Genomic DNA, 144179 nt, shown 5'->3' on the forward strand with positions numbered 1-144179 from the left:
TTTTTGTATATCTTTTTGATGTTCAGTTGATTCTGTTTGGAATACTTACTGGAATAAACAGTCATCTTTGTGCCAAGTCCAAATATAAATGAGTTGGCTTCATAAGTCACAAGGTTCCATCTCTTAGCAATTACTGGTTCAAGTTATTATGTCATTTAAACAAACTGTATCACAAAGGATTAGTGACTTACTAATTATAGTAGTTTGGTTGGAATATTGTCCAATTAAGAGTACATTGATTCATCTTTGGGTGTCTAGACTATAAACATGTAAAGCATACATGTTAGTAGTGGGATACTATAGTTGGTGATATTTTTGACAAGACAAAGCATATCAAATATATTATGTGTATAATCAGCTAGAAGCACTCACTTGTCTCAATGATCAGTTTAGTTCCAGATCCAAATAGGAATTTCTGGGTTCCAGACACAGTCACACAATACATCAAGCCTGACCAATAACCATCTTCCCCAATTTAGTAATCAGTTAAAAACACATGGCTTGTCACAGAATCATTTTTTTTTAGATGGACATGGATTTGGGAAGCATGGTTGTATTAGATTCCTATTTCAAGGAAAATGTCAAATTCCACTAAATATAGATGTACATGGACTTCGAGCCAGTGTTTCTTCTAAATGAACATTTCCATAAATGTGAAATACATGACATTTGTCTCCTTACTAGATTGTATTGACAGTGTTGTTCCAGTTCCATAGTTCAATCCTCGAGTTCCATCATTCACACAGGAACATATGGCATAACAGAAACACCATTTCACAATGTTTGGCGTTGGTACACTCATCAATGTTTTAATTGTAAGATAATGCAGTCATTTTTTTATGGATTTTTTAAACAAACTAATTTGATGACTTTGCTCACTCTTGATTAAAGTACATTTGGTGTCTCAGCAATTGTTGGCATCAGACATGTATTATGACAGTCAACAGGATGTTGACCTCCACTATCTACAGTTGCGCCACGGTCAATGCGATCAAGCTAGTAAATCAATTAATCCTAATACTTAAGCCTAGATTTGATGTCTTACTTGTCTCTACAAATAGTCATGTTCCAATCCCAAAGATGAGCTTTCCCACTCCAACATTCCCACTCTAAAAATAGTTCAACAAAAACAATCACAGAGACCAGAGTCCCCATGTGGCGACTACTCTTAATGGAGTTATTGATAATTGATAGCTTATTTTTTTGTGTGCAAATACTGACAGTCATTCATTAAATGCAATACATTTATGATGATCCACATCACTATCTTGTTTATGCACTTACTTGGATTGACCGTCAACTTTGTTCCCTGCCCAAAAACAACTCTGACCCCAACAGTCACACAGTGTTTGTTATCTAAGCAAATACATGATTAGGAATTTGGAGAATTAAGTCTATATTTCAAATGACACTCAACTTGTAATTGCCTATTTAATGCTTCAGTTGTCTTACGCAATCCTACGGTAAGTCTTTCAATTCAAAGCCACATCAACTAAATTGCATTTCAACATGGTTCCTTACTTCTTTCTACAAACAGAGATGTTCCACTGCCAAAGATGATCTTTTCTACTCCAACATACACACACTAAAAACAGGCTGAGCAAAATCTATCACTGTAAATGTTTTAGCTAGTTGAACTTGACTTAATGTTAAGTTGGATGAACTTGTATATTATAATGTCGCTAGTACTTTATGGCCTAGTTTTGTCAACTTAACTTGGTTCCCCGAATTGACAACTTAAACATTTAGACAGCCAGGTAACTTCTGTTTTTACGTTGAAGCAATGCAGTTTTTACAGTGCAGATTACCAGATGCTACATATGAGTAGTTAGTGGGGTTATGGATATATGAGATACAGTATTAGTATCTGTTTTTGGCACATATTATAAATTGGCAGCTAAAATATGTGACAGTGTGTAGTCTGTGCATTTGTATGTGAATCGTCAGTCAACTTTGTTCCATTTCTCCAACACTACATTAATATTAAAATAATTGAACTAACTTGAGGCAACAATTAATTTTGTGCCTGATCCAAAGACGATTTTAGGCCATCAGTAGCCACACAACTAGAACCCACATTACATAAGCCTTGTGACAAAAGACTAGTTAATCTTGTTTTGTATACTGTTGCTCCGTTCATTCCAATATTCATACGTTTTCATAATGTTATGTTGCAGAACCATGATTAATCCAATCTTTTAAATTGAATTTGCACTTACGTGTGTCAACAGTCAGCTTTATTCCTTGACCGAATATGAGTTTGTTCGCACTTGTCACACTGTGCTAGATCCCTTAGCAATTACTCATAGAGTACTACTCAAATAAATATATCAGATTGCATACATTGACTTGGTTTATGTTAGTGCACAACACTATGGGACTCATTCAAAAATGTAATTACCTGGATCATTCAATAGCCATGTATTTATCTTAATTTAACATCTTGTGATCTGTTGAATCTAGTACAATATTTAGAAGAAAAAAAATGTACTTACTGGATTTAATTATTAATCTTGTGCCTGTCCCAAAGACAATCTTGTAACCACCTCCAGTAGTCACACAGTATGAATTCACATTACATAAACTCTACAGGCTCTATGTTGACAAGTTAGAGTCAATTTGACCAATTCAGGAGATGTAAGTAAGTTACAAGCCAATCTTTTAGAAGGGACATTAGTTTTCAATTTATGATTTTTCAACTCTTGATATGGAATTTTATTTTAGTACCTCAATTGCCCGAAATGAAATGGGCCCCACATCTGATTCTGGCTACTCATAGTTTAAATAAAAGATGATAGCACAGTATCAATTGGCTCAAACAAATAACAGGTGTAACAGCTGAAGTACCTTGCAACAACATGTTACTACACTGTAATTGGTGTCTGCCTGTGTAAATACTATGTAAACAGGCCACCTTTAAAATATATATATATATATATTTTTTTTAAATTTATTTATGAACTTACTTGAGTAAACTATTAATTTTGTGCCTGTCCCAAAGATGATTTTGTTGAATCCATCAGCAGTCACACAACATGAACCTACATTACATAAACCTTTAGCAAAATACTAGTTCATGTTCTAAGGCTAAGAGCATTTCACTGAAAAAAAACACTGAAATTCTTTAGACAGTTTAGATATTTTTTTATGAACTTACTCAAATCAGCGGTAAAATTAGTGCCTGTTCCAAAAAGGATTTTGTTGAATCACTGCGAAACAGACTGTAAATTGTAACACTGTGTGGATCAGTTTGACATGATTTTATACACATTTGGGTCACTTTTAAATGGCTCTTTAAGATATGGATTTGACATCAATTGTACATTCATCCGTATTGCCTCATATTTGTCCTATTTGCCTCCTTTTCGCCTTGAACTATAACTATGAATAACTACCTTTTCTGACACAGATCTTTTCTGTCAGCTTCAACCACATGTAATTCTAAGTATAAAGCTAGAACTACAAGTAACTGTCATCTCATCTAAGTCATGTTAGCCAAATGATTGAAAGTTTATGTTGATGCGATACCATAGACTAGGCTATTTTAGAGTTCTTCACCTCAGTTCAGACTACCCTCCTAAATGGATTTGAATTGAAAAGGAACTTACTTGAGTTAACTATTAATGTTGTGCCTGTCCCAAAGATGATTTTGAATCCATTCGCATTCACACAACAAGAACCGACACAACATAAACCTCTTAGCAAAATAATGTCCTCATCTGCTATTGAATTGATTTCTTCGCTGAAACAATACCTTGTATATAGTCAGTTACAACTATGTGGAACACTCAACAGAAAGTTTGATTATGGTACCATTTTTAAAGACTGATTTTACACTTTTGGATCCCTTTTCAAATCTGAATCCTTTTGCATTTCAATTAATTACCTAATGATTTAATTTGTCCAAACGATCTTTAACAGATTATTGAAAATGAACTTACTTGAGTTAACTATTACTTTGGTGCCTGTTCCAAAGATGATTTTGTTGGCTCCAAGAGTCACACATCAAGAACCCACATAGCATAAACCTAGAATGTCTTCTAATAAGTGGACGATTCACTGAAAGAATACCTTGAAAATAGTCAAAAGTATGATTATTTTGTCTTTATCTGAATTGCAGATCTGTAATCTACTTGCAATGATGTAAGATATCTATTAAACCATATTCTGCAGCATTTCATCATAATGATGACACATTATTTACATATTTATTAATTCCATTATTTAATTTTTGTGAGTGTATTGTTAGATATTAAGTCACTGTTGGAGCTAGGACAAGCATTTCATTACACCCACAATAACATCTGCTAAATATGTGTATGCGACCAATAACATTTGATTTGATTTGGATTAATGTTCACAGAAAAATAATCAATGCCACTTCCAGAGGTCCTCTTTGGAGAACATTTAGGAAGCTGTAAGACATAGCATTTAGAACTCCTAGGGCTTAATTATACCAGTTTACAACACATATATGTACTGTAAGTAGTCAGACTGAGACAATTTTAAATTGAAGGATTGGTATAAGTATGAGCAACAGTATTAATATCTTCTTTTAAATCTTACTTGATTCCACAAAAACTGTTGTTCCACTTCCAAAGATCAGCTTTTGTCCGCCAATATTCACACACTAACTAAAGGCTTAACAAAAACAGCAGACCCCCAACAGCAGAGCTTCTAACGCATCATAATCAGTATTCACATACAGTGAATAAACTCTTGTATCATTTGTTGTTGTATTCTTCTTATTGTATTCTTAAATGATTCAACTATGATTGATCTTACCATTTAAAATGTGTTTTTACTTACTTGAGTTAATGATCAGCTTTATTCCTTGACTATATTAAACCAATTAGATATTGAATCAATCTTTAGTCTGCATCCAAAATTTGTTTAGAAGATTGACAATTAAAATAATGTTGATATTTTGAAATACCAAGTACTATAAAAGTATTACTAGTAAAATAAACTAACTTACTTGAATCAATTATCAATTTTGTGCCGCTCCCAAAGGTTATTTTGTCATTTACAGAATTCACACAATACTTTTCTCCAGTACATAAACCCTCTTGTACAATGTGAATGGAACAGCTTTTCCGAATAAAGCACTCCTGTGGTCTGCCATTCTCAAAAATGCATATATTCGGATGAGGTTCTTCACTAATTGATTCATTAATCGGTCAAGGGTTGAATATTTCAGTTTACACTCAAAGGCTTAAAGGCTTTGTTCTCGCCTACAATTAAAGTTTCAAAGTTATTAATCGTACATAATAGATATTAATTGTACATAATTGTACATCATATATTGTCATTATACTTGATAATAGTTTCATTTGGTCATTTTAACAAGTTTTGATCTTTATCTTATTTTCTTTTTTCACTATCCTTTTAACTTATCACAAATCAATTAAAAGTTAAAAATGCTCATGTGAAAACCCTTTTCGACAAAATGAAATTAGTGAAGGTACTAGCATCAATTCATTTTTCTTCAACTTACTTGCTTGTACAATTAGTTGGGTTCCAACTCCAAATATGATCTTATATCCAGCATTCACACAGACAATGGCCTCATTACAAAAACCTAATCTGTTAACATGACATGATTGAACATTTGATCATTAAGATGCATTTTCAATATCTGTTTTGTCAAGTTAACATGCTCATTGCTTTACAAACATTATGATAAAAGTAATACAACTGTATATTACAATCAGCCCATCCCAACGTAGATTTTGACCCATCTATCATTCACACATTGATAAAGTTGTAATACTTATGTTTTTTAATAACTAATAAACAAACAAAAGGTTTGTTGCTGCTGTCAAATGAATGTTTAATTAAAAAAAGACTCACTTTTTTCGATGATCAATTTAGTTCCTGCTCCAAATATGACTTTCCAGTTGTTATCATTCACACATTGAATTAGTACTCAACAAGAACCTACTCCAGGTTGTAATTGTGTGATGGTTCAAAGAGCATCCATAAATGCATCTGCAGCATCATTTCCATATAAATGCTTACTAAATGTATTATTATAAGTGTTTAGACAGGGGGTAAATATATCAGATCAGAGGCCTATTTAGTTTGAACATTTCTTGAAACGTTTAATGAAAGCACTGAATTGCTTTAGAAAGCAAGGAATTGAGCCTACGAGGACATTTACAACAATCATATCTAAATACTGTTGACGGATTGTGTATCAAACAAGCATTTTAAAGTATTGACTTTCTCTTGTTGGAAGAAGTGAAAGATAGTTTTTGCATTCCTTTTTTGTACATCTCATATTTGTGCCAAGTCAAAATATATGTGTTTGTCTCCACAAGTCACAGTGTTGCACCTCTTAGAAATGACTGGTAGAAGTTATTCTGCAATTTTAACAACAATGTATTACAAAGGAGATAATATAACTGATCTACAGTTTATAACACAAAATAATGGCAGTTTGCTTGGATTACACTGATTATTTGGGTGTCTGCACTGTAAATATACAGTATAAACACATATTATAGTAGTGGGGTATAATTTGTGTTATTTTTTACAATAGAAAGTATATACAGTATCTCCCGTGTATAATCAGCTAGAAGCATTCACTTGTCTCAATGAATAGTTTAGTTCCAGATCAAAATAGGAATTTCTGGGTTCCACACTATACAACAAGCCTGACCAATAACAATTTTCACCAATTTAGTAACTATTAATTCAGATTAAAATGAAGAGTTTTTCACAGAATCTAGAAACTATGGTTATATTTTATTCCTATTAGGCTACCTGGGGAAACCTGGGGCAGCAGGTAGCCTAGTGGTTAGAGCGTTGGGCTAGTAACCAAAAGGTTGCAAGATCGAATCCCTGAGCTGACAAGGTAAAAATCTATCGTTCTGCTCCTGACCAAGGCAGTTAACCCACTGTTCCCTAGGCTGCCATTGAAAATAAGAATGTTCTAAACTGACTTGCCTAGTTAAATAAAGGTTTTAAAAAATGTAAGTATCAGATTCAACAATTTGCTTCTTCTAAGTAAAGATTTCAGAAAATTGAAATAGTGAGTTAAATTAAGTTCCTTACTAGATTGTATTGACAGTGTGGTTCCCCTTCCAAAGATCAGTCTTCCCGTCCCATCATTCACACAGTAACATATGACATAACATTAACACTGTTCACTTAGGACCACTCATAAATATTTAACTTAAAAATGTTTGTGAAGTGGGATACTGCTTTTGGGTTATTGATATTTTCCCTTCCAACACATTGAGTTCAATTATCATTGCCATAAATCATCAGCCTAAAATACTATGTCATCTGTGATTGACAGAATCTACCAAGGTTCAGGAATTACTCACTGGTTTCAATGATCAATTCAATTCCTGCTCCAAAAATGACCTTCCCCAGTCCTGAGTCAGTCACACAATGATTGGGGCTTAACTAAAAATGTATTGTTTGCAGCCTGTATACTGTAATAACGTTATGTATATCAAAATGAAATCTCTGAATCAAACCAATTGCATATATAATCACTCTTCAGTCTATGTCCAATGTGTAAAATAGCCTACTCATTGGTATCGCATCAACATAGCCTATTGATTGAAAGTTCAACATGACTAAGATGAGATGAAAGTTACTTGTAGTTCTTGCTTTGTATATAAAATGGCATGTTGTTGAAGCTGACTAAGATCTGGGCTGTTGCTGTGTCAGAAAAGGTCCTTCATAATTATTTATCAAGGCAAAAAGGAGGCAAATAGGACAACAACAAAAAAATTAAACTGTTGATTGATTTCATATTTTTGTCTTACTTGTCTCTACAGATAGTGATGTTCCACTCCCAAAGATGAGCTTTCTCACTCCATCATTCACACACTAAAAACAGGCTCAACAAAAATGATCACAGAGAGACCAGAGTTACCAAGTAGCAACTACTCTTAATTGTGTTATTGCTATTTCATAGTGTATTTTTTGTGTGAATACTGAAAGCCATTCTTAAAACGCAATACATTTATGATGATCCACACCACTAACTTATGTATGCACTTGCATGAATTGACCGTCAACATTGTCCCATGCCCAAACACAACTCTGTTGACTCCAAAGTCACACAATGTTTGATATTTACCAGTAAGCAAATACATGATTAGGAATATGGATTGTCAGGATTGGTGAATTAAGAATATATTTAAAATGACACTGAACTTGTTGGAGTAGAAAAACTATTTTTCTCAGACATCATTTTAACGTCCACTCTTTGTAATTGCGTATTTAATGCTAAGAATAAATTGCTGCTTTAGTTGTCTTCTGCAACCCTACTGTAGGTATTTTCAATCAAAGCCTAAATAAAGACATTTCAACATGGATTCTTACTTGTTTTTACAAACAGTGATGTTCCACTGCCAAAGATGAACTTTCCTCCTCCAGCATACACACACTAAAAACAGGCTGAGCAAGAACTATCACTGTCATGTTTCATATATTTAAACTTGAAAGTATAAATTGCTTCGTTTTTATCAACTCAAATTGATTATCTGAGTTACCATAACTTAGAAATGTAAGTCAGCAGAGTAGCTTCTGTTTCTATATTAAACCTATGCAGTTTTTCTCATGTAGATTACTAGCTACTATATAGTCTGTGGTGTTATGGATAACTGATGCAGTAATGTTTGCAAATACTATCAATTGGTAGCTATCCTAAAAAGGCATTTCAACTTTGTTCCATTTCCCCAACATTACGTATATGTTTTATTAAATTAACTTACTTGAGTTGACTATCAATGTTGTGCCTGATCCAAAGATCATTTTTAGGCCATCAGCAATCACACGACTAGAACTCACATTACATTAACCTTCTGGCAATAGACTAGTTCATCCTCTAATAATGCTAAACTTTAACGGAAAAAACACACTGAAACTTGTACACAGTAATTGATTTCACCAATATTAGAGCAAGATAAAAAATGAACTTACTTGAGTCAACTATTAATTGTGTGCCTCTCCCAAAGATAAGTTTAACATTGCCACCAGTAGTCACACAACATGAACCCACAGTACATTAACTATAAAATACTTTGATTTATGGATCCTTCAACTCAACATTTGATTTGGAATCACATTATTTCCCAGTAAGTACATCTTGTTGTGAGCCTTTATGTTACCATATCAATAAGATGACAAAATGACTTGGTGTATTGGACCGAAGGGACAAATTAAAGACAAATTATTGATGTAATACTTACTGGTTTCAATAACTAGTTTGGTCCCTGTTCCAAAGATGACTTTCCTACTTGTTTGAGTCACACAATGCATCTGCCTTGAACAATATCTATGAAGGACCTTTTCTTACACAATAACAAGACAGATCTTAGTGAGCTGCAACAATATACAACTAAACAAAGCTGGAACTACAGTGCTTTTGTTACATTCAAATACTATTTGGGTGATTATTTTGTCTTGATTTTAAGTTGAGGAACTGGTTATACATAAATACTGTTGTTCCAATTCCAGTATGATCAACATTAGTAGTCCTGTTTAGGTTTTTATAATGTTATGTTGCACACTTACGTGAGTCAATAGTCACCTTTATTCCTTGACCGAATATACGTTTTTTCGCACTTGTCACACAGTGTTAGATCACTTATCAATTACTCATGAAGAACCAGCTTGTATTTGGTTGACAAATTCTATCAGTTTGCTTAAATTCACTTGTTTTACATTAGTGCAGAACACTATGGACTCATTAATAAAAAATGAACCTCGATCATTCAATACCCATGTATTTATCCTAACTTAAATCTGTTCAATCTAGTACATTTAAACGGTGAATATTGGCACAATGCACAGAAAATATTTAACTTACTGGATTTGAGTATTAATCTTGTGCCTGTCCCAAAGGTAATCTTGGAAACACCTCCAACAGTCACACAGTATGAATTCACATTACGTAAACTAAACTGTTTTCCCTGAATTGATTATCATGAAATCAGCCACAACTCTGATTTTGATTCATCCCTGTTGGAATAAAAACACATATCTCAGAGTTAATTGGCACAGAAAACAGGCATTACAGTAAAGTACTGTAACACCAAATATTGTATCACAGTGCCTCTCATCTTTCTAAAGATCTATTTGAACTGTACTGTGTATAAAAATATAATATGTGTAAATAGTGTTTTTGTTGTCTCTTGGTGTCTTTCCTATATATATAACTCTTATTTTATTTATTTTTTGAATTTAATATAATATCTTATCTTGTTCTTGTTTATTACTGTTCTGGTCTTTGTCATGTATATTTGGATGTGGTAGATATTGTACACATTTGGGTCACTTTGAAAATTGCTCTTTTAAGATATGAATCTAAAATAAATTGTATATCCATCCTTATTGCCTCATATTTGCCTCCTTTTTTACTTGAACAAAAACTATGAAGGACCTTTCCTGACACAGCAACAGCCCAGATCTTAGTCAGCTTCAACAATATGTCATTTTATATACAAAGCAAAAACTGCAAGTAACTTTCTTTCCATCTAAGTAATGTTGAATGTGGATTACATATATCGCTTAGCAAAAACAGTGTTCTCATCTGCTAGAGACTTGATTTCTTCACTGAAATAATACCTTGAATATACTCAATTAAAACTGTTTAGATCTTTCAACAGAAAAACTGTCGATTTATAAAGACTCATTTTGCACTTTTTCAAATCACTTTTTAAACATAAATGTCTGTTTAAAACATTTCATTTCAATTCAAACTACCTCATGGTCTGAGTTGTCCTAAATTTCTTTAACACAATATTGAAAATGAACTTACTTGAGTTAACTATTACTTTTGTGCCTGTCCCAAAGATGATTTTGTTGGCTCCACCAATCACACATCAAGAACCCACATAGCATAAACCTAGAATGTCTTCTAATAAGTGGACGAGTCACTGAAAGAATACCTTGAAAATAGTCCAATGCATGATTATTTTGTTTTTATCTGAATTGTGGATCTGTTATCTACTTCTAATGATGTAAGATATCTATTAATCCATAATCTACAGCCTTCTATCAAGATAATGATCAATGGATTAAGTTCCATAGAATAATAACCAATGCCACTTCTAGAGATACTCTTTGGAGAACATTTGGAAGGCTTGTTCATCTCATTCTTACAAGGGAAAATGTAAGATAATGCAATTAGAATACTTTAGAAGTAACAATACCAGTTTACAACACATACAGGTAAGTGGTCAGACTGGAACATCATTTTAAGGTGAAGGATTGGTATAAGTATGAGCTACAGTATTAATATCTGTTTTAAATCTTACTTGATTGCACAAAAACTGTTGTTCCACTTCCAAAGATCAGCTTTTGTCCGCCAGCATTCACACACTAACTAAAGGCTTAACAGAAACAGCAGACCCCCAACAGCAGAGCTTCTAACTCATCCTAATCAATATTCACATACAGTGAATACACTGTTATATAGTTTGTTATTGTATTCTTCTATGTTTGTGTATGTATTTTTAACTAAATGATCCAACTATGATTAATATTTTAATGTTTTTTCACTTACTTGAGTCAATGATCAGCTTTGTTCCTTGACCAAGTATGAATTTATTCCCATATGACACACAGTGTTAGATACCCCAGCAATTAATCATGGAGAAAACACATAGTTTTGATTGACTATCTGACTCTTATTAAAGCCCAACATATTGAAACACATCTTGACATAATACATGTTTTTATCTCGCGCACAATTTACTATCATAAAAATGTAATTGAATCTTTTTAATGTGTACAAGTTGGGAAGGAATATAGCTTACCTGTTGATACAGTTAACTTTATTCCTTTTCCAAACACTAACTTCTGTCCCACAGTCACACACTGTTATATATCCATACAGAAACAGCCTACCGTAGCTAACTATGGTGTTCATGGTGGAATTATTGATCGTTGCAATAGCTACCTCTGTCTTTCAGCATATACAAAAGTGCATTTCTCCCTCTTTTGCATAATATATTAATTGCAATAACCTAATATTTCACTAAAATGTTAAATCCACCGAATATTAAATGCATTTTGACACTGATAATTGAGAGACGGGGGAAAATGTATGAACTTACTGGATTCAATAAGTAATCTGGTGCCTGTCCCAAAGATAAGCTTGCTAGAACCAACTCCAGTTGTCACACAACATGAATCCACACAACATAAGCTGTACACTGTCTATGTTGAAAAGCTGCTCATAGTTTGTATTCAACAAATTGAGGTTGAATGAAGAATATAATAACTAATATAGATGTAATGATATTCACTAATAGCTATGTTCTGAGTCTATTACAGCCTGTTTTAGGCAAATTCATAAAAATATAATCACTACATAATCAGGAACGCAATATTGAAATGTTTTCTCATGACAAAAAATATACCTTTCTATTTGATTGTATTATATGAAGTAACAAAGCTTCAATTATATATTTTACTGGCTGAAGTACACATACTGTAGAATTAGCTCAACTGCACCCCCAAAATTGAAATGCATCTGAAAATGCTTTGGTTTACAGCACCCACTTCGAACAAAATGAACAATTTGAAGCTCTGTATATCAATTTGTTGAATGTAATAAAGTATTTTTTTGTAAATTTTCATCAACTTACTTGCTTGTACAATTAGTTGGGTTCCAACTCCAAATGTTATCTTATATCCAGTATTCACACAGCCAATGGCCTCATTACAAGAACCCTACCCGTTAACATGATTTGACTGACCATTTGATTATAGGCCTACAATAAGATTTATTTTCCATATGCATTTTGTCAAGATTGTTAATACTTTCAATGCTTGACTAATTTATGATAAAGATAATACAATTTAACCTGGCTGAACAATAACTTTTGAGCCCAACCCAAAGTAGATTTTGTTCCGTCCATCAGTCACATAATGTGTTTGAATACCCACTACATCATACCAAATAAACCAAATAAAGGTTTGTGGCTGCTGTCAAATTCATTTACATATACATACCTTTTTTATTAAATACTCACTTGTTTCAATTATCAATTTACTTCCTTCTCCAAATATGACTTTCTGGTTGTTAGCATTCACACATTGAATTATTACTCAACAATAACCTACTCCACAAGCTACTCCAGGTTGTAATTGTGTGATAGCTTATAGAACATCCGTAAATGCATCTACAGAATAATGTCCATATAAATGGTCACTAAATGTATTACTATAAATATGTTTGGACCGTGGGTAAATGTATCACTATACTATTTAGTTGGTCAATTTGTTTATAAACATTCAACGCAAGAAAAGATTTCTTAACAGACATCGTATTACATTAGAAAACAAGGAATTGAGTGCTGATTGTTTTAATGAACGTATCTCAATTAACAGTTTAGTTCTAGATCCAAGTGGGATTTTCTGGATTCCCGATGCAGTCACACTATGATATTGTATGACCAATAACAATTTCCACCAATTTAGTGTAATCAGTTTAAAATGAAGGTCTTTTCACATAATCTAAATCTTAGATTTGATCATTGATTTGGAAACCATGGTTGTATTTGATTGCTGTTATAAGAAAAATAGTCCTTCTGTTAAGTAAAGATAATTCAGAAATTGTAAATGTTGAGTGAAATTAGGTTCCTTACTAGGTTGTATTGACAGTGTGGTTCCACTTCCAAAGATCAGTCTTTGAGTCCCATCATTCACACAGTAACATATGACATAACAGAAACCCTTTTTCACTATAGTGGGTTGGGGCCACTCATCAATGTTTAACTTGAACATCTTTGTGAAGTAGGATACTGTTTTTAAGTCAAAATAATTTGGGTTGTTGATATTTTTCTTTCAGACACATTGAGTTCACTTAACATTGCCATAAATCTTTTGTGAATCAACCAAGGTCAGGAATTACTCACTGGTTTCAATGATCAATTCAATTCCTGTTCCAAAAATGACCTTCCTTATTCCAGAGTCAGTCACACAATGCTTGGGCCTTAACCAAAAATGACTTGTTTGCAGCATACATACTGTAGTAATGCTTCAGTTGTTTCAAGAATCTTAGGTATATAAAAATGTAACTCGATTAAACCAATTAGATATTGAATCACTCTTCAGTCTCCGTCCAAAATTTGTTAAGGTTATTGTAATTGTCATAGTAATAATGTTGACTGATTGATCTACAGTATATGTATTTTTCAAGAGTTGAGGAAATAAATACATTTCAACCCCACATAAGGTAAGATATAATATGTTTTGTTTCTTACTTGTCTCTACAGATAGTGATGTTCCACTGCCAAAGATGAGCTTTCCCACTCCATCATTCACACACTAAAAACAGGCTCAACAAAAACGAGCACAGAGAGACCATGTTCGCCACTCTTAATTGTGTTATGTTTTTGCAATTACTGTCAGACATTCATAACATGCACTACATTTATGACGATTAACATCACTACCTTATTTCTGCACTAGCTTAAATTGACATTAAACTTTGTTCCATTTTCCCAACATTACTTAAATACTTGAATTAAATGGACTTACTTGAGTCAACAATTAATTTTGTACCTGATCCAAACATTATTTTTAGGCCATCAGTCACACAACTAGAACTCACATTACATGAACCTTTTGGCAAAAGACTAGTTCATCCTCTAATAATGGTGAAATTTAGCTGGAAAAACACACTGAAACTATATAAAACAATATTAAAACAATATTAAAAATGAACTTACTTGAGTCAACTATTAATTGTGTGCCTGTCCCAAAGATAATTTTACTTTGGCCACCACCAGCAGTCACACAACATGAACCAACAGCACATAAACTATAAAGCAAAAGTACTTTGATTTATGGATCCTTCAACTCAACATTTGATTTGTACATTATTTCCCAGTAATATTTACAAATATTATAAATTGGCAGCGATCCTAACATAATTCACAATGTATGTGCAGTAATGTGAATTTACTTGAGTTCACACTCAACTTTGTTCCATTCCCCTTACATTACATAAATATTGAATTCAATTAACTTACTTGAGTCAACTATAAATGGTGTGCCTGATCCAAATATGATTTTTCAGCCATCAGTCACACAACTAGAACCCACTTTGCATAAACCTTTTTTTTACAAAAGACTACTGTAGTTCCTATTTTAATAATGGTGAAAATACTACACTGAAAAACATACTGAACTTGTACACAGTTTAGATTTTTTTCCTCAAAGTTAAATTGATATAAAAAGTTAACTTACTTGAGTCAACTATTAATTTTGTGCCTGTCCCAAAGATGATTTTATCATTGCCACCAGTAGTCACACAACATGAACCCACAGTACATTAACTATAAAGCAAAGTAACTTTAATATATGGATCCTTCAACTCAACATTTGATTTGGAATCACATTATTTCCCAGTAAGTACATCTTGTTGTGAGCCTTTATGTTACCATATCAATAAGATGAAAAAATGACTTGGTGTGTTGGACCGAAGGGACATGGCAATGTCACTAACTACTAATTTTCAGCATGTTTTGGGCGCTAAAGACAAATTATTGATGTAATACTTACTGGTTTCAATAACTAGTTTGGTCCCTGTTCCAAAGATTACTTTCCCACTTGCTTGAGTCACACAATGCATCTGCCTTGAACAATATCTATGAAGGACCTTTTCTTACACAATAACAAGACAGATCTTAGTGAGCTGCAACAATATACAACAAAACAAAGCTGGAACTACAGTGCTTTTGTTACATTCAAATACTATTTGGGTGTATATATGAAGTGTGTAAATAGTGTCATTCCTATGTATAACTCCTATTTTATTTGTATTTTGAATTTAATATAATATCTTATGTTGTTCTTGTTTATTACTCTTCTGGTCTTTGTCATGTATATTTGGATTTGGTAGATATTGTACACATTTGGGTTAATTAGAAAATTGCTCTTTTAAGATATGGATCTAAAATAAATGGTATATCCATCCTTATTGCCTCATATTTGCCTCCTTTTTGACTTGAACAAAAACTATGAAGGACCTTTCCTGACACAGCAACAGCCCAGATCTTAGTCAGCTTCAACAACATGTCATTTTATATACACAGCTGGAACTACAAGTAACTTTCTTTCCATCTAAGTAATGTTGAATGTGCATTACATAAATCACTTAGCAAAAACAATGTCCTCATCTGCTTGGGACTTGATTTCTTCACTGAAATAATACCTTGAATATACTCAATTAAAACTGTGTGGATCATTCAACATAAATACAGTTGATTTATAAAGACTCATTTTGCACTTTTTCAAATCACTTTTTAAACATAAATGTCTGTTTAAAACGTTTAATTTCAATTCAAACTACCTCATGGTGTGAGATGTCCTAAAGTTCTTTAACCCAATATTGAAAATGAACTTACTTGAGTTAACTATTACTTTTGTGCCTGTCCCAAAGATGATTTTGTTGGCTGCACCAGTCACACATCAAGAACCCACATAGCATAAACCTAGAATGTCTTCTAATAAGTGGACGATTCACTGAAATAATACCTTGAAAATAGTCCAATGCATGATTATTTAGTCTTTATCTGAATTGTGGATCTGTTATCTACTTCTAATGATGTAAGATATCTATTAAACCATATTCTACAGCATTTTATCAAGATAATGATCAATGGATTAATGGATTAATGTCCACAGAATAATAACCAATGCCACTTCTAGAGGTCCTTTTTGGATACTATTTGGAAAGCTTATTCAGATCGTTCTTACAACGGAAAAGGTAATATTTTGCAATTAGAATTATTTGGGGGTAATAATACCAGTTCACAACACATACAGGTAAGAGGTCAGACTGAGATACCATTTTAAATTGAAGGATTAGTAAAATATGAGCAACAGTATTAATGTATGTTTTAAATCTTACTTGATTGCACAAAAACTGTTGTTCCACTTCCAAAGATCAGCGTTCGTGTTCCAGTATTCACACACTAACTAAAGGCTTAACAAAAACAGCAGACCCCCAACAGCAGAGCTTCTAACGCATCATAATCAATATTCACATAGAGTGAATACACTGTTATATGGTTTGTTATTGTATTATTCTATGTTATTGTATTCTTAATTAAATGATTCAAGTACAGAATTATTCATCTTTTAACATGTATTTCACGTACTTGAGTCAATGAAGTATGAATTTATTCCCGTATTACACACAGTGTTAGATACCATAGCAATTGCTCATGGAGAACTTTAAAACACACACTTTTGACTGACTATCTGACTCTTATTAAAGCAACATATTGAAACACATTTTGACAAAATATATGTTTTTGTGGTCGTTTATTGGTTTTTTTAAATATCCCAGGCACAATTTACTATCATAAAAATGTAATTGAATCTATTTAATGTGTACCAGTTGGGAAGGGATTTTGCTTACCTGTTGATACAGTTTTACTTTATTCCTTTTCCAAACACCAACTTCTGTCCCACAGTCAAACACTGTTATATATCCATATCCTACCGTAGCTAACTATGGTGAAGATGGTGGACTTATTGATCGTTGCAATAGCTACCTCTGTCTTGCATTATATACTAAAATGTATTTCTCACTCTTTAGCATAATATATTAATTACAATAACCTAATATTTCACTAAAATGTTAAATCCACCGAATATTAAATGCATTTTGACACTGATAATTGAGAGACGGGGGAAAATGTATGAACTTACTGGATTCAATAAGTAATCTGGTGCCTGTCCCAAAGATAAGTTTGCCATAACTACCTCCAGTTGTCACACAACATGAATCCACACAACAGAAACTGTACACTGTCTATGTTGAAAAGCTGCTCATAGTTTGTATTCAACAAATTGAGGTTGAATGAAGAATATAATAACTAATATAGATGTAACGATATTCACTACCAGCTATGTTCTGAGCCTATTACAGCCTGTTTTATGTAAATTCATAACAAAAAAAAGATTACTTAATCAAGAATGCCATATTGACATGTTTTCATGGTAAAAATATAGACGTTTCTCTTTGATTGTATTATATGAAGTAACAAAGCTTGTTTGACTTATTTTACTGGCTGAAGTACACATAGTGTAGATTTTAGCTCAACTGCACCCCCAGAATGGTAACATCTGAAAATGCTGGGGTTGACACCAGAGCTCAGTAGTTACAGCACCACTTTCGAACAAAATTAACAATTTAATGCTCTGTAAATCAATTTGTTGAATGTAATAACAATTAATTGATTGTTTGATACATTTTCATGAACTTACTTGCTTGTATAATTAGTTGGGTTCCAACTCCAAATATGATCTTATTTCCAGTATTCACACAGACAATGGCCTCATGACAAAAACCTTACCTGTTAACATGATTTGACTAACCATTTGACTATAGGCCTACAATAAGATTTATTTTCCATATACATTTTGTCAAGATTGTTAATACTCTCAATGCTTGACTAATTTCTGATAAAGATAATATCATTTCAACCTGGCTGAACAATAACTTTAGTAACCTGCCCAAAGTAGATTTAGTTCTATCAATCATTCACATCATTTGCAATGTTCAATACCACTGCATCATTACAAATGAACCCAATGAAGGTTTGTTTCTGCTGTCAAATGAATGTGTGTATATATATATATAAATACTCACTTGTTTCAATTACCAATTTAGTTCCTGCTCCAAATATGACTTTCTGGTTGTTAGTAATCACACATTGAATTAGACCTCAACAATAACCTGCTTCACAATCTACTTCAGATTAGAATTGTGTGGTAGTTTCTAAAACCACCATAAAGGCATCTACTTAATACTTTCCATCCTTTCCATTAATTTGTTACTAAAGGTTTTATTATGAATATGTTTGGACAGTGGGTAAATACATCACTAAACTATTTTGTTTGTAAATTTGTTTAGAAACATTTCATGCATGAAAAAAATGTCTTAACAGACATCGTACATCATATTACATTAGAAAGCAAGGAATGTTGAGAGTTGATTGTGTTGAATTTGAGGATTGCATGCTTTCTAGTGTATATGAGGACATTTACATTAACCATATCTAAATAATATTGATTGTTTGTGTAACAAACAAGACTTTAAACAAATGTATATTCATTTGATGGAAATGGTAAAGGATTGTCTTAACTAGATTCTATGTATAGTGTTCCACTTCCAAAGATCAGATTCCATATTCCATCATTCACACATAGCCGATCAAAAAACACTGGCAACTTTGAGTTTTTTTTGCAATCCTTTTTGAAAATGTTATGTACTTGGGATATATTTGGAATACTTACTGGGAAAAAAAACATCATCTTTGTGCCAAGTCCAAATATAACTTTGTTGTCTCCATAAGTCACACATTGTTGCATATCTTAGCAATTGCTGGTACTATCTAATTTAAACAAAATGGTATTACAAAGGAGACAACATATTCATGGTGGCTTGGTTGGATTACATTGATTATTTAGGTGTCTGCACTGTAAATATACAGTATAAACATATTATAGTAGTGGGGTATAATTTGTGTTCTTTTTTATAATAGAAAGTATATACAGTGTCTCCCGTGTATAATCAGCTAGAAACACTCACTTGTCTCAATGATCAGTTTAGTTCCAGATCCAAATAGGATTTTCTGGATTCCAGATGCAGTCACACAATACAACAAGCCTGATCAATAACCATTTTCACCAATTTAGTGTAATAAGTTTAAAATCCAGAGCTTGTCACAGACAAGGATTTAGAAAGTATGATAGTATTTGATTCTTATTGTAAGAAACAGATCAGATTCAACTATTTATTTCTGTAAAGTAAAAGTATTTTCAGAAATTTGGTGAGTGAAATTTAGTTCCTTACTAGATTGCATTGACTGTGTTGTTCCACTGCCAAAGATCAGTCTTCGTGTCCCAACATTCATACAGTAACATATTACATAACAGAAACACTGGGATTGGGACCACTCATAAATATCTTACTTTAAAATGTGTGTGAAGTAGGCTACTGTTTTTCAATCAAACTATTTTAGGTTGTTGATCATTTCCCTTTAAACACATTGAGTTCACTTAACATTGCCATAAATCACTGGCCTGAAGTATTATGTCATCTGTGATTGACAGAATCGACCAAGGTCAGGAGTTACTCACTGGTTTCAATGATCAATTCAATTCCTGTTCCAAAAATGACCTTCTTCAGTCCAGAGTCAGTCACACAATGCTTGGGCCTTAACCAAAAAGTATGTGTATGCAGCATGCATACTGTAATAAAGATTCAATTGTTTAAATAATGTTAGGTATATAAAAATTAAGTCTCCGGATTAAACCAATTAGATATTGAATCACTCTTCCATCTACATCCAATATTAGTTTAGAAGATTGACAATTCAAATATTGTTTATTGATTGATCTACAGAAAATGTATTTTTCAAGAGTTGACGAGATCAACCTAGTTAACTAATTCTCAACCTTACCTAAAGCAATATGTAATATTATTTGTTTCATAAAACACACTACATTTATGATGATTAACACCACTACCCTGTTTATGCACTTGCTTAAATTGACTCCGTTACATTCTACCAACATTACATAAATATTTAATTAAATGGACTTACTTGAGTCAACTATTAATTGTGTGCCTGTCCCAAAGATAATTTTATTGTTGCCACCACCAGTAGTCACACAACATGAACCAACAGCACATAAACTATAAAGCAAAAGTACCTTGATTTATGGATCCTTCAACTCAACTTTCGATTTGTACATTATTTCCCAGTAATATTTACAAATATTATAAATTGACAGCGATCCTAAAATAATTGACAATGTATGTGCATTAAAGTTCATATATTTGAGTTGACACTCAACTTTGACCCATTCCCCTTACATTACATGAATATTGAATTTAATGAACTTACTTGAGTCAACTATTAATTTTGTGCCTGATCCAAAGATGATTTTTCGGCCATCAGTAGTCACACAACTAGAACCCACATTACATAAACCTTTTGACAAAAGACTACTCTAGTTCAAATTTTAATAATGGTGAAAATACTACACTGACAAATATACTGAACTTGTACACAGTTTAGATTTTTTTTTACCTCAACATTAAATTGATATAAAAAACGAACTTACTTGAGTCAACTATTAATTTTGTGCCTGTCCCAAAGATGATTTTATCGAGGCCACCAGTAGTCACACAACACGAACCTACATTACATAAACTACTTTGCAGCAAAATTACTTTCATCTCTGGATTCTTTAAGTCTGATTTTTTGTAATATGTTTTATTCCAGTAAGTACTTCTTGTTGTGAGCCTCTGTTACTATATCAGTAAGATGAGACAATGACTTTCTTTGTTGTACCAAAGAGACATGGCAATGTCACTAAATACAATTTTTCTGTATGTTTGGGGAGCTATTGATGTAATACTTACTGGTTTCAATAACTAGTTTGGTCCCTGTTCCAAAGATTACCTTTCTGCTTGTTTAACTCAGACAATGCATCTGCCTTGAACAATATCTATGAAGGACCTTTTCTTACACAATAACAAGACAGATCTGAGTGAGCTGCAACAATAGATACGTTGAGAATCTGTAAACACTGTTGTTCTACTTCCAAATATCACTAATACCTGTTCATATAATATAATTTTCATAATGTGAAGGGTTACACACTTGTTAAATTGCACAACCATGATTAATCCAATCTTTTGCATTGCATTTGCACTTACGTGTGTCAATGGTCAGCTTTGTTCCTTGACCGAATATGACTTTGCTCCCACTTGTCACACAGTGCTTGACACCTTAACAATTACTCATGTACATAAATGGTCTTTACATTTTGGTTGACTAAATCTATCAGTTTGTATGCATTATTTTTTTAACTTTAGTTTTCAAGACTACAAACTCACAAAAAAAAATCTAAGTAATCATTCAATAGCCACAATAAGTTAAAATATTCTGTTAAATCTATTGAATCTAGTCTAACATTCAGACCGTGATTATTGGCACAATGCACAAAAAAACGTATTAACTTACTGGATTGAATTATTAATCTTGTGCCTTTCCCAAAGATAATCTTGTCACCAACTCCAGTAGTCACACAGCATGATTCCACATGACATAAACTGTACAGGGTCTATGCTTACAAGAATTAGGTCAATTCAGTCAATTCAGGAAATGAAAGTAAATGACCATTTAATCATTTAAAAGGGACGTTTATTTTCAAGTATGATTTTTTAACTCTTGATCTGAAATGTAGTTTTACTACCTGAATTGACTATAATGAAATCGGCCCCCAACTCTGACTTTAACTACTCGTAGTTGGAATAAAAACATCATAGCACACGATCAATTAGCACAAAAAACAAACAGGTATAACACCTGTAGTACAATGTAAATAGACCACTTTTTAAGCCTTTTACGGTTTCATGTGATTAATTTAATGAACTTACTTGAGTCAATTATTAATTTTGTGCCTTTCCCAAAGATGATTTTGTTGACTCCACTAGTAGTCACACAACATGAACCCACATTACATAAACCTTTAACAAGAGACTAGTTCATCTTCTAAGGCTAAGAGCATTTAACAGGAAAATACACTGAAACTCTTATACAGTTTAGATTTTTTGCCCCCCCCCCCCCTCCCAAAAAAATAATTTTGAAATAAAAAACTTACTCGAATCAACTATTAGTTTTGTGCCTGTTCCAAAGATGATTTGGTTGAATCCACCACTAGTCACACAACATGAACTCACAATCCATACAGCTTTTAGCATAAGACTAATTCATCTTCTAAATAGTGGGAAATTAGTTAACTGTGAATCAGACTGAAAACATTAGGACAAATACTGTGTGGATCAGTTTAACATAGGTACGATGGACTTGGATTTATTTTTTGATTTCATACACATTTGGATTACTTTGAAAATGTATCTTTTAAGATATGGATATGATATCAATTATTCATCTTTATTGCCAACATTGTTTGTCTGTTTCTGTGTAATCACATTATTTACCATAAACTGCCTCATTATATGAGAAACTATGCAACAATATCAATACGATTAAACAATGATCTGGCTTGTTGGACCAAAGGGATAAGACACTAACTATTTTCTTTCTACATGTTTTGTGGTCAAAAGCTATTCTCAATGTAACTGTTTTAATAATCAGTTTGGTCACTGATCCAAATTTTCGGACACAGCAACAGCCCAGATCTTAGTCAGCTTCACCAATATGTCATTTCAAAAACAAAGCTAGAACTACAAGTAACTTTTGTTCCAATTACAGTATATGAGCAATATTGGACATTCAATCAATATGCTATGTGGATGCGATACCATAGAGTAGACTATTTTATGGTATATCAACTCAGACTCATCTTTTTCATGAATTTGAATTGTTTTCCCCAATATTAAAACAATATTAAAAATGAACTTACTTGAGTCAACTATTAATTGTGTGCCTGTCCCAAAGATCATTTTACCAGTGCCACCTCCAGTAGTCACACAACATGAACCAACAGCACATAAACTATAAGGCAAAAGTACTTTGATTTATAGATCCTTCAACTCAACATTTGACTTGTAATCACAGTATTTCCCAGTAACTACTTCATAATATGAGCCTTACTGTTACTAATCACTCATATGATGTTGTTTTCAGATTAAACAATGACTTGGTTAATTGGACTACTTATTTTCTGCATGTTTGGGGCACTAGACAAATGATGTAATACTTACTGGTTTCAATAATTAGTTTGGTCCCTGTTCCAAAGATGACTTTACTGCTTGACAGAGTCACACAATGCATCTGCCTTGAACAATATCTATGAAGGACCTTTTCTTACACAATAACAAGACAGATCTGAGTGAGCTGCAACAATATACAACTAAACAAAGCTGGAACTACAGTGCTTTTGTTACATTCAAATACTATTTGGGTGATTATTTTGTCTTTATCTGAAGTTGAGAACCTGGTTATCCGTAACAGTGTTGTTCTACTTCCAAATATCACTAATAAATATTCATATAAAATAGTTTTAATGATGTGAAAGGTTGCACAACCATGATTAATCCAATATTTTACTAAATTGCATTTGCACTTACGTGAGTCAATAGTCAACTTTATTCCTTGACCGAATATGAGTTTGTTCGCACTTGTCACACTGTGCTAGACATCTTAGCAATTACTCATGGACACAACTTTGGACACAAATGGTCTTTAGATTTTGGTTGATTAAATCTCTCAGTTTGCATACATGGACTTGTTTTACATTAGTTTACAACATTATGGATTTTTTAAATTTGTATTAACCTCGATCATGCAATAGCCAGGTATTTATCCTAACTTGTGTTAAATCTGTTGAATCTTGTACAACTTTTAGACAGTGATTATTGGCACAATGACACCAAAAATAATTTACTTACTGGATTCAATTATTAATCTTGTGCCTGTCCCAAAGACAATCTTGTTACCACCTCCAGTAGTCACACAGTATTAATCCATATGACATAAACTGTACAGGGGCTTTGCTTACAAGAATGAGGTAAATTCAGTCAATTAAGGAAATTAATGTAAATTACAATTCAATAAATTAAAAGGGATATTTAATTTCAAATATGATTTTTAAATTATTGATCTGACATTTTATTTTACCACCTGAATTGACTGGAATGAAGTGAAATCAGCCCCCAACTCTGATTGACTACTAATAGTTGGAATAAAAACAAATAGCACATTATTAATTAAGCACAAAAAACGAACAGGTATAAAATCTGTAGTACTATGTAACATGTTACTGTACTGTAATTGGTGTCTGCATGTGTAAATCTATGTAAATAGGCCACTTTAAGGATTTAGTCACTAATGTGATTAATTTAATGAACTTACTTGAATCAACTTTTAATTTTGTGCCTTTCCCAAAGATGATTTTGTTGACTCCACCAGTAGTCACACAACATGAACCCACATTACATAAACCTTTTAGCAAACTACAAGTTCTTCTTATAAGGCTAAGAGCATTTCACTGGAAAATACTGAAACTCTTACACAGTTTAGATTTTTTTCCCCCCCCATAATGATTTTGCCTGATTATTTTGTCTTTCTGAAGTTGAGAATCTGGTTATCCGTAACACTGTTGTTCTACTTCCAAATACCACTAATAAATACTAACATTATATTGTTTTTATAATGTGAAAGGTTGCACACTTGTTAAATTGCAAAACCATGATTAATCCAGTCCTTTAAATTTATTTGCACTTACGTGAGTTAATAGTCAGCTTTATTCCTTGACCGAATATGACCTTGTTGGTGCTTGTCACACAGTGTTATATTCCTTAGCAATTACTCATGGTCACAACTTCGGACACAAATGGTCTTTACATTTTGGTTGAATAATTCTATCAGTTTGCATACACTAACTTGTTATGCATTAGTTCACAAAACTATGGACTGATAAAAAAATATAGCACTTACTTGAGTTCACTATTAATTTTGTGCCTGTCCCAAAGATGATTTTGAATCCACCCGTATTCACACAACAAGAACCCACATTACATAAACCTCTTAGCAAAATATTGTTCTCATCTGCTATTGAATTGATTTCTTCACTGAAACAATACCTTGTATATAGTCAATTGAAACTGTGTGAATCACTCAACAGAAAGACAACTTAAAGACTAATTTGGCACTTTTTGGATAACTTTTAAGGTCTAAATGTCTGTTTTGCATTTCAATTAATTACCTCATGGTGTGAATTGTCCAAATAATCTTTAGCACAATATTGAAAATGAACTTACTTGAGTTAACTATTACTTTTGTGCCTGTCCCAAAGATGATTTTGTTGGCTCCAAGAGTCACACATCAAGAACCCACATAGCATAAACCTAGAATGTCTTCTAATAAGTGGATGATTCACTGAAATAATACCTTGAAAATAGTAATAAAAAAAAGTATGATTATTTTGTCTTTATCTGAATTGTGGATCTGTGATCTTATTTCAATGACGTAACATATCTATTAAACCATATTCTGCAATATTTCATCAGGATAATGATCAATGCCACTTGTAGAGGTCCTGTTTGGAGAACATTTGGGAAGCTTATTTCTATAACTATCTCAAGGGAAAATGTAAGATATTGCATTTAGAATTCTTTGGGAGTAGTACTATCATTTTACAACACATATACGTGGTCAGACTGGAACATCATTTTAAGGTGAAGGATTGGTATAAGTATGAGCTACAGTATTAATATCTGTTTTAAATCTTACTTGATTGCACAAAAACTGTTGTTCCACTTCCAAAGATCAGCTTTTCTGTTCCAGTATTCACACACTAACTAAAGGCTTAACAAAAACAGCAGAACCCAACAGCAGAGCTTCTAACGCATCATAATCAATATTCACATACAGTGAATACACTGTTATATGGTTAGTTTTTGTATTTTGCTTATGTTATTGTATTCTTAAATGACACAACTATGATTAATGTCATATTATTAATGAATTTTCACTTACTTGAGTGAATGATCAGCTTTGTTCCTTGACCAAGTATGAATTTATTCCCGTATGACACACAGTGGTATATACCATAGCAATTAGTCATGGAGTGATTTTGAAACACACCGTTTTGATTGACTGACTATCTGATTCTAACTGAAGCACAACATATTGAAGCATATTTTGACATAATCTATGTTTTTGGGGTAGTTATTTTGTTTTGAAAAATATCCCGGGCACAATTTGCTTTCATAAAAATTCAATTGAATCTATTTAATGTGTGCCAGTTGGGAAGGGATTTTGCTTATTGATCGTTGCTTATTGATCGTTGCAATAGCTACCTCTGTCTTTCAGTATATTCAAATCTATTTCAGCCTCTTTTACATAGGCCTAGTATAAACTAATATTTCACTACAATTTTCAAATATTAAATGCATTTTATTACTGATGACTGAGTGAAGGGGGTAAAATGTATGAACTTACTGGATTCAATAAGTAATCTGGTGCCTGTCCCAAAGATAAATTTGCCAAAACCACCTCCACTTGTCACACAACATGAATCCACACAACATAAACTGTACACTGTCTACGCTGAAAAGCTGCTCATAGTTTGTATTCAAGAAATTGAGATTGAATGAAGAATATAACAACTAATATAGATTTCACGATATTCACTAATAGCGATGTTTTAGGTTTATTTTAGCCTGTTGTAGGTAAATTCCTTACAATTGATTACATACTCATTACATAATCAAGAATGCCATTTTGACATGTTTTCTCATGAAAAATGTAAATCTCTCTTTCTTAGATATTATATAAGGTAAAAATGTTTGTTTGACTAATTTTACTGGTTCAAGCACATATACAAATAGCTCAACTGCACCCCTAAAATCTGAATGGCTGGGGTTGACACCAGAGCTCAGTAGTTACAGCACCCACTTTGAACAAAATAAACAATTCAATTGATGCTCTGTATATCAATTCATCAAATGATTGGAATGAATACAGGCATAACCCCTTACCAAGAAGACTTGTTGATTCAGTTATAAACTCATTATAGAGATATTTGTTTCTAGTTTAAAATCCAATGGACATTTAAAGATATCAAAAAAATCAATTAATGAATATAGGTTCTTACTTGTCTCAATTATTAGCTTTGTTCCTGTTCCAAATGTAAGCTTCCCTCCAGAGTTAGACACACAGTGGTAGATTACAATACATTTACAACATGCTTTACTAGATGGTCTTCTTTTCATTTTCTTAAATGTCCTTATTTCTCATGAACAACTTATTAGGAAGTTATAAAAATGCACAGTATTTTGTTTTACTTACCAGATTCAACTAACAGTTGGGTTCCGTTTCCAAAGATAAGCCTGTTACTATTCCCTCTTGTCACACAGTATTTTGTTACCAGCTAAAAACCAGATGCCAAATTCGAACAAGACAAAATAATGGAATAGTGCTTTTTTATATTAACTCCCTCTACTTCATGTACAGTATATTTACAGTGAATTACAGATTTTACTTACGTGTCTCTACAATCACTTTAGTTCCACTTCCAAAAATAAGCTTGTATGCCCCCTGGGCAGTCACACTGAGCTACACACCGTACCAAATACTCTAACATTTAAGTGTGGTAGAGGGTAGACCAATTGCCAATATGTAATCATTCTAACAAGGTAAATTACAGTAAATGGCAAATAATCCATTATCCTTTTATAGATGTGAAGATTTTAAACTCGTACCACCAATATTGTAATGCATTTTGTCACATTACTCTGTATCAATTAGCATACTTGATCATGTAAGCCTACAGTCATCATGAAGCTACACCACACACACTTATTTCATAATGCCATAATTAAACCTTCATTTCTGTCCTTATTCCTACGTAGAACTTCACACAAACCTCTGAGCAACACCCTATCAAAGCTTTTTTTTTCTCACATGCTTATAGACATGCAAAACCATGAAAATCCTGAACATTTTACTCAAAAAAGCACTTTGACTTTCTTTCTAAAGCAAACTGTACTTACTGCTTAGTACTAGTAGCCTTGTGCCTCTCCCAAAAATGATCTTTGTACTGCCATCATTCACACAGCCTAACATACCAGTATATAAACTCCCAATGCATAGGTCACCTCATCTCAGCAGAAAACAGTTGAAAATTACAATCTGAACCTGTCCAAACTGATTCAGTATAAAATCAGTACAAAAATATATAAAAATAAGTTGAAATTATGATGATGGATACATCACCTACCAGTATTTATGAAAAGTTTGGTTCCACTACCAAACACAAGTTTTCCTGCTGTCAGAGTAGCCACACAGCATTAAACTGCAGTACAATTACAGCAGTTTGTTGTGCACTTATATAATACTGTAAGTCTTCAGACGAGACAATGCATTTTTATCTCATTCTCAGATATATCTTGAAATCACTCAAGCAAACTTTAGGTTGTTATTAGAATAGATGTTCTGCCCTTTATCCACACAAAGCCAACACTGTAGTTAGTTTAGGCTACTGTTACCTGATTTGTGTATCTCACTATGTATTTAATTACGGTAGTTGTTAAGGAAAAGTCCCAGTGACGTTATACTTTAAATAATCTCACCTTTTTCGACAAACAGTTGAGTCCCACGTGCAAAAGTCATTTTGTCACTTGTTCTTGTCACACAGTGTATTCTTGCTCACTAAAAACCTGATTTCCACAGACTTCCTGACTAGACATTTTAAGTCACTATTTTAGAAACTTCTCACTATTAAGTTCTGGTTACCCAATGGAAACAACATCCAAAAAAGTAAAACGTAGGAACACAGAGTTTTGTTAACTTTTTAAGAGAACATTAACTAACTGAGTTTTTGGGGTTAAATCCAAATAATACCATATATTTTACTGTTGGGAATACATTTAATTCAGTATTTTAGCGAAAATATATTAAACTTACGTGTCTCCACAATCATTTTTGTTCCACTCCCAAAAATAAGCTTTACTCCCCCCTGGGAATTCACACTGAGATACAGACCATGACAATTACTCTGCACTAAAAATGGACCATTTCCAAATCAGCTTTTCAGTAATATTATAATGCATTTTGCTACATTCTACTCTATGAATTGGCATTCTTTATCAGCTAAGCCCAATGAAGTTACCACACACAAACGTATTTCATAATGTCATGAGGAAACCGTAATATCTGCCCTTATATCTATGTAGAACTCCACACAAACCTCTGAGCAACACCATATGAAAGCCTCTTTTCCTTTCTTACATGCCAATAGACATGCAAAACCATGAAAATACTGAACAAGGACTGCATGATATTATTCAAAAAGGCAGTTTGACCTTCTTTCTAAAGCAAACTGCACTTACCACTTAATACTAGTAGCCTTGTGCCTCTCCCAAAAATGATCTTTGTACCGGCATCATTCACACAGCCTGACACACCAGTATAAAAACTCCTAATGCATAGGTCACCTCATCTCAGCATAAAACAGTTGAAAGTTACAATCTGAACCTGTCCAAACTGATTCTGTATTAAATCAATGCTAAAAATATAAAAATAAGTTTAAATTATGATGATGGATTCATCACCTACCAGTATTTATGAAAAGTTTGGCTCCACTACCAAACACAAGTTTTCCTGCTGCCCCAGTAACCACACAGCATTAAACTGCAGTACAATTACAGCAGTTTGTTGTGCACTTATTTAATACTGTAAGTCTTCAGACGAGACAATGCATTTTTAACTCATTCTCAGATATATCTTGAAATCACTCAAGCAAACTTTAGGTTGTTATTTGAATAGATGTTCTGCACTTTATCCACACAATGGCAACACTGTAGTTAGTGAGATACACAAATCAGGTAACAGTAGCTAAACTATGTATTTAATTACGGTAGTTGTTAAAGACAAATCCCAGGGATGTTATACTTGAAATAATCTCACCTTTCCCGACAAAAAGTTGAGTCCCACGTGCAAAAGTAATTTTGTCTCAACAGTGTATTCTTGCTCACTAAAAATCGGATTTGCCCTGACTTCCTGAGTAGACATTTTTAAGTCACTATTTTAAGTAAATAAAATATTTTAAAAAACATTGTATGAACACAGAATGTTTTGTAAACTTTTTAAGAATATATTAACTCTGAGTTTTTGGGGTTAAATCCAAATAATACCATATTTCTGCTGTTGAAAATGCATTTCATTCAGTATTTAAGCAATAAGTAAATTAAACTTACGTGTCCCCACAATCATTTTTGTTCCACTCCCAAAAATAAGCTTTCCTCCCACCTGGGCATTCACACAGAGATACAGACCATGGCAATTACTCTGCACTAAAAAATGACCATTTCCAAATCAGCTTTTCATAGATAAATGCTAAATATTAATTGAAAAATTAAGATCTTTAAATATGAACTCATATTATTATGGATTTTGCTACATTCCTCTGTATCAATTGACATACTTTTATCATCTAAGCCTACGATCATCATGAAGCTACAACACACAAACTTATTTCATAATGCCATGATGAAACCGTAATATCTGTCCTTATATCTATGTAGAACTCCACACAAACCTCTGAGCAACACCATATGAAAGCCTCTTTTCCATTCTTACATGCCTATAGACATGCAAAACCATGAAAATACTGAACAAGGACTGCATGATATTATTCAAAAAGGCAGTTTGACTTTCTTTCTAAAGCAAACTGGGTTTACCTTTTAGTGCCAGTAGCCTTGTGCTTCTCTCAAAAACAATAGTATCATTCACACAGCCTGACACAATGAATAGTTCAGCTCATCTCAGCAGAAAACAGTTGAAAATTACAATCTGAATCTGTCCAAACTGATTCGGTATTAAATCAATGCTAAAAGGATACAAATACGTTTAAATTATGATGATGGATATATCACCTACCAGTATTTATGAACAGTTTGGTTCCACTTCCAAATATTAATTTTCCTGTTGTTCCAGTAGTCACACAGTGTTAAACTGCAGTACAATTACAGCAGTTTGTTGTGCACCTATTCAATATTGTAATACTTCATGAGACAATGCATTTTTTTACTCATTCTCAGATATATCTTGAAATAACTCAACAAACCAACTTTATAGATATTCTGCCCTTTATCCACAAAATCCAACACTGTAGTTAACTTAGGCTACTGGTTACCTGATATGTGTATCTCACTATTTATGTATCTACGGTATTTGTTTAAAACAAGTGTCCCAGTGATGTTAAACAATCTCAGCTTTCCCTACAAACAGTTGAGTCCAACGTGCAAAATACATTTTTTCCACTTGTGACACAGCATATTTTTGCTCACTAATAACCTGATTTGCCTTGACTACATATTTTTAGTCACTATTTGAATTCACTTTTCACTATTAAGTTCATCTTAACCAAAGGGAAAATATATTTAAAACAAATATATATGAAAAATGTATGAACACACACAGTTTTGTTGACTTTTTAGGATTAAGCAAAAAAATATTAAACTTACGTGTTCCCACAATCATTTTGATTCCATTCCCAAAATGTATCTTTCCTGCCCCCTGAGCATTCACACTGAGATACAGACCATGACAATTACTCTGTACTGACAATGGGCCATTTCCAAATCCAAAGAAAAGTCTCATGGAAAAGGAAAATCTAAATGTGTTATGAAATTAAAACTGAAAATGTTTAAGTAGTAAGTATTAAGCATTGAGCAGAAGAGCAGATTTTAACAAACAGTTTATTCCCAATAACGTAAAATGAATTTCAGAGAGAGCTATATTCTCCACTGTTGCAACACATAGCTGAGAAATTACACAATATTGAAAACAATAAGTAATACTTACGGGATTGCACAATGACATTCACTCCAGATCCAAAAATCAGCTTATTGTTAGAGCCAGCCGACCACAGTGCTACACTCCTGTACACAAATCCTCTTCTTCACTACAGGGTCAAGAAAACAGTTTTAGGGTCAAGTCAAAGACATTATTCAAGATATACCCAGCAATCTCAGTCAGTATTTTAGTCACATACAAGAATTGAAAAACAAAAACTTTAAAACTTCAGATAATCAGAGCAATATCAATGTGGTTCATAACATACTGTACAATACTTCACAATGCATCATTTTTTTCAATGCATCATTTATAGTATTAAATCTTGCAATGTGCACATGTAAGTATAAGATAGTGTAAATATCCACTTAGTGACTTTCATATATTCCACCTACAAGAACTCTACATAACTACATAAATCTCTTGTTGCACTTACATGACTGCAGCTCTTCTGTTCCTTTGAGAAATGAAGTCCTTGGCTGAGGAAAAGCTCTCACACTGCAAAACTTTCCAAAAAAAATACAGTTAGTGTCACCAATCCACCATTATTTGATTGTTTTACATTGCCTTACATACATACACTTGCACCTCTAAACTGTGTTTCAAATTAATGTGTAATATTTGCTATATGATCTTTGGATAACTGTAATTAAATAAAGTACCTTTAAGTCTTGGTGTGCTCTTTGCTGAATTACCGGCATGTTCTTCCATTCAGGACTCATTTATACTTCTCTTTATCATACTTCTTTGTCTTGCAGGAAATGATCAGGATATCAGATATATAATGTACATACTTTTGACCTACTGGCCTACATTGCTCCACAGAAGAGACCACAAATTCCAAGCCTCACCTGTGGCCTACATGAGGTAGACCTTAGTCTTGTGTGCCAGTCTCAGTGTTGAAAGAGATCAGGTAGACCTAGGAAAGGTTTAGACATTCAACACCATAGTTTTTAGGACCAGGTGTTGGCTACTCGACCATGTGGGTGGAGAAAAGATCAGGCTGAGTCCCAAATGGAACCCTATTCCCTATATAGTGAAGTACTTTTGACCAGGGCTCATAGGGCATCTAGATGTGTACTACATGTGCATCTCCACCAAAATGTACCAATAATATGAAAAATATTATGTATTTATTAATTTAATAAAACACTTGAACACCAAAAAGCTAAAATTCACAAGCAAAATGTATTGCGGTGGTTCAATTGATCATATATAGAAGATACACAACTGAAGACACAATACTGCATGACATTTTTCCTCACATCATCTCTCTATGCCTCCTTCTCAAAATGCATTAGAGGAGAAGGAACCAGAAGGAGACAAGGAGGGAGGACATGAAGAATCAAGAAAATACAATTATGATACACGCAGTGAAGCAATACTCAGGGCCCAGTTTTTCAAAAGTTTTCTGGATTTGGCCTATCGGATAGGATTAAGTGCATAGAAATAGGATGAATAGAACGGACAAATCGTTGACTTGAATGGGGATTCCCGTTCCTGTCAATCTATTTCTATGCATTTAATCCTATCCAATAGGCGAAATCCAGACAGATAACTTTTGAAAAACTGAGCCCAAGTGATTTAGTGGTCACAATGTCAATGGCGAAAAACACATTTACAACCAGCAGAGGGCAACATCATCTCATATTCTAAGATGTGCACTTCCCTACTAAATCTGAAGGCCTAATGATTAGTCCAAAGCAAATGTTTCTGGTAAACCTGACTACTACTTTCCGACCATTTTAGTAATTTGATAGACATCCACCTTTTCAAGTTCATATGGTTTAGATTAGAATAAAAAAGCCGTGTCTGTTTATTTCAATACATTTACAGCTCCCATATACGATTATAAAATGTTTGACTGATATCAGACACACATGTAATTGCAAATGATTTTCATAATACAATTCATCAACCATTATAAGGTGTGTGTTTCTCACTATCATGTGTGTTTCTCGCTATTGTTACTTCTTGAGCACGCATGCAAATAAGGTAACTGATGGAGCCATTTCTTGGAAGTCAAGGTGTCTTATAGATCTTTATCTGTTCATTTGGTTTGGCTGTTCATATGGTTTCAATGTACTGGTGAAAATGTGGTTTAAATTCTCTATTGACAGGTTTTGTGCATTTAGAAACAACTGCAAAGTATCCACGTACACAACTTGATCAATGTACAATTACATTATTGTTTGAAATCATTTTTGGAGTCTTTATACACTTTTGATGACAACTTGCAGTTAAAGATATAATACAAGTAAATATAAATAACATAACACAATATAAAATTATATAGAATATAAAATGTAACCTAATGTTTAATACCGAACAATCACATGCATAACATGTGTATTTAGTATCTAGTATTTCCAAAGTGTAAGCAGAGGAATTGCAGCATTCAACCCTGAAAAAGTCAGATACTAATACTGTTGAAGGTCTCGATAAAACCACAAGGCAGGTTTTACAAACTGGATGCAAAGCAGAACTGAAAAGTAGGAGTCCAAGTGAAAATAGGTCTGTAAATAGAATTGCAAATTATTCTGTAATGCAATTAAGCAAATTATTATATATTATATTTGTTCTTTACAGCTGTCATTTAATCAATTTATGTCAACAATCTGAACTAAAACAGAGTTAATTTCACTTACCTAGAATACCAGGGCCTTGACAGTAAATAGCACATTAAATGCCACGGCTTTGGCAAACAGCACTCTCAAACCATACACAACCAAGGATGTGAAGTTCATCTTGGTATAATCTGTAAAAAACAAATGTTGTGTCATTTCAGTGTTTTGCACACTTAGACATGCTGAAATTTAAACACGTGTGCATCATGCAGTACAATTGACTTTACACCATGTTTGTATTTAGTGTAGCAAAATATCACCAACCGGTATAGTTGGTGGCAGTAGCATTGTTGAGGCGTTCATGTTCACAATTGTCAGAAGCAGTTGTAGCCGTGGTCTTATCTGAAAGCCAGTAAGTGATTATTAAAAGTGATTTCTCGTTGTGTCATTTACAGCCATCTTTACCATTCTCGATGAATGATTGAGATGTTCATTGATGAATGTACTTATTTAATTCATTGTTCAAAGCCACAGTAATAATGTGAGATATTATTGTATATAAATTATTACAGTTAGACACATCTGGAAAACCACCATCATCAACACGCTTCTTGACGACGCCATCCATCTCACAACGCTTGATATTCTCTTTGGAGAATCCGGCAAAGAAGTAGGTACGTGTGGAAGATAAAGCTGCCTTGGTTGTTTTGTGTGGGACAGTAACATTATTCCCCAGGGTGAGATTCATGTTTTCAATCCTAGGAAAGAAGCCTGTAGCCAGGCACACCTCGGGCTGGTCATCATTCCCTATCTTGTGTAGTGGGGTGAGGATGGACAGTGTTGGGCGGGCAGGAGTTCCATCTGGAAAATACAATAGGTTTAGGTTGATTTAAACATCTTGCTAAATATGCAGAAACACAAAAAAAATGTTACGTCACACAATATATTAAAAAAACAGGTACAAATATATGATATAAATCAGGGATGGGCAACTTTGATGGGGGCCACACAAAATCTGGACTCATCATAATGGCACCGCGGTTGCTCGTGGGTCTGCGTACCCACATTGCAAGCAAAACAATCTTTGTGACAGCAAAGATACATTTTCCAAGTTTTAGAGTACAGTTTGTGCAATTCTACACATTTTGCCATGTGGTGTAGAGAAAATGTTGCAGTTTTAAAGCAAGTTGCTGCAATTTAACACATTTTTCCATGTGGTGGAGAAATGATTTAGCAATTTTATAACAAATGTCATGTTATTCTACTCATTTTGCCATGGGGTGAAAGAGGAAAATAAAATGTTTTACAGCCGATTTTCCGCAAATCTACACATTTAATATGATTGATATCTATGTGAGACTGAGTAACAAAATCAATGAGGGTCCCACGGCCAGTGATTTGACCATGATAAAAAGTATAGATAGGTGGCCACGAAACTAATTTAGCAATCTAAAAAATGTTAGCGGACATGGGCTAATTGACTGACTACCAGTGACTGACATAACGAGAGAAAAACTGCTGATTCACAGCCACATTTAGAAATTGCACTTTGTGTATTCTACGAATGTAATTTTTTTTTTTTTGGGGGGGGGGGGGGGGGGGGGGGGTAGAATTGTTGTCCTTCCCTGATCTAAATAGTCCAGTAATAGTCTAACTGATATTTATTTTAATATCCAGATTTTTTTTTCATTCTGTATAATCTGATGGACAGTTTGCTTGAAGTATTTCAGTAACTTAAATGATCAGACAAAGAAAATTAGAACTGTCCCCACATCACAAATCAACTTGTAACTTCCAGTATTATGTATTTTCTGTAAGATAAAACCATTTGGTGTGGTAGATGTAGGTGGTTAATATACTGAAATACTGAATGATTATCATTACCATTATCTATCCAGCTCAGGCTCATTGAGATAAATCCATTTTACATGAGACATGGTACGATACAGCAATAGCACAGCAATGTTATAAATCATTTGAAATATTCAAAAACATATAGTGTGATAACTGAGAGCTTGGTCCAAAACTAAAACTTTTGTTGCACATTCACAGTCTGTTTGCAAATCTCATCTCAAATATAAGGCTTTCTCCCAAAACATTTGTAACATAGGCTACTTGTATCAAATTAACACACTTTCACCCCCTAGATATTTTAGATTTTCACAAATTTCCTAATTAACATGTTCATTATTGCAAATTGAGAATTTACTTACTGGGTTCAACAATGAGATTGATGGCTTTTCCAAATGTCAGTTTATCTGCACTGTGGAACATGTCCGTACAAAAACCTCTTACATCTGGTTTGTATAATTACAGCGTTATGTCACTTCCAAGTACAGTTTGGGACTAATTGCAGAGTCAAGATGGCAACCTAGAACATGTTTAAGCTTTAAAAATACATTTTCACACGTTCATAATCAAAGTTGTAAAACTAAGGCTAAGACCAAATTGAACAAATAACTAGATATATTGCCATGTTTGCAAAGATAATGAACTAACTACTTACCAAAACTGTAGTGCAATTTGTTTGCCCAGTAGTGTCAGGTGCCTTGTTGACTTTTAAGGTTCTGAACATAGAAATTATGTTGAGGGTTTTTGTACAACGTGACATGAATATTCAGTCACTGTGGTATCCCAACCCACACTGTGATAAAACGTAGCACAAAAACCCATACACATTGATATCATCAACCTTTGGATAGGAGTCATAGAATGACAATGTTTATTGATAGACAGGTAGCATTTCCTTAGCATTCTGAAAAGTTTAGAAAGTCAATGATAAAAAATATGTTAAAACGTTTTTCTACGTTTCTTTTCTGTTTGTGAATCAGGCCCATTGTCTGAATCCCCTTTAAAGCGTCAATCAGCAGTTGAAACAATAACAAAGCCACTCCCAGTCACTGTTTCGGTAGAAAGCTGAGAGATGGTGCTAGAGAAATGTAACCACTCTCAAATTCATAGACAGAGCTATGGATGCAAGGACTGACCATCCATGACATTTAAATTTTAACCATGTTTTGAGGCTATATAGTGTTTGTTTATATTATATCTGTTTACAAACATTGGAGTAAAACCAGCTTATAATTTGGGTTCTGTTGGTGTATGACAATTGCTCATGAGCTCATGAGGCATTTTTAAGTTATATTCTTCAAGAATCAATGGGCAACCAGCCTACTTATCATTAATAGTCCCAAAATGTATGCAGCAAATGCAAGTGTCATCTAACAAAGTTTAACTATACTTCCTTATGTACATTTACTGTAGGTGTAAATGGTCAAAGGATGCAGCCCTAACCTTTTGGGTAAAACATTTTAGTGGTCGTTGTCGAAGGAATAAATTGTCTTTCAACATTTATAAAATTGTACCGACAGTTCGTGTTTCCATCACACTTGACGGTTGAGACCACATGTTCTGTTTTAAAGCAAGTTTGCTGCAATTATACATATTTTTCCATGGGGCGGAGAGAAGATTGTGCATTTATAACAAATATCATGCAGTTCTACAGCAAATTTCCTGCAATTATACACATTGAAGCGACCCGTACAGACAGCTGTGTGTTATGTGTTAGGCTAGTAGGTGGTTGTGTTGTACTTACCCAGTGTTCGCGGGGTCCGACATGCCAATCAACCTGCTATCTGCCAATCACTGGAATGCCTGGAATGTTCTGATGCCGGGCATCCTGGCGGTTGGCTGAGTGGCGTGGAGGGGGGGTTGGGCAGGGGGATGGAGCATTGGAAGTTAAGACCAGGTTTAGCCTTTGTTCTCTCTCTTACGTCTGGAGAAGGTCAAGAGAAGAGAAGGTCACGATTAGCTTGTGGGTTATCTTTCATTTATTTGGCGTGGGCTACGGCCAAACAGTAGCCTGTGTACAGTTGGTTTAATAAACCGTCAATTCATAAACTCAATCCTCTGTCTGGACAATTCTTCCTTTATGATCTAGTCAGGTCATGCATTACAACATGTTAATAGGATGTGCGGTCGGTAATTCGAAGTTTAGATGGTTGGCTAAACTAACCTACCAACCAATTTTGTTTTACATACTGTAGGCTAATTGAGTGACTGTTTCTACCTAGGTTTCCATCCAATTCGCTACAGATTTTCATAAGAATATTATAAAACCTGCATAAAAATATGAGCATTTCCCCACTAGAGGTGTGTTTCCATCTGGCTGACTTTGTTGTGAATAAAATGTTGTGCATGAGTTTAATGTGCTTACATTGCATTTTCCACTCTACCGATCATTTTGTCACACAAACTGTTGCAATAAAAGGCAAACTTGCTGGTTTGCGCATGCGCTCTATACAACAGTTCGCTTATCAAGTGGACACTGGACAGCAGTGTTGAGTTTGAGACCACCTAAAGCGAGACAGTCAAAACCATGATTGTAATTAAGTCAGATAGCCACCACAATAAAATAAAATGTAGATATGGATTCTTTAGGCATTCAAATTGGTTTTAAAAAATGTATGCTGAGAAATAGAGTGCCACTCAAAAAAATGTTTTGTTCAGTCTCCCATACTAGTGGAGTAAGACAATTTACACCATACTAGTGGAGTAACATAATTTCCACAAAGGTGGCAAGGTTTGAGGATATCTTTCAACAAATCAAGTACAGGAATGTTATGAGTAAAGTATGAACCATACTTTATAAATGTGTCATGAAAGAAGCGTGTATTTGGCCTGGCAAAGCAGTTTTATGTGTTGACTGAACAGGGGTTAATAAGTATGAGTTTTCTCCTCCGCTGGTCTCAGGAAAAATTACTAGTCCTCATGGTCCAATCCTCATTGTTCGAGACAAAGTCAAGACCCAATCAAAATGTATTCGAAACACAGACAAGACCAAGACACTCAATACGTGGTCTCGAGACCGGACTCGAGAGTACTACAACACTGCTGGACAGGTTAGGTTAAATGATGAAATTGAGCAGAGAAAGATCAATTTTATTTGTAAATTGGCATCTAAGCACCGATCATCATGTCACTAGCATACAAACAAAGTCCCTCTGTATTTATTGGAAAGGAGCATCAAGCTAATAACCGTGCACTTTGTGCATCTTTTCATAGCATCGCTTGTTTTGAGCGCAATTCATCACATAATACATTGTACCGACACTAAGAGATCCCACCATGTCGAACGAACAAATTGTCGGTCACCATTATACAATTGTACTGACACTTCGTGTTTCCATCACACTTGCCACATTTTTTTTATGCGGCATGACTTTATTCGCATAAAAACTGTGGATGGAAACGTGGTTAGCGACTGACATGAGAAAAACTGATGATGCACAACCAAATGTCGAAATTGCACCTTGTGTATTCTTCTATTCTAACGCTCAACAGTGTGCTTGTTTTTGGTCAAAGGCCCCTTAGAGGCGCGGGGCCGTAAGCGGTAGTGGCTAAGGCCAGCCCGGGTGATCAGTTGTATTTGTTTTAGTTTTTGTTCAGGTTCATACCTAGTTTGAATCAATGTGGTATCCCAAATCCACACACTGAAATACCCCTCAGCAAAAACTCTTCAATCATTTGAGATATTAACAGGTGACTTGCGCATGTGGAAAGCTAGGGTTTCCTGTGTGTGTGGTGGGGAGGGAGGGTGACAAGTCTGTGTGAAAATGTAAAGCTCTTGCTCAGTTCTTCTTGATAGCAATAAGCCTACATAAGTCAAAATTATCCATTGTATGGATAGTTACTTTTAGTTACTTTCTATACAAATTCTAAACCAGTACAGCATGAATGGAGACCATACACAAATGTATTGTACATGCTTTTGTCCCGAATAGCGAGAGGTGGGGAAAGTAAACTTGGTGCACAAAATACTTTGAGAAACCATACATACAGTATGTGATAGTCAGGTCATTCCATATGATTTTTGGACCTGAATGCCAAAACATTCAGAAGCTAGAGGTGCTCAACTTGACCCATTTGAAAGTTTACAAAACAGGGTTGTTAAACTGTTTAATGATTTATTGAAAAAAAATGTTTAATAAAAATGTGTTTGTTGTTTGTTTTTTTGTTTTAATATCAATTTTCTAAAAACACTTCAACTCAGATTTTTCAAAAATGTTGTAGCTTAGACCCTATTTTACATCATCTGAAATATTTGTTGTGCCCACCATCGGTTGAGACATTGGCGTCATTTCAATCATAGATATAGAATTCATAGAACGTATTCAAATAATTGACCCCTGCAATTTAGCTGGTACACCAGACATTCAAATTACATTTAACCTCCAATTACTACCAGAAAGCTGGACGAAAGCTGTCGAAGGTCAACTTGAATGGGAATGTATATTCTATTATCAATATTTCTATGATTTCAATATGTTTTCTATGGAGGGTTGACAGAATAATTTATAACAATGGATATTCCCAATCAAATTTTAAAGTTTTAATTTCAACTTGATTCACATGTTAGTACATTTACAATGCATTCAGAAAGCAATCAGACCCCTTGACTTTTTCCACATTGTCACGTTACAGCCTTATTCTACACACAATACCCCATAATGAAAAAGCGAAAACAGGTTTAGAAATTTTAGCGAATTTATTAAAAATTAAAAACAGAAATGCCTTATTCACATAAGTATTCAGATACTTTGCTATGAGACTCGAAATTGAGCTCAGGTACATCCTCTTTCCACCGACCATCCTTGAGATGTCTCTACAACTTGATTGGAGTCCAACTGTGGTAAATTCAATTGACTGGACATGATTTGGAAAGGCACACACCTGTCTATACAAGGTCCCACAGTTGACACTGCATGTCAGAGCAAAAAACCAAGCCATGAGGTTGAAGGAATTGTTAGAGACAGGATTGTGTTGAGGCACACATCTGGGGAAGGGTAACAAAAAAATGTCTGCAGCATTGAAAGTCCAAGAACAGAGTGGCTTCCATCATTCGTAAATGGAAGAAGTTTGGAAACCCCAAGACTCATCCTAGAGTTGGCCGCCCAGCCAAACTGAGCAACCGGGGGTGAAGGGCCCTGGTCAGGGAGGTGACCAAGAACCTGATGATCACTCTGACAGTGTGTGTGGAATGGTACTGCTCGACCTACAGAAGGCCTTTGATACAGTTAACCACTGTCTTCTAATCTCCAAACTGGAGGCACTGGGGTTAAGCAGTATCCCTCTAGGCTGGGTAAAGTCCTATTTAATCAGGAAGGGAGCAAGTAGTAGAGGTTAATGGTTCACTGTCTGAAGCAAAACCAATGAGTTGTGGCGTTACGCAGGGGAGCGTGCTTGGGACTCTGCTGTTTTTCTGTATATTAACGATATGAAAGATGCTTGTTCTTGCAGTCTTTTTCTTTATGTGGATGACTCTACACTTCTGGTGTCTCACAAAAGTAAAACTGTTGGAGAGCATACTTAGCACAGAGCTTACTAACATTAGCAAATGGCTTGGAGATAAGCTATCTCTGCACTTAGGGAAAACTGAAGCAATTATTTTTGGATCTAAATTGTGTAGGACGTCTGAAATCAGAGGAGTTAGGGGGTGAGGTGCTGACTACTAAAACCTCTGTTAGCTACTTGGGATGTATCCTTGATGGAAGCTTGGGAGGTGTGAGCATGGCCAATAACGTACTAGGGAAGGTTAATGCCAAGAGTAACTTTTTGGCTAGAAAATCCAAGCTGCTTGATAAGGACTCCATGAAAGTGCTAGCTACAGCCCTCATTCAATGCCATTTTGACTATGCTAGTACTTCCTGGTTTGGGGGACTTATCTAAACGTATGAAGAGGAAGCTCCAGATGTCCCAGAATAAGCTGATCAGGGTAGTATTGAAGGTGAGTCCATGTACTCACATAGGCAGGAGCTGCTTTCAGTAACTAAACTGGCTGCCTGTGGAGGCTAGTGTGTCCCAGATTAGACTAGGTTTGGTTTACAGGAGTATGGTCTTGCGCACAGATATCTAAGTGATTACTTTCCTCGTGTTAGGTATGCACACAATCACAGCACCAGATCAGGTGTTGCTAATGTGTGCTTATACAGGTTCAGGAGTAATGCTGGGAAAGGTACTTCCTTGAATACTGGAGCCTCAGAAAGGAATGAGTTGCCTCTGCCTATAAAAACAATGTCCTCTCTGGACAGCTTTAAACATATGTTTGATGTCTTCTGTGCCCACATGAATAACCCCTATGATGAGACAGATGTTCTATGTTTTTGTTTTATTATTTCACTGCCATGCTGTGTTTGATCTTGTCAAGCCATCTTGTCTCAAGAGGACCACAATGGAAATAAGTCTGACTGTGTTATCCTCAATGATTGTATACATGTATGGCTAAGTTTTATGTGTGCTTGTTTTTAAAAAATGGTTGAATTAATAAACTAAAAGAGCCCCAGAGTTCCTCTGTGGAGATGGGAAAAACTTGCAGAAGGACAAACATCTCTGCAGCACCCCACCAATCAGGCCTCTATGTCAGAGTGGCCAGATGGAAGCCACTCACTCCTCAGTAAAAGACATATGACAGCCTGCTTGTTCACCAAAAGTCACCTAAAGAACTCAGACCATGAAACAAGATTCTCTGGTCTGATGAAATCAAGATTTCAACATTTAACTCTTTGGCATGAATGCCAATTATCACGTCTGAAGGAAACTTGGCACCCTCCCTACGGTGAAGCATGGTGGAAGTAGCATCATGCAGCAGGGATGTTTTTCTGTGGCAGGGACTGGGAGACTAGTCAGGATTGAGGGAAAGATGAACGGAGCAGAGAGAGTTGAGAGATCCTTGATGAAAACCTGCTCCAGAGCGTTCAGGACCTCAGACTGGGGCGAAGGTTCACCTTCCAACAGGACAATGACCCTAAGCACACAGACAAGACAAAGCAGGAATGGCTTCGGGACAAGTTTAAGAATGTCCTTGAGTGGCCAAGCCAGAGCCCGGATTTGACCTCAATCAAACTTCTCTGGAGACCTGAAAATAGCTATGCAGCGATGCTACCCATCCAACCAGACAGAGCTTGAGAGGATCTGAAGAGAAGAATGGGAGAAACTCCCCAAATACATGTGTGCCAAGCTTGTAGCATCATAACCAAGAAGACTTGGAGGCTGTAATTGCTGCCAAAGGTGCTTCAACAAAGTACAACTTTTTAACAACATTTCTCAAAACCAGTTTTTGCTTTGTCATTATGGGGAATTGAGTGTAGGGGAAATTGAGGGGCAAAACTATTTAAAATCGATTTTTAGAACAAGGCTCTAACATAAAATGTAGAAAAAGTGAAGGGTTCTAAATACTTCCTGAATGCACTGTAGATAATGTGGTCTCAATCAAATGGTCCATAGCCTAAATAGCCTATAGGCACACTTGATATTGCGCTCCCAGATGAAGGTCAACTAATTCTAAAACTGAGAAATATAATAATTTCCTCAATTACAAAGGACATGACCCTCCCATGGACTACATTTCAAAAAAATACTAAAGCCTCCCCTTGACTGAAATTGAAAAGAAAAGCATGACCCTACCCCATTTTACTCCAGATACCCATGATGTCAATGTCGACCCATCCCTAATGTTGGAAGATTAGTGTTTATAGAACTATAGGGAGAATAGTGTACAATAGTAGGCTATACACCTTCATACAATTGAAGTCGGAAGTTTACATAAATTAGTTTTAATGACTCCAACCTAAGTGTTTCAACCACTCCACACATTTCTTGTTAATTAACAAACTATAGTTTTGGCAAGTCAGTTAGGACATTACTTGCAATGGTAACAGACAGATTATTTCACTTAATCACAATCGGTCAGAAGATTACATACACTAAGTTGACTGTGCCTTTAAACAGCTTGGAAAATTCCAGAAAATGTCATGGCTTTAGAAGCTTCTGATAGGCTAATTGACATCATTTGAGTGAATTGGAGGTGTACCTGTGGATGTATTTCAAGGCCTATCTTCAAACTCAATGCCTCTTTGCTTGACATCATGTCAAAATCAAAAGAAATCAGCCAAGACCTCAGAAAAGAAATTGTAGACCTCCACAAGCCTGGTTCATCCTTAGGAGCAATTTCCAAACGCCCGAAGGTACCACGTTCATCTGTACAAACAATGGTACGCAAGTATGAACACCATGGGACCACGCAGCAGTCATACCGCTCACAAAGACGACTTTGGTGCAAAAAGTGCAAATCAATCCCAGAACGACAGCAAAGGACCTTGTGAAGATGCTGGAGGAAACAGGTACTACAGTATCTATATCCACAGTAAAACAAGTCCTATATCAACATAACCTGAAAGGCCACTCAGCAAGGAAGAAGCCACTGCTCCAAAACTGCCATAAAAAAGCCAGACTACAGTTTGCAACTACACATGAACAAAGATCATACTTTTTGGATAAATGGTCTGATGAAACAAAAATAGAACTGTTTGGCCATAATGACCATTGTTATGTTTGGTGGGAAAAGGTGGAAGCTTGCAAGCCGAAGAACACCATCCCAACCGTGAAGCACAGGGGTGGCAGCATCACATTGTGGGGGTGCTTTCCTACAGGATGGACTGGTGCACTTCACAAAATAGATGGCATCATGAGGGAGGAAAATGTAGATATATTGAAGAAACATCAGTCGGGAAGTTAAAGCTTGGTCACAAATGGGTCTTCCAAATGGACGATGACCCCAAGCATACTTCCAAAGTTGTGGCAAAATGGCTTAAGGACAACAAAGTCAAGGTATTGGAGTGGCCATCCCAAAGCCCTGACCTCAATCCCATAGAAAATTTGTGGGCAGAATTGAAAAAGCGCGTGCGAGCAAGGAGGCCTACAAACCTGACTCAGTTATATTTTTGCTCTGTCAGGAGAATTGGTCCAAAATTCACCCAACTTAGTGGGAAGCTTGTGGAAGGCTACCCAAAATGTTTGACCCAAGATAAAGAATTTAAAGGCAATGCTACCAAATACTAATTGAGTGTATGTTAACTTATGACCCACTGGGAATGTGATGAAAGAAATAAAATCTGAAATAAATTCTCTACTATTATGACATTTCACATTCTTAAAATAAAAGTGGTGATCCTAACTGACCTAAGACAAGGAATTTTTACTAGGATTAAATGTCAGGAATTGTGAAAAACGAAGTTTAAATGTATTTGGCTAAGGTGTATGTAAACTTCCGACTTCAACTGTATATCGCTTGCACTAACTATGGAACTGTGCAAAGACATGGCCAAGTACTGCATCATGCATTGGGTTCAAACTAACGGCTTGTTCTGCACTCCACTCCATAATGATTTAATTAGCCTAAGTGTATTTTTTTAGAATATTATCAACTGTTACCAATGAGCCTCAGCAGCAACCACATGGCTGTGAGTTTTTACAGAGGAACAAAAGGTAAGCGAAACAATGCCATTTAATTGAATTACAATGTAAGCTATACCAACTGGAGGAAACTAACAGTAAATTGTCCGTTAAATGTGTGGTTATTAGGCCTACTGACTGTTGATACTGATAGTGGCTAATATTTAACATGATAGAAATAGGAAAGAGAAAGTCGGGGTAGCCTATAATTAAGACATTTGAGTGCCCATCTCTGCAAGTTAAAAAGGCAGTACAATTTAAATTATGCATAATGGCACAGCATTTCATTACATTTACAGTGGGAACATTGTCCATTTGCTTCGGTTTGCTGCCATACTGTATGACTGGTTTCACGTCTCCAATGATAAGGTAAAATAAGTGTAATTTATATTTACTATTTCCTTATCCAAAATCATTACTCATTTACCTCTTATCAAGTTGTAATTTACAGCACAGAAAAAAAACAAGTAGATATCGGTTCCAAGTGGAAATTGCATGTTCGCTTCATCTTATTCAGTTTCCACCAAGTAAAGGGGTGCGGGGGGGATTACCTCAGGTGAATAGCACGCTATTCATGCTTGAATACATGTGCATGTGGCTGGCCCTGCTGACCAGTTGTATTTGTTTTTGTTCAGGAACATAACTAGTTTGAATCAATGTGGTAGTCCACACACTGAAATACCCCTCAGCAAAAACTCTTCAATCATTTGTTGTATTGATGAGAGAGACTAACAGGTGACTTGTGCATGTGGCAAGCTAACCTGAAACCACTGGGGTTTCCTGAGAGTGGTGGGGAGGGAGACAGAACCTTTTCACACAGGCTCTCTCAGATCCTCTTGATATCATTGACAAAAATTATACAAAACACCAGTCATATTTGCTATTTAAATCTCTCAATGCTAAACTATTTGTGCGGAATTGCGAGCTGTAGGAAAAATGGTACACAAAATATCATAATACTTTGAGAAACCATACTTTGAGTAGGCCTATGATAGTTAACAAAAAAATACAGTTCAGTGAATAGATAGGGAGAACATGGTTTACTTTATTTCAAGACAAAGCTGCTTCTACTGTTTCTGAATGTCTACAGAAAGACAAAAGACAAAAAAACCTAGAACACAAGCCTATTTCTGAATGAACCCCCCTTCCCTCCCCATAACAAGTGACGCATTCTGAATTCCAAATCCTCATGCAGTATCAGTGATTCTCTCCTAGGCAATGAACTTAAACTGGGACAGAGTGCTTAATGTTGTTGGTTGGTCATTTTTCAGTGCCTGTAATGTCCCACAGGACTGTTGTAGTATGGAATGTTACACCTGCCCAAAGTGCAGGGTTCTCTTCCACACATCTTGCTGCGGTGAAAACAATGTATTAAGGATGGGGCAGAGATGCGAGTCCACATTAACAATGTAGTAAATGGCAGAATGCCCAGAGCTGGGCGTTTCCAACATTCTACCCGTTACTCCCTCTACCGCCCATCTAGACAGCAAGAACTGGTTAAACTCAACACCACTGACAAACACCATTCATGATGATCCAACCACACATTTCAAATCAGAACCCCTTAGAATGAGCAGATAGAGGAGAGAAAACAGGGCCACAGTTCCACTCTTGTTTTGATGTGCTAAATAAGGTTGTTTTTTTTGTAAGCATTTCAGGACAAATTTGTCCCAAGATTCAGTCTATTTTTTTTTTTAAATACAATTTTAATGCAACAGGAAAAGCACAGAAAATAGACACATTTAAAGTTGGCTTTAATAAAATGTTCTCTACATGAAAATAAAAACACATCCCCCCCCCATAAAAGATTCAGTCTTCGTATACCTTTTAAATACAAAATGCTTTATGCTGCCTAAACCATAAAGAGGGAACCACTGCATATAGTCATCAAATTTCTAATCTTATCCAACAGTGACCCCTAGACTCAACTGACAATTTAGAGCTATGCCTCAAAGACTGGCCCCTGGAGAACCTCTTGAGTCTGCTGATTGTCGCTCAGTGCTTCAGGGATTCCATTATTTGGGAGGAAACAGTCATTATCTGGCTACGGCGTTTGTCATGACATCAGAGGAACTTAGCCAATAACAGATTCACACTGGCGTACCCCCAAGTGACAGGAACGTAATACCCAAACAACTAGTTCAGTTAGTTACACAATAGCTATGTAAAAAGCTGAGCTACGACTTTAGAAAAGAAAACCATGCGAGCCACTCTCCGGGGTATAATATGATGATTACCACTATCCTAGAGGATGAAGCAATTACTTTTGTGATAATAGTAGTGGTTGCAAAGAGGTTACCATAAATCAATCTTTCTCCCCTATTCTGAGCCATGTAGGGGAGTCAGGGACTACTTCAACTGTCCTGCCCTCTGTCACCCAGCCTTAGCCCAGCCCACTGTCTGTCCACCTGGCTCGGCTTGTGCCCCATATTGCTGAACCAGCAGCTTTGCTGGACCCGTTTGCTTGTTTCAATTACAAGACAGTGCCAACCATGATAGAAATAAGAGTAAAAAAAAAACTTACCAGGCACAATGAGAGCCAAAAAGATGCTTAAAACTATTAAAAAGGCAGAACATGAACAAACGAAAACTACGTAGGTAAGCTAGAGTTACATTTCACCTCAAAGGTGAGTGAAGGGAAAGAAGCAAGGGGAACGAGGAACATATAAATATAGACTTCCCCATAAGCAGTAAACTATTGGACAGTTACCCAATATTTCATAAAGCTAAAACTGTTACGAACAAATCACAAAATACAGTATTTCTAATAATTGCAATCTATTAGAGCTAATAATACTATCCCTACATCTATTTTCTCTTCCCTTTCTCCGTTTGTTGTTGAGCTAACATTGTGGTGAGCTTTTAAAGCATTCCCATCATCCTCAATTGACCTGGAGATGTACCTCCCTCCTTAGAAAACATTTACAGAAAGCAACAATCTGCAGTCCAATTAGCAAACTGGAAAATTCGCATCTATAGCATAACCTGCTTCAGTATTTTCAAACGATTCTGTGCACAGAAAGACAGGCACGCTTTTACCCCCACATCTAGCAATATAGCTAGAACTCCATTCATTCCCCAGCTACATAGTCCATCTTAATCCTGTTTCTTAGTCCAAGAAATACAATTTAGTCAAGAATTCAGTAAGATTTCAGTCGTTTTTTCCCCACCACGTCTACCGTTTTAGGCCCACCTTGCCTTCCCAAAATTACCCTGCACCACCTTTATTCTCCTCTCTTGTACAGTAGGTAAGTCGAGACAGAGTAGTAGTAAATCCACACCAAAAGCAGCGCAAGGAGCTTTCAGAGGAGACCAGATGCATGGAATCCAAGAGAAATGGACTGAAGGATGGTCATTTATTCCCACACTCTCCAGAGGAATTCAGGTGTTGAGCATGGTGACTGGCTGTCAGAGGTTCAGTTTCCTCAACGTATCCTACAAATTGGACCCCGCAGTAGCTTCGTGCTCAGCAGCGAGGTGGAGTAGGTGGTGCTTGCACGCCCTCGTTGCCATGCGAGGCACAGAGAGAGCGCGAGAGAAGACTTGTACCGTTCCTCCTCGTCAGCCGAGGGGTGTTTTGAGCCTGTTGGGAAATCGTTTCACCTTCCCCATCCTCCATTTGCCGGTAATTCCGATTTGGAGCGTGTTTTTATTTTTTTACTTCATCACACAAGTGCTTCTGACTGCAGGCCCTTCAGTGTGGAGGGTTCATGGTGCCGTGGCCCCTCTGCTGCTTCTGCTTCTGCTGCATGAGGAGCTGCTCCAAAGCCGATGGCCCCGGCTGCATCATTGAGCTGGACCAGATGGACTGGGGAGAACAGAGATAGAAGAATATCGTATGACACATCTATTCAACTAGTCTAGAGTAACTAACAGTAGCTAAACCTTACACATCTAAACTAGTATCAACTAGCTACAATAGTATTGTAATATTAGTGGCAATCCAAAGGGACATTGCATGCCATTCTGTTTGCGTGTATCGTATGGTACCTTCAGACTGTCAAGGAGCACAGTGGAGGAGTCTTCCATGGGCGACTCCTGGGCCGCCCAGGAGCTGCTGGGGGCGTTTCCCTGGTGCCAGCTGTTTTCGGGGGCTCGGTGATCTGTAGAGGATGACACAGCAGGCAGGTAGTCCAAACCAAACCCACTCACAGCCCCTGGACAAAAACAGAGGTTTTCATTATATAAAATACCATGACTTAACAATTACTTCAAAAAGTGTAGAAAGGTCCGTCATTATACAAAAGTGAAAATAAATCAATGCTAACATTAAAAATGACATTTAAATACTTCAGTGGGTGTAAGTGATTGAGGGGAGGGCTAGAAATATATATATATATACATAAATAAATAAAAGTTGACTAACCAGTCTTTTCCAACTTCCAGCGGTCGACCATCCTCCTGTCTCGGCTGTCGGGCGTTCCTATGGGGCCGAAGTTAGAGAAGGGGATGGAGCCGTGGTTGTGTGTGGGTGGGGAAGATGGTAAACTGCTTGGGTTGGAAGAGTGAGGGGACTGGCTTGCTGGTGTAGAGTGATCTGTTATGGAAATGGAGAAATATCATTATAGATCAATTATTAAATGCTTTTCAATAGGATTATATTGAAATAGCGACCCTTTCAGATGCTAAGCGTGTGATTGAACATTAACAGGGGGGCTGTTGTGATGTTTATGGAGGCAAGTACCTGAGCTGGCGGGAAGGGACGGGGACCATGGAGTTCCTTCAAACAGGGAGTACAGAGAAGGTTCCTGGTGCAGCATGGGAGCATCAGGCTTGGGGTTGGGAGACATGTTTTTCCCATACGCCTGGCTGAAAATGCTGTTTTGATAGGAACTCTCCTAAACAAAAAAACATAGCTTTCAGTCATACCAAATGTCAGTCACTCGCCTTCGGTTTACAACATTAAAAACGTGGTATTTCAAACGCAACTGGGATTTAAGAGCAAACATCATTACAGAAGCTCTGTGAGACCTTAATCAAACCACTGCCTGTGAGATGCAGTCTACATTCTTTCCCGCACAAAGCAGTCAAAATACATCTGGCGGCAGGCCTTTGAAGAGCAGAGATTCTCCCATGCATGCATACTGACCTGAATTGGAAACCCAGATAAGGGCATGAGAGAAGACGACTGGCCCATCACCTCAGCACCACTCTCCATTCTGGACTGATTTGACAAATACAGGAGAAGATTGGGAAAACGTTATCAGATAGAATGTTGTGTTTAGTAATCGCCTTCTGATAAATGTAATTTATTCCATCAGCATATTTTCCTAGTCGACTCCTCAGGTGTTCGTATGTTTGCTATGAATACTGATAGGGATGGAATGTACGCAATATGTTGGATAATGTCTCATTTAATCCCAGTTACAGTATATGTTCAACCTGATCATGTACAACAACGTATCTTAGTGTACATTGTAGGCTTAGCCTACACCATTTTGCAGGAGTCATGCAACAAACATTTAGCCTCATCTTCCAAAAGCACAATGACTGTTCTGACAAGTCAAACAAATATTGGGTTGACTTCTGTTAACATAGAAGAGCGAACAAAACCAACCAATTATATCAACACTAGCCCTGAAACCATATTTACATATAGTGCCCTCTTATACAAAGTATGAGCCTTATCTCCCTGCAACTCAATTATTCTACTCACATCACATACTTTGTGAAGGTGAATCAGGGCCTGCATTCATAAAGTGTCTCAGAGTAGGACAGCTGATCTAGGATCAGGTCCACCCCTGTCCATGTAATCTTACTCATAACTGATCAGCACACTTTCTGAATACGGTCCCTGATGTTTAACATGCTGGTTAAACCAGGAGGATTACGTTAAGCGAAGTAGACTACATACAAATAGGTTTCTTCCTGGAGCAGTGCTAAGAGGACTCGCCAAGGCCTGGTAGAAACCATGAGGCTTAGTAAAGACCAGCTCTTCCTCCTCAAAATTTGATAGACTTTTTAAAAGGTCTGGAGGCAGAAGAGGGGAGCTCTTGTTGTCCTAGTGAGAGAATGAAGCAAAAAGGAGGGGGGGGAAAAAGAAACATAGGTAAGCCAGTAAGAAATAGGTTGGCAAAGGGATACTTTTTTCAAAGATAAAGCTCAAAGGTGGCAAAGAGGAGGCAGTGAAGGTAGTAAAAAGATAGGCCTAGCTTTCCAAAGATATAGACAACATTAAACCAAGCCCTGTCCTCAAGCTAGGTTACCAAAGGAATGATTGTGCCATATAAACCCACACATTCCAGTTTGAGTTGTTACAATCATAACAATATTTGAAACTAATATAGCAGTCTGGTGACTGATCATACAACCATATATTATTTCAACATTCAAATTCCTTCCTATACAAGTCAATCACCATGAAAATGCACAAATGAGGCCAAAACAGAAGGTGGGAGGAGCCTGCTCTAGTAACAAAATCAATGTGATGGCAGAGCATTATGTATTGCATAACATGGCTCCCAATTGGCTACTCTATCAAACAACAAGTCTGCTCAGTCCAATAACAGATCATATTTTCCTACATAGTGAACCTCCTCTATCATGGGGTCCAGACGGGAATGGTTGAGTCTTACACTTACAGCTGGACTTTCCATTGCCAGTTAGACTGACAGTATCTGCCACAAACTCCAGGACTTCAAACCACATTTTTATCAGTTTCTCTGAGGGAGGAAGCCACAGACCCAAAGGACTCCCATCCAATAGGTTTGCTTACATTTAGAGTCAAGTTACCTACACAAACATTCCAATAACATGATACAATTAAACACCATCCATATCCAAACACGCTAAAGAAGTGTTAGGAAGAACAAGATAGAGAAATAGTCCCAACTCCCCAATTCACATTGCTAGTTCTAGGTGGTTAATGACAGATAATATCAGCCTAGTATATAATCTATCTTGTGTTCTAAATCTATGGTTGAGGAGTTCAACCACTCACCTCAAAGGGAGGTCCTCTGGGTGCGTTGTCCTGGTCTGGGTGGAAGACCCCTGGGGGCGGCCGCTTGCCCATCCTCTCCCCCACCGTCTGTCTGTTATCCCCCATGCGGTAGGGAAGCTCCCAGTAAAAATCCTGCATTTTCACATCCGGGTACTTCATCTTCTTGTCCATGCTGCTCTGCTGCTGTGGCTGCATGGGCATTTGCCCAGCAGTTTGCACAGGGTGTTGCTCGAAGAGCTTCAGGGAGTCCTGGGGGGGCATGCCATAGTAGGGCTGCTTGACAGGCACCTGCATCTTCTGCATGGTGGGCTGCCCCTGGTGCTGGCTCCACATCTGGCCAGCCTGGTCAACCTGCATGTACTGCTGGTTAGGAGGAAAACAGGACACCTCTATAATAGACAAGCTCGTGCATTTCTTTGAAGTGCATTTATAAATCACAACACACTTTACAGTAGAACAATAGCACTGAATGACGCTGTATCTTTCCAGTCCAGAACTACTGTGATTTATAATTTACCTGATGCATCCCTGGATGGTGAGGTGGGCTTTTGCCCAGCTGTACTGACTGCACAGGCTTAGTGGGCGACTGCTGCTGCTGTTGTTGGGCCAAAGCCTGAAGCTGCACCGACTGCTGCATGGACTGCTGGGCCTGGGAGGGCTGCTGCTGGGGAGGACCCTGTTGGCCCTGGGGGGGCCCCTGGTTCATGGCCCCCGGCCCTGCTGGCCTCTGCTGGCTGTATGGAATGTGCGACGGCTTCCCAGCCTGGACCTGGTAGGTCCCATAAAAATAAAAATAAAAGTTGTCATTCATTTTTTTGTGTGATTGTTTTTTGGTTCCAAGCACTTTCATTTGCTTACATAAGAGGTTATAGGACTGGTTTCCCAGACAAATTCAGCCTACAGATTCTCCAATGAAAATGCTTTTGAGTCCAGGATTAGGATTAATCTGTGTCTGGGAATCTTGCCCTTAGAGTTGAGCAGAATGTCTCCCTTTACCTGCTGGGCGCCAGGCTGCTGAGGGTGGGAGACCGGCTGTAGGAATGGCCCGGAGACAGACATGCCTGTAGAGAAGGTGAAGCCAGGGTTCATGGAGAACGCCACAGGAGGAGGGATCACATAAGACGGAGAAGGGAAACCTGAAAAGTTCAACATCAAGTTAGTTTAATGAATTTAAATGGCAGAATACAATTGAACTGCAAACAGTTTACACATAAAATAGAGAGGGTTATTCGCTACTCTTAGATCTAAAAATCTTTTAAGTGTAAAACTGTTCAATCTAGGTATGTGATCACTGTGAAAGGTGGTGCTGGTACCTGGTCGGCTGGGCAGGGGAGGGAAGGCTCCCGGGTGGTGGATGGGGATGAACTGGGAGGAGCAGGTAGTCTGGGTCTGAGTGACTGGAGTCTTCCGGGCCTCAGACACGGGTGTCCTCATCTCCGGCTGGGCTTTCACCTGCACCGAGACACACAAACTATGGGTCAGTAGGTAGTAAAAACTCCAGTAAACATGTCTGCGTCCTAAATAGATCCCATAGGGCTCTGGTCAAAAGTAAAGCACGATATAGGGAATAGGGTGTCATTTGGGACGCATACATACAATCACAGAATAAATCCCACCTTTAGAAAGAAAAACAATGCATTCGTTCTACCTGTTTCCCTGCATCTGCGGCCTTCTCATGGCTGTTCTTCTTCACCTCACTCTTCCTCTTTCCATCCCTCTTCTGCTCTCCTTTTCCCAGCACTCCGTTACCTTTGCCGAAGTCCCTCCGTTCCTTCCCTGCATCCTTATGGTGCTGGTTGCGGCTGGGCTCCCTGCTCTGCTCCTGGGGCTTGATGTTCTCCTTGAAAGTCACCACGGGTCTCTCGCCGATCTCCAACACACTGTTCTGGGTCTTGCCCATGGATAGGACTGACTTCAGACCCATGTTGCCCTCGTTGGGAGTCTGCTCTCCATTGGAGGACTCCTGGAGCACAGGGGCATCCTTCTCCTGGGGCTCCTCAATTGTCAGCTCCTCAATGTCAGTGATGAACAACAGCAGACTGTCACTGAACTTGTACTGAATCAGCCTGGAATACACAGCCACAGGCATTGTCACATACTGTTGCATCTTGTAGGCTATTCAAGTAAGATGGAAACTACTGACATATTGGTGCATGTGGTAGTTTAGTTCATAATAGGTCTTTTCACACTGCATTGTTCTTAGCCCAAAACTATCTTAGACCCAGGCTAAGACTGTCCCTGGGCTAGCTTAACCTGTGTTTACACAAGCATTTGTTAACTAGAGGTGGGGAGTCGACTCCAAAATAATCAATTCCTTGCCCGTCGACTCCCATTTCTGGTTGTCAAGCGTCAATCCACTAGGAATCGACTCTTAAGATTCTGTATTTTCTTCAATGGAGGAAACTAGTTGTCATAGTCTACTTCGAGAACAAACTCTTGCATCTTTCACAGAAAAGAAAGCGAGCGAGGGAGAGAGAGAAATGGGAGGGGCACAGCCAGGCCACCACGCAGACAGAACTGTGCATCGATAATCAAAAGATGTAGGCAATGTCTCGTGAAAGTTAACTAAAGTAGGCTGAGCTATTCTACACGCAACAGACCGAACACACACTAGCGTTTTGCATAGCAAGGAGAAAGAGCAGGTGAGCCAGCGAGGGAGAGAGGATCGGGGCAGGTAGACAGACGAAACCGTGCGTATATCTTGGTTATCTGCATCTCGCAATGTCTTGCCTAGCAAAGCATTGTAAATTAACCAAAAGTATATTAAAGTATACCAATTCCTACACATCACCTATATTCAAACAAAGTTGGCCTTTTATAGGCTAAGTTGATTAGCAATAGGGCAAGATCATACTCATGTCAGTCCTCTAGAATGCAAATGTTGTCTTTCTAGTAGGACTCCGCAATTTTATTTACTTTCTTATTTAACTAGGCAAGTCAGTTAAGAACACATTCTTATTTTCAATGACGGCCTAGGACCAGTGGGTTAACTGCCTTGTTCAGCGGCATAATGACAGATTTAGTCCTTGTCAGCTCAGGGATTCGATCTTGCAACCTTCCGGTTACTAGTCCAACGCTCTAACCACTAGGCTACATCCCGGCTACCTTCCGGGAAGAATGAGGTGGTGAGTGCGCATCCGTTTTGGGAGTCGAGCAAGAGTTCACTCGGTCGACTCTAACCACAGGAGTCAGAATCGACTCCAAAAATCATGGAGTCGTGCACCACTATTGTTAACCCTGGGCTAAGCTTCAGCCATGGGCTGAGGAGTCACACTTGTATTCCAAAGCCATGGGCTTACGGACAAACACGTGACCAATGTTAATATGGTATTTATTAAACACATTACTTCCTCATTATTTTGCTTCTAGCCAATCATTTCATGATAATCTGCCTGTCCGACCTCGGGAAATAACCTGTCACTTTTGACATGCGATATCGCCCATGTACAGCGAATGCTGTGCATGGATGAGACATAAACTTTTCTCATCCAAATCAAATCATGCAACAATATTATCATCATGGATAACTATATCAAATTAAATGTCAATAGAAAAGTTATGATAAGAGACGAAAATAGAGTGTTTGCTTTGCTGCCCTTCCAGCTGTAGAGTTTGACTGCCTTCAGTTGGCTAGCTAAGTGTAGTGGTGGGAAGAAGAATAAAAAAATTGACACTCAACCCATCAACTCCCGGTGTCGATTCCCATTTCTGGGTGTCAAGCATCGATTCTGCTAGGAATCGACTGCTCGTCTCGTAAGATTTAGTATTTTTGCAACGGAGGAAATGATTTGCCTTAGTCGGATTTAGATCACCGTCCTAGGCAATAGATCGCAAAGCAGGGAATCCCAGGTAAACTTTTTGGAAATGGACAGTTTATTTTCTCATTCATAAACAGTCAAGTGCAAATATGATTCAGCAGGAAGGACGTCTACCATGGATCCCTAAAATAATTATTAGGATCACACTTCATCAATTTAAATATTATGGGGATACCTTTGGCAGCCAAGCACAAGTTACCAGTGTAGCATATTATATAGTCTAGACATGACGTTGAAATATATTCACGGCTACAATAAAAAAGTCAATTAAAGGTGAATAAATTAAGAATTACAAGGAGCAGTTTGGAAAAACTGATCCTGTGCGATTACTCCTCTGGAACAACACACGTTTGGATAATAATGACAAAATATCACTTAAATATTCTAGTTCCTACACATCACCTATATTCAAACAAAATAGGCTTTTTATAGGCTAAGTTGCTGAGCAATAGGGCAAGATCATACTCATGTCAGTCCTCCTGAATGTAAATGTCTTCCTAGTAGGTCTCAAATAACGAGGTGGTGTGTACGCAGCCGTTTCAGCGTGTTTTGGGAGTCGAACTACAGGAGGCGAAGTAGACTCCAAAAATCCTGCAGTTAGCCAGCCTGCATAGCAACCATTTTTGTTAGCCATAGTAACCAATGTTCTTTTACTAATTATTATTATTTTATTTTTTTAATTGACAGGTTTTTATCCACGAGGATGAAATAGTATACATGCACTTATTAAAATACTGTGCAGAACACATCACAGGCATATGCAAATTATATGAAAGTGCAACTTTTGTGATTGGACAGTGAAAATGCTATGCGTTGTTCTTGACCCTGTTTCACACTGGCTATTTTGGCACCATGTTGCTGGGCCTAGCCCCAAAAAGTCAGTGCTCACCCTGCTCCAGAGCAGGGCCAGCTAGCCCTGGGCTAAGGTTGGTGCTAGCTCATTTTAGAATGAGCAAGTGTGGACACTCACTTGGCCTTGGGGCTAAAATCTTCCTTAGCCCAGGGCTAAGGGGCAGTGTGAAAATGCCTAATAAGTCAGTAGTGCGAAGGTAAAGAGAGACTGTTGCATCTTTGAAAAGCAGGCCATTATTCAAAGATTAAAACATTTTTTATATTGGCGGTATGATGTGGTAGTTCATAATAAGTCTTTAAAACAGTAGTGGGTAGAGAGTTGAAGACTCACCCTGGTTGGTTGTCTGCCACCCATTTCCCTAGACTGATGAGCCTCTGGTGACGGGCACGGACTGGCAGACCCTCCTTGTCCACAGCAACGCCCTGGTGGCCTTTAGTGAAGTCAAGGATCCTGGGAAAGGGGTATACCAAAACAGACCAGGGTTAATACAAGAGAACATGGAACATGCTATGCACACAACCACACAGTCTATATGGAGGACAGGCTGAGACAAAAGGGTAAGTAATGCAAGTACCGTAGAGCTGGCCGGAGAGCCAGAAACCCCTGCAGTTCAAACTCCTCTGGAAGTGGAGTCACTGGAAAACAGATAAGGGACATTAGAGACAATCAACTAAATTTGAGCTCTAACCAAGAATGAGTATCAAAGCAGAGATTTCAAATGGGCATTACCTGATGCACAGGAAACATCATCTTCCTTCGGTTGGAAACTGTTCAGAATGGACACCAGCCAAGGCCAAACACTGAGGTGAAATAAGAGCAAAATCTTTTAACTAAAATGCAGATAATAGAAAAATACAAGTATTCCTGCTATTGCTAAGATCTAAAAGAAAGGGTCCAAAAATGAGTAAACAATAGAATACGCTACAACACCAGAGAAGCAGAATGTATCAAACTAAAATATGACACCTGGAGGGCAAATGTTGACATAGAAAGTGAAAAACATACTACTGTCGTTTGTTCACAGCACTGTCCTGAAAAACAGTGGATCGCAGTTTGAGCCAGTCCAGAGACACCTTGATGGCCGGCAGTGGACATTCTCCCATGATCTCCTCTCCTCGGTTCTTATTCAGTAATGCTTGGCTACACATGATACCCAGAAATGACACTGAAAGGAAGAGGGCAATAAAATACCACCACAAGTAAATCCAATTCTGTCATTCTAATTCGACAAAGAGTGGTGACATCTGATAGACTATGCGGTTGAGAAAAGCGTTTGAGACAATCTGCTAGCTGGGCCTTGCAGTTAATACAATTACATCTAAGATGCAGGTTATCAAATCCATTGTCAGTACTCCCAGATTTTTAAACATAGAAAGTAACAAACTAAAAACTGCATAACCACGAACAGGCATGTCAACCACAAGGTCTCGTGCATATTGAGAAACAATTGGAGTTGGGGACATACTGAAGAGGCCGAGAAGTTGGAACCAGCCGATTTGCTCATCGGAGCTGAAGCTCTGGTCATCTGCTTCGTTGCCAAAGTCCCTCAGATGGTGCAGCTCAAACAGGTTGATAATCGTGATGTGGACCAGCTGCTGGGAGCTGAAGGCTTTCTGTCGAATCAGCCTCTGCAAAAAAATAAAATAAACCATGTTTAAGCGATTTTAAATATATGGAATTAGGGTAGCTTCAGACACAGATTAAGCCTAGTCCTGGACTAAAAAGCTATTTCAGTGGAGAATCTCCATTGAGATAGCTTTTCAGTCCAGTACAGGCTTAATCAGTGTCTGGGAAACCAGCCCATAGCTTGTTAAGTGCAGTAATGCAAAGACTTTCATAGAGAAGTACATATCCAAGATCGCTCTATCCTTAGTTCACCGTCAAAGGATTTAAACTTTACTTTCAAATTGAAATCTTTACCTGAAACTGCTCTTCCAGCTTCTCCCTCAGGTTGTTGAGCTTCTCCAAACTCTTGCTCAGGTAAACGTGACCGTGGAACTTGATGAAGGCCTTGATGAAATCTGACATACTCCACTTTGTTTTGACCTCATCGTGGCTGAAGATAAGACTGGGATTAAGCATGTATACAACAAGTTCAACTGCTCTCTCAAGTCCACACATTGTAAACTAGGGATGGACTTGAGTAATCGAGTATTTGAACGGACGTCAAAACTCAGTCTTTAACCAGATATATATATATATTTTTTAAATACTGCAAAACTATTTGGTGGAATGTGCTGTGGCTGCCCAAATGTCTTGAAGACCACGTTAATTTGCTTTGACTTTAGTGTTACATTTGTGCATGTGCATTTGCGCGGCACAACAAAAACAAAGCACCACTCTCGCTAAATGCCCTTTCCCCTCCATGTCGCTCACTCAATAGCGTTCCGACCGCTCCCGCTACACACGCGTGCAAAGTCCACGCACAAGCTCCAGTTAGTCCTACAGTAATAAATGCCTAAGAAAACGTCACGCACAAGCTAGATCTCTTGCCAAATGACAGTTTCAGAAATGTTAAATGGACTTGTTGATTAAAGTAGGGAAATATGTTCCAACAACAAGATACAGTTTTGGAATAATTGTTCTGTCTTTTTTCTGCTTAGGCTACTTTGCTAACTGGCAGTGCCATTTAGAATTGGTTAGCCGAGGCTTTGTATATCAACTGTATATCAATGGAGTATATCAACTCCATTTCAAATGATGACTCTTAAGAAGTGTTCCAGACACGAGATGCGCCTCACTACGCACTGGCAACTTTTTTCACTTGGAAAAATATTTTGTTATATTACATCATGGTGTGTCTTGACTGTGATAAGGGCTCGGGAAATAAGAGCGTCTTGTCTGCTAAATTAACACAACAAGGTTATGCCATTCCACAGCCATCAGCTTCTACAAGCAAGCACCACTGCGGAGGTTAATGCCTTTTTGAAGATTGCGTTCCATGATATAATATAACCAGTTGGTTTCAATGAACTAATCTTAAAAGGATATGTTTTGCATGTCCCCAATCACATCTTCAAGATATGTTACTTCCTGCATTTGGAAAGTTACATATATTGAAAACGTGACTGACATCCAAAGAATTTTGGGACTATATCAACAATGGACTAATAAAACAAAAAACAAATATTGTTTGTGGGTGGAGTTTCTTTAAAATGGCAATAGTTTTTTATTAAATATATATGGAAATGTAGCTATTAGGATTTATTTTCTGTAATGTTACGATCAATTAGGCATTGTTGCACACTGTTGGAATATAGATAACTGCACCAAATATTTTCCAGTGCAGGCCTTGTATTCTAAAAATAGACTTATTTTCATTCGAGTGCTCAGAAAAACATTCTATGAATACTCAAAACACTCAAAAATGTCCCAATGCCCATCCCTACTGTAAACCAGCTGGCTGATAAACACCTGTTAAGGACATCACACTCATTAGTCCCTTCCCAAATGATGGTTGATAAAGGTGGGAAAATAAACACAGCTAAGCATAACACCTTGTGAAAAGAGTGGTTGAAATGAGGCTACAATAAAAACACTCAATGATACCTTTCAATAGCTTTAGTGAGAGCTTTCTGCAGGTTGGTGGAGGCTGCAGGGAAAGGGAACTTGACAGCGATGCTCCTGCAGTAGTAGAATATCGTTGTGAGGTGGTCCCCTTTAGAGGAGGCCAGGATGGCCAGCTGATTGTAAGGCTGACCTGTTGAAGGAGAAAGACATTGGGACATCAGTGAAATTATCAGGTTAACAAAAGATTTCATATGCTGAAATGATTTTCTTATCAGGTGAAATTTTGGAAGTTGCAAAGAAGTACATTGATGCTCTGTGTACCAGTAAACAAATACTGTACATTAAAACCTTTGTAAGTACTTACCATTTGAGGGGACAAGTTGAGCTGCATGTCTGTAATAGGACTCTGCCTGGCTGGTTTGGTTGCGATATCGTGCTTGAAGGGGGGAGAAAGGAGATAAGAAAAACTGCTCAAAGCACTGATTGTGAGCCTGATAAAATATTGACCTCAAAATGATCTGCCCAGTGAAATTATTTTGTAGTGTGAAAACTCACCAATGTCGCCAAGGTGGACAAGACAATGCTGGCAGATATAAGAGCAAGAGCTAGGTTGGGGTTTTACAATGGTGCTGGGGTTGGTCTGTTTATTGCTGATAATTCCAAGCTGAGATGATTTCACACGACACGGCAAATCCACGTTGAACACGGTACACAGCTCCTGTAGTAACTGTTAGAGGAAAGGGTCAAGTTACTAAGAGTTGACGGGTTTTGCTTCTGTCATTTCGACATTGAGATTAAAAAATATCCAGCATCATTTGTATTCTGATTAACATACTTATGTCAATATGATGAACTGCTTACTTAATAAATTCTAGACATACAGTTGAAGTTGGAAGTTTACATACACCTAAGCCAAATACATTTAAACTCCGTTTTACAATTCATAACATTTAATCCTAGTAAAAATGCCCTGTTTTAGGTCAGTTAGGATCACCACTTTATTTTAAGAATGTGAAATGTCATAATAGTAGAGAATTTATTTCAGATTTTATTTATTTCATCACATTCCCAGTGGGTCAGAAGTTTACATACACTCAATTAGTATTTGGTAGCATTGCCTTTAAATTGTTTCACTTGGGTCAAACGTTTTGGGTAGCCTTCCACAAGCTTCCCACAATAAGTTGCGTGAATTTTGGCCCATTCCTCCCGACAGAGCTGGTGTAACTGAGTCAGGTTTGTAGGCCTCCTTGCTCGCACGTGCTTTTTCAGTTCTGCCCACAAATTTTCTATGGGATTGAGGTCAGGGTTTGTGATGGCCACTCCAATACCATGACTTTGTTGTCCTTAAGCCATTTTGCCACAACTTTGGAAGTGTGCCTGGGGTCATTGTCCATTTGGAAGACCCATTTGCGACCAAGCTTTAACTTCCTGACTGATGTCTTGAGATGTTGCTCCAATATATCCACAATTTTCCTACCTCATGATGCTATCTATTTTGTGAAGCGCACCAGTCACTCCTGCAGCAAAGCACCCCCACAACATGACGCTAACATCCCCGTGTTTCACGGTTGGGATGGTGTTCTTCGGCTTGCAAGCCTCCCCCTTTTTCCTCCAAACATAACAATGGTCATTATGGCCAAACAGTTCTATTTTTGTTTCATCAGACTAGAGGACATTTCTCCATGTGCAGCTGCAAACCATAAGTCTGGCTTTTTATGGAGGTTTTGGAGCAGTGGCTTCTTCCTTGCTGAGCGGCCTTTCAGGTTGTGTCGATATAGGACTCGTACTGTGGATATAGATACTTTTGTACCCTTTTCCACCAACATCTTCACAAGGTCCTTTGTTGTTGTTTTGGGATTGATTTGCACTTTTAGCACCAAAGTACGTTCATCTCTAAGAGACAAATGCGTCTACTTCCTGAGCAGTATGATGGCTGCGTGGTCACATGGTGTTCATACTTGCATACTATTGTTTGTACAGATGAACGTGGTACCTTCAGGCATTTAGAAATTGCTCCCAAGGATGAACCAGACTTGTAGAGGTCTACAAGTTCTTGGCTGATTTCCTTTGATTTTCTCATGATGTCAAGCAAAGAGGCACAGAGTTTCAGCCTTGATATACATCCACAGGTACACATCCACAGGTACACTTCCTATTGACTTCAAATGAAGTTTGTGGTGTGGTTAAAAAAAAAAAAAAAAGAGTTTTAAATGACTCCAACCTAAGTATGTAAACTTCCGACTTCAACTGTATATCTGCAGAGCTGGCAAATAAGGTTCGGCCAAAAACGAAGATTCTTCAAAAACGTTAACCTACCTTCTAGTTGCAACTTACTTGTGTGTAAAATCCACTAGCTGCCTCGAGAAACAAGGACAGATTGGCCTGCACCTCACTTCTATTGGGGTTGGCTCTGTTCTTGGCTTGACTCTGTAGTGTTGTTATTTGATTCTTAAAAGCATGATTCCAGCTGAAAAATGAGGTGAGAAAATCTAAGTATACTTTCTTGTTTCAGAGTCAAACAGCTGATGATAATACATCTACTTCCAACAGTACAATAGTTGTATTGTGCTTGAGAGCAAATTGACTCACCTCACAGTTATTACCAGAGGTGGGACCAAGTCACTACTTTGAGTCACAAGCTAGTCTTAAGTCACAAGGTCCAAGTCTTAAGTAGACCGGGTCAAGTCTCGATTCAAGTCCATGTCGAGCATTCTAAGAGCAAGTCAAGTCACACAAGTCCTGTCAATAAAACAATATTTGTCTACTGAGGCTACCAGACAGCCCTTTTCATTGTCTACAAAATATTTTGATCACGTAATAATACATTTTAACAACAAATTCCAAATGGTTAAGTAAATAAGCAATTTCAAAACAAAAGACCAGTACGCCTATGCTAGTAGTAATTGTTGCTCGATGACCCATTGCTGGAGAGCCTGCAAAGTAAACAGTTCACATTCTTGATTAGCAAAACATTTTTGGAGCTGCATATTTGTGGCAATCCTCTCTCCCTACAATATCATAATGCAGCTGCATCCAATTCTATAGCTGTACAGGAATCCAGTCGCTAGCTCCGTGATCCTCAAACTTTTTGACACCTCCCCCAGGTAGCTCCTATCATCATCAACAAGATCTTAATTTCTCCAGAATGCAACATTCATCACATAATATTGAAGGCAGTGCACTGTTACAACTATCTTCAGACATAGCCAGTAGCCACTGTTAACTGTTAACAGTGTTAACTGTCATGCTCCTCTGCGGGGGCTGATATTTCTTCTGCACAACAGCCCCGGTTGAGCAGCGCGCAGTTTAGAGGGAACATTGGTCTCAAGTAAATGTTGTGTACCAAGTTATTTTATTTTCTATCAAATAGTCTCATGTCATTAAATTTGTGACTCGAGTCCAAGTCAAGTGACTTGAGTCCACACTTCTGGTTATTACTAATCTACTTTCTTTACAGTTGTCTTGCAATCTTACAAATGTAAAATCCAGTTAAGGTCATTCAACAACTTTCTTTTCTTTAATTAGGCAAGTCAGGAACAAATTCTTATTTACATTGATGGCCTACGCCAGCCAAACCCGGACAATGCCCTTTGGGACGCCCAATCACAGCCGGATGAGCTACAGCCTGGAATGTGATAACATAACTAGAGTGATAACTATTGGACTAAAGAGTATGTTGATGTAAGGTCAAATGACTCAATGAAACAGGAATACATACCATAATTATGTGATCTTCAGAAAGACAGCAAAACATTGTTTCCCATTATAAAATTAGGACCATCTTATTGTTACGAAGTGAGGCTAAAATCCCTAGACCTAGCAAGAGTAGCGATAGTAGTAGGCTGCCTAATAGGTTTAATTACACAACCAATTTAATGTAGACTGGGACTTACAGATCTTGCTCCACTTTCTTGTCCAAAGCATACTCCAGGTCAGTCACCAGCATCTTCTGGTACAAGTCCTGAAGAGCCTGCCTTGAAGTCCAGACCTCTGCTGCGCCAAGCTTAGAATCTAGGGGAAAGGAGGACATTATGGGCACTCCTCTCACTTATATTTTATACACTTCTGATGGATTAAATCACATTTTATTCATCACGTTCTTCTTAAAACAGGTGTGGACTAATAGTGAAATGCTTATTTACACGTCCTTCCCAACAATGCAGAGAAATAAAATAGAAAAGTAAAAAACATAACAATAGATCCACAATGAATAAAGCTAACTTGGCTATTTATTTAACCTTTAATTAACCAGGTAGGCAAGTTAAGAACAAGTTCTCATTTACAATTGCGACCTGGCCAAGATAAAACAAAGCAGTTTGACACATACGACACAGTTACACATGGAGTAAAACAAACATACAGTCAATAATACAGTAGAAACAAGTCTATATACGATGTGAGCAAATGAGGTGAGATAAGGGAGGTAAAGGCAAAAAAAAGGCCATGGTGGCAAAGTAAATACAATATAGCAAGTAAAACACTGGAATGGTAGATTTGCAGTGGAAGAATGTGCAAAGTAGAAATAAAAATAATGGGGTGCAAAGGAGCAAAATAAATAAATAAATAAAATAAATACAGTAGGGAAAGAGGTAGTTGTTTGGGCTAAATTATAGGTGGGCTATGTACAGGTGCAGTAATCTGTGAGCTGCTCTGACAGCTAGTGCTTAAAGCTAGTGAGGGAGATAAGTGTTTCCAGTTTCAGAGATTTTTGTAGTCCGTTCCAGTCATTGGCAGCAGAGAACTGGAAGGAGAGGCGGCCAAAGGAAAAATTGGTTTTGGGGTGACCAGAGAGATACACCTGCTGGAGCGCGTGCTACAGGTGAATGCTGCTATGGTGACCAGCGAGCGGAGATAAGGGGGGACTTTACCTAGCAGGGTCTTGTAGATGACCTGGAGCCAGTGGGTTTGGTGACGAGTATGAAGCGAGGGCCAGCCAACGAGAGCATACAGGTCGCAACGGTGGGTAGTGCATGGGGCTTTGGTGACAAAATGGATGGCACTGTGATAGACTGCATCCAATTTATTGAGTAGGGTATTGGAGGATATTTTGTAAATGACATCGCCGTAGGATGGTCAGTTTTACAAGGGTATGTTTGGCAGCATGAGTGAAGGATGCTTTGTTGCGAAATTGGAAGCCAATTCTAGATTTAACTTTGGATTGAAGATGTTTGATATGAGTCTGGAAGGAGAGTTTACAGTCTAACCAGACACCTAGGTATTTGTAGTTGTCCACATATTCTAAGTCAGAACCGCCCAGAGTAGTGATGTTGGACGGGCGGGCAGGTGCAGGCAGCGATCGGTTGAAGAGCATGCATTTAGTTTTACTTGTATTTAAGAGCAATTGGAGGCCACGGAAAGAGAGTTGTATGGCATTGAAGCTCGTCTGGGGGGGTTGTTAACACAGTGTCCAAAGAAGGGCCAGAAGAATACAATGGTGGCTATGGCTATATAAAAGGGATACCAGTAACAAGAATATGTGCAGGGGTACGAAGTAATTGAGGTAGACAGTATGTACACATAAATAGGAATAAAGTGACAGACAGTAAACAGTAGCAGCGCATGTGATGATTGAAAAATAAGTTAGCGCAAAAAGGGTCAATGCAGATAGTTAACTAAAAAGCTACCCCAACAAACTAAACTCAGCAAAAAAAAGAAACGTCCTCACAGTCAACTGCGTTTATTTTCAGCAAACTTAACATGTGTAAATATTTCTATGAACATAAGATTCAACAACTGAGACAAACTGAACAAGTTCCACAGACATGTGACTAACAGAAATTGAATAATGTGTCCCTGAACAAAAGGGGGGTCAAAATCAAAAGTCAGTCAGTATCTGGTTTGGCCACCAGCTGCATTAAGTACTGCAGTGCATCTCCTCCTCACGGACTGCACCAGATTTGCCCGTTCTGGCTGTGAGATGTTACCCCATTCTTCCACCAAGGCACCTGCAAGTTCCTGGACATTTCTGGGGGAGGGATGGCCCTAGCCCTCACCCTCTGATCCAACAGCTCCCAGACATGCTCAATGGGATTGAGATCCGGGCTCTTCGCTGGCCATGGCAGATCACTGACATTCCTGTCTTGCAGGAAATCACGCACAGAAAGAGCAGTATGGCTGGTGGCATTGTCATGCTGGAGGGTATTGTCAGGATGAGCCTGCAGGAAGAGTACCACATGAGGGAGGAGGATGTCTTCCCTGTAGCGCACAGCATTGAGATTGCCTGCAATGACAACAAGGTCAGTCCAATGATGCTGTGACACACCGCCCCAGACCATGACGGACCCACCACATCGATCCCGCTCCAGAGTACAGGCCTCGGTGTAACACTCATTCCATCGACAATATATGCAAATCCGACCATCACCCCTGGTGAGACAAAACCGCGACTCGTCAGTGAAGAGCACCTTTTGCCAGTCCTGTCTGGTCCAGCAACGGTGGATTTGTGCCCATAGGCAATGTTGCTGCCGGTGATGTCTGGTGAGGACCTGCCTTACAACAAGCCCTCAGTCCAGCCTATTGTGGACAGTGAGCACTGATGGAGGGATTGCGCGTTCCTGGTGTAACTCGGGCAGTTGTTGTTGTCATCCTGTACCTGTCCCACAGGTGTGATGTTCGGACGTACCGATCCTGTGCAGGTGTTGTTACACGTGGTCTGCCACAGCGAGGATGATCAGCTGTCCATCCTGTCTTCCTGTAGCGCTGTCTTAGGCGTCTCACAGTTCAGACATTGCAAATGTATTGCCCTGGCCACATCTGTAGTCCTCATGCCTCCTTGCAGCATGCCTAAGGCACGTTCACGCAGAGGAGCAGGGACCCTGGGCATCTTTCTTTTGGTGTTTTTCAGAGTCAGTAGAAAGGCCTCTTTAGTGTCCTAAGCTTTCATAACTGTGATGTTAATTGCCTACCGACTGTAAGCTGTTAGTGTCTTAATGACCGTTCCACAGGTGCATGTTCATTAATTGTTTATGGTTCACTGAACAAGCATGGGAAACAGTGTTTAAACCCTTTACAATGAATATCTGTGAAGTTATTTGGATTTTTACAAATTATCTTTGAAAGACAGGGTCCTGAAAAGGGGCAATTTCTTTTGCAGAGTTTATTTAGCAGTCTTATGAATGTTATCACCCAACTTTGTGATAAAGGAAAAATCTGAGGCCTGCACTAGAGCCTAACCTGCTAATGTAGAAAATACGCTGTAGGCTACAGTCAGAAACAGCAAAACGATTTTGACCATGGGTGCAGTTTTACTTTTTCCTAATTTAGATATAGTATATTTCTGCTTATAATTTCTGACATTTTGGTAAGCTGTTAGTCAACTTGTCTATAATTAGGTACATGCAGCTTCTCTTCGGTCATATGTTTCTCGAGATTTCAAAAACTAAATAAACCCTTGCTAACTAGAAACTCAAATCAATAGAATTAATGCAGTTAACATCTGTAAAGTTCTCTCCATCATCTCTGCTTCTTCGCGGAGCAAAGACATTTAGGTACCGGGGACAAAATACCGTCAAATACCTCTGCATCTGTGCAAAAAGTGTTCCTTGTGAACGTGTCTTCAGTAGGCCTACAGCAGGCAATATTGTTACCCCACTCCGCAGTCTATTAAAGCCAGAAAAGGTGAACATGCTTGTGTTCCTTGCCAGAAACCTTTAGGTAGGTTAATATATAATGAAAATATTCTGAATGGTTCAGAAGGTGAGTGCTACGGGACAATAGTCAATTAGACAGGTTGCCTGAACATTCTTGGGCACAGGCAGTATGGTGATCAGCTTGAAACAGGTATTACAGACTGGGTCAGGAAGAGGTTTAAAATGTCCATGAAGACACTTGCCAGCTGGTCAGCGCATTCTCCAAGTATGTGTCCTGGTAATCCTTCTGGCCCTGCAGCCTTGTGAATGTTAACCTGTTTAAAAAGGTCTTACTCACGTCAGCTACGAAGAGCGTGATCCCACTCGTCCATAACAGCTGGTGCGCTCAGGCATGGTGTAGTGTTGCTTGCCTCGAAGCCTGCATTAGCTCGTCTGGCAGAGCCGCGTCACTGGGCAGCTAGCGGCTCCCATGATTTTTCCCCATGATAGTTTGCAAGCCCTGCCACATTTGACGAGTGCCAGAGTTGGTGTAGAAGGATTCGATCTTAGTCCTGTATTGACGCTTTGCCTGTTTGAGGGGACATAGCGGGATTTCTTATACGTGTCCGGGTTAGCGGCACGATCCTTGAAAGCGGCAGCTGTAGCCTTTAGCTCAGTGCGGATGTTGGCTTATGTATGTACGGTCAGTCTGACTTATTGCACTTATTAATGAAACCGGTGACGGCTGGGGTAAACGCCGATGCCATCAGAAGAGTTCCAATTGATTTGATTGTGCCTGTATTACTGCACCGTCTAAAAAAAATAATTACAACGAGTGACTGTGTCTAGCACCCGTTCTCACTCTCTCCTCCCTGCTGCAGTGACATCACAGAACATCAAAAGTTATTGCACTGTCCGTGTTGCTAATGATGGAACATAATTAAAGCCATCTGTTACCGAAATCCCTAATTTGTTAAGGAATGACATTCCCTATTCCCTCAACCCTTGCACTCTTTACATGACACATCGCATGCACGTCACCAATAGAGCCTGACCTATAGCATATCATAATCACATCAATAAATGGGTTATAACAAACTCTGAACACACATGAAAGCAAAATGTATGCAGAGGACGTAACAAATAAACTCAAAACAGGGGAATGTTTACTGGTTGCTTAGGAGGTAAAGGCGAAGTCTGATGTGTGGCATAAATTTGACAAATTGTGGAAAATACTGGAGATCAAGAAAGGTAAGGAGCAAACGTTGCATGCATATTGTGTGTGCCAAACCGGTGCTGTTAGACTACAATATCATTTTTGTCCGTTTGGAACAACGTAAACAAAATAAATTAGAATCCTACCAGAGACATTTTTTAAGCCTTTATTACAACAAAGACTAAAAGCAGTCACATGCATTTGTGAATGCAATTTCCGAAACGGAACGGTTTATTTATTGTTTACGCTAATTATTCAAGTGTTGCTTTGTCATTTTATTTTAAAACTAAAATGCTTAGTTGCATTTCAAATCATGAATGACTCATATGCTGTGTGATGACATGAACAAATTATTGATACAGTAACCTACATAACTATGAAGATATAGGCCTAAGTAAGTTACGGTATTAAGACTAAACAGGCCGCGCTCTTAGGCCTATAGCCTATAACCTTGATGGTGGTTATACAAGGCTGCTATACTAAGCCTATTAATGATAATGACATTACTTGTTTATTATTATAAACAATGAGGGTATCAAGAAAAAGGAGGGTTTAGTGTAAACACTAAATAATACAGCATAGCAAAGACTAAAAACAGGCAAATTTACGAAATTGTTTATCCCACCTGTAGTTGCGTGAGGCTTGGTGCTCACGGAATAAGTAGGCTACTAAAAAAAAAACTCTTAAAAGACAACAGAAGCATGATCTGTCTTATTTCTGTAGATATATATGGATGACTTATGAAAGCCAGGCACATTTAACAGTTAGGCTATTGATTATAGACCTAAATAAGTTGGTGTTTCCCAGCTCCTCACTTTTCTTAGACAAATAAGGCAAGGGCTTTTTTCTCATATCCTAAGTCCACTGCTGCCTCTACAGCATTGATCTCAACACCAATATACTGGTTAACTTATCTATTATGCACAAAGCAACATGGTCTAGGAAAAGATGAGGCTGGAAGTGGTGTTGGAGGAGGCACTCTCCTCTGATTTGAAATAAAATATACCATTGCCCTGTGTATGGTGCAGTCTTTCGGATGGGACATTAAACAGGTGTCCTGACTATGTGGTCATTAAAGATCACATGGCACTTATCGTAAGAGTAGGGGTGTTAACCCGTGTCCTGGCTAAATTCCCAATCTGGCCCTCATACCAGCATGGCCACCTAATCATCCCCAGGTCCAATTGGCTCATTCATCCCCTTTAACTATTCCCTGGGTCATTGCTGTAAATGAGAAAGTTCTCAGTCAACTTACCTGGTCAAATATATATTACAGACACATCTTTTTTTATATGATAAAGGAATATGCAGTGTCTGTCCCAGGTCTGGGGATTATCAACTTCCAAAACATTAAAGAAAAGGAAAAGCTTTCAAGATCAAAATTAATAAGAGACCATAATATCAGCAAAAACACTATCGTCCACAATGCATAGTGTCTAGTAATAAGGGGTCGTGGGTTAAAACAAAGAAGGAACCACAAAGGTGAGGTGTGAAACATACCTGTCATGTCAGCCTTCAGGGCCTCTGCCTGCCTGCTTGGGTATAAACAAACAGAAGAAGCTAAGTCAATCAATACAGACCACACCCTACCTTTATGCATAGCATACACCATATGAAATTAAGACGAGTAGTATAAACAAAGCACCATATTGCACATTTTAAAATAACAAATCAAAACTAAAGGGGATTAAAGTGTGTCCGCTGCCACTGACTGCTCAATGTAATCAAAACATGCAACAGGAGATTGTATTATTTTGACATGCTGGAAAGAGTTTTGCTGTAGTTTTTAGCCACTGAGTGCAAATGGTAACAGCACTATTTGCTCGGAAACATAAAAGGACAATTTATGCAATAGCCTACCTCTCACTATAGCGAATTCCATTGTGCCAATAGACTCAAACACAGCTTTATTGATTGCTACGCTTTCAAATTATAAATTGGTATTTCGTAAAATAATCCAAATTGGCCATATATTGACGTTACTGTCGTTGTTAGCCTGATATCTTCCACCATGATTGGACTACGAAAAAAAGAATAGACAGGGCTCGCGCTACCAGTGTGGCAGGTGCAATGTTTCTGTTGGTTTGCTTGCCAAAGCACGATTTGTTATGACATCCCAATATGAGCAACCAAATATTCTCTATTTCCCTCGGAAATAAAGTAGCTGCATATGTTCATTAAAACGGTAAATTATTAGTTTCATTTCGTTAGACATGCAGTGAAGTGTCAATCTAGCAAGCTCGCGCTCAAACAGGCCTAACTGGAATGTATGTTTACCAAATGTCATCTTGCGACAGCCAACGATTGTGGCTACGTTAGCTATACCATGGACTAGAGAAGGAGCATCTTTGGTTATATTTGGCTTGCTGCCTTTACTTGTTTGATTTAAATCATCCCTGTATGGTTAATCCAATAACACTCAGATGGGAAGGTAGCTAACGTCACCTAGCGTTTTACAAATGATAAGGCCCATTTAGCTAGCCATATTTTGAATATTGTTAACAAGTAACGTTAATGTGGACAGAAAGGTTCACTGCAGTGACTTGCTGGAAACAGTAGCTTGCTTCCAAAAATCACGAATGGTCGAAACCTCAGAATGTGTTTGTTATCCAATTTAGCTAATGGTAGATATCCGGACTCAGTCAGACCTACATTATAAACCAAACTAGAAAAGACATGGCCAGCACGGCAGGCTAACTAGCTAATGCTATCTACCAAAAAGGGCAGGGGCGCTGTGTAATGTAATGTTATGGTTAAACCAGTTTGACATTATTAGGCGAGTTAGTTAACGCGCTCAATAACTAGCTAGTTACGTAGTTAACCAGTAAATTAATTATCTACGTATTAATTTTGTTCACGACACATGACAAACGTTAGCTTTTTATTTCGCTAGGAAAATGCCCACGGTGGTTATTATGGTTCGCAAACCTGTTAACGTATCAAACTAGTTTAGCTAGTAATTTAAAGTTAGCTAGCCATCCAAGCTAACTAACGTTAATGGTATACAGTAGCCAGCGGTAACAAACAGCCATAGCTATCTAAAGTTAGATACCTAGCTAAATAACTGTCCCTACTCAGTCACTTTTCGAACATGCTTGGCTTCTTGTTGTGCGTTGCTAACTAAGCTAGCATGCCAAATTACGGCGATAGCACAAATACGATTTGACGCGGTAGGTAAGAAACAACACCATTTAATTAATTAATAAATACCCAATTTCACATTCACCTTAAATATTGGCCGCATAGGTTCATCCTGCCCGATAAGGGACTTTAGACAACGATTGGTCCAGAAGCAAGAGCTACTCCCGGCGCCATATTGTTCGTCACTAGCAGAGCCACCGGCCCTGTGTACACACGAAGATAGAGGGTGCCATAGCAAAGATAGGGGATAAATTAAGATGTCCCACTCACGCGTTTTACCATAGAAAAAGTTATCACAGTTTGGGTCTGCTTACGTGGTGGCAGCTGTGTCTGATATGCTTAGTTCATTGTCTCTATTTGAACCAGAGAACACAAGCGAGTGGGATGTCTCACTTTCTCATCCACACACTCTGATCTTCAATTAAGCAACGAGGTCCGAAGGGGCGTGGTAGATGGCGAATATACCACGGCTAAGGGCTGTTCTTACACATCAAGCAATGCGGAGTTCCTGGATACAGCCGTTCGCCATATATCACAAACCCCCGAGGTGCCTTATAGCTATTATAAACTGGTTACCAACGTCTTTAGAGCAGTAAAAATACATGTTTTGTCATACCCCTGGTATACATTCTGATATACCACTGTTGTCAGCCAATCAGCATTCAGGGCTCAAACCACCCAGTTTATAATAATATATACAGTCTGACCTCATTGCTTTGGTCAGGTTAAGAACAATTATTCAAATTAATTTGCTACTAGAATGGAATCACCCAGACAATGTACAGTTCCATTCCACAAGCTGAGCCCATTTTTTATGTATCACTGCATTAAAGATCCAGACCTCTTAGCAAACATAGCTATGCTCGTTTACAACAGGGAGTTTGCAATACTGCACAATCCAACGCCAATACAAACAGGGCTACTTCCAACAAAGGCAGCGGGATTATCCCCCACCTTCGCCACTAGTGTAGCACTTAAGGGGCAAATAGAATTCGGAATAGCCAGAATTGGGTTTGAACCAGCTACACTGCTGTTATGAGCCAAGCACACCACCAGGGCGCCCAAGACCAGACCTCTTTACAGAGAAAATGTTAGCCTACGCTCACACACAGGGAGGCTAAACTGCGACTATGAGATCCAAAGTATGATTTCAGTATATAACCAATTAACATAACTCAATTAGTAATACAAATATTCTGACAAAAGCGAAGAGTATTTTAGTTCAGCACATTCAGTAGGTGGTGACACATCTCCTTCATCTAGACGTGTAGAAATAGGACACGGACAACAGAAACAGTGATACAATTGGAAGAGCTCAGGCCAGAAAGTGCTGGTAATCTTGTCTGGTTTTTCTTGTAAATACTTTAAAAGTTTTATTACCAATATTTGTATATATTTTTCATTCTGATTTATTTGCCGCACGAAGTGTATAATTAAAGCCAACGTATGTGGCCTATCTATTGTTTAAATTGTATTTCCTGTACTGTGAGTGCCTTTGATCCTGTGCCTTTAATATAGAGGGCAGTGACGCTCTGTATCCTTCGAGGAGACTGGGATACTGCCGCATCCAAATGAACCTTGCCTCTCTCTCTGCGGTCGCTAATAGCAAAACAAAGGAGAACAAATCGTTAGTTGCAGAAAAAAACTAATATCCAGTCATATCATGACGGAGAACACTAAAACGCACGTTATATTGCTGTCATGTGGAAGTTTTAACCCCATCACTAAAGGACACATTCATATGTTTGGTAAGTATTACCTACGCGCTCTTCTGTATATTTTAAAGATATGTTTTGTTCTCCAGATGTTGTGGGTAGGAGATATGTTTAAAAATGACAAGGCGTTTAGCAGTCTACAGCAGGTTAGCATGGAAATTAACCTATATATCAGCATTATAATGTCAGAATTGCGTGGTGTTGTTGGGTTGGTGTTTTGCCATATACTTTTATTGGTATTCGCTGTCCATGAGGGAGGTGCTGAAATGGGCTACGGCCTCAGTGACGGGAATGTGATTATGTCAGAATTAAGTTAATGGTGTAATCATTGTAATTTCAGTTGGGGGGTATTTATTTCACTATCTGTTTCTGAACACCACGTATGAATGACATGAATTAACAACAGAACCATTAAATCTACAGGTTTATATTATCCTATACAGCTATATTGAGCGCACAGTATGTATCATTTCAGTGTAGCCCTACGTAGGTATATGCTGCATAGGCCGACCAGCCCTGAAACCGACAGCAAATGGACTTGAAAGAGCAGGCTAGGCTAGTTTGAGATTTAAATGTAGCATGTATACGGATGTTGAGCCACTGGACACAAGGGGCCTGCCTATTCAGCATGGTTGAGCGTTGGTTGCCTGCTAGCAGATACTGCGTCACTCATAATGAATGAGAAATTGTATCTCAAATCACAATAGCATACAAAAAATGTACAATAATGAGCTAAAACACAACAGGTATTCACAAATTAATGGAAATGCAGTAAAATGGCAAGAAAACACAGGCAAATCTATATATCATGACTAAATATTTTCTCCTTTTTGACTTTATTGTTGTCCTGTACATCCCTTCTTTTTAATGTTATTTTACTGCTGACATACAATTTGAATAGTTAATGAAGGCAAGCCATTGTTGTCTTTGCCTTAACTGTTGTCAGTTTTCAACTGACATTTAATCAATTAAATAACTGTGGACTATTTCATCATGGCTTATCACTTAGGAAAATATTACGGTTTTCTTGTTACCTGAAACATTACTGATTCTACACACAATTCAGTAATGGCACAATGCTACAATTAGGGAGATCACATTACAACAGTCAGCCAAATGCATCAGTATATTGATGAAAACAATCACAGTAGAACTAGTAAAGTATTGTATTTTATAATACACATAAGCTATCTTGCCCATCAATATATAGTAATGTCCATATGCTATAAAAAATGAATGCACCTCTAACGGAGGCAAACAATTTATATAAAAGTGAGTTAAAATTACTGCCATCCAAAATCAGGAATACGAGGGTGCACCATAGGCTAGTACCCTGAAAATGACTAAATCCTAAGAGATAGTCATTATAATATAGTGAGTGAAATGATTATGCTGCAGCAGTAGTGAGTGAACCTGGAATATCATGAGGCAGAGGGAAAAAGCATCAATTTTTCCATGACCTATTTTCCAAACCACCTCTCTGCATGCCTTGCAGTGGCTGTTATAGAAAAAAATAAAGTACTCTAGCTGCACATGAGTGGAATGAAAACTCCCCCAGTGAGCCCTTCTGACTCATAAAGGGATTACATGAAACAACAGAAAGTGAAGAAGCAGACAAATGCATGTATCATGGACTAAGACTACAGAATATAAAAACGTGTGGATGGTGTCAGATCATCATACATTTTCGATATTGATTCAGTTTCATCTATGTTGTAAGTCATTGGATTGCGATTCTTCTCTTGAGACGGTAATGGTGGGGGCATGTAGCTCATTAATACCTCATTCAAAGTTGCATATCTTCACTAGTAGAACCCTTGGCTATGTTCCAAATGGCACCCTATTCCATATATAGTGCACTACACTCTTAGCACCTAAAAGGGTTCTTCGGCTGTCCCCAAAGGAGAACCCTTCGAATAACCCTTGTTGTTTCCAGGTAGAACACTTTTGGGTTCCATGTAGAAACCTTTCCACAGAGTGTTCTACATGGACCCCAAAATGATTCTACCTGCAACCAAAAAGGGTTCTACCTGGAACCCTTTTTTCTAAGAATGTACTTTCAAAAGTAATGCACTATATAGGGTGCCATTTGGAACTCATTCCTTTAGTTCATTATTTTCCCCAAACCATCTGCTTTGATGGACAACCCCAAACTATTCTATTTTTTTTCCTTCTCATTAACACTCTCCTCAAATCATACACTAGTGTTCCCATGATCTTAACTTTCTATCTCATACACAAAAAAAGGGTTCCTAAAGGGTTCTTTGGCTGTCCCCATAGCAGAACCCTTTTGGCTTTCATGTAGAACCCTCTGTGTAAAGGGAACCACAGTGGTTCTTCCTGGATCCAAAAAGGGTTCTTCAAAGGGTTCTCCTATGGGGACAGCCAAATTACCCTTTTCTAAATAGCACCTTCTTTTCTAAGAGTTTACCCTCTCTTCCTTAATAAATAATGCATTTTCTAATCATATTGATGTTTATGACTCTACATCTATAATGGCTCTGGTCAATTTACACAGGCACTGTACATCACACACTTTGAACTGAGCTGATGACTTGCAACACGTAGGCTCCAGTAGGTTTCCACATTCACATACAGGCTTGAAGAGGGCTGAAACAATGAGTTTCTCTATTGGTGGCATGCAGGCAGTAACTCCACAACAACAACAGAATGAATAGATGAATGCTTGCCCTGTGGTCGAAACAAAAAGTCCTCATCAATCAACTTCAAAAAGGCTGAAAAAGGCGTCTGGAATTCCTTGATCTGTTTCCCTGGAGATGAACTGTAAAAATTGTAATTTGCACGGATCCACTGGCGAGTCAGGGTTAATTTATTTTTGTACTGTAACTAAGCAAAATATTCAGCAACACATCAGGTTAATTCACAATAGTGCCCTATGGAAAACAATTTATGAATGAATGAATGACAACACTGTTATAGACTGTTTATTATAAGCAGAAATTCAGTGACCAAACTTCTCATGACATAAATGGAAACATTTAGCTGATGGCAGACAATAAGACACAGGTTAGCTGATTAAAACTGTAATGTTGTGCACACTATGAACTATAATAAGTATGTTGACAAGTATGTACTGCATCTGCTTCACAGAGAAAGCCAAAGAATACCTGCACAAAACAGGGAAGTTCATTGTGATTGGGGGCATCATCTCTCCTGTACATGACTCCTATGGCAAACCGGTACGAACTTCTTACAGTATATTCACAGACTGCTTTGTTTGGTATCTACGAAGTGGATTTGTTTGATTAACTAACAAACAACCACCTCAACCAATTATCTGATATGAGTGACAGGAGTGCAATTTAGAGAAAATTAACTGGGGTTATTTTTATGAATGAGTGATTGCTTTGGGTGGTCCTCCTGTGTAGGTGTTGTTGCTGCATTCAGATTATATAAACCACCTCTAATTCTATCGTCATCTATTCTCCCTAGCCATTTCTGGAATAAATTAAAAGCTTGTCCCAGTTTCTCTCTCTATAAGAAACAGAAAACATGAATAATAAATGTAAGAGAAATGCTGTTTCAGTCAGATCATGAATCTTCTGCACATTTTTTTCATCATTGTGTCTCTAGCACGAATGAGGATTGGATTAGTATGTTATCATTGTTGTGGTTGCACAAATGATTGACATCAGCTACAGAATGTCATCTTTAGCCATTTTACACAAATATATGTTCCTCATAGATAAAACATGTAAAACCAGTTGATTACCATGCAGAGGCACACAATAGAGAGAATGAACACAATGCCTGCATCACAAATGGCACCCTATTCCCAAAATATTGCACTATATAGGGAATAGGGTGCGATTTGGGATACACCCAACGAACACAATGTCAGCAGCTTATCGATCCCCTGTGTGTTCACAGGGTCTGGTCCCCAGCAGACATCGTCTCACCATGTGTCAACTGGCAGTCCAGTCCTCTGACTGGATCAGGTGAGTCAGTGGATATATCCGATCAGAACAACAAGACTGCGTCCAAATGGCACCCTATTCCCTACATTGTGCACTACTTTTGACCAGAACCCTATGGGCCCTAGACAAAAGTTGTGTACTAGGGAATAGGGTGCCATTTGGGATGCAGTCCAAGTGAATCTTGATTGGCAGTAAATATCTTGAATGGCCTCTATTAGCCCCTTGAGACAGGATGTGTTTCTGGCAATGTCATTAACAAAACACAGTGTGTGAGGTATTTAGCAGATGTGCAATATCATCAGTCCTATTATCCTGCTAATGAGAAGGATAGAGATCAGTGCCCGTATTCATAAAGCGTGAGTAGGAGTGCTGATCTAGGATCAGTTTGCCTTTTAGATTATGATGCATGGACAGGGGGGACCTGATCCTAGATCAGGACTTCTTCTCTGAGACGCTTTATGAATACAGGCCCAGGAGTACACAGCTGTTCATCTATTATGTGTCATTTTCCTGCAGAGTGGATCCCTGGGAGTGCTACCAGGACACATGGCAGACTACGTGCAGCGTGCTGGAGCATCATCGTGACCTCATGAAGGTAAGCCAGGCCATGGAATAATGACTGGCTACGGTTACTCAGACCACACTGTATTGCATGAGCTGTACATTTGGCACTGAAGGACAATATCAAGAGCAATTTGATAAAATATGTGGTAGTTCAGAGAGAAGAGAGTTCAAGGTAGCCTACACTAAATGCATCAGACTTAGCTACTGTGTATGAAATTTATTCATAGATGTTGAATTAATGCGCGGCCCACTGGCTAGTTGACATGCGTAGTGAAAGTATGTATAAGGACTAAGAGCAATTTGAACTGCTTTTATAAATGACCTGTACCTTTACTGTATGCTGGGATTGTTTAAACGGCAACTAAATATTACGTTATTTTTGAACATCTACTGTAGTATAAGCCTGGTATCAGCAGAAAAGCGTAAATCTGGTTTATGTGAATACATTGCATTCACTGGGGGAATTAGTGTCACAATATTGATGCCTAGAGTTAAACATTAGATAAATGATGCCTAAGTGAATACATTGCATTTAATGGGGGGAAATTAGTGTCATGGTATTGATGCCTCGGGATAAGCATCATATACACGATGCCTAAGTGAATACATTGCATTCAATGGGGGGGAAGATTAGTGTCACAATATTGAAGCCTCGAGATAAGCTTCAGGGTCTTGATGCCTAAGGGAATACATTGCTTTCAATAAGATTGAAAGCAAGTAGTTGACACATAAGTCAATTGCGTTCATGTCTGTTGGTTTCCCTCCCTCCCTTTCTTTGCTTCCCTCTGCCTCATCTTTATCCCCTTTCCTTTTCTTCTCACCCCTCCCCCTTATTTCCCCCCTCCATCCACTCCCCTTCCCTCCCTCTCTCTCTTTTTGTCTTCTATCTCTCTCATTCTCCCTCTTCTCTCCCTCATTCTCTCTCTCGCTTTCCTTTCAACTCTATCTATCTCTATTCTATAATCCCCCCTCTATATAGCAAGAAAGTTGGTGCTAAATTTGAAATGTGTAATTTGGTGAAAGACAGACAGACACACTCACAGACAGACAGACAGACACTCACAGACAGACAGACAGACAGAGCTCCTTTAGTATTGCAAGAACATTGTGTCCAATGGAGGTCAAAAATAATTTTGTGCCGATTTACTTCAGATTTCAAATGCCGGGTCATAACAGTCGCCCGGTCACAAATGTGTACAATTCCTAGAGTTAAAGTGCTTTTGATTGACATTGTTAGAATGAATGAGGCTAGAAACACAATTCACATATGGGATAGTTCAGCAGACACTCCTGATGAACGCAAGCCTACACCTGACCATGTGAAACTCTTCACAGTGAAAACTTCGCCCCACAGAGAACACAGCTTTTTTCCATAGAAAAACATTACGTTCAGCCATTACATAACCATGATGCCCCCGTGGACTGTGATTGAGCTAGCTAACCATCCTTGCAGACAACCGATCGCGACCTTACAGGGATGCCTCGTGATGAGGTTCAGCTTCCTATGGCAACGGAAGTGGCTTAATTCATCCTCAAGATGGTCCGTTATACTCACCCTGTAGTTACACAAAAATACTGCATTCCGTCCTCTGTAAAACAGTCAGTTCTTAATATCAAAGCTTGAAACTGGGGCATTTAAACTGGCGCAAGTGACCCCAGGAGGCCGTATATTGAATTTCAGCGTCCTGCTATTATAGGAAGTTACTAAATTGGGGAAAGGGGATACCTAGTCAGTCCAACTGAATGTATTCAACTGAAATGTGTCTTCCGCATTTAACCCAACCCCTCTGAATCAGAGAGGTGCTGGGGGCTGCCTTAACCGACATCCACATCTTCGGCACCCGGGGAACAGTGGGTTAACTGCCTTGCTCAGGGGCAGAACAACTTTTTTGACCTTCATTGGACACAATGGTCTTGCAGTACCAGAGGGTCTATCTGCCTGTGAGTGTATAAGTCTGTCTGTCAGTCTGCCTGTCTTTCACCAAATTACACATTTCTAATTTATCACCAACTTCTTTGCCTTGAATGCAATGTATTGACTTATGTGTCAATATATATGTGTCAATATCTAGTCTGTGGAGGTGGGAGAGAGGAGCGAGAGGTGGAGGTGGGAGAGAGAAGAGAGAAAGAGAGAAAGAGAGGTGGATGAAAGTAGGGGGATGGAGAGATAAGTTAAGGAGGTGGGATAAAGAAGAGGTAGAGAGAGATAAGGAGGCAAATAGAGAGAAAGAGTAGGAGGGAGGAAGAGAGAGAAGGGGGAGGTGGAGAGGGGATTAGAGAATAGAGAGAGAGGGGTGAGAGAAAGAGAGAGAGAGGAGAGAGCGAGTCGGGGGAGAGAGAGAGAGTGAGAGAGAGAGAGAGAGAGAGAGAGAAGGGAGAAAGAGAGAAGGGAGAAAGAGAGAGAGAGTTGAGGGATAGGGAAAGAGGCGAGAGATAGAGAGGGGGGAGAGAGAGGGGGGGAGAGTTGGGGGATAGGGAAAGAGACGAGAGAGAGAGAGAGAGAAAGAGAGAAGGGAGAGAGAGAGAGAGAGGGGATAAACAGAGCGAGAGACAGAGGAAGGCAAATAGAGGGAGGGATGGAGCGATGGAGAGAAGAGAGATGAAGAGGAGGGAAAGAAAAGGTGGGGGAGAGAGAGGGGGGGGGTGGAGGGGTGAAAGAAGAGAGGGAGAGAGAGAAGAGGAGAGGGAACAAAGAGGAGGTAGAGAGAGAGAGAGCGAGAGTGAGCGAGAGAGAGAGCTTTGTTCGTTGGCATCAGTATTGTGACACTAATCTTCCCCCAATTGAACATAATGTATACACATACGCGCCATGTTTCTTTGATGTGTATCTTTTTGCTACAAACCTACCAGATTGACACTTTTCAATTATATCATGTTGGTAGTATGTGACAAATCCAATTCTTCCGTCAGAATGTAGTCAATCTGTTTGTGCTGCTGACCTAAGCTGGCTCAAATGCAATTCTCTGGGACTGAACATGTAAATTCTGGTGTTTTCCTGTCCACAGAGAGTCACAGGGTGTATTCTATCCAATGTGAACACACCGTCCACAACTCCAGTGATCGGCCAACCACAGAATAAGACTCAGACTGCCATCTATCAGAACCACAACACAGTGAACAACAAGCCCACTGCCAGTGAGTGATGGTGTACATACACAAACGTATTTGAGATAACATTTATGCCATTTTGATTAGGATGAGAATCTAGGTCTAATATCTTGAAAATGTATGATTGATGGAAAAGAGGAAACATTGTTATAATGTACCAATAAATGAATTTTCTGGTCTGTAAATATTTTTCAATGGATGTAATTTGCTGCTAGAAAATGTTGGATGTTTTCTTCCATATACCTAAACAGTTAAGCTGTGGGGGAAGATGAGTGAGAGCTTGGGTAAAATTTGCTGTGTTCGCCCACACATGGACCGTTTCACCTTTGTAGGTAAGTAGGCTACACAAGCAACTTCCTGAAAAACATACATTTCTTAGCTTAGCTCCCTCTGTAGATGCCTACTGGACAACTTTTGTTTGTATTGCTTTTAATCTTTTTAATGAATTTATCTTAACACTTTGTTCTAGCTAGCTATTTGTTTAGGTAGCTATCAAGTAAACACAATGTCAGTTCACAATGATTGATTAATTAAATTATAACCTTTTCTTGTATCTTTTTAATTTTATCTCAAAAGATGAAAATGCCAACCTTGGTACTGCAATGCGATATGAGGAAATTGGTGAGTTAACATTCTTTTGTATGTCTCCATAAGATTTATGTATTACCAATATTGCATACTGTTGCATTAGGTAATATTGCATAGGTAATATTGTATAGGTAATATTGCATACAGTCTGTATATCGTCAGAATACAAAAGCTTTTGCTTATGTCATTCGATTTTCACTCAACAACCCATAAGAACTTTCTTCATTATCAAATCATTGAACAGGAAGTTGTCTTATCCAACTCTTTGTTTATTGGGTGTCTAATTTCTGTCTTCCTCTCTATTGTCCAGAGTTGCGCATCTTGCTCCTATGTGGCAGTGATCTTCTGGAGTCATTCTGCATCCCTGGCCTATGGAAAGACAGTGATGTAAGCCCCTCGTCCTTTCTCTTCCCCATCTTCTTATGTCTGTTGTGAGACTGTCATTCACGGAAGAATTATGTTCATACTTTGCATAGAATACATTCTTGTCCATTAGCATGCGCTAAAGTCTTATTAAAGCAGACATAGGCAGACCTGTAGAGGTCAAAGGAGACACTGCAAGACGAATAGTTTTAAATAAGGACGACATTTGAATCTAGCCAGTGTCCATTTAGAGGCATGAATGCAAATGATGTAATACCCTAATGAGCATAATGCTGCATCCAAGATACTTTACCAAAACTATTACAGTCACCCGCTTCATTAGCATTGCAAGGAAATACTGCAATGTGTCATACAAATGGTTTGCAGATGGAGGTGATTGTGGGAGACTTTGGGATTGTTGTTGTGCCTCGGGACGGAGTTGATACAGAAAGGATAATGAACCATTCCTCTGTGCTGCGCAAGTACAAGGTAATAACTACATTGTGAGCGTATGAGTCATGAGCTTGGTGAAAAGTAGGAAACCAATAAGCTTGATAATGTAATCTGTAAGAAGCTTATTATGTTAATGTCTTAACATATAATCAACTCTGTACCATAGATAATTAGAAATGTCAATGTATTAATTGTATAATGTGTAAAAGATGCTCTCTTTGTAATTTCCAGGATAACATCACTGTCGTAAAAGATGATGCCAACCACCCTATGTCCATTGTCAGTTCAACCAAGAGCAGGTTAGTGTGAATTATAAGCTGGGTGGTTCGAGCTCTGAATGCTGACTGGCTGACCAAGGGCATGAGAAAACATGTATTTTACTGCTCTAATTATGTTGGTAACCAGTTTAGAATAGCAATAAGGTACCTTGGGGGTTTGTGGTATATGGCCAATATACCACAGCTAAGGGCTACTGTACATCCAGGCCCTCCGTGTTGCGTTGTGTTTAAGAACAGCCCTCAGCTGTGGTTTATTGGCGATATACCACACCTCCTCGGGCCTTATCGCTTAATTATAATTTATCTACCATCCTTTGGGCCTCCATTAGGAATATTTAAGAAATAATTATGGACTGTTCTATTATTGTCTATTTTTCACTGTGGACTCTCGAAAAGTTTGGTTATTTTTCACAAATATGGATGTCTCTTAATGTACCACTTTGGTTGCTGTTCAGTGTCTCTTGGGTGTAACCACAACATTTGCTAAACATTAGAGGGCAGTTTCCCAAACACAGATTCAGCCTAGTCATAGATTAAAAAGCTATTTCAATGGAGATTCTCCATTAAGCTTGCTTTTTAGTCCAGGACTAGGCTTAGTCTGTGTCCAAGAAACCACCCCTAGAAGATGAACTAAGCTATTCCCGTAGAACATTAGAATCATTGTAATTCTATGGCTGTTCCCTTCCCTCAGACTGGCCCTGCAGCATGGTGACGGCCATGTAGTGGACTACCTGAACCAGCCAGTCATCGACTACATCCTGCAGAGTCAGCTCTACATCAATGCTTCTGGATAGGAACTACTGCTTTGGCCTGCTGGCATATTGTCCCTGTCTGTCTTTCATGTGAAACGTATACTCCTCTTGAGCTACTGCTTTTCCATTTAAAGATATCCATATCCCTTCTTACTGTATCATGGTGACTCATCTGACCTGTGGATGTACAGCGAGGTGCCTGAGAGCTGTGTGTATGTGTGGACCACCTTCACAACTGACCTTGTGTAGGCTGCGCCGGCCGGGCGGGATAGAGAGGGGGGATGGGGTTTTGGGACATGTCCCAAATAGCATAACTTTCCCTATTGTGCACTACATTTGACCCGGTCAACAATAGTGCACTTTAATAGGGAATAGGGTGCAATTTGGGATGCTACCTTGGTGTCATTAAGAGAGGGTGCAGAGATGGTAACCTATTGAATTTGGGCCTTTGCTGTTGATTTAAAATCTGTATGTTTTTAGACTGCATGCTTAGAATGTTTCTGTTTTGGCATGAGTACTTACTCACTTTGTAGATAGATGTTGTGAAAGTGTTTGCAAAAAAACTAACATATAGTGGGTATCCACCTCTCACTTCATTTTCTGTTCACTCCAAGTCTCCTTTATGTACAGTATCTGTATTAATGTACCTGCGACTGCACATCAATGCCTAAATGTTTGGTTTTCAGTGGGCATTGATGCAAGATGTACATCTGTTTGCACATAAGAGAATGATTTGAACGTTCATTTATTTTTGTGTGCAAAGGATTTTTACACGTTTCTTCTGCTTGCCACCGAGAAAATGACCACGCCTCCCAAAACAAATGCAATGAACCTGTTTCTTACTATGTGCTATGTAGCTAGATTCTTTTAAATATAGAGGAAAAAAACAACAGCACAAACTATAGAAGTGCATTTCATGTGCCCTGGGGATGAGTTCACACATGCAAGTCTCTCACTCTCCTTGCACATAACACTCTGTCATAATAACATCAATCTGAAATAAATGTGTTCTAATGTTGTACTGCAAAGGACGTGGCCTTTGATCAGTAGTTTCTTACTGAAACTCCTCATGGTCAGGGCCAAGACGCTTTTGACAGGGTATTTTAATGAGCATTGTATGTAACCATTGCTTTAGACAGTCTTACTGCAAGGAAGGGTAAATAGGTGTGCACATTTTGGTTTAATAAGTGTCTTTAATTGTGACCAAAGCATCTTGCATACGTATTTACAGTAGCTTTATGTGTGTCCATTTGGCTAAGATTATTAGGTTATTCAATTTTAATAGCCGATGAAGCAAAAGTAAAATGCATTCCACTATTTCCGGAAATCTCCTGGTTCATGATTTTTAAGAAATAGACATACAAGTGCTAGTTGTCCATGTAGTAATCTCGTTCTCCAGCCTTGTGGAGAACATAGAAGTCTGACATGACGCAAGACTATCAATAGACAATTTTCAAGTCGTGTCGAAAGTAATATTTAATTGGATCTGGAATGGCCAGAAAACATTAAAACGGGCATATTTATAAAACAAACATGAGTTGGAGGGTTAAAATGATTTAATATTAAGGCATTAAACCTCTCACTTAAAGACTCCATTATATCAAAATTATATCTATATCCAAAATGGTTTTTGAGTAGGCTACTAAGAGAGGCACATCCAATGTTCAAAAGCGGGCTCTTTGCCATTAAAACAAACCATTTGACAATCAAATCAAATGTTATTGGTCACATACACATGGTTAGCAGATGTTAATGCTAGTGTAGCGAAATGCTTGTAAATGGAACCCTGTTTAAAGCCCTATAAGAATTGGTTCCAATTCCATCCTCCAGAAGAGGCGTAACAAATATTACAGAAAATAAAATGGCTAAACTCCAATGTACTGATAGAGGAAAGGCACATTGTTTTGGAGAGAATGTACAAGGAAGGTATCGTGTTTATGAATGACATTGTAAATAAGGACAGTCAAATGTGGTCGCACAAGCAATTACAGTGCCTTGCGAAAGTATTCGGCCCCCTTGAACTTTGCGACCTTTAGCCACATTTCAGGCTTCAAACATAAAGATAAAAAACTGTATTTTTTTGTGAAGAATGAACAACAAGTGGGACACAATCATGAAGTGGAACGACATTTATTGGATATTTCAAACTTTTTTAACAAATCAAAAACTGAAAAATTGGGCGTGCAAAATTATTCAGCCCCCTTAAGTTAATACTTTGTAGCGCCACCTTTTGCTGCGATTACAGCTGTAAGTCGTTTGGGGTATGTCTCTATCAGTTTTGCACATCGAGAGACTGACATTTTTTCCCATTCCTCCTTGCAAAACAGCTCAAGCTCAGTGAGGTTGGATGGAGAGCATTTGTGAACAGCACTTTTCAGTTCTTTCCACAGATTCTCAATTGGATTCAGGTCTGGACTTTGACTTGGCCATTCTAACACCTGGATATGTTTATTTTTGAACCATTCCATTGTAGATTTTGCTTTATGTTTTGGATCATTGTCTTGTTGGAAGACAAATCTCCGTCCCAGTCTCAGGTCTTTTGCAGACTCCATCAGGTTTTCTTCCAGAATGGTCCTGTATTTGGCTCCATCCATCTTCCCATCAATTTTAACCATCTTCCCTGTCCCTGCTGAAGAAAAGCAGGCCCAAACCATGATGCTGCCACCACCATGTTTGACAGTGGGGATGGTGTGTTCAGCTGTGTTGCTTTTACGCCAAACATAACGTTTTGCATTGTTGCCAAAAAGTTCAATTTTGGTTTCATCTGACCAGAGCACCTTCTTCCACATGTTTGGTGTGTCTCCCAGGTGGCTTGTGGCAAACTTTAAACAACACTTTTTATGGATATCTTTAAGAAATGGCTTTTTTCTTGCCACTCTTCCATAAAGGCCAGATTTGTGCAATATACAACTGATTGTTGTCCTATGGACAGAGTCTCCCACCTCAGCTGTAGATCTCTGCAGTTCATCCAGAGTGATCATGGGCCTCTTGGCTGCATCTCTGATCAGTCTTCTCCTTGTATGAGCTGAAAGTTTAGAGGGACGGCCAGGTCTTGGTAGATTTGCAGTGGTCTGATACTCCTTCCATTTCAATATTATCGCTTGCACAGTGCTCCTTGGGATGTTTAAAGCTTGGGAAATCTTTTTGTATCCAAATCCGGCTTTAAACTTCTTCACAACAGTATCTCGAACCTGCCTGGTGTGTTCCTTGTTCTTCATGATGCTCTCTGCGCTTTTAACGGACCTCTGAGACTATCACAGTGCAGGTGCATTTATACGGAGACTTGATTACACACAGGTGGATTGTATTTATCATCATTAGTCATTTAGGTCAACATTGGATCATTCAGAGATCCTCACTGAACTTCTGGAGAGAGTTTGCTGCACTGAAAGTAAAGGGGCTGAATAGTTTTGCACGCCCAATTTTTCAGTTTTTGATTTGTTAAAAAAGTTTGAAATATCCAATAAATGTCGTTCCACTTCATGATTGTGTCCCACTTGTTGTTGATTCTTCACAAAAAAATACAGTTTTATATCTTTATGTTTGAAGCCTGAAATGTGGCAAAAGGTTGCAAAGTTCAAGGGGGCCGAATACTTTCGCAAGGCACTGTAACAAAGGTCTATGGAGATGTGGGCGCAATACAAAAGTATAACCAAATTGCAGCTCACACATAAAAAATGGATGGAGCAATTACTCATAAGAGAAAAGTATAAATTAGTTTGTTTGCCGCCAATCAAAAACCATGCATGGCTTAAAATGACTAGTATAAATCGCAAAATGTATATCCGTTTTATTTAAGCTTGAGAGGTTTGACAACTATACCGCATAGAATTCAAGATAGTTGGGAACAGATTTTTGATGTTTCAATACCACGACATCGGGTTTATGAACTGATATATAAAACAACACTTGACACAATGTGTTATTTTCCTTTTAAACTATTATATAAAATTCTTGGCATAAAAATAATGTTCACTATAAGGGGCATTGAACAGTCAGCCTTGTGCAGACGGCAACCAAGAAATAGAATCAATAGATAATTTATTTTTGCGCTGTGCTTCGGTGGCTCGCTTTTGGAGTCAGGTCCAAGAGTGGTTGCTGAGTCATAATGTCTGTGTTCAGATGGACCTACAATCAGTACTGTTCGGAGATCTGATAGACCACAATCAATCAATGGGAAATATGATTATATGCTTAGCTGAAGTATTTAATTTGAGGGCAATCGTGGTAGAAATGGTACAAATAGAGAGGTTCAAGACTCTTAGTAAGACATCACAGTAAAATAGAAGGATGTATTGCAAAAGGAAATAGTTAAATGGTAGTGTGCCGGGAAAGACGGGCTAGTCTGTGGACATCTGAGGGGTGGAATGGAGATCAGAAGGACTGGTTGATTTGAGAATGAACTTAGAGTCCAGTACAAACAGCAGGAGGCTATAGAAAGGATGCAAGTAATGTTATTTTATAGACTAATCTATCTGCTAGTTTCATAGCTGATTACAAAACATACTATCAGTAGTACACTGTGTAAGATGCTCCAGACTCACAATACTGCTTCTTTATGTGTGCTCCAAATGTAATACTTTATGTACAAACTGAACTGGGTCCCAATATCCCTTCAAGTCGATGATCTTTATTCATGCATCCCTTGAGTCTTTCTATCAAACACATCTCAGCAGGGTACGCCTTACATACACAACATCAGTTACTTTGTGTTCTTCAAAGACTGGTTTAGATAAACTAGATGTGGTGGGAAATCTGATATGAAAAATAAGCATCGTCGTGGTCCTAGTTAATATGGACCGATTTTACTATACTATAGTCTCAGAGAAGGTTTCATAGAACCTGCGGCTTTAATTCGAGCTGAGTGGGTTTAGATGACTTATAATATCAAGAGATGTTTGATTTTATTCTGTCCATTGATTTATTTGGATAGGAGTCCTGAAAATGATTTTTGGGGGAATCCTATGTAATATGCGCTGGGTTAGAAATTATTTGTATTTTCTCGTCTTCAACTGTGGACTGACACAATATAACATCTACTCTGAGTTTATTAATACCTCCATAATAAACCAAGTGTGTAACAATATATATTTTGTAGTTGCTTACATTGTTAGTAAGTCCCTCAGTTGAAGAGCAAAAGAAGGACACATGAAACACATTCATGTTAATTGAGATTCATTCAATTTGTTTGTGTTGCATTAAGTGGCACCAGGTTTGTATTGTTAATTAAGAAATGAATAAATATTGCAGTTTATTTTACAGAATACAACAGAAAATACATTGTTTTCAACACTTACTAGATCACTGAAAATATTGCTTCTCTTGTGTCTGAAACTTCACAGAAAACATTTTTTTGCAGACAGTTATCAGTTATCAGACATTTAGTTTAACACACATTTTTCTCACACGTAAAAACACATAATACCATAACACATTCAGAGTTATTTTCCAAACAATTAGGCATCCCAAATGGCACCCCAAATGGAGCCCTTCTCCCTATATAGTGCACTACCTTTTGACCAGAGCCCTTTGGGCCCTTAAGCACTATATAGGAAATAGGGTGCCATTTGGGACGGAACATTAGATCTTTGAATAGGGGTGATTAAGGTTTCTCAATTGGTGGGGTGTTGAAGCAGCCCTTAGGGATGTTGGCGTGGATGTCCTCCAGGTTCCTGATGTCATCCAGGATCATATCAATATCTAGGTTGAGGCCAGACAACCTGGCCCTCTGGCCGGCCTCCTTCTCCTCCAGGTCCTGAAGCCGAGGCCGGAGCTGCTGGTTGACCTGGTCACGAGCACTGGAGATGGACTGCTCCAACTCACCGAGCCTCTCCTCGTCCACACTGCCTGGCTTACCTGTTAGGAAAGGAGAGGAGGGGGAGGGTGGAGATGAGAGGAGAGGAGAAGACCAATGGTCAGCACCAGCTTAAATCATAATGTCATAAATATGTGTTTTTATGACATTAATATGAAGATAGGACAGTGAGTGAAATTAGACAAAACACAAGTGGTTTTGTTTTGTTTGAGTTTGCTGATTGTAGTTGTTGTAGGAATTTACCGATCATGCTCAGGAGGTTATTGATGGCCAGGAGTGTTTCTCCCACTGCATCTCTAGTGTGCTTGGCGTTGACGTAGGCACCCGTTCCTCCCATTAAAGCCTGAGGGAAAGAACATTACAAAGCATCATAAATATTACAGACCTTTCATTTGGACAAATGTATTTATTTTAAGAACCATTTGTGTGTGCTGGAGTTGTGTAATGGAGTGTTTCACATAACATATCATATCTGAGGGCATCACACTAAAACGGACCTCTGCAGCTTTGTCTCTCTGTCCCTCAGCATTGGCCCTCTCCGCCGCCACTTTGGAAACAGTGGCTACCGCCTGGGTCTTCAGGTCCTGCACGTCCCCTTTCAGCTTGGTGGCGTCCTTCAGTAGATCAGCGGGAGCTACTGGTAAAGAGCCGGACATTCCCTGTGGACAACAAGAAACAGTCAAATGAGCTCATTTTGAAGTTTCCATGCAAGTATTTTGGTTGTGAATAGGTCATGTCTGGAATTGAATGGGCTCATGTGCATAAGTGACTCGAAACATTAACCTCATTGTTTTCCCAACAGACATTTTCCTTCTAGAGACTCGAGCTAAATGCACAAGCTGTGGATTAGCATATGAACCCCAGTTGGATATTCCCATTGAAAGGAAAGAGTCTGTTAGTTAGGGTACCTCCAGTCGAGAGACCACAGCTTCCAGCCTGCTGAATGTGCCCAGTGCATCATTGTAGTCATCAGACACATTGCCTATGATGAATAAGGTCTCTGAGTTGTTGCCAACAGCTTGCTGAATGGTGGCATTTATGCCAGGGAGTCTCTTTATGGCCTCGTCTGCCAAAGCCTTGTTCTTGCTGATCTGGCCGTCAAACCCTGTAGGATACAAGAGATTTAGACATAACGTTCTGGTAGGTTTATCTATAGTGTATCAGTATCGAGATATATTTTTTTGTTATACAGTTTTAAATATATTTGCTATGTTCTAGATACTACGCAATAAATATGTGCTTTTTAGATGAGAGAATCGTTGTATTCGGTGCAAAGGACACACAATAAAATGTTATTGATTAACTTACACCTGCTGTAACTGCCTGTAGTGCTGTTGAACGTCATTATTGATTCAACTGTGAAATATATAGCTCAGATATAATTACAGTTACTGTGTGTCTGTGCCTTTCTAATATGTGGGCCGGCCTTGTCATTTAATATGCTGGTAGTTTATTCATATTTCTACTGTGCTGTAGTTGGAATAAGACCTACTGAAATGTGAAAGTTATACCTCTGAGCATCTCCAGCGCATCATCCACCCCATCAATGTTGTCTGTGATGGCCTTCAGGGCCAGTCCTGTGTCAGCCTTCGCTGCATTCGCTCTGGCAAGGAGCTGGTAATATTCCTGTACGAGAGAAATAGCAACAATCAACATCATGCCAGTTATTACCATTTATAAGGGTTAGTGAAGTCATTAGCTAATTATACACTATTGAAATACTTCAGTTGGATAATCTATCAGTGAATTTCACACGTCGCAGGAAAGTATCTCAGAAACCTTTGAAGTTGGAATATGAGATATGATATACTACCAATCCTACACAGAACGTTTTCTGAAAGCTGATGAGTGAATAGTGAAAGGCCTCAAGTGTACCTGTTGAGCTGCCTTCCCCAGGGCCAGGAGGTCCTCTACTGCAGCTTTGTCCTCTTGGGTCTCCTCTTGTAGTGCCTGGTACTCTGTGAGGTTTTCATCCACCTGTTCACTCAGGCCATCCAATTTAGCCGCCACACTGTCAATGTCCTTTTGCCAGAAAACAGGAGCTCATTCAGACTCAGCGCGTTGTGCAAGTGTAATTACATACGCACTAGATTCCTCACCAGTCAGGTTTTAATTAGATCTCCTCCCCCTCTTTGCATTTTTTGCTGACTCATGTCCTCGATTGTTAATTGCTTTGTTATGTTTACATGTAAATTAGCAAGCTTTACAAACATGCCATGAGACAGGTTCAGTTGCCAATGGTTAGACACAATGATTTCATAATGAACGGTGTTGAAATTGAATGCTTTTTTCAGCTCTCTAGGACACAAGCACATTGTGGGGGAATCCTTCTCTCCCTCATTTCCAGGACGGAGACACTGTATATCTATCAATATTTGCCTATTATGATTTTTAAGATATCTCAGAAGACTTGACCTGAGAGCAGTCACCAAATAGAGACCAGAGAAAAGAGCCTGCTGAGAGGCCTGTTCTGCTCAATACCTTGAGAGGACCAGGGATGTTCAGCTCCAGGGAGGCTATCTGCTCCAGGGTGTCAGCCGCCATCCTGCTCTCATCTTGGGCAGAGCTGCTTAGGCGAGTGGCCAGGCTCTCCATGGCCTTCACCTGGGCTGAGTTCTTATCATACCTGACCAGAGGAAAACCAAATATAACTAATATCAAGATAACAACAACGGTTCATCGATGATGTTATTATGCAGAACATTACATGGCTGGTCTTAGAGGACATATCGTCTACTGTATTTTCACAGGAGATTGACATGAGTTTCTTACTTGGTTTTGAGGTCACCGATAAGCTCTCTGATCTTGTTTTCCCCTGTCATGACAGTTCTCATGAGTGCCAGGGACTTCTCTGACTCTGCAAGAGCACTGTTTGCTGTCTTCTCCACTGTCGCCGCTTTGCTCTGATGTCTAATAAACAGTTACAACATAGAGTCATCCTTAGCACGACATGGGATTTTCCAGTCTGTATGAATGGGACATGGAGGGGTGCAGTACTCACTTTTCAGCCAGGCCTGTTGCTCTCTGAACCAGAGTAGAGAGGCTGTCTGTGTCCACTTCTGCATCACTTAAAGGGAATTCCTAACATCGGGGTGGAAGGTAAACACGAATGAAACAGATCACTAACCCGCATACATTGACATATTCATATCTCCTTACTCTCTCCTCATTTGATGACATCAGTGATACAAAGTAGAATACCACTGTACTACTATATAACTCACAGCTTGTTTGATGTTGAGTCTGGCCTCTTCTAGTTTGCGCCGCACATCATGAATGAGTGTCTGGATATCAGAGACCTGTCGTTGGTACCTCTGGTCCTGCAGCTTTATGTTGTTGATGGTGTTGGAGATCACCTGGATGTCTCTGCCTTCACTCAGCTGGGTTGTACTGATGTCTGAGAGCCGGGCCTGTAAGTCTTTCTCTGATTCTATTCAATAGAACAAAACAAGACAAGTCACCAACATGAAATCTTTGCACTTCACATATAAACCGAAAGCTTCACAAACTGAATGTGAGATGCATTCGGGTGTGACAGAGACACAGTGCATGGACGGTGCTTCACCATGTTTCAGAAGCCTGGTAACCATCCTGAATGGTATTGACATATGTTGACTAATTAGAAAATGACTGATCCTCTGATCCTTTAAGTATCAAGGATGAATAACTATTATAAAAGACTTACCAGAGAGTGTCTGTGCATTTCTCTGCAGGTCTGTGACTATGTCCTCTGCTGCACTGATGGCTCTCTCCATCTGGGCGTCGTTCACTGGGAGACTGCCACTCTCCGTACCCGTAAACAGAGTTTCTATCTCCCGCAGTTTACGAGTGTACCCCTCCACCTGTGACACATGACCCAATGGGATAGGAAAGCTTAAATAGAGCTTATGAAAGGTTATTCTCTGGTGATAGATGAAAAGATAGCTGGCTGGAGGCCAGCACTCACACAATATTTTGGTCTAGATTGGCGAGATTAATTAAAGGTTAACAAAAACCTTACCTCTGCAATACTTTACTGTAGGCCGACATAGTACATTCAGAATATGTAATTGGAGGCAAAGTGTGAGATGGAGCAGTAGATTCAAACCCTCAAAGGTATTCATTATGAAAGAGAAATAACTTCATAGGTTAACTGTTGTGTTTCAATACTTCAACTTCAACTCCTCCTTTCAATTCCTCCTCCCACACTACAGCCTGAGGGGAGGGAGCACCCCAAACCCAGCCCTGTTCCCTATTTAGTGCACTACTTTTGACAAGGACCCTTGGGTTCTGGTGGACATTAGTGCACTATACAGTATATGGAATTAGGTGCCATTCATCTTAGTTCACAGGATGCGTAGGCAATGCCAGAGAGAACACACCCCACACAAATATTTAATTTACCTGTCAAGTACTTTCCCCTCCCAGGTAGAGGCAGTATATTTACTGAGAGAACCTGATGATGAAATGTTCTTGCAAAAATACTAAATCACAGCTTGTATGAAGACACTCTAAACCTCTTCCTCTCATAACAAAATCCTTGTACAGCTATTCTTTCATTCTTTCCCACTAAGCTTTAAGGATGTTGAATCAGCGACAAGGTGAGCACAGTGAAGCCAGAACAAATACCACAGCCAGTAGCCTTCTTTCTGGTCCAGTTATTGTGTCCGCATCTCAAAAGGAATCCTATTCCCTATACAGTATAGCCTAGTGTACTACTTTTGATCAAGGTCTGTATATAGGGAATAGAGTGCCATTTGGGATGCATACTGTGCTGCCATTTAATAATTGGAGAGAGCACAATGACATGTTGGACCTGAATGGAAAAAGAAGACATTGATCAAATAATCCCAGTGGATTTTTACCTTGGTCTTGACAGGGTTGAAGCAGGAGGGACACGCAGAACGCTGGCACTTCAGACCCTCAAAGCCTTCTCTGCATGAACACTGGCCCTGGTCACCGCATTTGTTGTACAGAGAACCCTGGGAATTGCAGCCACAAGCTAGAACGCAAAAGGAAAAACAGTTGTTAAAATGTATATAAAATGACAGACAATATTTGACTGTTAGAATCTAAAGGAGGAGCTATGTGCCTTGTGTCTACGTGTGAAAGAGCTGGATATGGGGAGCAAACAAGGTGCTGTCCGTACGTTTGCATGCCTCTGATGGCATGCTGTGGTGATATCCATCCAGACAGCTCTCACAGAAGAAGCCAGTGGTATGATTCAGACATTTCAGGCACTCCCCTGTCTGCGGGTCACAGCTACTGACACCGTTGCACTGGCAGCGCCGACAAGGCCTCTGGTTGCCATTTTCCCCCAAGGGATTGCCATAGAAACTATCCTGGCAGGTGTCGCAAAGTGAGCCTATTGAGAGTGAGGAAGAGGTACAATATGAAATATCAAATATGCAAATAGCTGACATTGAATGATGAATGCCCTTGTACTCTATCCCATCTAACAGCCATGGTCTGTGACTGTGTCCCAAATGGCATCCTATTCCCTATATAGTGCACTACTTTGACGATTTGTGACAGTGACTCACCGGTGGTGCCAGGTGGACAGAGGTCACACTTGACCTTCACGGTTCCTGGGCTCACAGAGCAGGCAGCTCCATTGGGACAGGGACATTTCAGACAGGACCGTGGCTGGGCAGGGTCATTATAATACCCCAGCTGGCAGGTCTGGCGACCAGGGGTCTCATCTGCAGAGTAGCAATCTCCTGTGGAACGGCACAACACAAAATCAGACACACACACACTTTCAACAAGACATGATTCAAGCATTGATTTGAACTTCTATCCAGGGAATGGCATATTGCAAAAAGAGGTTTGCCCTGATGAAAATCAACCAAATCTCATCATTAATAGCGACAATACAAAATATGTTAACACAAACATACAGTAACACTTGGACAAAGTTAAAACGTCACCAACCTGTTTCAGAGTCACAGCTTCCTCCTCTACAGCTGCAGGGCTCACAGGAACTGTATGGACCTTTGCTCGGAGAACTTCTCTTAGACCCTGACGCACACCTCTCACAGAACTGTCCCTCGTATCCAACTGGGCAGTTACAGTTCTGGACCCAGGCAGCAGGGGTACCGGCCCCCTGACGTGCAGACTCCATACGTACATTGTCAAGGTAACCGCGCCCTGCAAAGGACAATAAGGTATTGAGCTTTATTGAGGGATTGACAAGAGATGAAGAGAAGGCAATGTGTTGAGGATGTGTACCAGTGTAATTTTTGACAATTGATTTAGAAAGATTACATAATAAAAATACAAATACTGAAATAAACTCGATATAAAACTGTTCCAAAGCACTTATTTACGACCAAGGAATGACTCTAAGGATCTGTTTATGCAAAACAGTAACCAATCTCATAGTCTGAGTCAGACAAAAATAAACACTTACCATTTTCCCCAAATGTCCCACGGATTTTGATGGCAGTCAGATTCTGGAGGAGTTTTTGAAACTGGAAAGATGACAGGAGGGGCCTCCATTTACTGCTCCGTTGCTCATCCAGTCTGAGAATGAAAGACACAGCATGCAATGTTTACACCACCATGTCCTTACTACTGTAGTTATTGCTGTAATTACATTGTAGCTATTGTAATTATTCATCGTTACACTGTATATTTTGCTTATGAGAATAAATATGGAAACATGTATTTTGATGAAGCAAAAACCAGTGGTGTTACTGTATTAGGCTACTATTATGGTCACGATGGTGCAGTTTGTTGTGAGACAGGATTGGATTTGACCAATTAGAGATAAGCTGCTTGGCAACCAGCCATTTACCCTTAACTGTAATCCATTTGAATCAGACAAGCAGATGACCCTCTGGCTTACTAGCTGTTATCAAGCTTTTACATTCAATCAGTGTGAGGAAAACATTGACCCCTTCACACTCCACATTCACAATGTGAAATGGTCTATAATGTGTTTCTCAATTGCTATCTTTGGCATCCATCTCACTATTCACACCTGCATACTTATCTCCTGCAGATCAAATTATGTTTGTATCTGCCCTGAGATGGACTGCTTCCTATCAGTCGATACACTTGGTACCTCCATAGCTGTGTGTTGTACACAACTTGACTTTTTTTCACATTTTGTTCAGTTACATTTTGAGTGTCACTGATCTACACATAATAGCCCATAATGTTAAAGTGGATTTAAAAAAAAAAAATGTTTATCAATTAATTTTAAAAAATCAACAGCTGAAATGTCTTCAGTCAATAAGTATTCAATGTTTTTGTTATGGCAAGCCTAAATAAGTGCAGGAGTAAGAATATGCTTAACAGGTCACATAATAAGATGCATTGACTCGGCTTGTGTGCGTTAATACTGTAGTGTTTAACATGCTTTTTAAAGGACTACCTCATCTCTGTATCCCACACACACAATTAACTGTAACGTCCGTAAGTCAAGCAGTGAATTTCAAGCACAGATTCAACCACAAAGACCACTGAGTTTTTCCTATGGTTTGCAAAGAAGGGCACCTAGTTGGATAAAACAAAAAAAGCAGACATTGAATATACCTTTGAGCATGAATGATGCAGTTATTAACTTTACACTTTGGATGGTGTATCAATGCACACAGTCACTAAGCAGATACAGGTGCCCTTCCTAAATCAGTTGTCGGAGAGGAAGGAAGCCGCTCAGTGATTTCACCATGAGGCCAATGGTGATTTTTAAAAGAGTTACAGTTTAATGGCTGTGATAGGAGAAAACTGAGGATGGATTAACAACATTGTAGTTACTCCACAATACTAATCTAATTGACAGAGTGAAAAGAAGGAAGCCTGTACAGAATACAAATATTCCAAAAACTGCGTCCTGTTTGCAACAAGGTGCTAAAGTAATACTGCAAAAAATGTGGCAAAGAAATTAACTTTTTTGTCCTGAAAATAAAGCGTTATATTTGGGGCAAATTCAACACAACATATCACGGAGTACCACTCTTCATATTTTCAAGAATGGTGGTGGCTGTATCATGTATTGGGTATGCTTGTCATCGGCAAGGGATAGAGAGTTTTTGTTTGATAAAAATAAACAGAAAAGAGCTAAGTACAGGCAAAATCCTAGAGGAAAACCTGGTTCAGACACTGGGAGACAAATTCACCTTTCAGCAGGACAATAACCTAAAACACAAGACCAAATATACACTGGAGTTGCTTGCCAAGATGACATTGAATGTTCCTGAGTGGTGTAGGTACAGTTTTGACTTAAATCAGCTTGAAAATCTATGGCAAGACTTGAAAATGGCTGTCTAGCCATGATCAACAACCAACTTGACAGAGCTTGACACATTTTTTAAAGAATAATGTGCAAATATTGTACAGTTCAGGTGTTAAATCTCTTAGAGACTTTCCCAGACTCACAGCTGTAATCGCTGCCAAAGGTGATTCTAACATGTATTGACTCAGGGGCTTGAATACTTATCTAATCAAGATATATTAGTGTTTAATTTTCCATGAATTCCACAAAAAAAAAACGTTGATATTATAGAGTATTTTGCTTAGATCGTTGGGCAAAACAAATGATAATTCAATCCATTTTAAATCCCACTTTGTAACACAACAAAATGTGAAAAAAAAGTGAAGGGATGGTGAATACTTTCTGAAGGAACTATTCATAACTTCACGTGTTGCTTAATGCTAGTATCAGGCTTATCTGTCTACTACAATGCTCTGCCTGATTCCCACCTGAATGTGTAGGTGATCTTCTGTCCACAGGGGACGATGGTCCTCAGGTCTCCCAGGGAAGCTGCCACTCTCAGCCCAGATCCCTCCAGCACCACATCGGCCGTGGATGGGTGGCGAACCCCTCGGTCCAGCCTCAGGGAGAAGGATATGTTCTGACCGTAGCTCAGCTCCTGGTTGCCCAGGTAAGAGTCTAGCCATCACAAAATAGAACAAGATCAAGATAATTTTAGAAACATAATAATTGATGAATGGGGACTTAAAACCCATTACAGTCCATGCCCTGTCTAAGCTAGAGGGGGACCATTTAGCTATTTGATTTAGAATTTTAAGACCCCTTGTCTTAAATATATATAAAAAATGTATCTGATTAAACATGTTATTTGGCTTTACTGCTATTAGCACATACAAACGCATAGAACGACAGATTCACTACATGGAACAGATTGTCCCCCCCCCCCCCCAATAATGAAAAGGAAGTTTATTCTGAAGTGTCTGTCCTATATCTGAGAAAAATAAGAAAGATCAGGAAACATTTGTATTTAACCCTCTATTTTATTCCATAAATGTTTCCAACTGGTACTAGGGGAACTTCAGATGAGTCTTGTGAGGCCTGTGGGCTTCCGAGAGCAAATCAACCAACATGTACGTATTTGAGTCTCATCTTTCCATACAAGGGTCATAATAGTTTTTAGGCCGAACCGTTCTAACGTTACAGATGATTTTGTGAGCAGACACATTTTTGGGATGTCTCATGGTCTGACAAACATAGCTCTAGCTCTGTCATCTTTCACCGCAGATGCAGAAGTACGACATTGGTGGATGCGGTGAATTGAGACGCATGCAACGCAATAAAATATATTTCTCTAGCTTAAATTGACAGATTCTTATGGGGATTTTTGTATTATGCTAATTTGATTTCCGTGGGGGCGCAGACATCGACTCTAGGGGGTTATTATTGTGGAAGCATGTGATGTAACATATACACTACATGACCAAAACATCTAATTCCAAAATCATTAATATGGAGTTGGTCCCTCCTTAGCTGTTATAACAGCCTCTACTCTTCTGGGAAGGCATTCCACTAGATGTTGGAATATTGCTGTGGGGACTTGCTTTCATTCAGCCACAAGAACAAAAGTGAGGTTGGGCACTGATGTTGGGCGATTAGGTCTGGTTTGCAGTCGGCGTTCCAATTCATCCAAAAGGTGTTTGATGGGGTTGAGGACTCTGTGCAGGCCAGACAAGTTCTTCAACACCGATCTCGACAAACCATTTCTGTATGGACCTCGCTCTGTGCACGGGGGCAATATCATGCTGAAACACGAATGGGCCTTCTTCAAATTGTTGCCACAAAGTTGGAAGCACAGAAACGTCTAAAATGTAATTGTATGCTGCAGTGTTAAGATTTCCCTTCACTGGAACTAAGGGGCCTAGCCCAAACCATGAAAAGCAGCCCGAGACTATTATTCCTCATCCACCAAACTTTACATTTGGCAATATGCATTGGGGCAGGTAGCGTTCTCCTGGCATGCGCCAAACCCAGATTTGTCCGTCGGACTGTCAGATGATGAAGCGGGAATCATCACTCCAGAGTACGCATTTCCACTGTTCCAGTGTCCAATGGTGGCGAGCACCACTCCAGCCGACGCTTGGCTTTGCGCATGGTGATCTTAGGCTTCAGCGCGGCTGCTCGGCCATGGAAACCTATTTCATTAAGCAACCTGACGGACAGTTCTTGTGCTGACATTGCATCCAGAGGCACTTTGCTTCCAGAGGCAGTTCAGAACTCGGTAGGGAGTGTTGCAACCGAGGACAGAAGATGGCGGTTCCTATTTGTGAGCTTGTGTTCTACCACTTCGCAGCTGAGTTGTTGCGCCTAGACTTTTCCACTTCACAATATCAGCACTTATAGTTGCCTAGGGTGGCTCTAGCATGGCGGAAATTTGCCTAATTGACTTGTTGGAAAGGTGGCATCCTATGACAGTGCCATGTTGAAAGTCACTGAGCTCTTTCAGTAATGTCATTCTACTGCCAATGTTTGTCTATGGAGATTGCATGGCTGTGTGCTCGATTCTATACACCTATCAGCAACAGGTGTGGCTGAAATAGCCGAATCCACTCATTTGAGCGGGTGTCCACATACTTTGTATATATATTTTTGTTATATTTTTGTTGGAACGAAAGTGAGTTTCTCCAAAAATAAGAGGGTACAGAAGTCAGGACTAAGAGCTGAAAGCAGGGAGCAGGGAAAGCAGCTCTCACCAGGGGCATAGAGGTAAGCAGGCATGATGTCTTTGGAGATGACCTCAACGTCTTTGTGAGTGGGGGACCAGCGGAAGTGAACTTGGGATGGGGTCACACCATGAGCTGTGGCCGCTCGCCAACCCTCAGGCCCTGAAAAACAGAAGATTCACACACATTTAAATAACTTAAAATTAAATATATTTCAGGTGTTTATTTTATGTTCTGATCAAGAGTTAACTTACCATTGTCGAATGTTGAGGTGATTGTGTGGACTGAGTAGCCCTTTGCAGGGGAGCACTGGGTCGAGTGTCCATAGCAAAAGCAAGGTAGAGATTGAGCGGTCACTGAGTTGTCAGTGAGCTGACCACTGCATAAGAAAAACATGAACACACATTTGAATTAGTCAATAATTAGTCCATCTTTATTCTAAAATTCAATAATGAAAGGCAAGGCAATACAGCAGATCCTTTTGTAGTCCTCTCAGTCCTTTCATTTTATGCCCCTATAATTCCATTCTTGTACTTACCAAACAGTACAATGTAAGGAAATGTAAAATGTATTTTACCTGTTAGCACAGCCATTTGAGCTGATAGGTGTTCCATTGGGGCATCGGTCACATTTATCCCCTTGTGCTCCCACTCTACAGCTGCAATGTCCTCTACTGTCACAGTGTGATCCTACAGATCCTGGAAGAAACCATATAGACACAAAACATCAGGTGCCGTATTCATAAAGAGTCTCAGAGTAGGAGTGCCGAACTAGGATCTGTTCCATGTAATCTTACTCATTATGATCGAAAAGGCTAAACTGTTCCTAGATCAGCAGACACTTTTGAACATGGGCCCAGATATTGTTATCATTCCATGTTCCCTCCTGTTCTGTTCACTCACCGATACGGCTGCAGTTACACGGCAGACACCTGTTCCCTGCCCTCTGGTGGTGGAACCCCTCCTTGCACCTCTCACAATGCCTTCCCTCAGTGTTGTCTTGGCAGTCCACACAATGGAGGCCCCCAGAGTCAGGCAGGCAATAACGTGACTTTCCATTGCATTTACAGATGTCTGCTACAGGGGTGACATACACATTGTTCAGACATTTGTGAGCACTGTGTATAGAATCATAAAAACAATCATTTGAGAATATTTATCAGCCTGTGGGATAAGCAGTTCCCCCCTCATAAAGTCTCTTGAACACCGTGAAGAGTTAGCTATTGCACTTTGACAGTCACATAAAATGGGGAATTGTATTATTATGTAGGCCACCATCTTTATACAATCTAAGGAGGGGTTGGCAGTAGCACAGCCTCAGGCTTTTCTCACAGTGATGTAAACTACTGTCAGAGGCCCAGATCTCATAAAATCTTATTCCCAAGTGATGAGAAATGAGAGATTCTCACAATAATATGAATTACTCCCACTGTGGCCAACACCATGTTTGCAATCAAGAAAATGTCTGTTTGTTTGATACGGTAATGGTTTTTATCATCATAGCAAACCCATACTGCCACAAATATTTGACAACCATGCTCCCGAGCATAAGCTATCCTGAGGATATCAAGTTCTCATTTCACACACTAAATGATAACTTTGAGGAGTTCCTGTGGTAATGACAGGCTGCTGCATGTAGCTGTTTTTGTCGATTGGGTAATGTAGAAAGGTACACAGAGCTCAGAACCTAAAGTCGTCATGCCCTAAGAGGAGATAGACTTTACCCAGTCATTGCTTGCATCCCAAATGGCACCCTATTCCGATTTAGTGCACTACTATTGGGCAGGGCCCATAGTAGTGCACAACATAGGGAATAGGATGCCTTTAGGAACAGAGTCATCAGCAGTGCAGTGATTCAGTGCCTCCAGGTCGATATGGTTGCCCAAAGGATTAACAACACTCAGCTCAGCAGCGCCAGGACTTAATACCTATATCTGCCCCACCTTATCACCTCACCACAGAGTAAGTAACACCAGAAAGTGTTGATGATTTACTCTCTTCGCCGAGAGTACCACAAATAAACATATCCACTTTCACATAAAGATCTACTGTGATACCTTCATAGACTATATAGGCTCTGTAGTAGTATCATGTTTCTTATATACACAAACCCCTTTCTCCTAAATGCTTACCTGTATTAAATATCTTTAGAGGAAATGTGCCATTTTGATATCTACTGCTATAGTTACGGAGGCAGAATATACAAATACAGGTATATAGGAATACAACAAATGCTGCAGGTGGGCCAATTAGCTACAATAGTGTTTTGTAGGGTACCTCCTATCGTCTGAGTCTGAAAGAAGTCAAATCATTCTAAATGCATGTCCCCAACTCGAAAGCAACAACCTATTTAAGGATTCTTTTTTTTTTTTTTACAATTCAATATTACATTATTCAAAGCCAGCAGAGAGGAAAGATAAAAAGGTAGTAAACACTCACATCCTCCATAGCTGTAGGTTCCTTGGACAGACAACCAGGTACAAAGAGAAAGTCCACACAGAAATATCCAACTGCTCTTCATGTTCGCAGAAACTCTAATAGGAATTAAGTACATCAATAGTCTCATATAAGTAGAATCAAACTAATGGGCTTATCAGGCCGGCTACACCTGATGCTTCTGCCCAAGACACCCAGGTGAGCTTCTTTTAACACCTCCCCTGTGGCAGGCTGTGACACGTCGGGCACAGTCTCTCAGCTGGAAGGTTACTCACTTGTGATTCAGAGCCAACACACTGGCTGGGCTCACTCTCTCACAGGAAATGGCTGGCTCTGTGTCGCTATTGTGGAAATTGTCAGGACGTGAATAAAGGGGAGCGTTGTTTGATGCAGCATGAAACAGACACAGTCACTCACTCAGGGTTTGTAAATCCATTTTTACGTCCGCTTTACAATTCAGTAGACACTCTGTAAGACAATGTCAGAATGTGAATCAACGCTTATAATGCTTTTGTGCATCTTCACCTTTTCAGCAAAAGCATAATTACTAATCATCTCAAACCAACATATCTGACATAGGTAATTGTTGCCAATTATTATGAAGGGTTTGGTATTGTTCTGCTGATGATTACAACTGAGTAGCCAAGAACATCCTGAGAAAGAACCTGTAAAAGCTGCTATATAACAAATTATAAACCGGGTAGCTTGGGTCCTGGATGCTGATATACACATGGCGGAAATGCTCTATCAGGCAATATACCACAGATATGACACAAAAATACTTGTTTATTGTTTTATTTAAGTTGATAACCTGTAGATAATAGCAATAAGGCACCTCTGGAGTTTGTGGTATATGGCCAATATACCACACCCCCTTGGGCCTTGTTGCTTAAATCTAACATGAGGCACCGACTACAAACCAACAGTTGAACCTGTACTTTTCTTCAATAATGTGTTTAATGGTTTTCAATAAATGTCTCAACTTGATTGTTTTTTTTAAATCCAGGATGTCCCATTGAGGTCAGAAAATCTATTTTATAACAGAGACGTGGGAACTGTTCAATCCAATGTCTGCGAGGGTCTGTTTTATTTGGAAACCTGAATATGTTCCTGAGCAACAGCACTTTGGAGAGACAACATTCCCTGAAGTAATAATAGCCTTTCCCATCTCCTCAAATGGTTGGCAGTTTATTTACCAATCCACAATGAGAATGATTCACCCACTTTGTGTCTGAGCATATGGACAGTATTGTTTGGCTTTGGTTGGGGAAAACTCTGTAAAACAATTACGCCTAATAACATGACAAAAAGGAATGAGTCAGTTACAGGTGAAAGAACTGAAAGACAAATTCAAAACTAATTTCACATCATACTGTATACAGTATTTAATCATATTTGTTCAATTTACAAGGCAACTTTTTTAGTCACCTGTTCATTCGATCTGATATTTTTCTTTTGCCTCCTTGGAAATAAGTTTCCATGATTGAAATACTGTACAGATTCATTGACTGTATCTTTCATTGTTCTATAGCCACACCCTTGGTATCAGACGTGTGGCCAGACAAACAGCAATAGACACATCCATCAGCGATGAGTAGATTCCTGATAAGTGAAAAAAGGTGCCTAAGGGCTATGAGTTTAGTACTGTTTGCAAATGGCTGCCACACCCTTATGTCATTGTCTGACACAGTGTATGCAAGTCATACACACACACACACACACATTCATACTCACTCACACACAGACACAACCGCGCCCTAAAAGCCACACCATTCCCGACACGCACAGGCCCCTGCCAACACCACACCCTCAGCTCATAGACACACAAACACACAGAAGCTCTATGGCGGTGATTTGCTGTATGTACAGGAAAACATGTAGACGACACACACAAGAAAGCAGTTAGACATTTTTTATCTGTGCAGTGACACATTAAGACTGTGTCAATTCAATGATGCGAAATGCGCTAAACTGTGTCCAATGGCTTCAATACAGTGACAGCGGCATTCATATAGACGATATTGCCATAGTCAATAACCAGAATGAATGTTGACCGAATTATTTGTCTTCCAAATGTAACGAAAGACAGGACCTGTTCCTATAGAAGTCTATTTTAATTCTTAATTTCTTAACTAATTCATCAACATGCTTTTTGAAAGATAGCTTTTTATCAATTCAGATGCCCAGATATTCATAAGCAAGGACACGATCAATGAGGGCACCATCCAACGTGCATATGCACAAATACGCAGATACATTTTTACGTGATTTGGAAAATCAGTAAGTACTATACCCATTTCAGTTCAACAAATAATGGAAAATTGAAGCTCTGACAGAGCCTGGTCAGCGTTGGGGGCAATAGCATACGCCACAGTGTCATCTGCATACAGGTGAAAGTATATATATATATTTATTTAACAGATTAACAATATTGGTTTATGTAAATAGTGAAAAGAACTGGACCAAGAATCGATCCCTGTGGGACACCCTTTGTCATGTCCAGAAAACATGACTTAATACCATGAGTAAATACACACTGTGTTCTGTCCTTTAAACATTTTTTCAAACCAGCTACATGCAGCCTGGTCCAGGTCAATTGACGAAAGCATCTGAATAAATAATGAGTGATCCAAGGCTTTAGACAGGTCAATAAAAAGGGCCGCACAATGTTTCTGCTTGTAACATGACTGGTGAACATTTAGAATACATTTCGTAGTTAGGATCTAAGTTAAGAATGGGATCTAAGTTAAGAATTTACGAAGGACTCAACCATTTTTGCTAGGCAAGAGAGTTTGAAAATGGGGCAATCATTATTTAATTCACACAGGTCACCACCTTTGTGAAACCTTTGTGAAGGGGTAGTATGTGAAGGGGGAGTATCTCTCCAGACCCTGGGGATGGTACCAGAAATAATTGAATCTGACATGCTTATACTCGAGTCAGAAATAGCGGTCCCGGCGTCTTGAGCCAACAGCTTTGCCAGTGACAGCCCAGTAACCTAGCTAGTCGGAACTACCCGGGGCTAGTCTGCTAACGTTATCGCCAGGATCCATCTAACACAGTGTATTAACAGCAGCACAAACATCATTGTTCCAAACTAAAACACTTCAATTAAATGTCTTAAAAAGTATAAAACAGAGAAGCACTCGATCGCCACTCTCAGCTTCCGGGTCACGTGACAAACCAATATTGTGAACCCAACATTGAAATTCAGAGGAAATAATGTAACCTATGTACTTTTCTAATACACTTCTGAACATGTGCAGTCAAGATCTGGCTGCTTAACTAATTTGGAGGGTGAACGAGGGGATTTTTCTGAATCTTTTTGGGGGATCATGAATGCAGCAGCTGAAAATAAGTGTTGCATCTCATTTTGAGAATACACTGGCATGTTTCACTGCACAGTTAAGAAACATTGTGGCATCTATAGGAATTCTTTCAAAGTTCATAGTTTTGTGGATAACAGTTGCTGAGATGCATATTTCATTTCTTTTAATGTACTTTCAAGATTATCATTTAATCAATAATGCTTTATAAAACAGTGTTTCACAATCAATAGACAAGGCAGAAAATCCAACCATAACATAACTGGGTTGTTCTGCCAATTAAGTGTCTTTTCAGTGTAACTTAGTGAAAACAAACTTGAGTTCACATAATTTGAACATTGTCATAAAGAGCACATGTTCAACTTAGTAAAAAACAAGTTTTCCCATCTAAAGAGGTTAAATAAAAAATGACCATAATGCCTATTAAGTTCAAAATAAAGTAACAGGGTTGACAACTTGATCTTAAATCAGCCATTCATTTTAAGCTTGTGTGCAACAAGGAGATGCAATTGAATGCAAAATTCACCAAAAATACATTGTTTAACCATTTCTAGTGTGTCTATCTATGGGTAACAGGGTTGATGTGATTTGCTCGACCCACTGAGTTTTTCACAACAAAACATAAAAAATGGCCAGATGAGTCGAACCTGCTCACCTGCTTTGCCATTCAATGTTTTATATATATATATATATATATATTCAAAAGGAATAGTTACACTATATTAAATCAAGAGTTAATTTCACATAACAGGTTGTTTTTTTTAAAACCTTAAAATGAAATCACTTATCACATTAAATAATCTTTAGAAATGACTTCGTTAAAGCAAAACAATAACTAGTGCTTTACAATGATGGTGAAAACTTGGAGAAGTGTTTGGGTTACGTGGGTTAAAATCTGCCTAGAAGTCACAGAGGGTGCACAGCGGGACAGGTCAAAACGCTGAACTACGGCACTTCAACAAGTCTTCATTCATAGAAAAAAATTCTGATGTATACAATTCTCCATGTAGACTATAGTAAAGCAGAGTTTATTTAATATAACAGGCTTTTAAAATTCTATATTTGTTCACATTGACATATGTATTTTTAAAGCACTCATTTCATGTGACGATCCAACTAATAAAACTGTCCTAAATGTCCTAAATACTAAATAACCTCAACATAAAACTACATTGCGGAGTAGACTGGAGTAGATTCATGAGAAACACTGTCATAGTGTTCTGTACATTGCATTTGCGGAAATGAGTCAGCATGACATTCAATACAATCACACAATCAACTGAAGAGTTCCCGTAATTATTTTTTATTACTTCAATGTTACGATTGAATTTACAGGCACTTGGGTAACAAGCTGGGTTCTCTCGGGTCCTTACAAATGAAATGTTTTAGTGACTAGGTGCCTTGTATTGTACTGTACGACAGAACAGAAGATGCACTCCATAGCCAAAAGACCACAAACGGATTGTGCAACACATACATATCATCATCTACGGGAACAAAATAATACAAATACTTGAGACATTATAAATTAGAAATACTGTTTTATACATCAAACAGTATGTGCTGCACATCCGTCCACAGCAGCGGGGTTACCTGGAGGAGTAATAGAGGGTAAAAGATGGTTCACTGCAAAGGAGATCGTTTTAGTCCCCGCCACACCATCTATAAAATTAGGTCAAAAGTTAGCTAAACAAAACTATCAAACAGATAACATGATAGAAGGCTAAGGAAAGGAGTGAGTATTGGTGTATTGAGGATATGAGCGATGTTGAATGGGAACTGGGAAAGACGAGTCGTTTCCAGGTTATAACCTATTCATTTACTGTATGGAGGCTGACTGACTGATGTTTTGGACCCGTCAACAAAATCCCTGCTGTTCTCCTGAAATGCAAGGACACCATGTAGTGTATGTCTGAAATGTAATGCAACGTGTGCAATACACGTGATGCCCTCGTTAGGGACTAAGTGATGTGAAAATGACAATCACATAGTAAGGCACAAAACACTAACAAAAAAAAAATTGGTTAACTAGCAACTTGTGACCAATCTTATTTTCTTGGAGACAAGCGTATAAATTCAGTCAAATGAAACATTAGGCTTAATGTAGACAAATGGCTTCTTTAGGGCCATCCCTTACACACACACACACACACACACACACACACACACGTCCTGATCTTGTCAGTCAAAGGTTCTTGTTATAAAAGCATTCATCAATTAACTTGTGACCACCCACTGAGAAGTAAACAAATGAATAATGGCAGCGCTATGAGGCAACAACACTGAGCCATGTATACAAGCAAGCATATTATACCACAGAACTTATCATATATATTTATATATTATGTGGAGGTTTCAGTTGATTGTTTTTGTGATAGAACATATATGGTGGCTGTTGGGTCTTGGGTTTAACAATCAGCCAGCCCTGAATCATTTAAGCATATATTTACACAAATAACAGTTCCTCACTCTTCATCAGAATAAAAAAACATTCACACAAAAATATAACATTTGAAATCATTATTAGCACCAGTGTATCAGATAAATTCTTGCTACGCAAATGTACAAAGTTGCATAGTGTAGAATGTTGCCTTGTAGTGTAGAATGTTGCCTTGTAGTGTAGAATGTTAATGTGTGATTTGCAGCAAACCTGTATTAAGCAGCAGCTTCGGGAGGAAAAAACAAACTAAAATCATGATTTGTAGTGTTAAAATAAATGATTCAAATGATATTTAACCATGATGTTTCACTGGGCAGTAGAGGCCTGTCTCAACTGGCAAACTTATCAGAGACATTTTAAAAGACCCACAAGCTGGTTTCATTCGACAGCTTTTCAGTTGTGCATGTGGAACAGAATAGTTGTGTTGAATACTGTAAAAATGTATAATAGTAACAGGAATACTTTCTCCATGCAAGACATGTAGCTTTGGGAGCGAATGGAGGCAAATCAAACAGAAACTTAAGGATTCCTTCACGGTTTGTTTAAAAAAATAAATGGTTGATAACACAGAGGATGGTACATATGCATTGAAAGTTTCTCAATACCTCCAAGCAAAAAAATATACATTTCACAGACAAACCATTCCCAACATGCCCTTGGGTCTAAAATGATGGGTAAGGATAACTTGTTTGACACCATATCAGATTAAAAAAAGGTATATAATATGACACAGACGCATCTGAAAAGGCTGAGGACATTTTTCCTTGTTTTCTCTGTTGATGTGGTTTAGGTTGTGATTCCTCCACGTCGTAGCGTAGGAACAGTCTGGAGGTGGTGCAGTCATGTGGGTTTTCTGGAGTGAGGTAAGCCACACCTCTCCTAACCTGCTGCACCTAAGGAGAATGGATACGCGGTTTTTAACGACCGCCCTTAGTTCATTTCAGGTTCTGCCGCTTATGCTCTTCATTTCTTTAAAAACATGAAACTTGGCTTAAATTGGCTTCTTGCTTAAAAAAAGACAAACAAAAGACCAAAAAAAGACAAACTGTTTTGGTAAAACGGTGGCATTCTGCCCGAGTGTTAGATGTGGGAAGGAGTGGTACAGACGGGATATGAGGAAGGGTACAGGGGTTGGGATAGGAGTCGAGGGCGGAGATAGAGGGGGTTAAGCCCGCTCTATGGATGGGGTGTTGAAGCAGCCGTTGGGTAACGTGTTCTTGATGTCGTTGAGGTTGGCGATGTCAGACTGGATCTCCTTGATCTGCCTATCGTAGTCGGTGATCATCTCCTCCTGGCTCTTGGCCACGTCGTTCAGCTCCGACAGCTTGCGGTCCAGGTCGCTGTTGGCCATCTTGTCTTTGGCCTGCTTCAGCGACCCCTCAATCAAGCCCAGCTTGCTCAGGTCCACCTTGTCAATGTTGCCTGAACCGGAAAAGAGGTGTAAGCTTTAGCTCAATGATTTAAGTACAGTCATTTTCACTTGTAAAACCCTGAATGATGGAATATTGAACAGAATCACAAGACAATTATATCCTTCTGTTTGTATTTTTATACCTACAGAAAAAAACAGTTTGCTAAATCAAATACCACTCACCCAGTGACTTAAGCAGGTCGTTGATGGTGCTGAGAACGGTCCTGACTGCACTCTTGGCTTTCCGAGCGTTGTCCTCAGCTTCCTTCGCATTGTCTGATGCCTGAAAAACCAAAACAACATAGTTGACATGTCAGGGTCAGGATTCCAGACCACAACGAAGATCGCTGTAACTCAGTAAACACTTGTGAGGTACTTTAACCTTCAGTAGCTTGCTCATCCACTTCCTATTGCATATTGTTTAGTCTCATTGTCTCTAAACAACTTTAACAAGGACTATAAACATTTTGCAACTCCAACTCTGTGTACACAAACACGCAGAGCACATGGGGCTGATTTCCAACCCAAAGAGATCTTCTAGGAATTCCTAAGTATTGGGCTCCTAAGATTCTGAGAATTGAATGATATCAGTGGATTTAAACAACAGAGCCCCAGATACAGAGCATAAGTCCCAAATTACACCATATTCCCCTATATAGTACACTACTTTTGACGAGAGCCCTATGGGCCCTGGTCAAAAGTAGTGCACAACACAGGGTGCCATTTGGGACGCACACAGACAGACACGCACCATGCTAGCCATCATCATGTCCTGGTCGGCCTCAGCCTTCTTCTTGGCCAGCTCTGCCTCTGCTGCACTTAGCTGGTCCATCATGTTATTGACCTCTCCATCCAGCTTCCTGGTGTCCTCAAAGGCCTTCTCTGCATCCGCCTTGGTCTTAGCAGAACCCTGTGGGGTCCACAGGCAGAGGGGGACAGAGAGGGATTAGTTATGTTGACAACTTGAAAGGAGGTATTACATTAATTATAGGTTTAATGGTTTATTACAGTATGTGAAATATCAGATGAAAGGGGGACAGAGAGGGTTTATTATTTTATGTGAAACATCACATTAAATTACCATAAAAACAAATCAACAAAACATTTAATCTACTGAGACACCATTTATATATACACTTTATATCAAGAGGCCACCATTGATTTTGGCCCTGTCATTTCAGGACTGTAGCATATACGATGGTCATAATGTATCTAGTTATAATATAACACAAATATAATGTACCTTCTGCGCAAGGCTGGCTATCTTCTCAGCCTCCTCCGCCTTGCTCTTGGCCTCCTTTGCGTCTGCGTCTGCGTTGCCTAGCGCCCCCTCAGCCTGCTTGGTCTTCTCATTGGCTGCAGCGATGGTGGCGTTGATCTCTGGGATTCTCTTCATGGCGTTCTCAGCTGCTGTCTTGTTGTCGTTCACCCTCTTGTCAAAGTCTGTGTTGACAATGGAGAAGGAAAATGAGAAGACAGATTGATTACATATCTAATATGTGATAAAAAAAATACTGGTGACTCACTACTTTGCATTATACTATTATTATAGCATTCCCTTTAACATCCATCTGAGATCCTACGTACTAGTCTGGATATGCTTTTCACTGTTACCATTCAGAATCAAATAAGCCCCTGATCTAACGTTAGTATGGGGTAGAGAGGGACCCTTCTCTGGCCTCCCTACCAGTCCTGTTCCTACGTACCTCTCAGATTTCCCAGAATGTCTTGGGCCTCCTGGTAGGTGGACCTCCCCTTGTTGGCGGCCTCCTCAGCCAGTGCCTTGGCAGCATCAGCACGAGCCAGCAACTGATCTGCAGTCTGGACAGACAGAGACAGACAGACAGACACAGAGACAGACAGACAGAGAAAAAACAGACACAGACAGAAAAAACAGACACAGACAGACAGAGAAAAAACAGACACAGACAGACAGAGAAAAAACAGACACAGACAGACAGACAGAGAGACAGACACACAGACAGACAGAGAGACAGACAGACAGACAGACAGAGACAGACAGACAGAGACACAGACAGACAGACAGAGACAGAGAAAAAACAGACAGAGAGACAGACAGAGACAGACAGACAGACAGAGAGACAGACAGAGACAGACAGACAGACAGAGAGACAGACAGAGACAGAGAGACAGACAGAGACAGAGACAGACAGACAGAGACACAGACAGAGACACAGACACAGAGAGAAAGCAGACACACACAGACAGACCGACAGAGACACAGAAAGACACAGACAGAGACAGACACACAGACAGACAGAGACAGATGGGGGAATCAGTCATCAGTGAATTTAAACATATTTTTCTGGGTGCTCCTAACTTTTCTTAGCTAGGAGCATCAGTGCTACCAATGAAACATGTTCATTTAGAGCCATGCATACTACTCAATTAATTTGAATAATTCTGGCATCGTGGCTTGCTGATTTTCACTATACTTAGTGGCTGAACGAGTGAGGAGGCCCATAAATACTGTGGTAATTCGTCACTTATGCAACGTGGTCATTTTCAATTTCATGCCTCCTTTAATGAGGCACGCTAAAGCTAATCTTAGACGGAGACACACTCCAGTTTTTTCATGTAGGAAACCACCACCGTACGAGGTTTACATGCGAGGCATAGATCACATGTTGATGTTTGTCTATTTAGAGCAAAGGTTATAGACAAGAAAGAGAAAGTAAAAAAGGTAGTGTTGCAAAAATCTGGTAATGTTCCCAAACTTTCCAGGGGCCTCATTTATAAACGTTGCTTACGTACAAAACATACAATCGCCCGTTTTAACATTTATAAAAACCTGAACTTCACATGAGAATGTTAACTCCTCACAAACCTTAAACTTTATGTACAATATCTAGTGGTTGAAGTATTGCATTGGAGGCAAGGAAGTAGGCATGTAAATAGGCATATTTTGTGCAAATGGGGGGATGTGATGACACGCTATTGAAAATAAAATAAAAAACATGAGCCATTTGCCGCTGTTTGTTTTATTTTTGGAATCTAGAATAATTAGACATAGGAATCTATTTCCTATTTATTTAATTTTCATAACAATTGCAGAATAAATTCCTCACCTTTTCTGGCTGTGATGGGTTCGTATTCCCGGCCTACAACAAATGACCATATGAATCTCTCATTTAATTTGAGCCTAGTAAATAGATAGGCTATACGTATTTCAAGTTTTGCTGTATGCGATCCAATAGACAGTGTGGTTTATAATAGGCTACACGGTCAAATTTAACAGTTGAACAGACAGTTGACCTTTTACATTGAAAAATGTATGCTACTACTGTAAGTAGACTACTGTATTTACACTGAAAATATAAACACAACATGTAAAGTGTTGGTCCCATGTTTCATGAGCTGAATCAAAAGAAAGATGGCAGAAATGTTCCATACACACAAACATCTTATTTCAAATGTTGTGCACAAATTTGTTGACATCCCTGATCGTGAGCATTTCTACACAAACTATCAGAAACCGTTTCCGACAAGCTCATCTTCGTGCTCGTAGTCCTCACCAATTTTTTTATTTGAAACATTGTATCAACTATTAACTTGGGTCTGCCTGAAGCTAGTGAACATGCAACATTGTATAAAATATTCTGGTCCCTCAGAGTTGCCAGTGAGCTCGAGACAGACACCGCTGTAGGCTATTTGTGCAAAAGGGTTAAGAAGCAGTGCTCGACTTTGGCAGGAGATCACTGGAGCGGAGTACCGGCACGTCACATTTTATACTGCTTGAGCTCCTGTTCCTCTTATAGAATATTATCTAAAAAATATAAACAGTACCAGCACCCAAAACGAATACCAGAACCTATTTCAGTCCAACGCATGCACTGATAAGAAGTAACCAGGTTGACCTATTTTATGACGTTTCCACTGGATCAGAGTGATTATTGAAAGGGAGAGAGCTGGATTTAATTTTTTTTTTTTTATATATATTAAAGAACTATTGTATTCTCAATGGATGGAAAAACAGACTTGTTTGATGTGAAGAAAATATTATCTTGAGAAGCTCCACAGGTGTGTTAATCCAATCAGAAAAACTATCAGATCCCCAAATGGGCACATGTTTATACTTACATTTGGCCAGGTAGACTATAGGCCTATTCGATGCGTGCACATCCTTAGTCAACATTGACAGGAGAGTTCCAAATAAAATGAATAAATTGCCAAAAATGGAATTAATGGAATTAAATAAACCAAAAACGTGTTTCTCAAAAGTGTGGCGTAGGTTGTGTACTCCGCAAACAATGTGTCCACTCCGACAATGACAATGGAAAGACAGGAATAAGAATATTGAATGCCATAACAAAAATGACCATCACCAAAGAAACAAACATTGTAGATTTGTTAAGAATTAACAGTAAATGTACTACTGGTGATATAATGTAAATGGATATTGACATACACAAACAATTCACATGAAGAAGTTCTGAATATTCACAAACAGGCAGGACGGAGCACATTCTGGAGAGAAGTGCTACACAGAGCCCTGCGCAGTTGTAAAAAATAAATAAAATGTCAGAGGCGCATGGTGATGCAGTACAGAGCTTGATTTGGCCTCTGCATGCTTCGCAATTCCGTCACACCGTCCATATGGAGCCTCCGACCACATTTTCGGATCAAGCATACATTTTATTCTAAGCCTCCGCAATGGATGGAGATGGACGCACACACACAGAGATTACAGGCTCAAAACGGCCTGAAACAAAGAACTTTCTTCTGAAACTCGTCAGTCTATTCTTGTTCTGAGAAATGGGCTGTAATTGCTGCAAATTGAGGATTATTTGTGTCCAAACTTTGACTTTGTCAATCATTTCAATTAAAAATCATTAATTATAACCTTGTCAACGTCTCAACTATATTTCCTACTCATTTTGCAACTCATTTCATGTAGGTTTTCATGGAAAACAAGGAGATTTATAAGTGACCCCAAGCTTTTGAACGGTAATATATATTATATATATGAAAATAGTGCCCTCAGAAGGTATTCAGACGCCTTGACTTTTTCCACATTGTTACGTTACAGCCCTATTCTAAAATGGATTAAAGAAACAAACCCTCAGCAATCTACACACAATACCCCATAATGACAAAGAGATTTAGACGTGCAAATTTATTTTAAAAAACCAAAACAGAAATACCTTATTTACGTAAGTATTCAGAACCTTTGCTATGAGACTCGAAATTGAGCTCAGGTGCACTCTGTTTCTATTGATGCTCCTTGAGATGTTCCTATCACTTGATTGGAGTCCACCTGTGGTAAATTCAATTGATTGGACATGATTTGAAAAAGGCACAGCTGTCTACATAAGGCTCCACAGTTGACAGTGCATGTCAGAGCAAAAAACAAACCATGAGGGCAAAGACAGCGTTACGTCGAGGCACAGATCTGGGGAAGGGTACCAAAACATTTCTGCCGCATTGAAGGTCCCCAGGAACCCAGTGGCCTCCCTCATTCTTAAATGGAAGACATTTGGAACCACCAAGACTTCCTAGAGTTGGTCGGCCAGCCAAACTGAGCAATTGGGGGAGAAGGGTCTTGGTCAGGGAGGTGACCAAGAACCCGATGGTCACTGACAGAGCTCCAGAGTTCCTCTGTGGAGATGGAAGAACCTTCCAGAAGGACAACCATCTCTGCAGCACTCCATCAATCAGGCCTTTATGGTAATGGCCAGACAAAAGCCACTCCTCAGTAAAAGGCACATGACATCCCGCTTGGAGTTTGCTAAAGGCCACCTAAAGACTCTCAGAACCATGAGAAACAAGATTCTCTGGTCTGATGAAACCAAGATTGAACTATTTGGCCTGAATGCCAAGCTTCATGTCTGGAGGAAACCTGGCACCATCCCTACGGTGAAGCATGGTGGCGGTAGCATCATGCTGCGAGGCATGTTTTTCAGCGGCAGGGACTGGGAGACTAGTCAGGATCAAGGCATAGATGAACGGTGCGAAGTTCAGAGATCTTGATGAAAACTTGCTCCAGAGCGCTCAGGACCTCAGACAGGGGCGTGGGGTCACCTTCCAACAGGACAATTACCTTAAGCACACAGCCAAGCCAACGCAGGAGGGCTTCGGGACAAGTCTCTGAATGTTTTTGAGTGGCCCAGCCAGAGCTCGGACTTGAACCCGATCGAACATCTCTGGAGAGACCTGAAAATTGCTGTGCAGCGACGCTCCCCATCCAACCTCACAGAGCTTGAGAGGATCTGCAAATAAAAATGGAAGAAACTCCCCAAATACACGTGTGCCAAGCTTGTAGCCTCATACCCAAGAAGTTCTGAATACTTTTGTAAATGTGATATTTCAATTTTTTTGCTTTGTCATTATGGGGTATTGTGTGGAAATTGATGAGAAAAAAACTAAAAAAACTTTCCGAATGCACTGTATCTAGTTGTTACTGCTCGAATAAAACAATCTCGGTGACCTACAGCCTAACGATCAAACAGTCGACTATTTGGGGCCCTACTAAACAAAATATATATTAGTCTTTTGCATAGAAGTGTGGGCAGTAGCATTTACTTTTAAATTGTTTTGAATATACAATCAATCTTGTAGAACGCGCAGACAATGTACGGCATGCAGGGGGAACCAGCCATGTTGCAGACACCGATATCGTGCTACTGGACAAACTAAACAGCCTTTGCCCACTTTGAGGATAACATAGCGCCACTGACGCGGCCCGCTCCCAAGGACTGTGGGCTCTCCCTCACGTCGGCCACAGAGAACAAGACATTTAAGCGTGTTAACCCTCACAAAGCTCCCGGCCCAGGCGGCATCCCTAGCCGTGTCCTCAGAGCATGTGCAGACCAGCTGGCTGGAGTGTCTTCGGACATATTCAATCTCTCCCTATCCCAGTCTGCTGTTCCCACTTTCTTCAAGATGTCTACCATTGTTCCTGTACCCAAGAAAGCAAAGGTAACTGAACTAAATGACTATCGCCCTGTAGCACTCACTTCTGTCATCATGAAGTACTTTGAGAGGCTAGTTAAGGATCATATCGACTCTACCTTACCTGACACCATAGACCCACATCAATTTGTTTACCGCCCCAATAGATCCACAGACGATGAAATCGCCAATGCACAGCACACTGCCCTATCCCATCTGGACAAGAGGAATACCCATGTAAGAATGTTGTTCATTGACTATAGCTCAGACTATAGCTCAGCCCTCCAAGCTCATCATTAAACTTGGGACCCTGGGTCAGAACTCCGCCCTGTGCAACTGGGTCCTGAACTTCGACGGGCCACCCCCAGGTGGTGAAGGTAGGAAACAACACCTCCACTTCGCTGATCCTCAACACAGGGGCTCCACAAGGGTGTGTACTCAGCCCCCTCCTGTACTTCCTTGTTAACTCATGACTGTGTGGCACGCACGCCTCCAACTCAATCATCAAGTTGGCAGAAGACAACAGTAGTAGGCCTGATTACCAACAAAGACAAGACAGCCTACAGGAAGGAGGTGAGGGCCCTGGCAGAGTGTTACCAGGACAATAACCTCTTCCTCAACAAAACGAAGGAGCTGATTGTGGACTTCAGGAAACAGCAGAGTGAGCACACCCCTATCCACATCGACATGACCGCAGTGGAGAAGGTGGATAACTTCAAGTTCCTCGGCGTACACACCACTGACAATCTGAAATGGTCCAACCACACAGACAGTGTGATGAAGGAGTCTGAAAAAATTTGTCTTGACCCATAAGACAATCAAACCTTTACAGATGCACATTTGAAAGCATGCTGTCGGTCTGTATCACCGCCTGGTACGGCAATTGCACCACCCACAACCGCAGGGCTCTCCAGAGGGTGGTGTGGAATGGTCAACACATCACCGGGGCACACTGGCTGCCATCCAGGACACCTAAAGCACCAAATGTCACAGGAAGGCCGAAACGATCATCAAAGACATTAACCACCCGAGCCACAGCCTGTTCACCCCACTATCATCCAGAAGGCAAGGTCAGTACAGGTGCATCAAAGCTGGGACCGAGAGACTGATAAACAGCCATCAGACTGTTAAATAGCCGGCTACCACCCGGTTACTCGTCCCTGCACCTTAGAGGCTGCTGCTTTATATACATTTGAAGTCGTAAGTTTACTTACACCTTAGCCAAATACATTTTAGCTCAGTTTTTCACAATTCCTGACATATAATCCTAGTAAAAATTCCGTGCCGGTCAGTTAGGATCACCACTTCATTTTAAGAATGTGAAATGTCAAAATAATAATAGTAGAGAGAATTATTTTTCAGATTTAATTTCTTTCATCACATTCCAAGTGGGTCAGAAGTTTACATGCACTTAATTAGTATTTGGCAGCATTGACTTTAAATTGTTTAACTTTGGTCAAACATTGCGGGTAGCCTTCCAGAAGCTTCCCACAACAACTTGGGTGAATTTTGGCCCACACCTCCTGACAGAGCTGGTGTAACTGAATCAGATTTGTAGGCCTCTTTTCTCGCACACGCCTTTTCAGTTCTGCCCACACATTTTCTATAGGATTGAGGTCAGGGCTTGTGATGGCCACTCCAATACCTTGACTTTGTTGTCCTTAAGCCACAACTTTGGAAATATGCTTGGGGTCATTGTCCATTTGGAAGACCAATTTGCGACCAAGCTTCAACTTCCTGACTGATGTCTTGAGATGTTGCTTCAATATATCCACATTATTTTCCTTCCTCATGACGCCATCTATTTTGTGAAGTGTACCAGTCCCTCCTGCAGCAAAGCAACCCCACAACATGATGCTGCCAACCCCGTGCTTCACGGTTGGGATGGTTTTCTTCGGCTTGCAAGCCTCCCCCTTTTCCCTCCAAACATAACGATGGTCATTACGGCCAAACAGTTCTATTTTTGTTTCATCAGACCAGAGGACATTTCTTCAAAAAGTATGATCTTTGCAAACCGTAGTCTGGCTTTTTTATGGCAGTTTTGGAGCAGTGGCTTCTTCCTTGCTGAGCGGCCTTTCATGTTATATCGATATAGGACTCGTTTTACTGTGGATGTAGATATTTTTGTACATGTTTCCTCCAGCATCTTCACAAGGTCCTTAGCTGCTGTTCTGGGATTGATTTGCACCTTTCGCACCAAAGTACATTCATCTCTAGGAGACAGAACGCGTCTCCTTCTTGAGCGGTATGACGGCTGCATGGTCACATGGTGTTTATACTTGCGTACTATTGTTTGTACAGATGAACGTGGCACCTTCAGGTGTTTGGAAATTGCTCCCAAGGATGAACCAGACTTGTGGAGGTCTTGGCTGATTTATTTTGATTTTCCCATGATGTCAAGCAAAGAGGCACTGATTTGGAAGGTAGGCCTTGAAATACATCCACAGGTACACTTCCTATTGACTCAAATGATGTCAATTAGCCTATCAGAAGCTTCTAAAACCATGACATAATTTTCTGGAATTTTCCAAGCTGTTTAAAGGCACAGTCATCTTAGTGTATATGTAAACTTCTGACCCACTGAAATTGTGATACAGTGAATTAATTATAAGTGAAATAACCTGTCTGTAAACAATTGATGTAAAAATGACTCGTGTCATGCACTAAGTAGATTTCCTAACCGACTTGCCAAAACTATAGTTTGTTAACAAGAAATTTGTGGAGTGGTTGAAAAACAAGGTTTAATGACTCCAACTGACTTCAACTGTACATAGAATCACCGGTCACAATAATAATGGAACACTAGTCATTTTAATAATGTTTACATTCTGCTTTACGCATCTCTTATGAATACACTGTATTCTATTCTACTGTATTTTAGTCAATGCAACTCCGACATTACTCGTCCTAATATTTACATGTTTCTTAATTCCATTCTTTTAGTTTTTAGATTTGTATTGTGTTGTATTGTTGTGAATTGTTAGATTCTACTTCACTGTTTGAGCTAGGAACATCAGCATTTCGCTACACCCATAATAACATCTGCTAAATATGTGATTGTGACCAATAAAATGTTATTTTATTTGATGTTTAGTTGGAAAAAGTCCCTGAAAAATATCAAAACATTCTGCCCACAGCTCTACAGAAATGTGATCTAATTAGCCATTGCTCTTTCTTTTAGAAACAGCCGTAGCCCATTTCAATAGTTCAAAATTCAACCGCAAATAAAGGGCCGTTAATGTCACAATAAATGCTGAATGGTACTGATGGGGGAGCAAAAAGCCTACAGTTACATTTCGGGATATCATTTTTTACAATATACCGTATCGTCTTGACAATATCGCAATATTATTTTTGCGTTAGTTGGCTGCACCTGCACCATCTTCTTCTTAAATATGGAGCCAATTTGTTTTTAGCACTTTTATTTCCATGACTGATCAAAACTGGTTTTCTCACGTCTCTCTCTTGTCCCTCTGCAGCAGACATATGGTGAGCAACACGTTTGGAACATCGAATCACAATAAAATCACAGTACCGAATCGGCAATAAATATAGAAACGTGAGAATTGCAAGACACATCGTATCGGCACCTAGGCATCGGGATAATATTGTATCGCAAGGTCCCTGGCAATTCCCAGCCTTAGTGAATGGAGGGTGTTTTTCAGAGTTCTAACGCACGTTCACAGTTTTAGGATGGGTCGGATTTATAACGGGAAACATGTACGGTGTGCGGCAAGTTTATAAATCAATATTTTTTTACGGACATATTCCTTTCATTAATGGCACATGCAGATATTTAGTGTGAAATTTACACAATTGTAATGAGGCCCCTGATTTAGCAGATATCCTGGTTGGAAGATTCCGGGAATCTGGCTGGAAAAAGCAGGAAATCAGGGAATCCTCCAACTGGGATTTCTGGTAGCCTGAGAATTTGGGAAAGTTATCAACATTTTGTAACCCTAAGTAATGGTCTCCTGTCCTACCTGCTGCTCAGTCTTTCCCTTCTCCAGCAGCTTGCGGACCTCAGTCTCCTTCCCTCTCAGGTCGTCCCTCAGGTCGTTGTACTCCTTCTCTGTCTTGTCAATCAGCTTGTCCAGGTCTGACGCCTCCTTCTTGATCTTGCTCGCTTCGCCCTGTAATCAGAAGTCAAGGTAAGTTATCTTTCAAGACTTGGAAATGACTTCAGTAATGTCCTGATGGCCATTTACATGTATGTCTTGTGATACACAAACCCTTTCAATGAATCTGAAGAGTATCCTGTCAATCATTCGAGACAGGGAACATATTCCAAAGGGTTGTTTCATCAATGAAGAGACGCCTGATGATGCTGCTTACCTCCCAATTGACATCCTATTCCCTTTCTAGTGCGCTAATTTTGACCAGTAGTGCACTATTAAGGGAATAGGGTGCCATTTGGGATGCAGAAACTGTCTCCCCTTAAAAGAGGAGTAGTCACTTCATGTAACTGACCTCCAGTGATTTGGTGTTGAAGGGTGGCAGGCTGGTCAGGTTAGCGTAGATCTTCAGGGCTTTGTCGCCTGCCTCCTCTGCCTCAGCATGCACTTTGTTGGCCTGTTTCACCAGGTTATTAGCCAGGTCCTTTGCTTCATTGTACCTAAGAGGGTGAACATGACAGTTTCAATTATTGACATGTTCTGGACAGAATTAATGTTCCTGAAATGGGATTTATTTCGATTGAGAAAATAAAGGAAAATCATCACAGAAAAGTGCTGTTGCTGACAGTGACATACTTCCTGTTGAGCTCGTCAATGTCAATGTTGGTCTTTCCCTCGCCATCTAGAGTCTTCATCAGCAGGTTGAGAGCCTTGGTGGATGTGTCGTTGGCATCCTTGGCAATCTTCTCGATTTGATCCGCATCCATTTTATGTCTACAGATGTAACAGGATGAGGCTTATTATTTCATCGACTATGTGACGGGGCTTCTTACAGCTCAAGAAAAAATTAATAAAAAGGGGTGATTGGGTTCACGCACCCAAAAATATACATTTTAGTTCTGGCCTACCAATTATATTGATTTAATTAAAGCAATTCATATTTCATTTTTTTGCGTGTTCCCCATTTTTCAGCCAAGAATAGCACATCCCAGACATCCCAGGCAATACATTTCAGAGAACAACAATTGTTTCATCATTGTAGCAGTTCTTACTTGTCGGCCAGATTGCGAGCCTCCTCTGCCAGAAGCGTCATGTTGTTAGGATCTGCGGTGTTTGAGGGTGTTTTGATGTCCTGGGCGAGAAAAATAATAAAGTACGAAATCAATGAACCCCCATTATTTCTTTTTCATGCAGGAGGACTTGCTCATTGTGCTACGGGACCAAATATGAACCGGGGGTCTGTACAACAAAAACAGACAAATAACATGGTGCTCAAAGCATCGAGATCCTACCCTTCATAATATAATTATTTGTTGTATACAATATTTTACCAAATATGATCAGTTTTTAGAATGAAAGCGTTCATTTTTTTGTCATGTTGCTGTTGGATGCTAATGTCCATTCTATGGATTCTATATGTAATTATACAGCTCCAAGTATCTTACTGAACACCTGGAGCAATATAATTACATATAGAATCCCTAGAATGGACATTATTATCCTAGCAACATGACACAAAAAAGATAACTTTCATTATAGAAACTGATCATACATGGTAGAACATTGGATGAATATTGTATAAAACAAATACATTTCTCAAAATTATCATTAGGGGATGACCGACCAGTTTGCTGATGGCGTCCTTTGCCTTATCCAGTTCCTCGCGGGCACGGTCGACCAGGTTCTCAGCGTCTCGGACCCGGTTGCGGGCCTTGTCGGTCTGGGTTCCCGTGTCGTCCACACCGCTCCTGATGTTCTGCAGACGGTTCCACTGAGTGGTCAGCGTGTTGTTCAGGTTTCCCAGGCGCTCCAGCAGGCCTTTGTCTACATCTGAAAATATAGATTAAGAAGTAAATAAAAGTACATTTCACATAGTCCTCTCTGATCCAGCACCTGGGACAAGGTTTAATGGATACCACCCCACTACATAACTGAAAACAGCATTGACAACTAACATTCCTGAATCATTTGATTTAACTCTTCTGGGATAGAACAGCATTCTTTCAAGTTAATTATGCCGAATAGTTCTTTAAAAATTGACAGAAGGGCCTTTCTTGTCTAATTCTAGTTGTTTCAAGCGAGACCTACTTTAAAATATATACATATATTTTTTTAAATGGACATATTTAGAGTCCTGTACCTTTGCTGGTCTGAGCCTCCTCCAGCAGGTCCATGATGGCTTTCTCTGCCTGCTTTAGACGGTCCTCAAAGGCCTTGTCACTGACAGCCTCCGACGTAGAGCCCAGGTTGTCAATCAAATTCTGCAGGTCATGCAGCTTCTGTCTCTGCTGGTTCACCTATGTAAGTGTAAAACCATAAGGGTTAGTGTGGTTGCCTATGTAGCTATACAGACATGTCAAGCACACAACTTAATTAAATATAGTTTTAAAATATTTGGACAAAGACAGTGAAGAGAGACAGGAAAGGAAGGAGGAGAGACGGTGTGCTAGAACTCAACTTTATTAACACAAATAATTAACTGACGAAAACAACACCAAGAGTCTGTACCTTGTCTCTGACGAGAGAGTAACAAGCTGGACACTGCTGGCAGCCAAGAGTAGAGCGGTTGTAGAAGTAGTTCTCCTCACACATGTCACACCTGGCTCCCACAAAGCCTGGGCTGCACTCGCAGCGGCCATCGTCCTTACACTGGGTCGTGGAGGAGCCCTCTGGGTCGCAGTCGCACGCTGAAGTAGAGGAAGAAGAGAAACAGATCAATTAAAAAGGCTCGTAAAACATGTGTGATTCCAGAGTGGAGGTTTGAAAAGCTACAATGACAAATACAGAGGGGAATCTTCAAGTTAGAATGATATTCTCTTCCCATCAGACACAAACTTCACACGTGATATAGTAATGCACATCTGCACGCCATAATATGAAATGTTGCAAGAGTTTAATCACAATGGTCGAGGATAGAGAAAGGAGGAAAAGTATGGTAGCCATACGTTTGCAGCCAGACAATCCGAATCCAAAGAAGTTGACCTCGCAGCGTTCACAGCGCAGACCGGTGACGCCGGGCTGGCATTCACACTGACCGGAGCTGATGTCACACTGACCATTGGTGGACCCAATAGGATTGCAGGTGCATCTGTCACGACAACAAAATAAAATCAAGGCATACTACAACTTAGCTATTGAAACATAGCCATGAACACAATCAAACAGCTAAAGCTTCATATAACAGACCACAATTTATAGTAAGATAATTATTAATTAAAAAAATTATTAATGTTTATTGGTCTTTATTTTTGTATTGAATGTGACAAATCACAAACCAAAAAAAGATGATACATTTCTATGGCTTTTCTACAAGGGAGTACCTTATTAATTACTCAGAAATACTTCTACTAAAAGCTGGATATTAAGGTGTAAAAAGTGAAGGTCTACAGAGTGGGTACTGACCGTACGCAACCTGTTCCGCTCTGCAGGTTGAAGAAGCCAGGCTCACAGGCGCTGCAGTCCCTGTTGGTGACGTGGGCGAGACACGGGCACTGGCCTGTGACCTGTAGACAGCTGGTTTGTCTGTCCACTGTGCCGTACGGAGAGCAGGAGCAGGCTGGGGACAGGAGAGAAGAGAAACCCATGACTACCACTGCAAGCATCAGTCATCTCTGTATAGTATGTGGAACTCAACAGTACACAGGACAGAATGGAATAGAGAGAGACCCATTATCACCGATGAACACATCAGTCAGTATGTGGAACTCAACTGTACACACACACACACACGTCATTTTCTCATCTTACGTTTGCACTTGTCGTTGGGGTTGGTGGCCAGAGGGCTTCCATAGAAGCCCTCTTTGCAGCGGTCGCAGAAGAAGCCGTCTGTGTTGTAGATACACTTGAGGCACTCCCCGGTCTCTCGGTCACAGTTGCCCACAGCGTTGGGGTCGATGTTGTCGCTACACTTACAGGCCCGACACACCCTCACCGGCTCGTTCTCACCCAGGGGGTCTCCGAAGAAACCGTCGTCACACAGCTCACAGCGCTTGCCTGGGGAAAGATGCAATTCATAGTTTGGATTACGTGATAATGAATATATTTGAATATCTAATAAAAGCTGCCATACATACAACTCTTGAACTGAATTGAGAAATAGGTACATACAATAAACACAATTTGGAACATTCATCATGAAGTTTTATCCATTTACAAAGTTGAAGTTTGTTTTCTTTTACGGAATCAAAGTCTGTTAATAGAAAGAAAATGGTCCAGGCCACCTTTATGTCTGTATGGGAATATGGGGATGTTATTTACATGCATGTTGCAGCATCCACACTTTAAACCCTTGGTTGCTGTATATTGTTGTGCCCCAAGGTTCATTACTGGCTCTGGTTTCAAAACTTAACACTATTCCTTATATCTAGAAGTAGTTTTGGGCCTCTTTTGCCGCCAGAAGAGAGCAGAATTTTATGTTATTTATCTATAAAGCGTTAATGCAAAAACATCCAATGTATTTGACATCTCTAAACTCTTATCGAATGACTCATTCTAAAACTAGGTTGATGAATTACACTTCAGATCCCACCCAGTTTCTACACAGATCGGAAAATGCACCTACAGTTATGCTGCACCCTACATGTGAAACAATTTACACAAAACTAGTAGAATGGATGTTCTCGTGCCTCTTACACAATTCAAAAAATCTATTTCTGATCTTTTAAATGTTAATTGTGATTTTCTTTTCTTAATGAGTATGTCTTGTGTCTGTGTATTTATGCATATGTTGTATGTTTGTATTAAAAAACAGGCTCTACTGCAAATGAGACTTTGGTCTCAGTTGATCCACAGTATAAATATGTTTTCATTTTATTTTTATAAACAGTCTTGAATTGTGATAAATAGTAAATAATTCAACCAGTGTTTGACACTTTCAAAACTACCCCCAGACTATGCCTAACAGTTGATTTGGTTCTAATCTATAAATCTGCAAAGTCTCCACCACAGATTATTTACATGCGTTTTTTGTTTTTTAATCACAATCTCTCTTTAAATATTACCTGTGGTTCCTGTGGGACAGTTGGTGCAGACAACCTCCTTGGTCTTGGGAACGACAGCACAAGTGGATCCTCCGGGGCAGGGGCAGGGCTTGCAGTCGCTGGAACTCCCCACAGTGGAGTCTCCATAGGAACCGTCTTCACACCTCTCACAACTGAGACCAGCTGTGTTGTGTTGGCAGTCACACATCCCTTCAAACAGACATCAAACACACACGTCATGTCTCTGATTAAGAGGGGTTGGGTTAAGCGTGGAAGACACACTTCGGGTGAATGTATTCCGTTACGCAACTGACTAGCTATCCCCTTTCCCTTCTCTTCCCCTAGCCACCACCAGGGGGGAGTCTAAGACCGATGAGCGTTTAAAGGGCCCACTATTTTATATCCAGACACCTTTTTATAGTAGATGAGGAGAGAGTAGGCTGCCTATTTTATTGAACCTTTATTTAACTAGGCAAGTCAGTTAAGATAAATTCTTATTTACAATGACATCCTATCAGTCATGTTTTAAACCAACCACAAATCTCTTTATAGCAGAGTGTTATTACTGGCTGATGTTGGTGTGATCTGTTACTCCATGTTCTGTTCCACTCTAAGATAACAAGGACTTTTAAATGTTGAACCATCCACTGTTCCAAACAGACACATTTAGACATAGCAGATAGAACCCCAGGTGTACTGCATGGCTCCTGGCTGAGACATATACCCAACCAGTCATGTGATGATTGAAGACTCGTCTCCAGTCTCTACTCCTTGTTGTTTCCCTATGGGCCCTGCTCTACAGTAGTGCACTATATAGCCACTCATTGTCATCTCCCTGACCTGTGTCGGGGTTGCACGTGTCACTGTGTCCGTTACAGTTGCAGGCGTCACAGGAACTGAAGGCCCCCAGGTCTGGTCTGTTCCTCCTGTATCCCAGGGCGCAGTTCTCACAATGCTGTCCCATGTAGCCCTGAGGGCAGGTACACTTCTCTACCCAGCGGGCTGGGGTCCCGGGACCTTTCCTCGCCGTGATCAGCATTACATCGTCAAGGTAGCCAGCACCTGGGGAACGATGAGCATTGATTAGATGTCTGCATCATGTCTTGAGAAAGGCCCCTAGGCCGAAATGTTGACATGGAATCAAAGACACAGACCACCAACATTCTTGTCTCCCAGCTTTCTATTTTCATTGCATTGATTAGGCTCAATTCGTAATGTCTAAAGTATTGAGCTAAGTGACTATTACTATGTTTTTGCCCTTAGAGTTATCTTGATATTTGTTCGGAGAGGATCTGATGACCTCAATAACAGGGGAAATCATCACCATGTAGTGTCTTTAGGGGAAATGAGAAAGATTCAGCCTTAACCTGAGCACTAATATTATGACTAGGTTGGAGTTTCAACATCCTCTCTGTGATTAGCTGAGAGATGTCCTCAGAACTGTTAAAAGCATATGAAATCCAAGCGTATCAGTTCGCTTGACCTAACTAACTCCCAAGCTTGTCATGGTCCAATCCTACAGATACTACTGTAGGCTTGGGCCCATATTCATGAAGCATCTCTAAGTAGGAGTGCTGATCTAGGATCCGTTTTCTGCCCTTTATGTACAGGGGAAACATGATCATAGATCAGTACTCCTACTCTGAGATCCTTTATGAATACAGGCCCTGAACCAGGATGTATGGTTTACATTGTGAAATGAGGTGAGGCGGGGCGGATGAGTGGATGCATACTTCTCTCGCTGTAGGTGCCACGGATCTTGATGGATGTCAGATTGTGTAGGAGCTTCTGGAACTCAGACTGAGGGAGGGTGGGCCTCCAGGGGTAGTCTGTGCTGTCGTGGAGCCTAACAGAAAAAAAGAGGGGCATTCACAACATCAGATAAGACACATTTATGCATTTGCTTTCTAATGTGACAATTTCAAAATTATGTTATTACCACAGAATAGACGGTAAAAAGTCAACTTTCATATTACAAATGATTTACTTTTGTTGTGCTGGTATTCTACAGTATACACATCTGTAGGTTATGGCTGCATGATTTCCACCAACCTGAACACAAATGTCTGCATGTTCTCCCCAGGATAGGCATTTCCCTGAGCAATGAGAGGCACAGCCACTCTGAGGCCAGCCCCCTCCAGAACCACATCTTCAGCTGAAAGGCGTGTGTCTCTCCTGTCCACCCGGAAGTTCAGGGTGAGGTTCTGGCCGTAGCTCAGCAGCTGATTGCCCAGGAACCTCTCTACAGTAACGAGATAAGAAAATACTTGTTAGGCTCACTCCAATGAAGTCTTCTTCACCACAATAGTTTAAAAATAAAAGTCCCTCTTTCTCAAGAAAAGTCTTTGAGTTAGTGTCAGTCACACAGTACCTGGAGCCACAAAGTACATGGGGAAGTAGTCCTCAGAGATGAGGGAAATCTCCTCTCCACCAGCAGACCACTGGACTGAAACACTGGAGCCGTCACGCTGCTGGGCTGTCCACTGCTCATCATCTAGGAACAGGTTTCATGTATGTTACATTTAATTCTATCAACGCATATCTTTACATCACAACTACCTCTGAATGATCCTAATCTAAACAGTGATATTTGCATACTTCCTGAATATTTCTATAAACTTACTTCAGCTTCTTTTTTATTAGTGAATAAGCCTGGTCTGAGCCCATAATGGAAAGGTGTGTATGGGCTCACCTTTGTCGAAAGTGGAGGAAACAGTGTCGATGCTGTAACCTTCAGCGCTGTCACACACAGAGGAGTGTTGGAAGCAGAAGCACAGAGTGCAACCCTGCGGGTTCTGGGGGTCCAGGTTGAAGTAGCCCAGCTTACACCTGAAATAAACCACATTAGCCATTTAACATCAACTTACATAAAAAATTATATGAGCATGGGTAAGTCTATCTGCAAATATGAGATAAAGTCAACATATATATTTTTCATAGTTTTTTATTTAACTAGGCAAGTCAGTTAATTAAGAACAAATTCTTATTACAATGACGGCCTACCGGGGAACAGTGGGTAAACTGTCTTGTTCAGGGGCAGAACGACAGATTTTTACCTTGTCAGCTCTGGGATTCGATCTAGCATCCTTTCAGTTACTGGCCCAACGCTCGAACCACTAGGCTACCTGCCGCCCCATATACTGTAATAATTAATTTCATTATATGAAAACAAAGTTAACTGTATGAAACTGAGTTAAAATATGGCTTTAGGCTTGGAAATGTGAAAGTATTGACATACAGTTTGAGGCGTAGGCTATATTCTATAATGAGTCCCATATTGCCTTTCAAGTAAAATGCGCTGACACCTTAAGTGAATGACAGCCTTTGGGAGAACAGCAATTTAGTAGACTGTGAAACTGCGGTCTTCAAAAAGGCAGACAGGCAAACGGTCTGTAATTTCAGCCACTTGTTGTGAGTGACCATGCAGCATCTGACAAACTGAATGCGTCCAAAATGGCACCCTATTCCCTATATAGTGCACTACTTTTGACCAGGCCCCATTTAAGTAATAGGGTGCCATTTGGGACAAATCCATAGTGGGGGGATTATTCATACCATCTGTGGCCCATCTGGGAGGCTGGGAGGAATGTTACACCCACCAGTGTCTGTGGAGCCGGGGTTAGGTGGTGGCCATTGCACAAAGGCAGAGAGAAGAGTGTCTCAGGCAGGCAGCAGACAAGGTAGTGGTGACTGGCTGGGTGGCCGGACTTGGGAGAAGCCATAGAAGGCCTGGCTGCCAGTCGGTCTCAGTGGGGAGGAGTGAGCTATCTATGGGTTATTTTGTCTCCTTCGCTGCGAGGGGAGTCATACTGCCTGTCTAATTCCATTTTACACACATACAGAGCATTCTTTCATTGAGAGAGAGAGGTACTCTCCTGTGTGTATCTGTGTTTCTGTGTGTCAGGGACTGCTTTTAAACCTCTGTGGTTTAACCTCAAAATGTCATAACAGAAGATGAGCTGAAATGCTGCCATGAATCTTTAACAGTTTCCCTTCCCAATGAACAATACCATAAACTGTGTTGCACTAGCTGAATGGAGCCAACTCATATTTCACTGCCAAAGTGACAGTCTTTCGTAACCCTGTTTCATTCAAAACCCATCAACATTCAACAATTCCCAGACAAAGACAATCCTAACTGAAAATCCACCTTATTAGAGTGTATTTTCAGTATAAGGAAATCATGTTTATGTGTGTACTGTGCCTCTGTGTGTGTGTGTGTGTGTGTGTGTGTGTTACACTGTGTGTCTGTGTAATTAATCCCTGTGGCGGAGAGAGCGAGTGGGTCTGACACTGACCTGTCACAGTTGAAGCCCTCCACGTTGTCCTTGCACTGGCAACGGCCTGTCTGGACATCACACTCCTGTGTGCTTCCAGAAGGGTTACAGGAGCAGGGTCTGGAGAGAAGAGGGGTGGGGGAGGGGAAGGGAGAAGAACAGCCATTCACATAAACAGCATGGGTCTGATAACCACTATCTATTCTAAAGCAAGCCTGCTGCGAGCCTGTTTATCTAAAAGGACCATTGCTGGCCTGGCACACAACTACATCCCAAATGGCATCCTATTCCCTATATAGTGCACTATATAGGGAGAAGGATGCCATTTGGGATACACCCTAAGATTGACCGCCTCCATCTCACTCCCAAATAAACACATGAAAAGCGAACAATAAATAAACAAGAACAAACCGTCATAAAACGTTTGATTTGGAGCAATGCAAATATAAATATCACAAATAACAAGAGTTATTAGCTTGGTGTTTTATACCTGCAGCCTGCTTCGGTCAAGGTGTGGAAGCCAGGTTGGCAGTGGTCACACTTGTCCCCCATCACACCTGGTTTACAGCTGCAGCGCCCTGTGTTGTCACACTGAGTGGCCAGAGAGCCTGGCAGTAGAGAGAAAGAAGCACAAATCAACATCAGTTCATCATTTCAACACACATGTGAACGATCATTGTTAAACAGCCCAGACAATTCACACAACATGTGGACAATCTTGTTCGAATAGCAATAGCAATAGCATGGGATCTGGTGGTGTCCATGTCGCAATTGTTTGGCGGTGGTTTTCAAGGGTAGCATATGTGGTTATAGAGGAATTATGAAACTTAACATACTGGTGACAACAGCTTTAACCTATTAAGACTTGCATTTTGTCTCTCAATCCAATAAAATGTTAACCCACAGCACTACAAAACACAGACTGCCTTCAGACTGTATATTATTTTACCCAATAGAAAGCAGCATCGCATTTGTGGAAACCAAGACTGTTCTCAGGGCAGGCCTGGTTGTAGTTAGATATGTTCGAGTCGCATCTGGGACAATTTTAGCATTTTAGCCAACCCTAACCTAATTCTCCTAACCTGCCACATAACATGTTCCTAACCTGCCTTGCTAATTCTCCTAACCTGCTATGAAAAGTAGCATCTGTAGTCAAAACAAACAGACTTGCCCTGAGAACAGTCTTGGTTTCAATTAATGCAATACAGCCAATATAAACTGTAAGTATTTAATGATACATTAAAACTTGTGGTTCATTGCTCAATCCAATATAACGACAAGGGCAGTCACAACAAAGCCTGGCTTCATGCTGTACTTATCTTCTTACCCCAATAGAAACAGTAAGTGTGCGACCCAAATGGCACCCTGTGTCCCAAATAGTGAACTGTACGGCTCCTGTCAAAAGTAGTGCACTATATAGGGAATAGGGTACCAATTGGGAAGCTGCCCTCTTTTTACCCCAATAGAAACAGTAAATACGCAATGGTATGGTCCAGACACTCACCCACTGAGTTGCAGCTGCAGGGCAGGCAGCGGTTGCCAGATCGGTCTCTGTAGTGATTGTCCAGGCAGCGCTCGCATTTAGGCCCGTCAGTGTTGTCGGCACAGTTGTGACAGTGTCCACCGTGGCCGGTGGCACGGTACAGCTCAGGGTCGAAGTAGCACTCTGCACTCTTGCCATTACAGTTGCACTCTGGGACCACCAGAAAAAGTAGATATTAGCTTATCCCATACAAATGTATAGGACAATGTGTGGGTGGGATCAATGTATGTGTATACGGGGAGGGAGCAGTACAACTACAGACTAATGTGATTTTAAACCGCTGGATTTAAGAGTGGGAAAGATAAAAGCACATTTTCCATACCAGGCTTTGGTAAACTAGCCATTAGTTTATCCCATACAGTTTTAAGGACAATGCATGGATGGGTTCACTGTAGAGGTGCTTACTGTATATGGGGAAGGAGGTGGTAGAGCTACATAGTAATCTGATTGAAAGCGAATTTTATACTGAACCTTCTCTGCAGTTAAGGGTAGGTAATTTCATTTCGCACATTTTCCATATCAGGCATACTTTTCCCTAAGTGGTCTGCTGGCAAAGTTTAGTTTTAGGAGACAGATTATGTGGCCTGGAGCAGATTGAGGCAGTGTGGGCGTGAGAAGTGTGGTGTGGACTGTTCTGAACAGGATTAGTCACACATTTGTGGTATGATATGAATGTCTGCCCGGCCTGGCCTGCACAGAAACAGGAAGGATCTCTTGCTATGGGACTTATGCAGACACTCATCTCTTGGGCTGTGTCCCAAAATACATCCTATTCTCTATGTAGTGCACTACTTTTGACCAGGACCCATAGGACTCTGGTCAAAAGTAGCGCACTACATAGGGAATAGGGTGCCATTTGGGAGAGCACTTACCCAGACACTCGTTAGGGTTATTGGCTGTAGCTCGCCTCCAGGGACGGTCGTTGTAGAACGGCTTGCACACATTGCAGTCATCACCCTCTGTGTTGTGCTTGCAGTTGCAAACCGGCTTGTCGAAACCGTTGTTTTTCACACACTCACTCGCATGGCCGTTGCACTTGCACCTGGAACAGCGGCGAACAGTCTGTTAGTCACCGTGAGAGTTATAATGCACAACTCAAACATCTGTGTCTCAGAGTAAGAGGATCAAGTCCCCGCTGTCTATGTCATCTTACTCATTATGATGTAAAAGGCAAAAACTGATCCTAGATCAGCACTCCTACTCAGAGACCTTTATGAATATGGTCCTTTGCACTGGTCTTAGAGGACCTGACCATAAGCATTAAATGGAACTCAGTTATTGATTTTAATGGACGTGATTACTTGGTTAAGCAGTCTAATAGTCCAACCATACTGTATATCAATGGCACTTATTTTCAGTGTAATCATATGAGTCGATGACTTGTCAGCACTGGATAGTAGCACGATTACAGTGTTTCCCCTATATTCCTTCAGCAGCGGCGCCACACCAGTTTGGCTAAATTGCCAAAATCTCGCACTCTCCCTTTAAGATCAGAGTGCCAAGTTAAAACTTATATTGCTAGCAATCTGAGTGAGCAGTGGCACGAATGAGAGCACAGCCACTGCTTGCTCCTCATCGTCTCCCTATAGGGGAAACACTGGATTATATTTACAGTAAATCTACAAATAGGTGTTCACCCATCCATATTAGCATGACAGATGGCAGCAAACGTTGACTCCAACTTGCTATAACAAGTCACTTTACTACTGGTATAGAACAGGCTTCATTTTGATAAATCAATCATACTGTAAATATTCTACAAAATCAAATGTTATTTATCACATGCCCTGAATACAACATGTGTAGGTAGACTTTACAGTGAAATGCTTGCTTACGAACAACAATAGAGAGTTTAAAAAATAAAACACACAAGAATGGAGCTACATACAGGGAGTACCATTACCAGATCAATGTGGAGCCACATACAGGGATTACCAGATCAATGTGGAGCTACATACAGGGAGTACCAGATCAATGTGCAGGGATACGAGGTACTTGGGGTAGATATGTAAATGACGTCAGGATAAAGTGACTAGGCATGCCGATCGATAACAACAACCGTAAAATACAGAACTGCGTAGCAGCAGCAACTGACGAGTGCAAAAGTGTGTGTGTTTGTGTCAGAATGTGTGTGTGCGCACATATGTAATGTTTGAATGTGTGAGGGAGTGACAGTGTAGTGTGTGAGTGTGTACATGGTGTGTATATAAAGTGTAGTGAGTGTTCGTAGGGTCAGTGCTAGATAGCGTCAGTGCAGATAGTTCAGGTACCATTAATTGACTATTTAGCAGTCTGGTTATTAGTGATTTTATGGCTTGGAGGTAGAAGCTGTCTTAGAGCCTGTTGGTCCAAGAGCCAATGCTCTGGTACCATTTGCCAGACGGTAGCAGAGTGAACAGTCATGGCTTGGGTGGCTGGAGTGTCTGGCAATTTTTTGGGCATTCTGGACCATGTTAAGACCTTAGTGATATGAACGCCTAGGAACTTCAAGCTCTCGACCCGCTCCACACCACCCTGTTGATGTGGATGAAGGAGTGCTCTCCCCCTTTCTTCTATAGTACACAATCAGCTCCTTGGTCTTACTGACATTGAGGGAGAGGTTATTGTCCTGGCTATGTCTCTGACCTCCTCCCTGAGGCTGACTCATCGCCATTGGTGATCAGGCCTACCACCGTCATGTCGTCGGCAAACTTGGTGTTTGAGTGGTGCACGCAGTCGTGGGTGAACAAGGAGTACATGAGGGGACTAAGCACACACCCCTGAGAGGCCCCCCGTGTTGACGGTCAGCGTGGCGAAGATGTTGTTGCCTACCCTCACCACCTGGGGCCGACCACTCAGGAAGTCCAGGATCCGGTTGCAGAGGGAGGGGTTCAGTCCCAGGGTCCCTAGCTAGGTGATGAGCTTGGAGGGGACTATGGCGTTGAACGCTGAGCTGTGCATGCTTTTCATAATAGTTATTACTTTTTTCCATGACTTGTTATTTTTGGACTTGTATTAGGCATTTAATTGGCAAAGTTATTGTACTGCATCATTGAGGAGTTAGCAAGAAAGCATTTCACTGTGCCATATGCACGCGACCAATAAACGTTTGATTTGATCTATCAAAAAAACACCACTATTTGTAGATTACATTATGTTTGAGTCTCATTACTTTAAGTGTGTGTTGTTGGGAATCACGAATACATGTCATTAATTTGAGTTACTGAGTACTTGATCCATCCTCAAATACATCATTAGTCAAATCAATGTTGGCACAGGGAGAGTTTTATTTGCCATGATAACTCCATGGCGTTTACCCAATTCAGAAAGGCTGCACCTTCTCCACCCGAGACACTTCAACAGACCCCCTCCGAACAAGAGAAGAATTGCATGGCAGCCACCTTTGGGTATTGTTTCAGGTGTTACTTGGCAGCGAAGTGTGGAAAAAGGGACAACAGGAAGGAAGACACTATAGCACTAGGGGCCTATTGAGACTAATAGGCGGTTTGTTCATCTAGAAAAACAAAGCCAACCTCCCTCACACTCTTTTCCATTTTGTAGTATGTGTAATATCAGTCAAATCCATTTCTTACTCATAATATATAGCTGGTGGATGTGATGACGTCGCTGACTGGTGTACAGTGAACTTGGTGCCCTGACAGGTAGAGAGTAGACCTACTACACCCAAGCTTGGCCCGGCATGGTCCTTGGACTCATCTCTGCCGTCATATATGGGGCCTGCCCCATTCCAGTCTCCGTGCACTGTAATCCAGCACTCGCAGGCAGGAATGCAAAGAATGCGGCTGAGTAATGGAAATCTGCTCCATATTTCAAACAGATTGAGGTGAAAAGACACTGCACCGGCAAGGGGGCAGTTTAACACTTGTTTAATACGCGTCTGATCCCCTATTCTCTTCTGGCTTTTCAGTTCTGAATTTGGGAGGGATTGTTTTTTTGGATTCTCTGTTGAGCCACTGAGAATGAACCCACACAATGTAAAATGTGTCTGGCCACATTTGTGTCAACAGATTACACTACTTTAGATGAATGATTCAACACCCAGGCAAAAACATCTTTGTTGTCAGCCCTTGAGGTTTGATAATGAATGTTTTTTTCTTCAATCCAACAGAGCGATTCCTATTCTTGCAGTTATTCCAGGTCTTCATACCAAAAAGGTATAGAGTGAATACGCACTAGAGAAAACTGTGTGTGTGGTTAATAGACAGGGCCTGTCCACTATTGTTTTCACTATATATTTTACCTCTTGGCGATGTCATTCGAAAACATAATGTTAACTTTTACTGCTATGCGGATGACACACAGCTGTACATTTCAATGAAACATGGTGAAGCCCCAAAATGGCCCTCGCTAGAAGCCTGTGTTTCAGACATAAGGACGTGGATGGCTGCAAACTTTCGACTTTTAAACTCGGACAAAACAGAGATGCTTGTTCTAGGTCCCAAGAAACAAAAGACATCTTCTGTTGAATCTGACAATTAATCTTGATGGTTGCACAGTCGTCTCAAATAAAACTGTGAAGGACCTCGGCGTTACTCTGGACCCTGATCTCTCTTTTGACAAACATATCAAGACTGTTTCAAGGACAGCTTTGTTCCATCTACGTAACATTGCAAAAATCAGAAACTTTCTGTCCAAAAATGATGCAGAAAAAAATAATCCATGCTTTTGTTACTTCTAGGTTAGACTACAGCAATGCCCTACTTTCCGGCTACCCGGATAAAGCACTAAATAACCTTCAATTAGGGCGAAATACGGCTGCTAGAATCCTGACTAGAAACAAAAAATTTGATCATACTACTCCAGTGCTAGCCTCCCTACACTGGCTTCCTGTTAAGGCAAGGGCTGATTAAGGTTTTACTGCTAACCTACAAAGCATTACATGGGCTTGCTCCTACCTATCTTTCTGATTTGGTCCTGCTGTACATACCTACGCGTACGCTACGTTCACAAGATGCAGGCCTCCTAATTGTCCCTAGAATTTCTAAGCAAACAGCTGGAGGCAGGACTTTCTCCTATAGAGCTCCATTTTTATGGAATGGTCTGCCTACCCATGTGAGAGACGCAGACTCGGTCTCAACCTTTAAGTCTTTACGGAAGACTCATATCTTCAGTGGTCATATGATTGAGTGTAGTCTGGCCCAGGAGTGTGAAGGTGAACAGAAAGGCTCTGGTGCAACGAACCGCCCTTGCTGTCTCTGCCTGGCCGGTTCCCCTCTCTCCACTGGAATTCTCTGCCTCTAACCCTATTACGGGGGCTGAGTCACTGGCTTACTGGTGCTCTTTCATGCCGTCCCTAGGAGGGATGCGTCACTTGAGTGGGTTGAGTCACTGACGTGATCTTCCTGTCTGGGTTGGCGCCCCCCCCCTTGGGTTGTGCCGTGGCAGAGATCTTTGTGGGCTATACTCGGCCTTGTCTCAGGATGGTAAGTTGGTGGTTGAAGATATCCCTCTAGTTGTGTGGGGTATGTGCTTTGGCAAAGTGGGTGGGGTTATATCCTTCCTGTTTGGCCCTGTCTGGGGGTATCATCGGATGGGGCCACAGTGTTTCCTGACCCCTTCTGTCTCAGCCTCCAGTATTTAGTGTGTCGGGGGGATAGGGTCAGTTTGTTATATCTGGAGTACCTCTCCTGTCTTATCTGGTGTCCTGTGTGAATTTAAGTATGCTCTCTCTAATTCTCTATTTCTCTCGGAGGACCTGAGCCCTAGGACCATGCCTCAGGACTACCTGGCATGATGACTCCTTGCTGTCCACAGTCCTCCTGGCTGTGCTGCTGCTCCAGTTTTAACTGTTCTGCCTGCGGCTATGGAATCCTGACCTGTTCACCGGACGTGCTACCTTGTCCCAGACCTGCTGTTTTCAACTCTCTAGAGACAGCAGGAGCGGTAGAGATACTCTTAATGATCAGCTATGAAAAGCCAAATGACATTTACTCCTGAGGTGCTGACTTGCTGCACCCTCGACAACTACTGTGGTTATTATTATTTGACCATGCTGGTCATTTATGAACATTTGAACATCTTGGCCATGTTCTGTTATAATCTCCCCCCGGCCCAGACAGAAGAGGACTGGCCACCCCTCATAGCCTGGTTCCTCTCTAGGTTTCTTCCTAGGTTTTGGTTTGGTTTTTCCTAGCCACCGTGCTTCTACACCTGCATTGCTTGCTGTTTGGGGTTTTAGGCTGGGTTTCTGTACAGCACTTTGAGATATCCTCTGATGTACAATGGGCTATATAAATACATTTGATTTGGCCTCCTCCTTTAAAGGAATATAATATGATTTGTTGCTATTTTTACTTTTATGTTATAATTTCTAGAAGAGACAAAAACAATGGCATTGGTCAAATAAAAAAATGTGAAGAAGGGAAAAGCCAGGCAGTGGATGCTGACAACAGTTGTTGGAAGATAGCATAAAGCTGAGGGAACGGCTCTCACCTTCCTCCCACTGCAAAGTCTGAGACAGCGTAGTAATAGGACTTTAGGACCTTGGGATCATTGAAAACTTCATCTCCAAATGTGTTGAGCCTGTTCAGGGTCACTTTGATATCTGTGGCTGTCACCCATTCCTGAAAAGAAAAAAGACAAATGGACAGTGTTAAAACACAGCCAGGTCAGACTCCACAAATATGTGTGCCAGGCCTTGCCTGCTAAATATGTTTGGAGAGTTATTCATTTACAACTTTGCTTGGCGGACGAGAAAAGGGAGAGAGGGTTGAAGATTCCAAAGTGAGTTGCACGACAGGTGTGTTTGACTTGAAACTAATTCTTATCCTGTTGAAAGTTTCTATTTCAAATGGGAGACAAAACCCTATCCCTGGTACTAGTGCAGCTGTTTAGAAGGGGAAAATAAATACAGCAAAACTAATCTAAACCAAACCTCAGAAATTCTCGTGGAATCAGACTGGTCCCAGAATCAGAACAACATATTGAAAGCCTTTTGTTTGCTTGCTTAAAATCCCTCAGCAGAGGACATATCTGGAGTAAGCACTGGAAGATCGCACAAGGAGTATTACCAAGAAAGTTGGAAACCATAACATCTGTAAAAAAAAAAAAAAAAATTTTTAAATGTCTATCCTGTTCCACAAATGGAGGTTTATAATAAATAGTCTGTTTTACATTTAACATTGTAACACAATGTTCTGAATATTTCTGAAGAGGAGTTGTAAACGCAGCCAAGTCAAGTGTGTATCATCTCGCTTGCACGTGCAAAATTATTTGCCAACAAACATTCTGCAGAATTATTGGGAGTCTAACTACTACCAGCAGACTAATTTAAAACATATTTCAGGATAGAGTTTTTGCTGATAACAGCTCCAATGTTTTGCCACTTATAGCCTAACTCTACTAGAAGAGTCTGACACATCCATAGGGCAGCCATGAGTCAAAGCAGGTTCTGTCTGCCTCAGGCACGGGGCCAATGGCTCTCCTGGTCGACTATTTTATTGACTTCACTGGCAGTATCTCATACATTTCCAAATGTATCCAGGCAGATATTTAAAGCTGGATGAAAATATAATTTTTCCCCCCAGTTAATTATCTTGAGACTAGAGGTCGACCGATTATGATTTTTCAACGCCGATAGCGATACCGATTAATGGAGGACCAAAAAAAGCCGATACCGATTAACCAGCGAATTTGTTTTATTTATTTGTAATAACGAAAATTACAACATTACTGAATGAACACTTATTTTAACTTAATATAATACATCAATAAAAATCCATTTAGCCTCAAACAAATAATGAAGCATGTTCAATTTGGTTTAAATAATGCAAAAACAAAGTGTTGGAGAAGAAAGTAAAAGTGCAATATGTGCCATGTAAAAAAGCTAACGTTTAAGTTCCTTGCTCAGAACATGAGAACATATGAAAGCTGGTGGTTCCTTTTAACATGAGACTTCAATATTCCAAGGTAAGAGGTTTTAGGTTGTAGTTATAGTATTTATAGGACTATTTCTCTCTATACCATTTCTATTTCATATACCTTTGACAATTGGATGTTCTTATAGGCACTTTAGTATTGCCAGTGTAACGGTATAGCTTCCGTCCCTCTCCTCGCCCCTACCCGGGCTCGAACCAGGAACACATCGACAACAGCCACCCTCGAAGCAGCGTTACCCATGCAGAGCAAGGGGAACAACCACTCCAAGTCTCAGAGCGAGTGACGTTTGAAACGCTATTAGCGCGCACCACGCTAACAAACTAGCCATTTCACATCGTTTACACCAGCCTAATCTCGGGAGTTGATAGGCTAGAAGTCATAAACAGCGCAATGCTTGAAGCACAGGGAAGAGCTGCTGGCAGAACGCACAAAAGTGCTGTGTGAACGAATGCTTACGAGCCTGCTGCTGCCTACCATCGCTCAGTCAGACTGCTCTATAAACTTAATAGTCTTAATTATATCATAATAACACAGAAATACGAGCCTTTGGTCATTAATATGGTAGAATCCGGAAACTATCATTTCAAAAACAAAACGTTTATTCTTTCAGTGAAATACAGAACTGTTCGGTATTTTATCTAACGGGTGGCATCCATAAGTCTAAATATTGCTGTTAACATTGAAGGTTGTGCAATGTATGTCATAATTACGTAAAACTCTGGCAAATTAGTTCGCAATGAACCAGGCGGCCCAAACTGTTGCATATACCCTGACTCTGCGTGCAATGAACGCAAGAGAAATGACACAATTTCACCAGGTTAATATTGCCTGCTAACTTGGATTTATTTTAGCTAAATATGCAGGTTTAAAAATATACTTCTGTGTATTGATTTTAAGAAAATCTAACCATTGGAGTTTATGGTTAGGTCCAGTCGTGCAACGATTGTGCTTTTTTCGCAAATGCGCTTTTATTAAATCATCCCCCTGCGTTGCATCGATTATATGCAACACAGGTCACGCTAGATAAACGAGTAATATCAACAACCATGTGTAGTTAACTAGTGATTATGATTGATTGTTTTTTATAAGATAAGTTTAATGCTAGCTAGCAACTTACCTTGGCTTCTTACTGCATTCGCGTAACAGGCAGGCTCCTTGTGGAGTGCAATGAGAGGCATGTGGTTAGAGCGTTGGACTAGTTAACTGTAAGGTTGCAAGATTGAATCCCGGAGCTGACAAGGTAAAAATCTGTCGTTCTGCCACTGAACAGGCAGTTAACCCACTGTTCCTAGGCCGTCATTGAAAATAGGAATGTGTTCTTAACTGACTTGCCTAGTTAAATAAAAGCGTAAAAAAATAAAATTATAATAATATTTTTTTAAATTGGCCAAATCGGTGTCCAAAAATACGGCCATTTCGATTATTCGGTCAACCTCTACTTGAGACACCTGTGGGCTATATTTTCTATATACAGAGTGAGTCTGTGTGAAACATTTTTGGTTGATATTGTTGTACGAAAATGTTCGCTATCCCATATTAAAGAATCTTTAACAGTTATTCAAATATTACCTAGAGACTCCACTTAACAAATAAACTCTCCATGCAACGTAGCCCTGTGACACCTGAGAAAGGTTCCCCTTCCAAAGAGTCCTGAGCTTTGGTATAAATATGCCACATGAGAAAGTAAAATATGGAAGTGTATAGTGCCAGAGCTAAATGTATTAATTTGTTCGAGGTAGAGTATTCCGTATGAAAAGTTAGGGTATTCCACACAGGTGAAAAATAGCAAGATCAATGACCCCAGCCACCCAAGCCATAGACTGTTCACTCTGCTACCGCACAGAAAGCGGTACCAGAGCACAAAGTCTGGGACCAAAAGGTTCCTGAACAGTTTCTACCCCTAAACCATGAGACTGCTGAACGGTTAATCAAATGGCTACCCGGACTATTTGCATTGACCCTGTTTTGCACTGACTATGCACACTTACTGGACTCTACCCACACACTCACACATCCTTACACTGACACTCCAACACATACACGCCGCTGCTACTCTGTTTATTATCTATCCTGATTGCCTAGTCACTTTACCCCTACCTACATGTTTCCTCAACTACCTCGTACCCCTGCACATTGACTAAGTACTGGTACTCCTTGTATATAGCCACATTATTACTATCAATGTTGTTACTATTTAATTCCGCATTGTTGGGAAAGGGCTCGTAAGTAAGCATTTCATGGTAAACGTCTGTTGTAAAACTGTTGTATTCGGCACGGTGCATGCAACAAATAAAGTAGTTTATAACCTAATGGTTAGGCTATAAAATCTTACTGGAGTCATTTGGGTTTAAAGTCTGATGTAGGCTAGAAGACTCCCTGGGCTTCATCTGGAAACACACACAAATTCTCACTTGCTGAAAGCAATGCGCAACTAACATTTCCAGCTGTGCCTCTTCAGAGCCAAATTCAATCAGTACTGTAGTGGGAAATCTGGAGGCGTCACCTAGCAATCTGTTGCAACACTTGGCACTGGTCAGGCTCTCACACTTTCCCACCTGAACTAGTGTGCTACTCCCTTCCACTGGGCATGCCTGCCAACAGCACATATGTCCATGCCAAAATATCTCAAGTCTACGGGCCAACTTTACGTTACTATGTCCACCTGCTCTTCCACATCATTGATTTCTTCAACGCTACTGATATGAGATGTACTACTAACTCTGTGCCTCAGACAGCCCTGGAAAAATAAAACAAAATATTAACAGCCACCCAGGGACACACAAGTATGGGATATCACACATCTGGAGCTGGAACAAGAAGCATCACCAAGTTCCTATATCAAGGTCTCTCGAACACTATAAAAACAGCCATTTTTTTACCTGTAGAACTGAGCTTGAACATACAGTATTACAGACGATCACACAAAGTTATTTTATCAAGGTTTCTCAAATGCTATAAAACAGCTGAGTTGTTTTTCTTTACCTGAAGAACTGGGCTGTTGTCAAAGTTGTAAGCACTGGGTCGGCCCTCGAGGGTGGAGAAGGCCACGTTTCCTCCGGTCAAGGGTGAGATGTCACTGAACTCGTCTGTGCAGAGGGCCTGCTGTTCGTCCTCTCCGGTGCGGATGAAGC

General features: G+C 39.5%; 5 protein-coding genes across 12 annotated transcripts in view; 1 reads left to right on the forward strand and 4 right to left on the reverse strand.

The window, feature by feature from the left end:
• Positions 1-33447: 33447 nt before the first annotated feature.
• On the reverse strand, positions 33448-37472 carry LOC139387072 (T-cell receptor delta constant). The gene is made up of 6 exons (XM_071133056.1): positions 37410-37472; positions 37117-37274; positions 35474-35764; positions 35228-35305; positions 34985-35094; positions 33448-34852 (listed from the first exon to the last, which is right to left on the reverse strand). The coding sequence occupies exons 2-5, from the start codon at positions 37175-37177 to the stop codon at positions 34985-34987; spliced, it is 540 nt and encodes a 179-aa protein (XP_070989157.1). The 5' UTR covers positions 37178-37274; positions 37410-37472; the 3' UTR covers positions 33448-34852.
• Positions 37473-47929: 10457 nt separating this feature from the next.
• On the reverse strand, positions 47930-73452 carry LOC139386617 (nonsense-mediated mRNA decay factor SMG7-like). 8 transcript variants are annotated; one of them, XM_071132339.1, is made up of 24 exons: positions 73324-73452; positions 71598-71629; positions 65207-65324; positions 63648-63780; positions 61869-62040; positions 61678-61749; positions 61353-61503; positions 59724-59859; positions 59269-59431; positions 58809-58968; positions 58533-58603; positions 58378-58438; positions 58134-58253; positions 54781-55198; positions 54446-54584; positions 54129-54268; positions 53650-53901; positions 53133-53492; positions 52047-52193; positions 51282-51356; positions 50877-51030; positions 50559-50729; positions 50183-50349; positions 47930-50000 (listed from the first exon to the last, which is right to left on the reverse strand). In XM_071132339.1, exons 1-24 carry the CDS (start codon positions 73347-73349, stop codon positions 49887-49889), a joined length of 3552 nt encoding a protein of 1183 aa, XP_070988440.1. In that variant the 5' UTR covers positions 73350-73452; the 3' UTR covers positions 47930-49886. The 8 variants fall into 8 exon arrangements, with proteins under 8 accessions (XP_070988440.1, XP_070988439.1, XP_070988438.1 ...); XM_071132338.1 differs by having other exon boundaries at positions 71598-71632; positions 73324-73445; XM_071132337.1 differs by having other exon boundaries at positions 53133-53495; positions 73324-73434.
• Positions 73453-74765: 1313 nt separating this feature from the next.
• Positions 74766-86316, forward strand: LOC139386995 (nicotinamide nucleotide adenylyltransferase 2). The gene is made up of 11 exons (XM_071132928.1): positions 74766-74986; positions 78065-78153; positions 78845-78912; positions 79408-79486; positions 82461-82590; positions 82815-82895; positions 83140-83184; positions 83462-83538; positions 83902-84003; positions 84199-84266; positions 84937-86316. Exons 1-11 carry the CDS (start codon positions 74902-74904, stop codon positions 85037-85039), a joined length of 927 nt encoding a protein of 308 aa, XP_070989029.1. The 5' UTR covers positions 74766-74901; the 3' UTR covers positions 85040-86316.
• Positions 86317-88770: 2454 nt separating this feature from the next.
• Positions 88771-104449, reverse strand: LOC139387253 (laminin subunit gamma-2-like). Its single transcript, XM_071133364.1, has 22 exons — positions 104171-104449; positions 102635-102808; positions 102310-102430; positions 101987-102111; positions 101763-101894; positions 99501-99690; positions 97204-97316; positions 96726-96941; positions 96335-96511; positions 95941-96156; positions 95657-95793; positions 94498-94654; positions 94037-94242; positions 93814-93893; positions 93585-93722; positions 93294-93438; positions 92688-92834; positions 92324-92438; positions 91721-91917; positions 91310-91471; positions 91056-91155; positions 88771-90853 (listed from the first exon to the last, which is right to left on the reverse strand). The coding sequence occupies exons 1-22, from the start codon at positions 104295-104297 to the stop codon at positions 90600-90602; spliced, it is 3429 nt and encodes a 1142-aa protein (XP_070989465.1). The 5' UTR covers positions 104298-104449; the 3' UTR covers positions 88771-90599.
• A 4049-nt stretch (positions 104450-108498) lies between these two features.
• The window catches only part of LOC139387609 (laminin subunit gamma-1-like), a 69524-nt gene continuing 33843 nt past the window's right edge, over positions 108499-144179 (reverse strand). The window contains exons 2-28 of the mRNA XM_071133977.1: positions 144031-144179; positions 139603-139733; positions 134043-134212; positions 133132-133320; positions 132118-132235; positions 131649-131747; positions 130043-130179; positions 129722-129844; positions 129403-129592; positions 129084-129196; positions 128191-128412; positions 127372-127560; positions 126119-126364; positions 125774-125927; positions 125317-125459; positions 124880-125058; positions 124512-124668; positions 123996-124201; positions 123424-123503; positions 123008-123145; positions 122727-122871; positions 122240-122389; positions 113051-113165; positions 112588-112787; positions 112096-112254; positions 111528-111627; positions 108499-111355 (exon numbers count right to left, since the gene is read on the reverse strand). The exon at positions 144031-144179 is cut by the window's right edge and continues 156 nt beyond it. Of these exons, the coding sequence (XP_070990078.1) occupies positions 111099-111355; positions 111528-111627; positions 112096-112254; positions 112588-112787; positions 113051-113165; positions 122240-122389; positions 122727-122871; positions 123008-123145; positions 123424-123503; positions 123996-124201; positions 124512-124668; positions 124880-125058; positions 125317-125459; positions 125774-125927; positions 126119-126364; positions 127372-127560; positions 128191-128412; positions 129084-129196; positions 129403-129592; positions 129722-129844; positions 130043-130179; positions 131649-131747; positions 132118-132235; positions 133132-133320; positions 134043-134212; positions 139603-139733; positions 144031-144179 (4259 nt within the window). The 3' untranslated portion in view covers positions 108499-111098. The remainder of the gene's footprint in view (positions 111356-111527; positions 111628-112095; positions 112255-112587; positions 112788-113050; positions 113166-122239; positions 122390-122726; positions 122872-123007; positions 123146-123423; positions 123504-123995; positions 124202-124511; positions 124669-124879; positions 125059-125316; positions 125460-125773; positions 125928-126118; positions 126365-127371; positions 127561-128190; positions 128413-129083; positions 129197-129402; positions 129593-129721; positions 129845-130042; positions 130180-131648; positions 131748-132117; positions 132236-133131; positions 133321-134042; positions 134213-139602; positions 139734-144030) is intronic.

The sequence above is a fragment of the Oncorhynchus clarkii genome, chromosome 28 (genome assembly GCF_045791955.1).
Source record: "Oncorhynchus clarkii lewisi isolate Uvic-CL-2024 chromosome 28, UVic_Ocla_1.0, whole genome shotgun sequence".
In the NCBI taxonomy this organism is placed as follows: Eukaryota; Metazoa; Chordata; class Actinopteri; order Salmoniformes; family Salmonidae; genus Oncorhynchus; species Oncorhynchus clarkii.

Coding starts and splice junctions, on each gene's coding strand:
- LOC139387072 (XM_071133056.1), bottom strand. CDS start 37,177: ATGTTCCACAGTGCAGATAAACTGACATTTGGAAAAGCCATCAATCTC. Junction 35,306..35,473: donor TTTTCCAGATGTGTCTAACT/GTAATAATTTAT, acceptor ACTGGCTTTCAG/ATAAGACCACGGCTACAACT. Junction 35,095..35,227: donor TACTGCCACCAACTATACCG/GTTGGTGATATT, acceptor TGTTTTTTACAG/ATTATACCAAGATGAACTTC.
- LOC139386617 (XM_071132335.1), bottom strand. CDS start 73,349: ATGAACCTATGCGGCCAATATTTAAG. Junction 54,585..54,780: donor CCGCAGATGCAGGGAAACAG/GTAGAACGAATG, acceptor GTCTCGGTGCAG/GTGAAAGCCCAGCCGGAGAT. Junction 54,269..54,445: donor TCCCCTGCCCAGCCGACCAG/GTACCAGCACCA, acceptor TGAACTTTTCAG/GTTTCCCTTCTCCGTCTTAT.
- LOC139386995 (XM_071132928.1), top strand. CDS start 74,902: ATGACGGAGAACACTAAAACGCACGTTATATTGCTGTCATGTGGAAGT. Junction 82,591..82,814: donor GAACAACAAGCCCACTGCCA/GTGAGTGATGGT, acceptor ATACCTAAACAG/TTAAGCTGTGGGGGAAGATG. Junction 83,539..83,901: donor GCCTATGGAAAGACAGTGAT/GTAAGCCCCTCG, acceptor AATGGTTTGCAG/ATGGAGGTGATTGTGGGAGA.
- LOC139387253 (XM_071133364.1), bottom strand. CDS start 104,297: ATGAGACTATTGATGTACTTAATTCCTATTAGAGTTTCTGCGAACATG. Junction 96,512..96,725: donor AAGCTGTGACTCTGAAACAG/GTTGGTGACGTT, acceptor GCCGTTCCACAG/GAGATTGCTACTCTGCAGAT. Junction 92,439..92,687: donor TGGGGAAGGCAGCTCAACAG/GTACACTTGAGG, acceptor TCTCTCGTACAG/GAATATTACCAGCTCCTTGC.